The sequence below is a fragment of the Larimichthys crocea genome, chromosome VII, assembly GCF_000972845.2.
Source record: "Larimichthys crocea isolate SSNF chromosome VII, L_crocea_2.0, whole genome shotgun sequence".
NCBI lineage: Eukaryota > Metazoa > Chordata > Actinopteri > Sciaenidae > Larimichthys > Larimichthys crocea.
Genome location: NC_040017.1, coordinates 21,607,514 through 21,720,700, shown reverse-complemented (window position 1 = coordinate 21,720,700; position 113,187 = coordinate 21,607,514). Strand labels below are relative to the sequence as shown.

The following is a 113,187-nucleotide window of genomic DNA, read 5'->3' as shown; positions in this document are numbered from 1 at the left end:
TTTTTACTCCCACAAGACGTACAGGTTTTTGATAAGAAATACAGAAGGTTACCAGGTACAGACACAGGACCTCGAGAGCCAGGAGGATGATGATAATTCAGGTCAGGAATCAAACCACCATAAACCAGAGGTATCCAATGTGCAATGTGAAGATGCCCAGGGGCCAATGCTAACATTTTAAACATGAATTAACAATGGAAGTTACAGACAAATGCAAAAAAAAACCCCAACAATTCTGCCTTTCTTTCACATCTGGAGTCAGATAACGCAGAATAAATTGTACGTTATACGTTAAACTTGCATGAAGTTGATACAAATCTTAAGCTCATGTTCATGTGAAACATTTTTAAAAGTCTGTTTAACACATTTAAGCTGATAAACCATATCACTTGCTCTAGTGGCCAGACTTTGGTCTTTTCACTGTTCATGCCTGTAACACATCTTTTAGTTTAAGCACTTCACACAAAAACGACTTAAGAAACGTCCAAAATAGTTAAAAACAGTCTCCAGTTTTAGAGTTAGTCAACTTCACTTCCTTAATTAAGGCTTTAATCATTACATTTTTGTGCACATTGTTCGTTCCGCACCTGACGTTTCATTGCCGCTCTGACTGTAGACGTGCTGATTCAATTTTATAGTTATTTTGAAGGATGTAGTCGAGCTGTATTTAGTCTCCAAAATTATCATAAAGTTGAATCGACACCTCTCTAAAACAAAAACTGAACAATACAACAGTCGTGATGGCAGGATTCTTGAATTAGTTTTCACCCAGTGTACCAAATAACTTGGAAACTGAGTAAATAATAAACACTAAAATACTTTCAACATTGTAATCCTTATTTAAATTTACATTATACTATTAAATAAATATCATAAAATCAACACTAGCCCTATTTTCCCTGCCTTGTTACCCAGTAACTCTTTGAGTAAGTGCAGTTTCCTCTTAACACAAAGTTGTTATTCCCTACAGTCTTGTCTTCTTCCCTTGTACTTACATATCTGTCACAGTATCGGCATCCAGTAAGTGTTTTTATAAATAATTACTGTAATATGCAGGGTGTAATATAAAGCATTTGCCCCTACATATACATATATAGTGCACATTTCCAGAGCAGTGTAATTCATAAAATGTTTTATACTTATTAGACGTCACCTCTAGACGTCTATTTGAAGTAAAATCTTAAAATGTGACAATAAAAGACAAGGCTGGGTGAACAGCAGTTTCCACTATATGAGGGCTACGTGAATAAGTCAGGAGTGTATCTTCTTGTCGGACGGTAAATCTATTGAAGCAGATAAAAAAATAACAACAACACACGATCTTCGTCTATATCTTTTTGTGTCGGACTGACGCTCGGAGGCTTCAAGCGTGTTTAATTATAAACCACATGTGCAACGCTCTCAGACAACATGCGAAGCTTAATATCATGTAATAAATCCATTATATTCCATTAAAAATACAACACATCGACCCACCTACATTAATATTTCACCTGTCGACCCATTTATTGTGAGCCGAGCGGGGAATCTTAGACTTACATTACAATGTATAATCCCACAGCAGCTCCTGTTCTCTTGTATAAGTGGCTGCCCGCCGTGCTCCTGAGTGATTTTCCACCTGAGACACTTGATTCTGCTCTGAATTAGACTTTGTAATATTTCAGGAAATGCATGATAATTGAGATGACATTACATTTTTACAGAACTACATGTTTTTTCAGCAGTGCATTATAGAAAAAGCCTCTCTCTCTCTTTCAGCTCATTGTTTTTGTTTTTTGGCCCCAAACTTTACCTTTCTGGTTCACTCTCACCGCTCTCATCAGTAGCTTTGTTTCCGGTAGCAGCAAAAAGAAAAGCTGCACGCTATCTGCTCACCTTTAAACAGCAGACACAGTTAGCAGGTAACGAGTGGTTGGTGGCGACTAAACACAGAGGTAAAGAAGACTGCTTAACTGCCAGTGTTACACTGAACCATCTGTTAATCACAGAGTCTATTACAGGTGAACTTCAACTAATCAATCAACAATGTAACGTGGTCAGACTCCTCCTGAGGACACATGGGAGAAGATTGAAATCATCTTTTCTATCAAGAAAATGCTTCAGACATTCAATTCTCTTCTTTCAATGACAAAATAAATATATAAGTAGAACTGCTAGCTTTTAACTACAGAAGGTATTTATCAAAAACTAATAAATGACGTGACGTGACATTATAATTGATCGACAACTTCTACTTGAGTTTGCTCGAGTCACTGTTTTGATGATTTGCAACTTGACTCAATCAATGATTTCAGACGTGCTTTGGACCTGTGACCTGACTTGAGACGTGATGACTCAAGTGTGTTCATTTTTCATGTTTTCAGTTTAAATATAGATTAATATTAAATATTAAAAGAGCTGACATCACAGGTGTTTGTGTAATGTTACCATTAATGTGTATCTGAGCACACACAGGGATGACTGAATGACTAATCGGGGCTGCAGAGTGCAAAGCTATGCCCCGTTATGCGTAATCGTTATCCCCAGAGGCTAAATCTTTTTCAGATCTAAGATTGCTGATGTCTAATTCAATGAATCAACACAATCATCAGAATAAAACATGTAATGTTTGTATGTAACATTTTGGCAGTTGAATAATCACGTTCAATGCTGTGGGTATCTTTTTTATTGATTTAATTTAACTAAGTTTGATAAATTTTCTCTTTCTAAAGAGTCTGAAGTCTGAATTATCTTGGAGGGCATCCAGCCACCCTGTCAACTTATCCTTCATACAACATAGGGATAGCAGTCCCTATATCCTGTCATACTATAGCATGTACTGAGAGCTATATGTATGTGATATGGGTGGATAAATATGCTGTATTGAATATTTTTTTGTGGGTATCTATCTATCTAATGTATCTTATTTGGATCAAATATCCAGCAAAAGTCAAAGAAATAAAACATTTTTATAAACATAGACAGTGCTTATAAGCACCTGCATGCTCTCACTGTGGGAGGTCTGTCCATTAAAAGAGACAAAAGTCAACTGTCCACCAGTTTAACAAAGGATATTTGTTCATTGACAGAGGTGCAGTTGAGGTTTTGTTGCCAGGGGGCGTCACGGAGCAGCTCAGGCAGGTGAGTAAGCTCCTTCAGCGGGTTGAGCTGCACATGAAGGAGAGACACACACTCAACTACAGCCTGGCAGAAGAACAAGAAGAAGAAGTAGATTGAACAGAGAAAAACAAAAACCTGAATCCGTTTCCACCTTCCCCGTGGCTGTCCGTGCGCTCCGCGATGCCAGCCGCAGTTTGTAGCCGGGATGGGAAGAGGAGAGGAGGCTTCATTTGCAGACGGCGCCTCGCTGCTTTCTGTTAATTGCTACCTGAAGATAATTAAGACGCAGCCGAGGAGCGAGGAGAGTGTTTGGTGTCAACTTTAAAGAAAAGCTCCTGTCCTCCTCCTCCTGCTACTACTATTACTACTCCTGCCGGAGAAGCCGGTGGATGTTGCGCCATGAAGATAAAGACGAGACTTCGAGTCGTCCTGGTGTTAATGTGGATCCTTCAAGGTGAGCCAATTAATGCACGCGACGGGCTTTAATTAGCTGCTGTAAAAGTGTTTTGTTTGCATGTTGCAAAGTGAGAAATACCTATTTTAAACAACATTTTTAAGGGAAAATGTGTTTTTTTTTTCATCTAGGTCAACACAGTATCTTTCTCTTAAAAGATTTTCCTGTAATTAAAGTCCACTTTTAAGTCAGCCAAAGTCCAAAAAGCATCATAATTAATCCTTTTAACCAACTTAAATACAAGCTGATGGTGAGTTTTAAGGGTTAATTGTGATTAAAGTGCAATGCAATGAAGAAAGTGCTGCATGCAGACTTACACTATGCTTTAAACACTACATGCAAATGTATTCAAATTGCATTGCCTACACATTCCTATTCTTGTCAGTCAGGAGCAGCTATTAGCCTGCTCAGATGTCTTTAAGATATGTCAATCTTAAAGACCCCCTTTCTTTTCTTTTCTTTTCTTCCTCCAGTGAAATTTTCAGTTCAGATGTTGCAGGAAGAAGCACGCTGACAATTCATGAAATATGTAATTTTTGTTGCTGCGGCTTGTTGTTTTTTTTACCACAGGTTTCCCTTTTAAGCACACAGCACTCTTCATCTTAAGAGGGGATAATGTTGTTGCATGGTTGAATGCTCCGAGATTTGAAGGAACTCAAATGTTGTTGTTGCTTTCTTATTTATTTCTTTTGATGGTTATTGTCCCCTGTGTGGTTAAAAATAACATAAAAGCTCATGAGTTTACCTGGAAGAGCAGGAGAAACCCCAGCTGTCACTTGATGAACATGATGGACATACAGGGTCAAAGAGCTGCACCCTGTCTTGGCTTTTTACTCCTATACTTTGCCATGAAAGCAGTGATGAATTGATTTAAATTTATATTAATTTGGCAGAATAACGCATCAGTAAATGTTTGACATGAATTTTTTTGGAGCTTTTAGTGAAGGGTTTTTGTGATATTTGTCTGTTGGACTGTAAATATTTCCTTTGGAGCCAAAACTGAGAGGCATTTTCCAGCTGGATCACTTCCCACAATCACAACAATATTAACAGAATGTGTAAAATCAAATGAATGTTCCTGTTTCCTATTAACATATTCTGCATCATTCAGCCTCTATACTCAAAGAGAGGCTCCTTAAAGGCTCTTCTGACTTGGCCAATCTTGTTCCTGTCATCTGTGCTCGCTGCATCATTTCTTACCAGATGTTGGCTTTCCTCCAGTGTGGAAATCAGAAATTGTTACAGCTCGTGTCTTTTATGTCAACATTTGTTTGCTTCATGCAGCATTTGGGGGGAAAACCCCCCAAAAGTGGACGTTATGTTCATCTGCAACTCATCTCTGAGTGTGTACTGTGTGTTGTTGTTGAACACAGGACACCTTGGCTTCAAATCTGTTTTCTTGATGAGTTTCCGCGTGGAAACTGCCGCGGCGTGACATTATATCTGCTCTCCTTTTGATTTGGTGTAACTGTTAAATGGAGTGAAACACATGGATTCAGTGTGCGGCTCCCCGATGAGCAACTCCAGCCGCTTCCTGTTCTGATGATCAAATGGATTTCTTAATTTGCTCGATGGATTTCTCTTTACATTTCTGACAGCAGCTAAGCCGGTCAGGAAAAAAAAAAAAAACCCAGTCCTGCCTGTCAAACGTCATAATCAGTGAATCAAGACGCTGCAGCACAAAACTGCACTGCCCGTCTGTCTGACTTCACATGAGGAAAGTATAGCCAGCTGGTATTGATGAAACAGTGCAGCTCATTGGCTTTACATGAGAGGACCCGTAGCTAATTGGCTACTTAATGCTAAAATAAATCTGTTAATACTTGGCTGCCTGCAGGATTCTTTGATTTTTGATGATCTGGGACAGACGCTGAACATTTATTTATTTATTTTTTTAAGGTTTATAACCACTGACAGCAATAAATCACATCCTAGTCTTACCATGCGGTGAGTCCATGCTGTCACACATTACCGCTGCCCATCAAACAGCTCAGATTGGCCTGAGGACAGTGAAAAGGTGACTTTGCTCCCAGGAGTCTGGGTGTAGAGTTGGCTTAGCGCGCCAGCCTCACGCACCCTCTTGTAAAAATGCCTCTCTTCGGCCAGAGCTATTAAAATATCGTCATGTCCTCAGCTGATTGTGTTTGGTGATGGCTCGTTTATGAGGAGCCATTTTGGCTCTGATGTGAACCAGCTATAATCCTTTTCACAGAATAACTCACAGGGCTTAGGGTACTTCTGATTATGTATCGAATGATTAACTAAACAAGAAATTAGTCTGTCGGAGTCCAGTGTTGAAACAAACAGCGCTCCCAGCAGAGTGCTGCATGAGAATTAACTATCAGTGCAACGCTTCCCTGTGGCTGGCCTCAACAGTTACAGAGATCTGGAAGATGTGTGGACGAGCAAGTCAAAGTCAAACAAAAATCCAGCTGCTAATGAGTTTGTACTTCCAGATGCAAAAATCAGTGTGTAAGTGTGGTAAATACATGAGTTTTGGAAGAAATCTTGGTAAAGTAAGAAAGTAACAAACAATTTCTCGTCATAAAGTCAGTGGATTTTGGAGCTTTAGGCCACATTTGGTGACCTTCACCAGCAGACGAGGTTTCCTCAGTTGTCTTTGAAATGGTTTAATTGTTATCATGTGATTCATAATGTGAAAGTTTTATTGTTGCTGAACATTGATCTAACCCGCAAATTTCCGCAGTCGCCACAGCAATATGCAGGCGTTCTAGTCAATGTTTCAAACCCCACCGGCTCCACTGTGGTCGGTTTCAGAAGCGGGCCTCCACTCGGCTCTGTGGTTAATACATGGCTGTTCTAATGTTGATGGATGCCACGAAGCAGTCTGCATCAATTTACACAAAGCAACTCGAGCTGGCATGCAAACTGCCAGTTGTAGAAACAGACAAAAGCTAAACAAATTAACTACATGGCATGTTTACACACGTAGAAGCATATTTAGAAGCACATAAACCAGGAAAATAACCAAATATGAGCAAGTAAACAAAGTCTGGTGGGCTGCACGCTCTGCTCCTGAAACGCTCTCTGCGGGGTTTCAGGGTGAGAACTAAAAAGTATTTTACTTATATTATCACACATTTAAAACCTCAATTATCACGTTTTATATCTAGATTTTTTTTATTTATAGAGGATTTTATATAAAAAAAAGCTGTTTCTATGTTTCCTGTTAAATCAGGAGGTCAGAAAGTTTTCATTTGGGCGAGCATTTCTTATTCAAATAAACGTGTCCATGCAGCGCTTTCACATTTGTCACTGTAAGCCAGTGTTACTTTTAACTTTATCCATGTTTTTCCACCTGTGGTGTTGAATCTAAATTACCTTCTGACATTTTACTGAGGTGTCACCATTATCTCTTCTGCATGGCCTGCTAGTTTCCTGCATTTTGCCTCACGTTGGGCAGCCGCTGTACATTTCTTATTAATCCTGTATGTCATGGTGTCCGTTCTGCACAGCCAGAATGTATGACTTCTACGGTATACTCGCATTGTAAGGACCAGTGGACTGGAAACGGTGTGGGCGCTCACACTAGATGTAAACATGGGAAACCTTTGATTGTTTGTCCAACCAACAAAAAAGAAATTTACATTTCTACTTTGAATGGAAAACATGATGGGGGAAAAAAAAGGAAAGCATGGAGCCGCAGTTGGCTACGAGTCCAGACGTAACGGTCCATCTGTTCTGCGAAGTTCAGTTTTATTTTTCTTTCACAGCAAAGTCTGTCAAGACTACAAATATTTGTAAAATACTACTACAGTATTATTAAAAGAAACTCTCTACAGTTCAAAATAGATCTTTAGACAGCAGCTATTTTGAAATTGGAAAATTTCTGACATGGCAGAAATCGTCTGACAGATCATTCAGATTAATCGGGCTCTGTGACCTCTGTCAAACTCAACATCAGTCGGTTAGGCGACCGGTTCAAGATTAAAATAGACTTAATCTGTAAAGGGTCTCACCAGAATCAGTAAAAGAGCAGTAGTCTAGTTTCTAAAGCCTGGACTCACTGAGCATGGCTCTGTTACGTTACGGCTGTGATGCTGTTGCTGTCTGCTCTCCACGCGGCTTCATATCCCACCATGAGAACTTCAGAAACATAACTTTTGCCTGCCAGACTTTGTTAACTTGTTCAAATTAGGTCATTTCCCCTTGATTTATGTGCTTCACCATGTGTAAAAAGGCGACATAGTTAAATTGTTTCTGTGCCATGAACGGAAGTTTGAACATGATGTTTTATTTTGAAAATTGACCAGATTCTCTATGTTGATTGTGTGTCCGCCTTCTGGCCAGCTCGATGTGGTTGGTTGCAGCGTCTGGCAAAAATAGGAGCAGAGCCAAGAGCTTCTGAAATGCTCCGCAGTTCTTCTGGTGGCGTCACAGACATCGTCTAGAAAGACCACAGCTCTGGCAGCCGCGTCGGTGGAATCCATCAACGCGGCGATAAATCAGGGCGATAGTGACATTTATAAATGCCGCCAATGGAGTACGAGGAATGACCTGTTGGGTTTTTGATTGATTGACCTTTTCTTTTTTTTCCCCTTACAACGTTAGTTTACATTGTGAATTAAAAGCTACAGGCCAAGCACGTGTCTCTGTTTCGAGGCATTTATATCCAAAGATTGACAGTGAAGAGGTGACGCGATGGGCCGCAATGACGCCGGTGTTCATTTTGTTTTAGATCCTTTCATTTGAATATTTAGATTTTTTATTTTTTGTCATGCATTTTTAATTTTTATGTCTTCCGTGCATTTTCAAGCTACAGCTGTTCCCATCTTTGTTGTGCACAGTTACCATGGTTACGGGTGTTGATCCTGTCTATCGCACTGTTTTCTCGTACACACACACACACAGACACACACACACTGACACTCCATGTCACTCTGATTTGCAGTGACTTGCCTCAGTCAATCCAGTTGTCATTTCTCTGTCATTCCTGCTCTCCTAAGTGTTAGCATTGGCATCAGTTGAACAAACCGCTGTGTGTACTGCTCACCACACAGCCTGAGCGGCCTGTCACGTGACAAATGAACAAGAGACTCGAGGACGCATAGTTCAGTCGTGAACTAATCATTTCTGTTTCCAGCTGCCATGTGGCGAGGGAACGTACTGCATGAAAACGAACAAATCACTCACTGAGACTACTCGTTACTCCCGAGTCATAGTTCAATTTGAACGATATGTTCACGATCGACAAACCACTATGTTTAAGACTTTGCATTAACAGTAATAATTTGTCTATTTGTTGAGCGGTAATACATTCAGTCATTCTCATTTACAAAGGTTACTTTTTTATTTATTTCTATTTTGTTGAAGTCCGACGTAGGACAGAACGAATGTGTTCTGCTTTGCGGGTCAAGTTGTCCAAATCATCCGTTACAACCTGTTTTCAAAGAAAGTGTCAGTTTTCTGTCTTTCTGCAGTCTAATGAGCTAAAAAACACTAAACACATTAGCCATTATTCTTCCTGCAATCTGCCGCTGAGAAAACATCCTGATGTCGTGCATCCTCTGAGTCACTTTATCGAGCAATTATTCTTCTCTGACTCAAAACTGGTGAATCGCACACCAATTACGCCAAACGGTTACATTTGCCAGGCTGACTAATACCTTTTTAGCGTGGGTGTTCGACTTGGGAACCTAATTGACCGCAGTCCAGCCGGTGTGCCACGACCACACAGACCCCTGCGGACAACACACACACACACACACACACACACACGCTGATGAGAGGCATAAAGATTCTCTCATGTAAAATCTAGGTCAAAATAATTGACACTTGCCGCACAATAAAAAAGGACAGCGGCGTTCAGATTTCTTTGGCCCTACATGCTCCTCACAACAGCTGCTGCATGTTCAACTTCACACTACATCCGGTGACAGTTACAGTAGTGGAGGCTGACAGGTGACAGAGCTTTCCTTGACGGCACATTGAGATAATGTGACTTTAGGACAGGTGATCAAAACAACGCGAATGTGCGGAGTGAGCGCCAATGGATGCAGGACTATGTTAACACTGTACTGATTTTTACACTCCCATTATATAAACTTTCACAGCGACTGGCTTTCTCATCACCGCCACAGCAATAAACTATTCATGTTTATACTGTGCATGCTGTGATTGCACTCGCTTTCAAATGGCTTTGTTACAGTCGGCAGCTTGTTTGTTCTTTGCTGCTCTAAAGGTGATATAAGTATATTTTAGCTGATGCACGTTAAACGAAGGGTCTATTTCTTTCCCCCCCCAACATCAGACAGAAAAATACGCCACACATTGTTTCACAAAAACTAATCAGCATTTGTCTCGCTGAATGGCTCGCTTTGATGTCTGGTACTGTACCGCATTAGTGATTTGCTGTCCACAGCACACTTTAACAGTCCAACAGCACTTGTCGTCGTCTTGCTCATTCAGTGTGGAATAATTTAGAAGTGAGTCAAACTGACTGTAAGGAAAGATGCATCATGTGAACATCACCAGCTCACCTCACTGTAAAATCTCTCTGGTTTATTCATGTATTGAAAAGCAGTTGACCTAAAGTGATGCAGCAAAACCACTCGGTAATGTTGGTAAGGCTTGCATTGGAGTCTGGAAACCTCACATTTATGCGTCTTGTTTCAAAATACACTGTCTGCATAGTAAAGCTGACATTGCGGGGAGAGGCGGGACACACTCTGGACAGCTCGCCAGTCAATCAGGGCTCGCACAGCTCAGCTTCCTTCACGGCAGCCATTTGGCCGCGAAATAGTCGGGTCTACGCAGATGTTTCCAATGACACCCACTAAGGTTCAGTTCCATTTAGTGCAAAAGAGACTTTGCAGCAGCGGCCTGACTCTGACCTGACTGGAACGAAGCCTTAATTAGCATCACTGGAAATGCCCATGTTTACCTATTTCATGTCAAAAGGGCTGCTGTGGAAAAGCTCTATTAGTCCGTCTCCAGTGGTGTGTAGAGGAAGAGGAGACTCAAAACATGCCAAAACAACAAGCATACAAAGGTCCTAGTACTTCCCCTTCACTCAAGTTTGTAGTGGCTCGAGCGCTCATGGAGTGTTTACTCCATATTCACATCTACTGTACTGCTCCGCCGCCCGTACGGGGTACTTGAATTGACGAAATTACTCGCAGAAATGGATGCTCCTTGTCATTATGTTAACATGATTTCATTCAGCAGTATAGTGACCTTCAAACTTGACCTTTTTAAAACTGGCTCCACTGCTTAATAGAAAATCCATACCATCTAAAAGTATAATCTGTCCTTCCCCTCCAGCAGAAAAGTGGCTATAACCGGTACAAACCTTTTTACCAAAGACCGTGTCTGTAGTAAACCTGTAAATAGGACCAGGAATTCAAACAGTACAATATATAAACACTTAATGATGTCTTAACAATATGAACAGGATGAACTCTTTATGTGATGTTAATGCTTTTATGCAGCGCTAACAGGCAACAGATGCCAAATGAAAACAAGCATCTCTTGTTAATTACATTGAAAATAAGTAGATTAGACATACAGCACAGAGAGTATTGACTTATTTATACTGCACGTTATGTTACTGTTATGTACACCATCATAGAGTCTCTTATGGTTGGTTTCAGCTCATATTAACTCTGAGATCTTGTTTCAGAGGGAAATGGTTCTTGTTTTGCAAAAGAGTGATGCAGATGGTCAAGCGGTACATCCTCTCAGCGGGAATCATTAGTAAACCTAAAGTGAGGTTAACTTCAACTACAACTAGAATCAATGACAGTCAGGCTTTTCACCTCGTTAACACCCGCTGCTCACTAACACAGACTACCACAAAAGCTTTGCTAAGAAGCAGTCGCTGCATATTCTGTTGATTTTTAAAATCCTGTATCTTTACGGCTTGTGATTTATCCAAACACAGCTTGGAGCAGCATTGAGCTAAAACATGAGACACATAACGACACGCTGACAGGTGTGTTTCACCTGTCGTCACCTCTCCGTCCATGCTCCAGCTTCATGTGGCTAATGATGTTGCCCACTGGTGACCAGTCGGGTTTGTTCACCACGGAGACTAGACTATACAGACAGTTTTCAGTCTTCCCACTCTGCCAATTAAATAGTCATTTTTCTCTTTAGTCTTAACCTCCAGCTCGCAGTACCTCCAAAGCTTCTGAATCACAGAACAACTTCTTCTTCCGCAAGCTTCCAAATGAGGTGTGTTGCTTTGGTACTAAGCGCCGGTTTCCCTGCTGATCGCGGCCCATAAATGATGCATCTCGGAGGAGTGTGTCATTTACACCCCAGGCGTAGGCGAGGGTCGTGATGATTTAGACCAGGTGCACCCTGGGAAAATGGCACACACTAATGAGGTGCATTCGCTCTTTAAACGAGACCTTTGCTCTCGGGGAAGAAACCAGTGTACGAACTTCAGAGACCAGGCTTCCAAACACACAGATACATATATATATTATATATACATATATACCCACACAATGCAATGACTCCAGCAACATTTGATTTGCCAAGAGGGATTTATCTTGAGAAATCCTATTAATGGCGGTGCTCTTGGCTCAAGAAAGCAGTACTGAAATGAATCTGAAATTGCTCAAAGAATAGTCAAAGCGGTAATTGCAAGAGGTTGTTACAGTAAGAGAGGGGAAAAAAAGCTGTTCCAAAGGTTAAAACACAGCAAAATTGGTGGTTTGTGAAAAAGAAATATATCTTTTTTTCATTTTGACTTCTTAGTTCAGGTAGGAGCTGGGCTGTCTGGTGGCAGCAGATGAGTTTCGCACTAAGACGCTTGAAGATTATGGTCCTGTTTGGATGCCGTAGTAAAGCAATAGGAGATGGGATTTTTTTTTTCCTTAGGTGTCATAAGGTTGGATGGGTTTTCTGCCGTGCTGTACTGGTGATTGGTTAGTTTGAAAATGGTAGATGATAGCTCCGTGGACTGGCTTTTTCCACCCCCCACGTCTGTGTAAAAGGAAAGAATCTGTGTGTTTGGATGCAGGATGTTTTTGCCCGAGCCTAAGAGGAAGAGATTAGTATTCACTGAGGAGTGAGAGGCATCTCTGCTCCTTTCTCCTGTTGCTTGACCGTCTCGCCAGATGGAGGGGAGGGTTGTTATGTCCAGATTAATGCTGTCATCTGGTTTGAGGTGTAACCTGGCCTTACGGGCTTCAGGCGTAGTTATGTGAGGCTAAAGAAGCTCCCTCAGGTCAATCCTGTGGCGGTGAGGCAACTCGAGCGCACACAGGCTGCAGTTATTTACAGATTAGAGCTGCATTATGCTGTGCCTCGATAATGTTACTGCCTCTCATGTCGTGCACTCTTCAAAGAAAACTTTCCTTAATATTTCATGACCATGGCACTGTAAGGGTTCTCTCTGTGGGTGGTTTTCAGGTATAACACATCTTATATAGCAAAGCTGAGATACAGTATATTTCTCTTTTTATTGGTCACAATAACAGGCACCCTAAAGGTGCTCTAAATTTATAATATCAAAATCCTATAACATTTTTATCCATGCTAGCGGCATGGCTCTATGTCTGGCGGTGTCGGTCGGCCCTTCAGACTAAAATATCTCCACAACTGTTGGATGAGTGGCTATAAAGGTTTGTACAGATATTCATGGTGCAGGGGGATGAATCTTCATAACCTTGGTTATTCCCTGATTTTTTTTTTCCTCTACTGCCACCAACAGCAACCACAACCAGTAGGGATGTAACGATGCATCGTGACACGATTAAAAATCGGTACAAATGCGTGACGACTCGCATCGGTTGACAGAAAAAATTAATCGCGATTCTTGGCGAACCCACACAGCGCGTGCTCTCACTGGTCAAACAGGCTTCCCGGCACGTTGCGTGAGCGTGGCGTATTTGGTCCATCCTGCACATGACTTCAAACCCCACCGGGAGTATTTCAGGAGCGAGCGCTTAGCCCGCCAGACTTTGTTTACTTGCTCAGATTGGACATTTTTGGATGTTTCCCTTCTAAACATGTTTCTACATGTGTAAATATGTTACGTAGTTAGTTAGTTTCACTTTTGTCTGTTTTTACGACCGGCAGTTTGCATGGGGTATTTTATTTTGAAAATCCACCGGATTCTCTTTGCTTTTTCTGTGTCTGGCTTTCGCCCGCTCGAGGTGCTCTGTGGAAATTGACGCGTGCTGCTCGCAAGTTTTAATGTTTTTATTTTATTATTATGTACAAAACTTACCAGCCACATTGGCTGGTGATCAAAAAAGTTAATTTAGAGCCCTGGTTACGCCCCCTCGTAAGCGAAAACTGCACATCACAGCAGTTAACAGCAGTTTACTGTGAGATTGTTTCTAAAGAAAGGAGATATTTGTCATGTGTTTTTGTTGTTTAAGATGTAAGTTCCACTTTTTATAAGAGAACACAAACTGTTTGAGAGTTTCTGTAAAGAAAGATTTTTTTACTACAAATAAAAAGTATAAAAATATAATAAGTATAATAATTTTATTTGGTCATAATTTGTCTGTAGCTCATTTTGATCGTGAAAAAATCGTATCGTGAACAAAAAATCGTGACTCGAATCGTGAGTTGAGTGTATCGTTACATCCCTACTGGTCACTGGTTGCTATGGTTGCAAATGAATTAGCGACACGGAGTGGCAGTTAACGTAATTTCTAGGAGTATAACCTTTTATTTATTTATTTATTTATTTATTTATTTATTTATTTATTTATTTATTCTGCAGGTGGTCCGGTGGCGCACACAGAGGGATATTTCACATATCTATTTTTGTGGTTTTTTTTTTTTTTTTTTGCAGTGCTGACACGGGAATGCAACCTCTGATTGTCATTTCTCTTGACAAAAATATTTTTTCTGCTGACCCTGTCACAGCATTGCATAGCTCTACTTCTCTACTGCAGCTATAAGTACAGCTACAACCTCACTTTAAAAACACACACAACTATTCTGAGGCATTCTACATATTCATTCATGTTTTAACCAGTTTTATTGTTAATGGGTGAACTGGTTGTAGGTAGCTTAAAGAACAAACACATGAATCCATGAATTCTCAGTGTGCCATGATGTGAAGACAAAATGAATTTAGCATAAACAGTAATTGCAGAAAGAATAAATATTTGAATAAATATTATATTTTTAATTCAGTTAGGATATTATCAGCAAATTCAAACACTGAGATCTTTTATGTTTCTGTAATGTCATCTTAAATTAGAATGACACAGACAGAGGATGTTTTTGTAAAAAGGCCAAAGAACTTGCAACACAAAAACTATGAAATAACAATATCTGAACTTTGAACTTTTTTTTTTGTTTGTTTTAATTTTTTTTTTTTTTTTTTTGTGCATTTTTTTGCGTCCTTGGACGCAGGGGAAACCAGAGCACCTGGAGAAACCCGGAGAACGATGTTCTTTAGTTCTCCCTCCTCCTTCTTCCACCTCGCTGGTTTCCTCAACCCAGAAAGTGACGGGTCCTCTTCCAGACAGAAGGTGGTTTCGGTCCTGTCTGGAAGATTTCCTGAGCGCCTCTCTGGGATTCGAGGGCCAGTGCAGGACTGATGGTCGCCTGCTGCTCGCACTGCTTGTCCTCAGCCTGCTTCGGTGGTTCGAGGGCCAGAGACTGTGCTGCGCACTGCTGTCGCTCAGTGTCAGCCTGGTGTGTCCCTGCTGTCCACTGCTTGTCCAGGCTTCAGCCTTCTTTGGTGTGGTTGTCATTACTGTCTGTGATTTTTGGAGAGCCTCCTCTCAGCTGGAGCTCAGTGCATGCTTCAGGTTAAGTGAGATCTGAACATGAGCTGAGTTTTCAGGTTATCCACCGCTTCCAAAAATCTTTTGCTCTCACGGGCGTTTTGCTGCAGACAGTGATCTCTTCTGCCATCTTGTTGACGATGGCTTCCTGCTCAGCCCCACGTTTTGGATCATACGGAAGCCCCTGACACTGAGACTGCATGAGACTTGACTTCCGTTTCAAGCTCACGCTGCAGGGTCTGGCCTGCTCTCTGACCGTGGTGACTTCGGCCTCATACTTCTGGGTAGTCTCGTGCATCTTGTCCAGTCCTTCTTTAGAATCAGTGCTCTTTTCCTTTTCAGCTTCAATCTCGGCAGAGAACTTGTCCTGACGGAGCTGTGTGTCCTTGCAGCTCCTCATAACTGTCTGCAGGAGTTTCTTCTGCTCAAGCTCCTCTCAAGGTCAAACCTCAGGGTGTCAGCCTGCTGCTTGACCTCATGGAGTGAACACACTCGCCTTCTCCAGTTGTTCTTGGAGAGTCTGTGTTCCTCTCTCCTTCCGGGAGTGCCTTAAGGCTTCTTCGTAGTCAGACTGCACGAGATGCTTCGTGCAGGATCTCATTATCAGATCACACTGAAGGTAAAAGGCCTGCTTTTTCAGCTTGGGGACATCATTTTCATACCTGGCGTTAAGCACTTGGTACGAAATATTGAGGCGTTCCAGTTCCTCCTGGAGAAGCTTGTTTTTGTTCTGCTCTGCCTGGAACTTTTCCTCATTAATGATGTGAGCCACCTGCAGCTCCTAGTCACCTGCAAGAGTTTCTTTTTCTTCCCTTGGTGTTGTCGCTGACTGGGTTGCGATCTTTGCGTTGGAGAGTTTCTGGATTGGTGTACTTCTTGAGTCTCTCTAGCTCCTGCCTTGTCTCTTTTTCCTTGTTGATGACGCTTCCTTCAAGGATTTTTGTCTCTTCAGCTGTGCTTTTGTTTCCTCCAACTCTTGGTTGAGTTGGCAGCTGGTCTGACAAAAGCAGCCGCGTACGGTCTGCTCTTCATCGCTCTCTGGTTACCACTGGGGTTCCCCGGCGCTGCATTTTCTTTCTTTGGCTGGTAGTCAGTCACAAAGTAATGCTTGTATTTGCAGTTGTAGATCTCTGACGAACAGTTGTATCTGTATCAGTCGTTGCTCTTTGCAAATGTCTTTCTGGCTCTTTCCACTGTGGTATCACGATTTGAAGGTCTGAAAGATCTGACTGACTGAAGCGTCGTGGCCTTATATACAGTCCTGATGAGGTCACAATGCATGTGCCTTTAATGGTGTGGTTTTGCTTTGATCTGTACAGTTCCATTTGTCCCGCCTCCTTTTTCTCTGATTTGTTTACATTCTAAGTCACATGGTGTAATTCAAATGTAAACACATCCTCATCTCGACCCTAACAAGGAGTCCTGGACTAATTTATCTTGCTCCGGACTTTCAGTCAGTCAGTTTGATTGTGGTCATTTCATTAAAACAAAAACAATACAGGCCACAACATTAATGTCGGACCCACCAAGGTCGATGGTCCAAGCGCAGTTGTTGAGCCACCATTTCTCTACAGCAGCCCAGAGCAAACAACCCAAAGATGATCTAGAAATGGCCTTTTTATGTGAATTTCTGCTACTTCACTGCTGGGTGCCACTAAATCCTACACACTGGACTAGGGATGCAATGATGCATCGTGACATGATTAAAAATCGGTACAAATGCGTGACGACTCGCATCGGCAGTCAGAAAAAATGAATCGCGATTCTTGGTGAATGGGAACCAGCACAGCGTGTGCTCTCACTGGTCAAACAGCCTTCCCGGCGCGTTGCGTGAGCGTGGCGTATTTGGTCCGTCCTGCACGCGACTTCAAACCCCACCGGGAGTATTTCAGGAGCGAGCGCTTAGCCCGCCAGTTTACTTCGTTTACTTGCTCAGATTTGGAACACATGAAAAAATCGTATCGTGAACAAAAAATCGTGACTCGAGTCGTGAGTTGAGTGTATCGTTACATCCCTAACAACCAGTGCTGGTTTTAACATTATCTTAAAGCACCACTATGTCTGGACCTGATGATATGAAAATGCTACCATGGCTGTAGACTACAGCATTGTTATCGGGCAGAATTTAAAGAACAATGAGGGTTCATACCAGGAGGAAATCAATAATCTTGCAGGGTGGTGCACAGAGACCAACCTACAGCAAACATTGACAAAACCAATAAACGGATTGTTGGTTTTTAAGAAAAAGGAGTCAGACACACATCTTTGTCTACTCTCAGTGGAGCTGAACAGTTTTAGGTTCCTGGGGGTCAGTGCAACAGAGAACGTGTCATCTCCACCTTGGTAAAGAAAGCTGCTGTAGTTCATAAGGATGTTCTTGTTAAAGTTTTTTTTGTTTCATGTACACATCCTTGGTACCCATTTACTGAGCATCAGGTACCTGGACACAGTCCAAAGGATACTACTAGACAATCTCAGTAACAGCCTCTTTATCCTGCTGCTGACTGGCAGTAGCACAGGCTGCGTAATTAACCGGGTCCCCTGGTAGCTCAACTTGCTACCTCGTGTGCAAAGGCTAAGTCCTTGCTGTAATGACCCTGGGGTTCATGGCTGCATATCAACTGTCCTGTCTAAAGAAAGCCATACATGAAATGTAAAGAAATGAGTAAAAAGCTCCGTAATTAACTTTGAAAAGCTCTCTGGCTAATCGTTAAAACTTTGGACTTAGTTGGCATCTGTATCAGTGTTTTATGTTTTTGGATAAATACGTTTAAATATAAATGTTTCTACATCTTTAACCTCAGTCACTGAGCAGTGAGGTGACACGGTGACAAGTTGAAAGTTGATTTGATCGTTTAGATTGATAGTTTTTTAAAATTTTACCACCATTAATAAAGGTCAAAACAAACCGACGCCAAATGTTAATAACCTGTCATTTAAAAATAAAAGTCAGATTATAATTATAAGGTCACGTTTTTTTTTTTGCTGCTCATGTATGGTACATCAAATCCTCCAGCAATGGCCTTTGTCGTTTTCATAAATCCCCTCGTTTCATTTTCCAGCCCTCAAGTGTGTATTGCAGCTGTAACATCAATTTAGTCGGTGGATCACATTTTCACTCTGTTTGGTCCCTCTGGTGGTGAGGCAATTGCCATTAGAATTAATACCTCGGGGTGTTGACGCTGAAAATAGAAACAACCTACCAAGCAGAATACGAGGCCAAACACTATTTTATAATCTTAGTGATCTGTCAAACCCCGAAATAATTGGCTCTTTGGGATGACTGAGAATTGAAGCCAGGCAGAGTAATGACCTTACCATCACTTGAAGTGACGTTTCTGTCTGTAAGCCTCTCCAGATGTCATTAGTATGACCAGGGAGGGTGCGATAAGAGAAATTTCTCCTCTGCCTCATCACTACTGTTAGCCTTTCTGCACGGACTGTGGTCCTGCCCAGGTGAGATTCATATTACAGCATTTTTCTTTTTTTACTCAGGAGAGACTTACCAGGAGAAATCTATTGTCTCACACACACATGTTTGTGTGTCGCCAACATTTTCATACAGAAAGTTTAATCAAAGTGCACGAATAGAAGAGTTCAAACGAGAACGAGATTTATTCATCCTGCAGCTGTTCCTCATGATGTCACTGAGACTGAAATATTAATTTGCCTGGACTTCTTCTTCAGTTTACCCAGTGTAAATTATTTTTACCAGAATGCACAGGTTAAGATTCAAGCTGTTTTAACAGGATTAGTATTTACAGAGTTCAGACATATTGACCTGTTTTGTTTTCATTTCAGTCCAGTCCAGTTTGTGCCTCAATTATCAGCTGTCATCCTACCTAAAGCAGTTTTTTGTTTGAGGCCTGTGATTTTTGTTTTTTTTACCCATTTGATTACTCATATTTTATCAAGCACATTAAATGTACAGTCAACTAGAGTCGATTATCAATTATTTGAATAATCAGTGATTTAGTTTTCATTAATTAAAAAAAAAAGAAAAAACAGTCCGAATTTTCTGATTCAGCTTTACAAATGCGAATATTTTCTAGTTTCTTTAGTCCTCTGACAATAAACTGAATAACTTTCAGGCTGTGAACACAACCAGACATTTGAGGACAAAACTATTTTCTGACCTAAGAAATAATTGATCAAGAAAATAGTCGACAGATTAATATGTCGAAATAATTGCTAGTTGCAGCCCTACATCCAACATAAAGCTAGATTAATACTTTTTCTCCGTGCCTGTTTTTGAACCATTATACTCACACTTTACACATTGCGCACTATTACAGGCTTAGTGAGTGTTAGTGCAAGCAGACATGGATCTTACAGAACATAAACATGTCATGATGTTTTAACACACATCGCTCCATTTTGCCTCCACTCTACTTTCTCTGGCACCATTTATGCATCAAAGTGCAACTAAATCTGAGCGTTTGCTTACACGATAACTGGGTGGCGGAGCTGTTCAAATCGTTATTATACTCTCTGTCTGAAATAGTCATGCAAGTGCTGAAAAATAGCTTATTTTTTTAAATAATATTATTTAGTGACCCTGAAATTAAATTAGCCTTATGTGTATCCAAAAACATAAACTGCTTTTGTGAAGCACTCTCCTGTATCTCTGTCAGCAAAGTGGCAGCAGGCAGTCATGCATTAAGTTACATATATTAGGATCTATAGAGGGAGTCTTACCTTAGATGTTTTTTTTTTTTTTTCAGGAGGGGAGTTTGTCCATTTCTATTTCCAGCCCAGAGGTTGGTTGGTCCTCCTTTAAATTGATCTAGCGACACACAGCTGCCTCTAAGAAACCTGCTCACACCTGATAAGCCCAGTAACCATGGCACCTTTACCGCCAAAGCTCAGACATGAAATATGCTTCATTTCAGATTGGAAGGTGAAGTCATAAACTTTCTCATGGAATCAAATCTACTAGTAAAATATTGAGTTTATTCTGAGACATAGGAGAAAAGAAAGCCCTGAAACTGTACCTCGCTGTGAACAGTACCTACAGACTTCTCGTGTTTGTCCAAGATATTTGAAGACATTTCCTTGAGGATCAACAGTCTCCGTGACGTGTGTCTAATTTCAAAGGTGATCATTCCATTTCTGTCTAAATAAAACTTCTCCTACCAAAACAGGTTCCTCTAAAACTTCACACCAGCAGGCTATTTTCTTTCTAGTTTCCAGTTATCTGTAAAATGTGTGTTTGAGGGCAGTAACTGTAAGAATGTGCAACCTTTAAAACAACATTTTGTAAAAATTGAAATGCTGGCTTCTCTTAGTGGCAGAGCTACTGACCTTTTCAAACCAAACAGGATTCATTCCCAGTGAAACGGACCAGGAGGTGCAGTTAGTTACTCTGGATCTCTTTGCTGAGGGCCTTCAGCTGCCCCGCGATACAATCTTTAACGAATAAAAGTGAGATTCTGACTATGATTAAATGTAAATGAGATTCTAGTGCTGACCTAAATATAGGTACCTGCAAACATAACGTATCTGAAGCGTGTATGAGATCAAATTTTTTGCAAGATCTGTGAAGAAAACATCAAGTATTGAGTGTTGTCACACTGTTCTAGCTGACCGTACCTTATTAAGTTTGGGTGCGACGCGGCCACTGGAGCTGATCACAGCCGTTCTAGTCGATGCATGTGATTTTCACCTGGAGCTGGCAGGTCGTCAGACACAGAAACAGAGTAGAGAAGCTGGTCGATAAAACACCCCGTGCAGACTACAGACCGTAAAAACAGACAAAGGGAAACAATTGAACTATTTAGCCACGGTGCAAGCACATAAATCAAGACAAATGACCAAATCTGAGCAAGTTAACAAAATCGGACAGTGTGCCTGGTGTCAAGATGTTACATGGACCACACTTTGCTTCTACTTGAAAGATTATTTTGTGTTAAGCCAGAAAAAATAACCTCTTTGTGCTCCATTTTCATATTGTTGCATGTCCCTTGCAGTTTGAGTATTTAGGACAATATTTTATTATTCATCTTAGTGTAGAGACACTAAAACAGACTAATTATCCAAAAGAAGAACACAGTATGGACGGAGATCCTGCTAGAATTCTCACTAAAATCCTGGAGTGGAGAAGACCACCGTGCATTTCGATCTTCTCATCAGTGCCCTTGTATGTCGCCCCTGATTTGAAATGAGAAAATTAGTGGAACTGCAGCAGTCAAAGAAATTACAGAGCTGAAATATTAAAGGACTTACATAGCATGATGCAATACCAGAATGAGATTAGGGTTTTTATATTGAAACTCAGCTGACACGTCAAGTACAAAGACAAAAGAACATTTAAAGGTGAAACAAATGTTGCTGGAATCTTCTTTAAGTGCCACAATTGTTGTTCAGATATGACAAATATGAAGTATAATAAATGGATATCAGAAAGCTGTAACTCACTCAGTTTATTAATATCTGTGTAAGTGACTCTTTAAACTTTGTCAGACCACCAATTTCTGTCTCGTTTTCTTGCCGACGTCTTGGTTGGAAAGCGTTCTGTATAATTTTTCTACTCAGAGAGCGTCATACTACAGAGACGAGACGTCTCCTTCTGAAGTTATGGCCATTTGAAGTAACGCACATCTGATCCAGTTCAAGTTTCTCTATCCCGAAAGGAAATATATAGTATATATCATCTAACAGTAACAGTAAATATCACTTACAGGTGCATTCATACTTCTTCTAGATAGAGTTTGGTGTCGTGAGGGCGCAGCAAGTTTACCAACACTCAAAGACTTACCGGTAGATGTAATTGGTTTAAGTGAAGACGTGGACAACTGTTTGTGCCCTCGGGGACTCACTTCTCTTCCTAGAAGACTGTTTTCTTTGAAAAGGTTTTAACCCTGTAGAGCCTGCCTACTACTGTCTAATACAGGCTTTCAGACAGTATCTCATTTATGTCTGTAGACAATTAAACATTTTTTATGACTTTTCATTAATAATATATTTTTAGTGTTTTTCATAGCATGAGTTTCACTCTACATGTCAATAGGCTGACAACCTCAAAACATTTAGCATGGTGATCACTACATATCTGTAAATCTGTGTAGGTACCTTTTGGGTAACTTGTAGGTTTATACTTTATAGTTACTCATAGGTGAGTTTGTACTGAAAAAAGAGCCATATGGGGAAAAAGTTCAAGTTTGAAACAAAAATAAATGCATCAGCAGAAACAAACCAAAATGAACTCAGGAGGGTTAAAATAGTTTGACGACTCACTTCCACCACACGTCTTCTTTTTAATATTTTTTGATAAAGTATATATTCAGACAGTAAGTGAGGACAGAGATGTATCACTAGACCAACATGTGTTGGTTAAATATGTCCTTTCCTTGATCTGTTTCTGATTTAACTAAACTTTTTGCCAATTTTAGACTCCAGACTGCTTGTGTGCACCGTGGACAACATTCAACATTTAAGAAGTGTGTTTATTCCTCTGAGGAAAGTATTTATGTTTTTGTATTAGTGCTTACACTCAGGTATATTTCTTTGAATTAAAAATTCATACTTTGAGCTGTCACTCAAGTTTCAAAGATGGATGGAGGATGTGTTCACTTCAACTGTATCAAGACAGTCGGACGGATGGATAGATCGATCGATAGTCAGTCTCGTTATGGGGAAATGTGTTGCCAGATACGTTATACAGCACAGCATGATCACAAAAATAAACCAATACAGCACATTTATTCCCACCCTTATCATATACAGATAGCTGCTAAAACTCCTGACATAGGACCCTAACCAGATGGAAGCAGTGTGAAGGATGAGTTGTAGGCAATCATAAAGGAAACAAGACTTGCAGTTGCACCGACACAATAATCTTCCATTACCGATATGTTCTGTATGTTTGATCTACACACTTCACATGCAAACAAAACACCTGCACCGGACAAGCTTTTTAAATTCATAGTCTAAACCTCGACGCTGAATAATCTCAGTGTCTCTGTGCTGCAGTTTGTGTCTTCTCCTCCACAATGCGTATTAAAGTGCCTCCTCTAAATCTCTTGGTTCTGTGAAGATCTGTGTGGACAGTTGGCAGCAAAGGGGTTAAGCCTTTAATTCTGCCACAGTTCAACAGAACATTGATTAGTTTGGATGGATGAGGCCACTGATGGAGGCGAAAGTTGTTGTTTGTGGAGGAGGTGATTATGGATGGAGACGTTTGCATGCACATAAATTAAACATTTAATTTTTCTTACTTGTGTGTCTTTCTCAGGATAAATGTCAGCACTCGTGTGTGCATTTTCTGGCACTGGCAATTAAAGCCGGGCACACGGTGGTTTTATAGACACATTTGTGCAGTGACTGAATGGCATCTTTACCCTTTAACCTCAGCAGCCTCACGCCCACTCTCTGCTCGGAGACCCCGCTTTCCCCCTCAGTCACGTCGATCTGCAAGCAACCTTACGGATAAACGATCACGGTTTCTCAGGCCAGGCCAGCTAAGCCGCCTCTCTACGCTCTAATCTTATTATCAGCCCAAGCTGGCTTTAGCAGGGAGGGAGATGAGGGAGACAAGAGTCGTACCCAAGAAGACATCATAACATGTCTTTTGATTCAGAAGACAATCCCAATACACCAGAGCGAGAAACCAGTCTGTGTGTGTGGTTGTGATGGTAGATCAGACTATGCTGTAGATAATCTATAGTGTATAAAATCACAATATTTCTCTGTACAAAGTGTAGTCAGTTATGTTCCTTAACATGAAAATGGACAGGTTAACAGTGTCAGGAAGGTTTTCACTCACTTCCTAGATTCTTATGGGATTAGGATTGTTATTTAATCTCATCAACACTCAACAGTTGAGCCTAGATAGCCTAATGTTGCAGTTTTGCACGATTTCAGACAACACAGAATACATAAAAATAAAAAATGGAGGTCTGTCCTAAGACATTTTATTAGTTTCTGATTGGAAAAGTGGGATTAACAGTCAAACTACTACATCTCTGAACTCATCTTTAACCAAATCACATTTAAACTAAAGCTCTCCTTTAGTAGTAATGTAATAACTAGTGTAATATTTTGATTTACATTTTGAGTCTCCCACTTTTGAAAACATCTGCTGTACTCATAATCAGTAGTAGTTTTGGCTTTGTGTTCATTGAAATACTACCTATTTCTTACTTTTATTACCCCTTTGTATGTAATTTGTTTTTTATCGTTAAATGACAAAAATAGAATAAAACAAGTTGTCACTACAACATCAGAGTACTGAAAAATAATAAAAAATCTTAAAACTGGTTTACTATTTCATATTTTTTAGATTAAGTTTTTATGCATGAACATTAATAATACAAACATCACGATCATTCATGTTTTTTTATTTTTAAAAAACGTTAACATCAAAACTCCAATGACTCCTTAGTTCAGGAGTAAATAACTCATAACCTGCAAAAGTGCAGCCAACAACCTCCATTAATTCTGGACTTTAATGACTCTCTCCTGACCACAAACGCCGCGCCGTGTCCATTTGTGTCTTTTTTTAAGATGCCAGCTTCTTATCAATCAACATATTGTAGAGAAAAGTAAAGTAGCTCAAGAGGATTACGCAAAATAAATCCCTCTCATTTGTCTTTGACCATTACACGAAAGACACCACACGGTCAGTCTCAGGGGAGCAACTGTGCTCCATCTAATCCACAACACAGAAGGGAGCACTTTTCCAAAAGCACAATTTATAATGCATTCACAAGCAGACCCTCGAGAGGCCTTAAAAGCCTCTCACGCTTAATCTATCATGTCAGGGTGTGGGAGCCATCGAATCCTTTCTACACTTTGATAAAATCCATGTTGATCACAGTTCTCTCACCTCTCTCAAATTACTGCTGCTCTTAATCATGCAGAACTGTTGTGCACCATCCCTTTTCTTTCTTTCTTTCTTTTGTGTATATCGGGCACCGTTATATCGACTTTTCCTGGAAGTAAAAAGTGTGACAGATTTTTTCGGTTCGATAGCTAAATTATACGGTGCGTGTTGCTTGTTTGTGTGTTCATGAGTCCATTTATTGGAAATCTGTCAGTGGCTGTAAAAACAAAAAGCTCTTTTCCATTTTTTTTTCCTCCAGCTCTTTTAACTTAATCACTCAATCCGTCCATCGCTCACTCGCTGCTAATCATTCTGTGAGAGCAATCTGCTCTTCAATCTGCTGTCCGTTTACAGGAAATGTTCAATTTCTTTGTTACGTCTTTGGTCTTAACTTCTAGTTTTGGATATAATTCCTGTTTGTTGTGATAACAGGTTACCTGCACACCAGAGACCTTTTGGTGATATGGCTACGAATGAGTCCAGCAGCTCAGAGAATGAGCTGTGAGATGATCACACAGGCCGTAAGGAAGCTGTGTTATCAGTGTTTCCAACATTTGCCAGCAGTCAACCAGGGATTCATCTATGATTCATTTATCAATTATTCTGCTAATTAACTTTGTCAGAAAATATAAATTTGTATTCAAGATGTGTTTTGTACTGTCAAAACAAGCAAATACAGTCAGTTTAATATCACATAGCAGCAGATCAGCACAGTTTTAAAGGTGAACTCAGTAACGTTTGTTATTTTTGCTTGAAAAAACAACAAGTAATTGATTATCAGCTAATTGTTTCAGGTCTTGACGAAGAAAGAATGCTGGATTACTTGACTTTATTGGCTATTTTAGGTTGTTTGTGCAGTAATTGCCTCGAAACCTGGCGTAATTTGTCTGTGGTGCACGTTTCCGCGTCACTAAAGCAAAGAAGGTCATTAGTATGCGAGGTGAATTGTCACCCACTTGACTTCTTAATTGTTGTTTTCCTGTTACCCCTGTTAGATTTGACAGCGTGTAAGGCCGTATTCAAATCAGACGTTGTGGTGAATCGCCGCAGGGTTATGGGGTAATGTATTTATTTGTTCTGAAGGTAACCGCTCTGAAACAACCAGAAAATAACTTCATGTTGCTGATCAAACGGCTTTTCTCGATACTGGCGCTCCATCACTCTCACTCACTGTCTGTGTCACTCAGCCTTTCTCTCTAAAACAAACAAAATGAAACTACTTCATGTCACTATTTTGCAGCACGATCATGAACATGAAATAAACGAAGCCAGAACACAACAGGATGAGGATCACAGTTTAGTCAACGAACTCCACCTTGACAGCGCTTTGTTGTAGTGACATTTCAGGCTGACTGTGGAGAGATTTGTCTGCTCTGAATGTCTGATTGGCTGCTGCAGCGTGATGTCAAGTTGTGGTTTTCTCTAAAAGTTAAATCTGGCTCAGCTTCTCCATCACAAGTGGCTTTTTTTTCTGGCACCCCCTGCAGCCCACTTGAACCACCACCAGAATAGACTACTCAAATAAATGGAAAAACCTTTTTTCACCACAGCACCAGATTTGGTCTGAATATGGCCTGAGGTTTATGGAGATAAAAGGCCTGACTTGTGTGTAACAAACCCCTGAACCAAAGCACTGACATGAAAGTGTAGCCCAAGGTCAGCTTATGCCAGTCTTGCTACAATAACTAATTATTCTATGCACTTTAGCTTGCTCTATGGTAAGTATGGTAGATCAAAATTAAACTAGGAACCTGTACATGCAATCTAAAACATTTACTGTGGACTAATTTTGAAGTTATTTATACTCCAATATAGAAAAATGTTTTTATCGATTTGTCAGATTATTTGACAGCTTGTTGTCCTGGCCCTGTTGGACATTTCACTACTTTAACAACAATATTTAACTTTAACTTTTAATGATATTTTACTGATTCTGCTCTGTCCCATCCATTTTAAATACTGTAAATGTATGTTTACACATTCATAAATCCAGCAGTCAGATTGGCAGAGAGCTTTTACAGGAAATACACTGAAAGTGAAACATCATGCCGTTTTTTTTTTTTTCTGCATCATATTGAGTTTGGTGACCGTCCTTCAACCGCAGGCCGTGAATTTAAGCACCCGTGTCGCCAAACATCCTTCAACACGACACTGAATCTTTACCAGCTGCGGGGCAGCTCTCTCCTGTTACTGACCCTGCACTTAGACCTTGCTGTGAAAAGAGAATTTCCCTACAGGGATCAATAAAGTGTCACATTAGCACGATAATGCACAGCAGGGAAGTAAAGCAAGAGCGAAATTACCTGTACAAATCACTGCGCTACATTAATCATGCCTGTGATTTGCGAACGTGCCAAACACGACTACAACCCTCTTCACTCAGCGGTGAAATGTCACACGTGAACGTTGTGACGGAGGAAACTGCTCCACTGTACAGCAATAACTGCTGCTTGAATCGGCTGATGGAGACGTCACATATTCTGTTTGTAATTAAACAAAAGACACAGACTGACAGCAGGTTACTTTAACGGGAAAGCATTGGAAATATTCCTTTTAATATTCCTATTATTTTGATGTCAGGAGGAAAGATGACTGAGAGTATCGTAGTGCTAATGTTACTCTTCACAGCAAAAAACACAGCTTCAAATATCCTGAAACACCTACCACCATTACTACTACTACTACTACTACTAGCTAATATAAATACATCCCACCAAAGATAAGGCGGCTACGGCTGCAAAGCATGGCTGTAGCCGTACAATAGCTAACCAACCAAAACTAGATTTTATCCAAGAATAAGTCACCACTTTTCCAGACACATCCCTCAATAGTACTTTGTTGCTTGTATTCTGTTGTTTATGATTAAGTTCTGGTCACAGGCGAGAAAAGAAAATACAATTTGCAATGTGACGTCATCAGTTTGATCTGAGGTGTGCTTTTCATCTAGTTTGTAACTTTGGATGGATTCATAGGCTGCAGAAAAAAATCATATTGCAATAGAAATGAGTTGGAGTAACGAGCCCAACACTCCATAAATGGTTGCTCCTCGGCTCAGATGCTTCTGACACCTAAATGTTGAACAGATATCTGCAAAGATCTCACCTGGTTTAATAGCTTTTATCGTGTAATTATGCAGCTCCAACTTTAGCTACAGTTGTGTGTTCAAGTACTGTAGCTGTTAAAGGGTTAATTCACTGAAATAATGTCGCCATAAATTAAAAATAAATACTCCACACTATCAACAACTTTAGTTGGGAACTAAAGAGGGATAATGTGAAATCCCGTGTCATCACATAAAAAAACAGCTGTGCAGTGTTTTGTGGTCTAATCATTCCAACTGCACTTGTGATTTGAGCATACTGACTCTTTAATGTGTCCTCTCGCAGCAGCAGTAAGTAAACTGGGCTCAGGTGGAAGACATGCCAGGCTAACTTATTTCCTCTGGTCTCTATAGGCTCTAAGCTGCCACTCTCACCTTGTTCAGCTGCACTGTAGGTGGACATGTGGGTAGGTGAGAGGATCACTTGGGTTCGTGTTGAATGTAATGTACACTGGAGATGAATGTCAGCAGGGCTCTGCTGACCATCACTACTGACCACCTGCGCCCTGACTCTCTCGCATGTGAGGATTTCATCACAAATCATTTTTACTGAGTGATTATGAAGGTGGTGTGTTCCTAAAGACGTCCATATATGCAGTGAATTCTGTCCACAATGCCCTAAATACATGTTAAAACACTTGATTTAGGATTTAAAAAAGGACTCATAAATATTGATTCAGCCCAAGTAATGGCTTTTGCACCAGATAATCTTAATTATTAACCACCTCATTTCTGTGCTTAAGGTAAAGGTAGAGGTTGAGATGTAAGATGGGATGAACATGATCATCCCTGGTGTTTTAAATTTGACCAAGACCCGATGTGTTGATGTAAAACCTTTACAGTGCTGTGTGTTGTTGTAAAGTTTCAGGTACATGTTTTAAAAGCTGTAAAAATGGCACATAATGTTTGGTTTAATGTGTTTATTTTTGCACCAAACAAAAGGGTCGATCCTTGAAAAGAACACTGTTGAATCATATTGATTAGTGACCTCAAAGTCTGTTATATGGATTGGATTTCACTTTATAAAATCTATAGCTGGGCTTTGGGAGTAGCTCTGCCTGTGGGAACTGATGATACACTCAGTGCTTTGATTTCACATCGGGCCACATGGACAAAGACTTAACCTCTGAGTGTCTGGTTCTCCTTTCCCATTAATGGAGTGGCTTATTTGCTTTAAGCTTTATTTAACCAGGAAATGTCTTTTTTTTTAAAAAAACCCTGTTTTAATGGAGTTGTGGCCAAGAAGACACACCTAACATCCAAGAAAATAAAAGTGCAAACCATGCAACCGATGATATCCGTTTAAGCACGGATACCCCAACGTCATTTAAAGAAATCCTGTCATGAAGTTTTTTGGACTGTAAATATGAGGCTATGGCTAGCTTATCCAGGTGGTCATGTGCAATTTATTGGCTCTGAGCAGTTGCCAGGCAACCAGCAGAGACTCTGGACCAGGTATATAACCCACTGGCCAAATGGCGACTTGTCGATTTTACTCTTTGGTTTGGCCTTTTGGGCTAGAGCTAGGCTGATATATTGGTATTGATGTATATCTTAACTGATGCATATCAAAAAACTACAGTAGTACTACATTTATGAAGTAATTTAACATTTCCAGTTTGTGTCTTAGTCATAAAAATACTCTGTAGCAACCGTAATCTTTGGTAGTGTTAAATAATACTGCCTACTATATCATTATCAACCTTTTAAAACACCAAATACTGTCGTAACATCAGCCCCAAAAGTCCAGTATTCTTCGGGCTAGGATTTGGACAGAGCCAGGCTAGCTGTTTCCCCCTGTTCCCAGTCTTTATGCTAAGCTAAGCTTCATATTTTATTGATATGACAGTGGCATCGACCTTCTCTCATCTGCCTCTCGACAAGAAAAAGAATATGCATGTCGAACTATTTCTTTAAAAGCAGACACTTATATAGAGACGCATAAGAGAAGGAGGGACTGTCTCCAGATGTTGAAACGCTACACCTCTCCCACGATGAACTCGGGAGGTGTTTGAGGATTTGATGTTGCACACAGATTATACGCCTGTAATTCCTCTCCGATGAGAAGCTCAGTGGAAATCTGAAAATCAGATCACTCAACTTCTTAATTACAGTCTCGCTGCATTAAGCCCTCGCCGTGTCCCACAGGCAATGAAGTGGCAGTCAGGGGGGGCCTCGGCCCGCCGTGTTCCACCCTGGACTTGTGCAGCGGCGGCGGCCTTATCAGCCCTCACTCTGTCACTCTGTCAGCACAGCTCGCCTCGTGCATGGTAACACATGACAGATCTGGGAGATAAAACAGCCAACCCTCGCCCCGCTGCCACACTAATGGTTTATAAATATCTTCTTCAAAGACCCGAGACGGTGGCAGGGTGGTTATGGACTCTGTTGTGGTTGCAGACCCATATTAGCTCACAGTTTTCCTTTCATTCCCTGCCACTAGGACCCAAGAGTTGGCTGGAAGGGCACTCTGGGACTTGTGATGGACAGCTGGGATGAAAAGGCCACTAGTCCGAGTCAGTCAGATCAGCACAACACAACCACAAGAAGCCATCAGCTACTTGTTATTCAAACGCTTTGCTGTCAGACGGCACCTGTTTTTCCGTAGCGTTAAATTAATACCCTCATACACAGAGGTAAACCCAAGTTACATAATGCACAAAGTTCTACAATGAGAGCCTTTGTTTTCCCACATAAACACCTATATCCCCTGTGTATGTGGTATTTGCATGTGATCAAAGCCTCAGCCTGCTTCCCCCTCCTTTTCCTCGCCGACTATAGAAACTTGTTTCCCGTTCGTCAGCTCAGAGGGCATCGTGGTTAAACGTGTTAGATGTCAGAGCAGTAAGACGACATGTAAGGCATGCAGCATAAACACAAGCATGCATGCCTCCGTCGCTGTAATCATGCATGTCAGTAAACATTGGAAGGAGAGTGGGAGGACAAACGGCAAGCGTGTGAAAAAGGTTGTTGAACTGTAGCGGACTCGTGCAAGACACACACACAGAGCTGTGGTTGTGATGGTAGTAATTGTAATTCTGGTGATTTAATGTTCAGGAAATTAGGATTATAATTAGGTTCAGCACGGAGAAATTACAGTGATTGAGTGTCAACATTATCCATCCTTCCAGAAACAATGGCGTGGTTAACAATGTGGCTGCAGCAGTGAGGAAATTAATATTCAGTGAATTTTTTTCACTTGTTATTGCTTCCTTGCTTTGTGTTTTTAAGGTAGATTTTTTTTTATCTAACATATTTGCTCTTATGCAGGACAAATGCCACAAGCTCCTTAAATATATTAAGAATGGATCACATGACCACTTGTATATGATATGTATATGACTCTGCAGCTCCTCTCTGCTTTACAGACATCATTGTTCCATTTTGCTTCACTCTCACTGCAGAAGCCAGCTGTTTTTCATCTGTATCATCTCTATGATACCAGCTGGTAAAAGCCATATATTTCTCTCAGGAGCTGAAAAGACAGCTAAAAAAGTAAATACTGGAATTTCCACTCATCAGGTTGCCAGAAACACGACTTCAAAATTAACGATAATGTTTCTTTGTGGCTGCTAGATGTCCAACTGTTTGCCCTATCAATTTGCAATTGTCAGTTTTATGTCTGGTCAAGACGGCACACAAGTTATACGAGTATAAATAGAATTAAACACAACGTGACAGGGAATCCAAACATCAGACACACAAGCAACAGACTAAATCCAGTTTAAATAAAAAAAACATGTTGTATTGCTTGTTAATCGGAGTTTTAACTTGACTAAATTATTAAAGTAATATTGGTATATTTTTGTGATTTAAGTGTATAGTTCACAAACAAAGATACAAGATAAAGAAGGTCAGCTCTGCGTTTATCTTTTACTTCATGAAGCTCTCACCAACGACTAAAAACCTGTCTAAGCTTTGCTTCTCTGGTGGTCTCTTGCTTGGTTACTCTCTTATTACCGTCCTCTGTCAAACGTCCTCTAGGGCCTCTTAACCTCTGGCTGCTGAGCCCGGTTACATTGCTTGTCAGTATTCCCCCGCTGCCTTCCCTTTGCCTCAGGCCTGAAACCCTCCTGCTCCTGGCGGTAAATGCCAACAGTCCCCCGGTGTTCTGAGCACAACTAGCACAGTGGTTAACTTACTTCAGCGACAAATAAAGCTTTCTGTTTATCAGGAAACTCAGTGAATCACCAAAAGTTCAGAGAGAGCAGATAGAAGTCGGGAAAGTAGAACACATTTTCTGGTGTACCAGGTTTGGCGTGTGACTTGGTGCCGCAAAGCGTTACATACTTCTCGTGGCTGATGGCACCCGGAGCACAAAGTTACATAGTGCAAGAACAGATGTACGAGGTGCAGGGTGGAAATGATGGACCTGATCACAAGTTATTGTGAACCTGCTATTCTCAGGCAGTAAACATCTTACTGATTTAAGACGTAGTACGTCTGCAAATAATTCCAAGTCCAGGGAGCAAAGTAGGACGAGGAGGACGCAGAGGCTACCTGGTGGTCGAAGCTGAAGGTCTCTGTCAGGAGTATTAAATATTAGAGTTTACCCAGCATGGCCTTGTACACACAAATACACAAATAAAGTTGCCTGCATAAACTTAGTGAGTCTACCGATTTCTAAAATGACGAGTACAGGAACCAAAGATAGATAGAGCTGCTCCCAAGTGGCCAAAAATGAATAAATGCAGCTTTAAGGGTACCTGATGTACATACTGATTATACTGACCATGAAGAGATCTGTTGTGCTAAAACACTTTGGACATTACTCAGTTGAAGCCTGATATTAACCTCACATAAATGTTGGAATATATCTGCATTAAATGGGGAATGTATGTAGGATTTTGTCCCCCAGTCACTGACACTGGAAGCCCACCTGGAAAAGATCTGCTGAGGAATGAATACAACAAGACAAACTGTTTATTTTGTGAATTTTTTGTTTAGTCATGGAGCACAGAAATCCTCCCACCAAGTTTTTACAGTAAATTAGTCCCAGGCACTTCTTATTTAAGCTGCCATTTTCCTGTCACGAGTGGGCTGCTACATCTGCTTTTACCACAAGGTGATACAGTAAAAAAATATAAAAGAAAAAAGATGTTTATGTGCCCGACTTGTGCATGTGAGTTTGCAGTGAGGGAGGTTGTGGGAGGTTGGAAGCATGTGCGCGAGGAGAATCAATTTAAACACAATCAAAAGTTAAGAGGGATTAAAGCCACTGCGATGAGATAGCACACTCAAAATGGTTTAAAATAGCTGCAGAGATTACACTAATGTAATCCAATTTAAAGGAGCCTTCCCCAAAATATTTATTATTCAAACACCATCTGTTTGAAGCCCGTGGGGTCAGTCCAATATGCAGTCTTACATCAACAAGGCTATTCTGTTGTCCTACATTCCTTCCCTGTCCTGTCTGTCAAAAAGTCAGGGAATAACCCAATTTTCCTTTTTTTGGCTCGGTCGGATGCTTTGTTCGTGTTCGTCCTCGTTTGACATCAGTGAATCTGGAACATCAGTTCTTCACTTGTTAAATCCCCAACTAACAACTAAAGGTCATGAACGCTCCTCAACCAGCGAGACTAATGAACGACTGTAATGAGGAAAAGAAATCAGATGCTTCAATAATTTATCGTTGTGTTGTCTGCTCCTTCTAAGACTTTATCGTCGCTCCGACACAGATCTCAGCTCAGCACAGACAAAACATGTTTCATGCACATCAGCTGTTACAGAGCAGAAAACTCCTTTTTATAATTAATGATGTTGTGTAGCAATGGTAGACATTATTCCATATCTCGATATGATATGTAGCTATTCTTTAAATATCTCTGCTTGAAACAGGATATTGGAGGAAGTGTTTCAAGGTCAGAGAGCAGCGCTGCTCGATGCCGATACTGGATGCACAGAATTGTTGCTGATCTTAGCTTTTATACTTCTATATGTTACTGTGTTGATCTGTCAGGTTTTAAATCGATTAACCAAATTGTTTTGCTCTGGTCATGTGGAAAATGTTTGAGAACCACTGGTTTAAGCCGTCCTCTAGTGGCTGTGTATGGTTTGTCCATACGCATCATCCAATCCACCAAACAAGCAAAGAAAAGCCGTTTGGCAATTTTCTTTCCTCACACAGATGCCTGTTCCTTACAAATGTGGCACCATCTAAAGGGGAAATAATCAGGCTTTTCCAATGGTGAAAGATTTATTGCCATGAAGCATCGTTACAGCGAAGAAATAATCTACCAAACACACATGTCCTTACTCTTTGTGTGTAGTTTACATTAATAATAAGATAAGATGCGTCAAGATTTATCTGATTCGACTGTGAAGTGAAAACAAACCCTGCACTTCTGCGAGCGGCCAGTGGAGACTGGCTACCGCGGGTCAATCTCCATAAGCCCCCATGGTAAAATGTCTAGTTTCACAGGAGAAATAAACATGTGGGTTCTGTTACAGTTGGTTTGTTCGAGCAGCCAGGCATCATTCAGCTCGCCTCGGCTCCACCCGTGATCTACATCTTTGCTCTTCACGGATGCGACGTCCATATTTATACTCTCCATGGATTCAGCTCAACAAGCGGTTGATTTTGAAAACGGGGACAAAGCCCTGTGTTGTATATTACCGTCGCAGTACAATGTGAAAGGAGATTTGTAGCACCATGCGTTTTCTCTTTGCAGCTGCTTCAGTGATTATAACTCTAGTTATACATTAAACTTACAACAAAAGCAGCTGTCGGGTTGTAAAAATGAAGCAAAGCCTTTGGGAACGTTCATACAGTCAAAGTCTGCTGCTGCTACACCTGCATGGCATCCTCCTCTGAGGCCAACATGTATGCAACACACCCTATTAATCACTCCAGCAGAACCACCTGCAGACTCCGAGTCTACGCCCACATCGATGTTCTCCGCTCCCTGCTGTGCCGAGCTTGATGCTTCCTTGTGAGAAGTGACAAGGTCAGACAGCAAAAATATACAGCAGCTGTATGTTTACTACATTCACTTAATAATGTGTTCATAAGTGACTGAACTGAAGGCGTTAACGAAATGTTGAAGACTTTAAAATGTGGCACAGTTTGGTCGTCAGTGCCGATTACACCAGGAACAGATGATTAATTGAAAGCCAGAAATTCAAACCAAACATTCGCTGGATCCGGTTTATTGGCGTAAATTTCTTTCCACAAAAGTTTGTGAAAACACAGTTTGATGAAGTGATCTTCAGCTGATGTTGAAATGGGATTTGGCAGTCAAAGTGTCGCCCACATCTGAGAATTACTGAGAAATTGCTGGTTTAATGTATCTTTATATGATCTCCAATTCAGTGTTTTATGGGTGACTTGTCCGTGGATGGATAGATAAATAATACTGTTAAATATATAGAATAAAAATGTTCTTAAAAGTCTCATTTTAAACTCCTTAACTCTGATTTATTTGATGCAGAATGAAAAAGTGTATCCTCCATCAGGGCCCTGTCGCTGCTGCTCTGACTTGCTTCAGATTAACAGCGCATTTTAAGGCAGCATCCTGTTGTATCGATGGGGAACGGGGAGGGAGGGGGCGGAGGTGTAAAAGGGAGAGTAAATCTGAGCCTCAGCTAAAGCTTTAGCCCCAGAGAGGGACTCACATGAGAGAAAGACATGGGTGGAAGCAGCGATTACTCCGGGAGATAGAGTGGGGCTGGTTAAAGAGGATCAGTTTATCTTCACACAGGGATACACGGCTCCCTGTGGGCTTTGAGAGTGGGACTGCCTTTTTATCCTTCATTTGATCATGAAGATGCACAGCAGAATTAGGTTGGGATGCCTTGTTAGACATGCAAATTACATGTATTTCAGTAATAAATTAGACACCTGTTTGTTTATTTTTAGATACACCCGCTCTGCCGGGGTTTCACGCTGCAGTTTCCTCGCGTTGCTTCAGTTTAACGTTTAGATCGCTCGACTCTAATATTCAGAGATTTTGGTGATAAAATGTGCTTTTATCTTTAATCAGATGAATTCTTGTATCATATGAATGTGCTGCCCCCTGTGGATGTTTCACAGGACTGCAACAAACTCACATTTGATCTCTTAATTGTGCCCCGGATCAGACAGGGTTGACTTTTTTTTTCTTTGATTGTTCTGTGCAGGTTTGCGAGTCCGGCAGTATTCCCACAGTTTTCCCACAGTGTTCCCACAGTCCTAATTGCTGTTGCACTGATATCTCATAGCCAGGACGCCCTGCAGGAAAACAGAAACATTGTTTATTCTAAAGAGAAGAATCCAATTAGCTGATATAAAGCATGGCCAGGCTGAATTATAGCCTTTGGGGAAACTTAATTAGGACAGTTTACTGAAGCTGCATAGTATCATATCTGCATCCCCTTTATTGGCAGCTTTTCCTCTTTTTTTTTTTTCCTCCCCTGTTGTGAAGGATTTAAATTGACTTCATACATCAGCACACATCTTGAACTGTCTTTATCCGTCTGTGTCTGCACGCGCAGAAATCCCAGACGGAGACAGCCACGGATTAGTGAAGATTTTCTTTCATTTAATAAACAATTGAATGACACAGTTCTGAGGATAAACGAAGCAACAAGAATGGTCTAGAGTGAGGAGACTACAGGGAATTATCCTACCTCACTGAATATCTGCGTTATCATTCAGAATTACTGTCCGCATCCACCGCGCCGCGTTCACATGAAGAAGCAGCAGCGTGCTCTCATCAACCTATGGAAAACCTGATCCTTTCTGATTACGTCTCTGCTCCACAATGTGTATTAATCGACATGTAACGCCTGCACAGCACAGCATTATCCAGGAAGAGAGATTTCCAGCGTGCTCCATGTAGACACAATCGAAACAAGACCTTTTTCTCAGAGTTGTTATGTAATTCTTACAACATACCCGTCAAAGACAATAGCTGCTGGGGATGAAGTCAGAGCGCTAACAGGACTTGTGAGAGACATTTCTTCTGTACTCTGGGCTGCTTTATGAATTTCAAACAAGCTGGTGTGTTGGTGATTGGTGATAGATATTAATCTCATGCATGCATGTTCAATAGATAGCTTTACTACAAAGGCTGCATATGACAACATGCTTTATGATTGAAGATGAAACACGCAGGTTTGACATCTTTTCATGTGTTGATGATGAAAGCACTGCCGTGGACTCGGCTATGCATCGATGTACCACCTGTAGTCGGCCGCACTGCTGTGGAGTTCTGTACAGACTTTTATGGTCTCCAGAGGAAGAACTACAAATGTAAATCTCATGGTGGTGCAAAAAGGGGAAAAAGTCAGGGAATTACTAAAATCCTCAGGCTGCCATCAAGGAGAGGAACGTGTCGACAGCTGTTGAATGATGAACTGTCATGAACTGTTGACACATTTCATTTAGTGCCTTCAAGTCAGAATTTTAATTTGTCCAAAACTTCAGTTTGTGACAAAAAACCTGCGAAACTAATGACAGCCTCATTGGCCTGAGACCTAATTTGTGTTCAGTGATAATTAAGCAATGTAAGAATACAACTTGGACTAAGATTGCTAAAAATCAGGGGGGAAGTTATAACTTATACCACTATACTTATACTATATAATTATAATTAATTACGTTGGTGTATTTTAAGTCATTTTTGGGATGGGGATGGGCTATTTGTGCTTTTTAAGTGAGCAATTTTACTAAATGACAGCAATTTAAAGATGCATTACTCTATGTTATCTACTTCGCTACTTTTAAAATCATGATTCACTTCTAAGTAGGCCTACAATATGAATTATATCCAAACCTTTCATCTACGTTCAAAGATAGAGTGCATGCAGCACACTGACTCGCATTTGGGCCAATAAAAACCCTGCAGCAAGGACAAGTGTGGAGTGGTGACCAGAACAGCGCATAAGTTGGAAGTAATTCATAATAATTATTAATAAATACAACTAAAAAAGCAGCATCTCTCTCTCATACACTCGGCAGAGCTCGCATGACACAAGTGATTAAATGTAAAGCAAAGCAATCTGCTAATTGTAATTTGGAGAATGTGTATGCTGCTGTGATGATGATGATGATGAATGCAGTGATGGCAGCATTGCTGGGTGAAGTGACCATGTGTCGTGTCATATCCATGTCCAGCTGAGCTCTCACGTGAGGTGAAAGGATTGAGCCCGGGACCGTTTAGGGATTAGTCAGCAGGACTTACCAGATTCAGAAATTAAGTAACAGGAGCACCACGGCACACATTGTACCGAGAGGAATAAGAAAGCACTGAGTCACTGCAGCAAAACTATACATCAAAAGCGAGTTCTGTCCCTCTTTTTGTTGTGTTTACTGCCTTTTCACACTCACACACACTTTCCTCATCTTCCTCTGTGCACACCCCTCTCAGCCCACCACCACCAGCAGTCGCCTAATTCTCCTGCCTCTATGTGCGTTCAGTCTGGAAGAGAAGGAAGGCGTGTCTGACTGAACAGATGTGGAGATTTCAGCAGCCTGCCTATGGATCATAACACTCTCATCTACCCCGTCTATTCATTTCAGTATAGGAAAGACACGTTTCAGTGTCAGTGAGAGGATTTAGTGGATTTTTCTTTGCGCAAGTGTTTTTTTTTTAAATCAATCTTCAAGCTGGAGACACAGGTTGACACAGACTGCTGGGATCGGTTGATCCAGATTCAGCTGTCTGGTTCAGGTGACTGGGCACCCTGTGAGTTGGATCTTTTTGTTTTCTTTAATATCTTCTTTTCCATTTAAGCTTAAGCTTTTTACTTCTCTCTCTTTTGCCTTGTACTTTCTTTATTTGTGAGCATGACTCTTTAACTACTTTAACAGCCTTTTTATTTTTGTGTCTTTTAGTTGCCCTTAAAAAATTAAATATGCTTAGTTTTGTCTGAATTTTACGTCGTACTATATTTAGTTCTGGTAATACTGTAAAACCCATGTTTACATGGCTTCTCGGCACTAATGCGCATACAAAATATGAGAAAAGACCGTCCTCTTTCTTTATTTTTTGGCTCCATCTATCACAAAATGTGTAAAGGCATTTGAAAAATGATCCAGTACTACAACTTATTTCTCTGTTTCATTTTTCAGAAACAATTCCTGTATGGTTTAAGAAAATGCTCTTACTTCTGCAGCATTTCAAACCTCTTTATCTATAAAATATATAGACACGAAGCTGGAAACAGAGCTGAGTGTCAGAAATGTACTTGAATTATGAACATTTATTTAAATTTATGGAACTTTGCTGGGTAATTGTTTTTTTTTTTGTTGTTTTTCAGCATTTAATTTTTTTGTTGTTTGTTTGTTTTACCGAGTTCAAAATTCTCAGCATTTTCATTTTTGGTTGTTTTCTTTATATTGTACATCAGCAAAGCCTCTGTGTGATTCATTTTCATCAGAGTTAGCATTGTTTCATTTGATTTTACCCTAACACACAAGAAAAGAAGAACAATACACTAGAGCTTGAGCGATTGGTCGATTAATTGATTAGTCGATTGAGAGAATTGGCAACTATTTTGATGATCAAATAATTGTTTTTAATTAACCTGCCAAGCAAAACGACCAAACATTCCCTCGATTTAGCTCCTCAAACATGAAGAACATGAATATTTACTGTTTTTATTCTGTTTTATACCTTTTTGAATATCTGCGTTTCGGACTTCTGTTTGGACAAAACATGTCTGAAAATGTCACAATTTTCACTTTCTTCTGACATTTTATAGACCAATCAATAAAATGAACAAATGAATTAACTGTTAAAATAATCATTAGTTGCAGCCCTGCAAGAACGCATTCAATCCAATAATTGGGAGTTGTGCGTGCAAAGACGGTACACCTGTGCCTCTGCTACACCACGGTTGTGATTAACCATTACTATACCTGTCTGTGTTTCAGGTGACACCCAGAAGGTGGAGATCCCCAGAGGAGAGATGGAGGTGGTGAAGGGTCAAGTGGTGGTGTTACACGCCTGGTACAGTCCCAACTCAGACATTTCCAAAAACTCTGTCATTTGGAACTTTGTGGGAAACGAGTCGAAGCAGGTGAGAGGGTTCAAAACATAACGCGATGATCTGCTGTACAGTTGACACTGCCGGTGACCTCGAGTGGAAACGAGAGCCTCTTTAAGGGGATTAAAAAGAAGTACAGTGTGATGAACTGTGATGAAAGTGTTAAATCTACAATCCAAAATATTAAAGATGAAACAATGAATGGACAAATATCACTACTACTATAATATATGACACAATCTATTGATAGAGTTGTTATTTGTTTTTCTGGTTCCAGCTTCCTAATCTGTGGATTTCCTGTTTTTCTCTGTTTAAAATCATTTTATTTTGATATATCTTTGAATTTGAAGCGTTGGTCAAACAATACAAAACATTTAAAAGGCATCACTTTGGGCTTCAGGAAACCGCATTTTTTTGTAATTTTCCTGCCGTTAATTGAGAAAATAAAGCCATACAAAACATAGAGAACCTGTTGCCGTTACCTTTTTACGTACAATATCAATTAAAAAATGGCATTTTTACATGCACCTCTAATCTGTGCAAGAAAAAGTGAGTATGTTTAAATATTGCATCACTCTGTAATATTCTGAGAAACACATCCAGCGACATGTAAGGTGAAAAAGATGATCTGTAGAGATTAGGATTATTCCCAACACCACTGCTGATGTCTGACTCGTAGCGGAAGGAACGGACGGACGTTATTAACGAAAAGGATGCCGCTAATGACATTTCATCTCCACTTTTAACTGCGCCTCCTGTATGTGGCACGAACCGCCGCTAAAACTGAACATATCTGCAACATAGTGTGTGTGTAGGGTGTTTGCATGATTAATATAATCTAAACAGTGTCAGTGTCCGATGGCTGCGAGCTTATCTCGAACAGAAAATCAGCCTAAAATTCAACATCCACCATCTGTACATGCCGGGATTATCTTTATGAAGGACGCTGATTTGTGTTATATGGTTAATCTGTACATCTTAACATCTTAATATGGCTGCAGCAAATTAAATCTGAAATATTTCACTGAAATGACCAAACAGAAACATGTCTGCAGCACAAAATGTGTTGTAATTCATTAGAAGGACTCAGAAATATTGATGCAGTTACATGTATTAGCAACCATGAATGCATGCTCCTCTGTTCAGGTGATAACCTTCAGCTCAGGTGAGGTCGGGCACGGCCAGAATGACTTCACCAAAAGAGTGGGCTTCAGTGCGACCATGCCCTCCGCCAACCTCTCCATCTACATCAACAACACCCATGAGTCTGACTCCGGACGCTACATCTGCACTGTCATCATCCGCGGAAGTGCTGGAATTACCGGAGACGTTCGCCTTAATGTCAAAGGTAATGGACCGCAACACCAGAGTCACTTCAAAAGGTTAGATCTAATCTCTCAGCACGCACGTTCGCTCGGAGCCGAACGTGTGTTCAGATCGGACCAGTTTGTTAAAAATCATATGTGTGCAAGCTGCAAGCATAAATAAACCTCATCTGGTGTTCAGAGTTTCACTGGGCTCTGAGGTCATAATGTCATCCGTCAGCAGCAGATGGAAACAGAGAGGTCAAAACATTTTCTTGTTTATATGCGGTATGCCGAGAAAGCTCCACTTTGTCCGCAGTGGATTAAAGCCTGAAGTACAAGTTCACAACAAGGTCACTGCATTCTTATCGTACATGACTGTCTCTGCAGTCCCTCCTTCTCCGCCAGTGTGCTCCATGACTGGGAACCCGATGGTGAAGGGCAACGTGACCCTGAGCTGCAAATCAAGCCATGGAAAACCAGTCCCTCAGTACAAATGGACCAAGGCTGCACCCGTATCCGAGGTCTTCTTCTCCCCGATGCAGAGTGAGTGTTTGTAACTCTTGGTCCGGTCATCCAAAATACAAAAATATGTTCCTTGAGTACTGGTTTTGACATTTCTAGGGTTGTCCAAATATAACGGAGGTTTGTGATACTTACCAGTGGTACTAATTAAGGCTCAGTTCCAGAGTCAGGGTGCTGCCGTGGTGCAAGTAAATGGAGCAGAGCCTTAAATAGTATCATTGGAAACACCTGTGTTAACTCGACTATTTCATGTCAAAATGTCTGCTGTGAAAAGGGTCGATTAAGCTTAACGAGCAGCAAGCAGTGTAGGGAGTCCAGATTTTCTACCCTGGGTTTCACAAAACATTTTGAGAAGACCACAGGAACTGCTCAACTAAAATGTGTTCATAAATGATCAGGTATCAATGGATAAAATCTTTTTTTTATTAGAGATTTTAGAGAACATTTCTGTTATTTGTTGTGGTACTACCATTACTATTGGAAGCACTGTAACCAGTTTATTTTCTGGATTCATATATATACAAATATATATTTATTTAGAGCTTGCACACAACTGATCTAAATTTTACTCTGGCTCATCATATCACATTTAGGCACCCTGTTTTCATCCTGTCATATGAGAGAAACATTGATCTTTAGGTTGTTGTCAGCCAGCCTCGTTTCATCTTGTCAACAAAGATGTATCGAACAGAAGCAAACATGCTCGATATAAGCTCGATGTCTAGTCCATGCAGTCAGGTCACAGACATGATGATCGTAAGTCCCACATATGGGCTTTACTTTACTGATAGATTCATCCCATTGTGTATGCTTCTTTTGTTGCATTATGTGTAGATGTTTGTTTCCCATTGAGGCTGCAGAGAAAATACCATCTGTTAGGCTGACTGACTGACCTAACTGCCTTGATCTTTAGCTCTTTATAGCAGAAAAGTCCTCAGACTCCTAAAATGAAAAGTACTCCCCCTGATTGAGCGCCTGCATCACATGCCTATCTGCATCCACTTAATTGCCACATACACTTGAGTTCAAACCCATCTTTTGATCTGCCTTGATGTATGCTAGCTCTTTTATGACACTTGAACTTTACTCTGCCATCACTGCTTATCGCTTTCAGCAATCTCTCTGTCTGATTCCTCTCTCTGCTGATCCTCTCTCGCCACTCCTCATTTCCTGTTGACCTTGGTGCCTAATCTAACAAACCCCATGTCATTACGTGATCAACCCCTCTAAGAGGCATAAGTTGGATTTGGGATTGAAAGTAGAGCGCATCTCACTCTTCCATGTCTCCCCTCATTCACGCTCACTCTCTTTCCTCTCTGCCATCTTCCCATCCCAGAATGGAGATCTTGCCCCCAGCCCATGCTTGTCCTTGGGTTCATGGGTAAGGGTGTTCACTCATACATTTTCCATTTATTTCCCGTCATCCCATCCTCACCTACAAACCATGACATCCCGAGAAATCCCACACGTCACTCCTCGAGTCACAGCCTTAAGCTGTGGAAAAGCTTTAAAGGAAAAAATAAATAAATCAGGCCAATTTGTAAGAATGCATACAGGATTATGTTTTAGCATCATAAAAGAGCTTAACCTAAGTGTCACGCCAGGTGATAATCCCACTTAACCTTAACAATTCACATTTTTCCTTGCACATTTATTGATTAAATCATTTGAAATTATGGATGTTAAACTCTTGAGGAATAGCAGGTCATAGTGTATCTGTACTGTAATCATTTTTATATAATGAACAGCTGTTTTACACTGAATCCTGAATATGTCCATAGTGAGGATTGTGCATATATTTCCATTTTCTTAAAAGAAGGGTTGGATTTCTTTGTAGTATGTGTTGTGTTAGATTTAGCTGTCGTTCATTCATCTTTTCATTGTGTGCCATGTTTAGACACAGTAAGCTTTTAGCTACTTAAAGTCTTTTAAAGCTGAAATGTTTTGACCGTTTGTTTTAAGCCAAATAGATTTTTTAATTGAGTCCTTGGTGGGGCTGAATGTCAGTTGACTGAAAATAATAATTCAAAGGAAAATATGGCTAATTTCTCATAGTAAATCTATAGTGAGGGACGAAACGCGGCTAGCCAGCTCTGTCCAAACTCCAAAGATCTTTAAATTTCACCTTGTTTGTCAAATTCATACAGAAGGCAAGGAATTAGCAACCTTTTATTACCGAACCTACCAAGTTTTACAGGTCACGCTAGACAAATATTGTATAAGTTAATGTTTCAGTCTCTAATTAAAACCTGTAAAACCACAAAAATGTTGTTTTTTTTTGTACAGCTCAAACTAACGAAACGTAACACAATGTTAATTAGTAAGCGTTAGAGGTTTTTATTGTGGATTATATACTGTTTTGCCTGATACGGCCCTATTTCTCCAACAATATTAAACAGTGGCATTTAAATGGAGGCATTGAATGAATAGATACATAACTAGATGTGTCCTGTCCTTTTTGTTGTGTTAAAGTCCACATTGTGTTGACTAGACTGTAGATTTTAGTAGAAATTTTGTTCAGTAAATGGAGTTTAATTAATTACAGTAATTGTCATTGCATTAGTTCCTGATTCATCCCTATTTTATGTCTTCTTGACGTGTGATGCATTTTTCATTTTTACATTAATTATGAAAGCTAATCCACTGTAGTTTGAATGGTGTCATGTGAGGAGACGAACTATACCATGAGCATCATTTACATTAATCATCATGTGTCAAGGCTTTGACAAATGCTAGCCGTTGACCTTGGAGGTGATGACAGCGTAATATGAGTAATGCTCCTGTCTCGATCTGAGGCAGCGCCTGTACTGCAATGTCAGATCCTCTCCAGCTCTGCCGCCGCTGGGATCTGATCGCTGCACGGGCTTTGAACTCGCTCTGAGCTCAGAGTCAGCTGATGTTCTGCTAATCTGACACAATTGGGTTTGGTTCTTCGCAGCTGGTTTTCAAGCCCGGGGATTAAATAATCAGAGAGGGACAGGTGGAGATATCACACTCATCTGCTACTGTTTTTTTTGGCAGCTATTTTCTGTTTTGATTTTTGGAGCATCATTTTAATTCACGGGTTAAAAGGTTAAAGTGTTGAAACAGCTGTTAATGAATACCAGCTTTCCATGAATTGGTCAACAGGAGACGATTTTTTACAACTTGTTTTAGTTAACTAAAACTGACTCTAGTGCTTTATCTACATTAACCTCGCTCTTGGTGGTGCAGCAGCAGATGGTGCACACATAACACAAAGCTCAGTGTACGCTACACTCATCCAAACTTTGGGATGAACTGTTTGGACACAATGATTGTTGAGGATTTTCTGATCTCTCTTGCATTAATGTGTCGATCTCTGGCATAATGTAAACTTTGACTTTTCATCTTGGATGATTTTGATGGCAACACGTGTGCGTGAAGGCTTACGAGATGCCCACCAAACCGAAACAACACTTCAGCGTGCGGATTCCACAAAAACAGACACACATACTCATTTCCTTACGATCCCATCAAAAGCAAAAACACATCAGATGAAGACCTACTGGGACGTGACGTCTAAGATTGGATTTCAGAGGATTTGTTGTGTTAAGTCCCTCATAAAGCTTGTTTATTTTTCTACAGCCTGTTTGCAACAACACAGCATTTTAAAGCCAGATGTGCCAAGAAGAGCAGATTGTGTTGAATGCTGAATATCCAGAATGCACACACACACACATACACACACTTATTGCTGTGTCATGACCTTGGTGTGAGAAAATATTAAAACAAAACTTGCTGACAGACATCACTATGTAGCAGAATGATCTGCTGAGCTGGCCGCTGTGGGATCGCACCAATGCCAAATTAGATATGGGCCTATAGTGGATTAAATTATGGATCAAGGGTGGGAATCAGTAACTAATGATCAAACACTATCATGATACGTTGCACACCGTAATGGTATTATGGTACAGATGAGTCTGTGATACACGAGACATAGTTATATCTGTAAATAAAGAACAGAAGTCAGGAATTGGTATTTCTGTGATTTAGCCCCCCAAGTTTCAGAGTGCAGTAACACTGTGGTAAATAGGAACAGCTGTACTTGTGTATTTGTTATGATTGTATGACTTGTGGTCAAAAACTAGTGAGTCAACAACTTTGCTAACAAGTCAAACATCAACCAAGTGCAACAACACAAGACATGGCAGCCAGCTAATGTTATTTACTAGTCCAACAAGAATCCCAGCTCGGCATCTGTCTTTCAGCCTTTTATTTAACAAAGCTCTCACCAACGACTTAAAGTCAGTCTCAGATTTACTCTACTTTTTTCTTCTTAGCTTCTTCTGTCAATGCCCCCTTCAGTCTTTTTGCCTCTGACATTATGTCCACAGAGGCTGCAGAGCCTGGTTACACTGCCCGCTTGCACAGCTCCTGTTCTAGCACAACACTGGCTCTGTTGCACCCCAAGCCTGAAAACCCCCTCTTCTTCCCGCTTTTCACAGTCTGGGCAACCTGGCTAACAAACTGAGCTGACATTAGCTAAGAGCAACAGTTTACTTTACTGTCAATCGGGAAACAGATCTCTATAAAATATGATCCAGTTTCACCATAATCAGTGAAATATTTGGTTTTGGGAGACTTAAAACGTTACATACCTCCAGCAGGTGATTGTACCCAGAGCACAAAGTTACATAGCACAGAGACAGGTGTACAGGGCGCAGAGAGACAGCACTCATGAGATTAAAAAAGGATTTAATATCTCTTATTTAATGGTATCAAAGTTATACAAGCTTTTTTATCAAACACACTGACATGCAGAAATATGCAAAGTGTAAAACTGACTGCACTCTCAGGAGGAAACAATCTCTGAATCCATGAGAGATTATGACAAGGAAATTTCCAAACACTTCAGTCTTGCATCACATTGTTTTATGGCAGTGAAGTTGTGTTTGACCATATAGTCCCCCTGATGTGGTGTACATAGTAGTATAATAATTTACTGTAGTCCCGTATAGTTTTTCCTGGCTAGTTGTACTCTTCCCTCCTGCCTGGATCACATAAATATATGATTGTGACGTGTGTGTAACTGTGTGGTTGTTCTGCAGATGAAAGACACGGTACCCTCAGGCTCAGCAACCTCACTAAAAGCATGTCAGGGAAGTACATCTGCCGAGCCAGCAACACCGCTGGCTCCGACAGCTGCTCCATTAACCTGGAGGTTATCACCTGTACGTGCACAGTAAAAATTCACACCACACCACTACTGTATTCAACATGCATCAGGTGTACAAACACTGATGTGTGATCTGTTTCTCAGCTTCTAACGCAGGCATGGTCGCAGCAGCTACACTGGGGTCGATCGTGGGCCTGGTGGCCATGGTGCTGTTCCTCATATTCATACTGAGAAGGAGGCAGGACACCGAGGAGGAGATCGCCAACGAGATCAAGTGAGTTTCACTGTACACTCAGTGTAATTACTCAAGTACTGTACTTAAGTTTGAAGGTACTATAAGGTGTATTTCTTCATACTTGTAAGAAATAAGAAAGGAAGGCAGTGGCTCCACTCATTACAATCATACTGAGTCTCATACTTTATTTATGGCACCACCAGCCAGAAGCATAGATCCATTAAATTTACAAATAGGTAAGGTGACACGCATGTTTTCCTCTTGTATTGTATTAAGTCAAAAGTAACAGTCTATGCATGTACATTTAGTACTTTTATTGATTTGATAAAAATAATACATTATTTCTGAATTGATGGTGCTATCCCACTGCATTTTTAAAAGGAAATATTGTAATTCATACATATTTATCTGACATGTGTTCATCTAATACAATTTAATATTTTGTATTAGATTAAATGAATCAACAATCTATGAAGCTTGTTAAAGCAGCTCTACTTTAACAAACTGAAACATTAAAATGTGTCAATATTTCAACAAAATACCGTATGTTGTTATACTCTGAAAAGAGCCATTATCTCTAATAAATACTTTAATATTACATTTTTCTGCTCACACATTTTTATTTTTGTATAATTATATATAATTGTATAAGTATTTTTACATGTTCTACTTATATAAGTATCTAAATATTTTAGCTATAAAACAAAACTATAAAGATGGTATGGGTCATTTACAAATCTGTACACATACTTACACACACATCGATGTGAATGTAAAACACTGAAGTTTGTTATCAAGTCTGAGCTATCACTTTATTTTCTTAGATTTTATTTTGTTCATTGTACCCAATTTAAAAAAAAAAAAGCAGTGTTAACAGCACAAACACCAAAAACTCCTCATATTGAGAGTAACATAAAAGTTTGTTTCTATATTTAAAGACCGAACAAAACATACAAGAATAATTATTTCTTAAACAATATCCACAAGCAAAAAATAAATAAAATTCTAATAAAACCAGCAACAATAATATAATAAATATGTAATATAAGGTTAGCACTTAAACTTATTTTCCAGCATCTTGATTGCTGTTATCATTCATAACTAATAAAGTGAAATTAGATGAGTGAATCAGTTTGTCAAGCTGAAGACACGTCATGATCCATTGTTTCAAAGAAGGAAGGCTTGACTGCCTTCCACCTAAAGAGGATGTTTTATCACTTTGTGATTTCTGTTTCCTTTTTGTAATCATTTTCATTAATTATGAATTATTCATAAAATCTTTGCTTCCCTCTCAACCTCCTTTCTCTCTGTCTGCCACAGGGAGGATGCTCAGGCACCAAAGCGAGTGTCCTGGGCAAAGAGTAACACCGGTTCAGACGTTGGATCCAAGAACGGCACGTTGTCCTCCATAGCCACCAGTCCCCGACCACAAGACCCCCACCAGCTGAAATTCCACTACCCATACTCCCCTACATCTGCCTCAGACAGCTCAGTCATCAACGCCTACCAGCTGCGACCCGGAGAAGCCAACACGCTACAGGGACTTCCTGGTTACAACATCGGCGGTACCCCGTCACGTAAACACAAGCGACCTCCCAATGCAAACGGGGGCCCTCCGCAGGTGCTAAGGAGCCCTGTGGTGGCCATCCCCAACAGGACTGTGGTGGCTCAGCCTCAGGTGCCACCTCCACTCACTGTGTCGCCGCAAATGAGCGCCTCTACTCTGACACGCATGGGAGCTGTCGCAGTCATGGTGCCTGCTCAAAGCCAAGCCGGCTCACTGGTGTAGCCGGCAGAAGCGTCTCTGGTGGGGAGTAAAAGGACAGTGGTTATGGATGGAGAGAAAGTTTGCCTTGAAATGGAAAAGCACTTTCTCCTGAGAGATAATGAGAGGTGGTTTGTGCTTCATTTGCACAAATGTGTTTTCTTTTTGTATGCTGCGTTCTGGCTCGCTAAAAAGAAATATATATTTTTATTTACAGGCTTCTAAGGAGATCTTAATGAAATCCAGAAGTGTAAAGATTTATAGGCGGCATGCATACACCACCAGATATTTCAAGAGAGTTAAAGCAGTTCGAACAACTCAGAGTTTTGCAAAAATGCAACATGTTGGCTACATTTGTATAATAGACGAAGCTAATATAAAACAAATTTTTTATAATTTCATTTCTATTTCACAGTATCCGCCTGTGCAAGGATCACTTTTCAGTCACTTGTCTCAGGCTAACTGCACTAGTTTGGAGCAAAAAAACCCAGCAAAGTCACAATTCAGGTATTATCTTGCAAACGTCTCGCTTTGTTGAACCCACATTTACCTGTGTTCACGTAAAGGGTTGTTTATTTAACATACTGGAACAATGTCAGTATGGTTTAATGACACTGAGAGAACATACTTATAATATGAGTATATTGCCTGTTATGGTAGTTGGAATGTAACCAATAGTGAGTACAAGATTGTTGAAGTTGGTGATTTCTAACTATTTTGTTCAAAGGTGCTTTGTATAACTTGTTATAATTACTGTGAACATACAAGGCGTGTTAGTCGGGAAGAGTGGCGGCTGATGGTCTCGTTTGTTTTCTTGTAAGCATACTAAACTCTGCTGATGATGTAGCAGTGACGTGTTGACGCTGAAAGGCTACGTGTAGCACTTTTAATGCAGTTTTGATTGTTTTCAATAAAGTGTTCTGGAGTGTTTGATTTAAGCATGATATCAGCACATTATTACTCGTGCAAATAGTTCTTATAAAACCACAGGAAATGTAAATAATAGTTCTGCGATGCGGTGCCAATAAAAAAGGCTGATTCCTTTTATGAAAGTTGAGATTATTTTATTTGGAGTGTGATAGTTTTAGAAAGTAACATTTCAACCCACATAAGCCATATATTTGTGTCACCATTTTACACACTACAGAACACACAAGGGTAGAAATACAGTAACAACACCGTAACCATGCAGATGAATAAGATCTGAAAGGCCACATCAGGGACAGAGATGTGATGTAGATATGTGATATACGGTAGAACAACCACAGCCTTTTATTAACACTGAAGTTAGCGTTAATAATATTCACTCAGTTCATAAATTGAGTGAATTTGTTGTAACGAGCAGCTTTTTGGTGGAAGACAACGTATATTCACATTAGCAGCTTCACAGGAAACAAAACTCTTGGCTGAAAAATCAAAAAGGAGACTCTGTGCTATGTAGTTACCAAAATAAAACTTTTTTTTTATTAGCTCTGCTAGCAGCGTGGCTCTAGGGAAGGCAATGTCTGAAACATCTCACCAACTATTTACTTTACCTACTGGTTAGGATGACTCGTGGCTACCATGAGGCTCAGATGAACATTGTCAGACTTTCATCAGCCACACTCTGTACTTAAATGTGCTTTATCTACTTCAATTATACTTGAGCTGGATGCTAATATTAAGCATTTTAAGATGCTATATTAGCATTTATTCAAAGGTGTAGCATGAAATTCGGTCAATACTTTAAAAGGAAATGTTGCACATGTGGACATTTTGAACAGGATTGCCCTTTTCAACCCTTTTCACAACATTTTCTTGGGAATCTGCATTATTTACTCAAGTATATCACTCTGGATTATAATTAATTAAGAATCAATGTTGCCCTCCCTCAAGCCTCGCCACAAGAGTAGCAAAAGTCTACATTTTACTGGCTGGTTTACACCAGATCTTCCAATAACCTTTGTCACCTTTAGAAAACCTACGACGCAGAGGGCAACCAGTTATTTCAGGGAACCAGTCACACAGTAACAAAGATGAAGACCATAACAACATGGTCACTAGTGAAGATCCAGGGAAAAGGTGAATCACGACTCTGTCAGCAGATTTCGGGAGACGATCATCCTCATCACCTCGTTTGTGCCTTCAGGGGAAACCAAAGAATAAAAGTCAAACTGTAACCGTTACAAAACCGTAACATGACAGCCCTCTTAACCCTAAAGGAGAATAATCGTGTCCAAATCTGATACACAACACAAACGGAGTAAAGTCGCTGTTGTAAAAGCTCACCCTCGAGGATTTGGTGTACTCGGATGTCCCGGACAAACTGCTGCACTGCGTAGTCTTTGAGGTAACCGTACCCACCGTGCATCTGAAGAGCCTGGTTACAGATCTGTTGGGTAAGAACAGGTGTGTAGGATTTAGTGGCACCCAGCAGTGAAGTAGCAGAAATTCACATAAAAAGGCCATTTCTAGATCATCTTTGGGTTGTTTGCTCTGGGCTGCTGTAGAAAAATGGTGGCTCAACAACTGCGCTTGGATAATCAACCTTGGTGGGTCTGACATTAATGTTGTGGCCTGTATTGTTTTTGTTTTAATGAAATGACCACAATCAAACTGACTGACTGAAAGTCTGAAACCAGATAAATTAGTCCAGGACTCCTAGTTAGGGTCGAGATGAGGGTAAATAATGAAGCAGTGCAGTCACGGATTTCAACACAATCTACTCACCCTCCCGTTCAAAACGTGAAGGAGAAACTAAATAGTAAATATTTCTTATGACATTTTTTTATTTGCCTATTCATGTGTCTTTGATTTACAGAGTGTATGTAAATAACTGAATGATCTTGCACCATGGTGCAGACCAGCATCGTACTCTGAGGCAGACCATAGACAGTATACAATGAATGTAGTATCTGCGACGTCATCTACAGGTTTCTGAAGAGTGTGGTGGCTCTGGCTGCCGCCATATTGGCAGTGCAACCATGTGTTTACATTTGAATTACACCATGTGACTTAGAATGTAAACAAATCAGAGAAAAAGGAGGCGGGACAAATGGAACTGTACAGATCAGAGCAAAACCACACATTAAAGGCACATGCATTGTGACATCATCAGGACTGTATATAAGGCCACGACGCTTCAGTCAGTCAGATCATTTCAGACCTTTCAAATCGTGATACCACAGTGAGAAAGAGCCAGAAAAGACAATTTGCAAAGAGACAACGACTGATACAGAATACAACTGTTCGTCAGAGATCTACAACTGCAACCTACAAGCATTACTTTGTGACTGACTACCAGCCAAAGAAAGAAAATGCAGCGCCCGGGGAACCCCAGTGGTAACCAGAAGAGCGATGAAGAGCAGACCGTACGCGGCTGCTTTTGTGAGACCAGCTGCCAACTCAACCAAGAGTTGGAGGAAACAAAAGCACAGCTGAAGAGACAAAAATCCTTGAAGGAGAAAATCATCAACAAGGAAAAAGAGACAAGGCAGGAGCTAGAGAGACTTAAGAAGTACACCAATCCGAAAACTCTCAGCACCGCAAAGATCGCCAACCAAATCAGCGACAACACCAAGAGGAAGAAAAAGAAACTCTGCGGTGGACTACGAGAGCTTCAGGTGGCCCACATCATTAATGAGGAAAAGTTCCAGGCAGAGCAGAACAAAAACAAGCTTCTCCAGGAGGAAATGGAACGCCTCAATATTTCTACCAATGCTTAACGCCAGGTATGAAAATGATGTCCCCAAGCTCAAAAAGCAAGCCTTTTACCTTCAGTGTGATCTTGATAATGAGATCCTGCAGAAGCATCTCGTGCAGTCTGACTACGAAGAAGCCTTCAAGGCACTCCAGGAAGAGAGAGAGAAGAACAAGACTCTCCAAGAACAACTGGAGAAGGCGAGTGTGTCACTCCACGAGGTCAAGCAGCAGGCTGACACCTGAGGTTGACCTTGAGAGAGCTTAGCAGAAGAAACTCCTGCAGACAAGTTACGAGGGCTGCAAGAGACACACAAGCTCATCAGGACAGTTCTCTGCAGAGATTGAAGGTGAAAAGGAAAAGAACATGACTCTAAGAAGGAACTGGACAAGATGCACGAGACTACCCAGAAGTATGAGGCCGAAGTCACCACGGTCAGAGAGCAGGCCAGACCTGCAGGTGAGCTTGAACGGAAGTCAAGTCTCATGCAGTCTCAGTGTCAGAGGGCTTCCGTATGATCCAAAACGTGAGGGCTGAGCAGGAAGCCATCCGTCAACAGATGGCAGAAGAGATCACTGTCCTGCAGCAAAAGCCCGTGAGAGCGAAAGATTTTTGGAGCGAGCTGGACAACCTGAAAACTGAGCTCATGTTCAGATCTCACTCAACCTGAAGCTACCACTGAGCTCCAGGCTGAGAGAGAGGCTCTCCAAAAATCACAGACAGTAATGACAACCAACCACCAAAGAAGGCTGAAGCCGCTGAGGACAAGCAGTGAAGCAGGAGACCATCGTCTGCACTGGCACTCGACCACCAAGCGAGGCTGAAGCGCTGAGGACAGCAGTGTGAGCAGAGAGACCATCAGTCCTGCACTGGCCCTCGAACCACCGAAGCAGGCTGAGGACAAGCAGTGCGAGCAGCAGGCGACCATCAGTCCTGCACTGGCCCTCGATCCACGAGAGCGCTCAGGGAAATCTTCCAGACAGGACGAAACCACCTTCTGTCTGGAAGAGGACCCGTCACTTTCTGGGGTTGGGAAACCAGCGAGGTGGAAGAGGAGGGGGAGAAAAAGAACATGAGTTCTCCGGGTTTTCTCCAGGTGCTCTGGTTTCCCTCTGCGTCCAAGGAGCAAAAAAATGCACAAAAAAAAAAAAAAAAAAAATTAACAAACAAACAAAAAAAAAAGTTCAAGTTCAGATATTGTTTATTTCATAGTTTTTGTAGTTGCACAGTTCTTGGGCCTTTTTACAGAAACATCCTTTGTCTGTGTCATTCTAATTAAGATGACATTACAGAAACATAAATGATCTCAGTGTTTGAATTTAGCTGTAATATCCTAACTGAATATAAATTAATATTTATTCAAATATTTAATTCTTTCTGCAATTAACTGTTTATGCTAAATTCTTTTTTGTCCTTCACAGTCATTGGCAACTGAGAATTAATGCGTTTGTTCTTTAAAGCTACATTACAACCAGTTCACCCATTAACAATAAAAACTGGTTAAAACATGAAATGAATATGTAGAATGCCTCAGAATAGTTGTGGTGTTTTTAAAGTGAGGTTGTAGCTGTACTTTAGTGCAGAGAGAAGTAGAGCTATGCCTGCTGTGGACAGGGTCAGCAGAAAAATATATTTTGTCAGAGAAATGACAATCAGAAGTTGCATTCCAGTGTCAGCACTTGCATAAAAAAAAAAAAAAAAAAAACCCAACAAAATAGAATACGTGAAATATCCCTACCGTGTATGCCACCTGGACCACATGCAGAATAAATAAATAAATAAATAAATAAATGGTCCTAGAAATTACGTTAACTGCTCAGTTTCAGCCGCTCCGCGTCGCCAGTTCATTTGCAACCATAGCAACCAGTGACCAGTAGGGATGTAACGATACACTCAACTCACGACTCGATTGGAGTCACGAGTTTTTGTTCACGATACGATTTTTTTAGGATTTTTTAAAATCAAAATGAGCTACAGACAAATTATGACCAAATAAAATTATTATATTTTTTATACTTTTTATTTGTAGGAAAAAAATCTTTCTTTACTGAAACTCTCAAACAGTTTGTGTTCTCTTATAAAAGTGCAACTTACATCTTAAACAACAAAACACATGACAAATATCTCCTTTCTTTAGAAACAATCTCACAGTAAACTGCTGTTAACTGCTGTGATGTGCAGTTTTCGCTCACGAGGGGGCGTAACCAGGGCTCTAAATTAACTTTTTTGTACCGATTTTTAAATCGTGTCACGATGCATCGTTACATCCCTAGTAATGATGCAGAAACTGTGAAACAAGTGCAAAAATCTGACAGTATTAATGGAAAACAAATTACTCACATTAAAGCACTCATCTGTGGCAAAGAGCTTGGCCATGGCGCAGAGAGAAGATGCATCGGACCGGTTCTCCTGCAGGGCCGTCGCAGCTTCGCGCACTATAAGGCGAGACGCAACTAACTTGGTGGCCATTTCTGCCAATTTGAACTGAAGAAACTGCACAAATAAAACAGAAAGAGAGAGAGAAGGGGAAGGATGAATTCAAGATTGGCAGAACTAGAAGATACTTCCGGGTCTGGGTTCACTTAAAAATGTGAGCTTCTTTACCTGGTTGTTGGAGAGCGTCTCTCCAAACTGCTTGCGTACCAATAGATGATCCCTCGCTAGCTGCACGCAGGCATGTGCTGCCCCAAGAGAACAGGACGCTGTTGGCAGAACAACTGTCAATGTCAAATGGTAGGTCAGTAGTAGCACAAATGGAGAAGAGTTACAGTTAACAGACTCTAATATCAGTTAATTCTGCATGTTCAGCCTCATCAAGACTTCATTTTTTAACAATATGCACATAAATCATGCAAATCTGTTGCTTAAGAGACGTTGCATTTAAAGTAATTTATGTTTTGATTGAATAATTTCCATTTAAGTGTTGTACAGTGGAGGAGTCACTGCTTGGATGGTGTTTCCCTCCTCACCAATGTTAATCCTGCCTCCATTCAGGCCTTTCATGGCGATATTGAATCCTTGTCCCTCCTCACCGAGCCGGTTGGTCACTGGAACGGCACAATCCTCAAGTATGACCGCTCTGGTCGGCTGCGAGTTCCAGCCCACCTGGAGAACAAATTGAGAAACAACCAAGTGACTCTGACTTTATTCTGCCATCTAGTGGTTACCTCCAAACACTACATACAAACACTAATGAACTCTACCTTCTTTTCTTTTTTGCCAAAGCTGAGGCCCGGGGTTCCCTTCTCTACCACCAAACAAGAGATGCCTTTCGGTCCTTTACCGCCTGTTCTGCACATCACTACATAGACGTCTGTGTCTCCTCCTCCACTGATGAAGGCCTGAAACATGAAGAGATGAGACAGTGTCACTGCTGTGTTTATTAAAGAAACTATTAACAGTTATATAATGAGCGTGAACAGGTTTACCTTTGAACCATTCAGGATGTAATGGTCACCTTTCAGCTGTGCAGTGGTCAGAAGTGAAGCAGCGTCACTGCCACTGCCTGAAATCAAACATCACAGCTTCATTGTGTTGTTGATCTTTCACCTAAGTGCACACATACTGTATATAGAGCAGTATGGATGTAAAATGAATTACTTAAGGATCAAATTATGTCAAATCTGCATATAAAAGACTGACCTGGTTCAGTGAGACAATAGGAGGCAAACTTTTCCATGGAGCAGAGATCAGGACAGAACCTCTCCCTCTGCTCAGTATTCCCAAAGGTGTCGATCATCCACGCACACATGCTGCAAACAGTGTAATAAATTTACAGATTTTTCAATTCATCTCACAAAGTCGGAAGGGAAAAGTCTTGATTTAAGAAATTACTAAGATGAAAAACACATATGAGGGGTTCGTACTTGTGGATACTGATGTACGCTGTGGTGCTGACACATCCTGTGGACAAGGCCTCGAAGATGACCGACGTGTCGAGCCGAGAAAGACCCGACCCTCCAACATCCGGCTGAACGTAGATCCCTCCAAACCCCAACTGTGCTGCCTTTCGCATCGTCTCTACTGGAAACATTTCCTGGAAAATAAAGAACATGAAAAGTTTATGATCACCTGCCACAGAAGCTTGATTCAGTACAGTCAGTTATAGGACTACTCTATGCTTTTCGATAGTCTTTCATGCTTTTAGGTTGTAGAAAGTTCTCTTATTTGTATGAACAGTTTGCAAATTAAATAATTTTTTATAGATGGAGAACAAAACACAGAACAATGGTTCAACCAGAATGAGTGGAAGGGCAGAAAAAGACCTCCGAGTAGCAGTTGATTAAGAATACAAGGAGTCACCAGTCACTGGAAAAAGAAAGTTGAAGATTAGTATCAAAATCTTAAAAAAAGGCATTTGGTGTGGAATATTATACATTTTAAATGTAAATAACACATTTAGTATCTGAATTGTACTGTTTTATCTGTGTTAAAGTAGCCTTTAATGGAGGAAAGAAGAAAAACATTAATACAACAGGTGAAAAAAACAATGATGATGTTAAACGGTCAGTACATTAGAGGATAAACTAATGTGGAGAGTGGAAAGTATATCTCAGCATCAGACCCAACAGTATCTATGACCGTAAGACAAACAGGTACTGGTGATGTGGTTGCAGAAGTGCGTCCGACCAAGCCAAAACTTTCAAAATGACAGTTCGTTTAGGATGTATGATTTATTCCTGATCCTCGTGGATCCGTAGCCTGCCGTGACATGATCTTAATAACATTATGCGTTGCTCCAACATACCTTCTCGTCCCACTCGGCCATGTGTGGAGCCATTTCATTGGCTGCAAAGTCAAAAGCCACTTTTTGAAACTCCTTTTGTTCGTCTGTGAGTCCATGAGCGGCTGTCAACACAAAGAACAGAGGACACACAGTACATTACAGATGGTAGTATATGAATAAATGCCTTGCTTTCACATGTTGTTACCTGGCAGTGAATCATGCTGAAGGTTACAGACATGTTGGACATATGAAAACATAAAAAAATATACTGTCTTTTGCATATCTTGCCCACTTCCCTAATCTGGCATGTGTTTACTGAGGCTGGTAGGGAGAGATCATTTAAAAAAATAGTTCAAAGACAAGAGACAGGTTAGGGGAAGTGTCCTTTTGGACAAGAAACACAATGTTCATTACTAAGCGGAAAACCAAAAAAGCAAATTGTCAGTGGGGAGATGTCCGAGACAGCCCATTTTAAGAAAATTGTATAATTGTTAGAGCTCCTCAGGGAGCCTTTTCTCTGTGTTGCACTGTTGTTAAAGGCTCCTTCTCGTACAAGAATAATAAAATAAACTTAAACTCTGATACTTTGAATCCAGTCTTCCTTATTCAAGAGTTTTTCTTTAAAAATTCTCATAGCAAAACATAAAAAAATTAAATATAAATCATTAAATGATCTAAGTCACATTAAATGAACAGCCTGATAAGAGGGGCGGTGTTAAGGAGGGGTGTGTAGCTCCCTCTGCCTCATGACTGGACAAAACTAACCAATGACAGCCAGCTTACCTAACTTAAAACACTAACGCACTGACTGCACTTTGTGTGTTTACTTTATATTCATTTAATAAGACTGTTGTAGAGATATAAAAAGTAAACACCGACACTGGCTGTCCAGCTATCAAAGTCACGTTGCCATGGTCACTAACACACCGTTGTCATGAAGACAAGCCGTCTCCGTTTCTATGACAACTTACGGTCGACGCATGAAGCTACGCCTCGTCTCCGTGTGTCACAAATCAAACGATGGTTCCTGCAGATGCCGGAGGCCAGTCTGCCGATCCTGGATAGAGGTCTGAGAGCCGCCATGTCTACCTCCACTGTGAGTGTCACACTGCCGCTGTGTCTGCTGGGAAATGTAGTCAACGTGAGTGCCGCTTTAGTATGGCCCCCTTATGGCCACCGGGGGAACTACAACTGCAGTTGTCGTTAACCGTCAAGTACCAAGCGGGTGTTATCTACCCGTTAGCCTCAGGGGGGCGGTAACATTGAGCTCACTTCGGTTTGGAGCACCAAAATGAGATGAAGAAGCATCCCACCTGACTTATGTTTACATAAACAAACGGAAGAAGCATCCCACCTGACTTATGTTTACATAAACAAACGACTCAAAAGGTGAGTTTTATGATTTATCAGTGTTTTTTTCCCAAAACAAAAAAACACTTAAAAAGACTTAACAAGCTTGTTGTTTGAGGAAATGTGTCTCTCTATGCTTTTATACGGCACCTTACGGGACTGTCACCCACACATTGGACGACACAGTGCAAGAAGACAGTCCTTAAACCAGGCTGCTGTTCACTTATTGTATCATCGCCCTTTAAAAACAAAGACGTGACTGTTAGGACGCAAACGGAAGTAGCTGGTATGTAAATCAAGTGCACCGCCACCTATATGTATGCTGACGTCACGTGTTGTTGGTTATTCCGCGGGCTTTTTTTGAAGGCTGAAGTCTGAGCAGCTACCTGAAGCTCTGCCTGGTTAAAGGTATGATGATGATGATGATGATGATGATGATGATGATGATGATGACCTGTGAGTGTCTATAGGAGCTGTCTGTCTGTCTGCTGAGCAGAGCTGCATTAATAACCTGTGTTATTGTATTTTAAATATGTTTGGCTCACATGTGTTACACTGATGTGTGCAGCCGTCAAAGCTTTAAACTCTGTCATGCATGTCTGATGATAAAGAAGAGGAAGTGCTCATTTCTGAGAGATGCTGTACAAACTATTAATATATAGATTAAGATTACTCTTAATAATTGTATTATCTAATCACCATCCATCCACCTATATCTGAATCTAATGCAACAAATCCTCCCTTCATGGAGATTTAATGCAATCAAATTAACTGCACTCTATAAAATAACCATAAGGTTAAATGAACAACTCATAACGTAAAAATAAAAGTAGGATTTATTTGTTTTATTTCAATCTGACAACTGAGTCGGTTCCCAGGAAAATATTCAGTGCTTACACACTAATAGTTTGTCAAGTAGAGCTTCAATAATAAGTTGATCACTATAAAATTAATGAGCAACCATATATATATAATTTGCTACAATGTAAAATGAATATTTGCTGGTTTACTTTGTCTTCTATGTATCTGAGTATCTTTGGATTTTGAAAAAATACATTTGAATACTTGACCTTAGACATTTTTCACTTTTTTCCCCTGAAATTCTAAAGATAAAACAATCAAATGAAGAAACAATCAGCAGATTATAAGTAAAAATTACTTCTAGTTGCAGCCCAATAGTGATTTTTTGGGGGATAATTGAGAAATTCTTGGTGGAATATCATTTGAATATATAATAATGTCATAAAGAGGACTTGTTGATTGATTTGCAACATTGCTTAGAATAGTTTAGAGTTTGATATCATATATGTTTTAAACATGTCTCTTTATAGACTGTGCGTGATGCCACCAAAGAAAAGGGCCAGAGTGACTAAAGCAGGTAAACAAATGAAATCACAGAGTACAACTTTTCTTGTCTGATGTGTAATTTCACAATGAGTGACGATCATTACCTCATGTACACAGGCAAAGATGATGACGGTGAAACAGCTGGAGCTAAAAGGAAGGCGACTGAAAAAACTACGGAGAGCTCAGAGTCAGTGGCTCCTCCGCAGTACTGTCACTGGCTGATGAAGTCTGAGCCCGAGAGCCGCTTCGAGAACGGGGTCGACATGAAGGTACGGAGCACGGTCTGTTGTTAAACTGGAAACTGTGAGTCGCCTGCACTTGTCTTGATGTGTCTGGTTTTCGTTCTGCAGTTTGGGATCAAGGATCTGAAGGCGATGCCTAATCAGACCAGCTGCTGGGACGGCGTCCGCAATTATCAGGTAGAGCCACGTGGAAAAAAAATGAGGCACCAGCACAACATCGCTCTATTTTTTTCCTCTCTGTGGGAACGTTCCTCTAAAAAGTTATCTACCATCTGCAGGCACGCAATTTTATGAGGCAGATGAAAGATGGGCAGTTGGCTTTCTTTTACCACAGCAACTGCAAGGAGCCGGGGATAGCAGGAGTGATAAAAGTAAGTCACTCTCTCTTCCTGCTGATAATGGTTTCAACAAAGGCTGCAGACAGGCCTGATATTTAACTGGATTTCCTTTCTCTAGATTGTGAAGGAAGCGTACGTGGACCACACTCAGTTCGATAAGAAAGATGCCCATTTTGATGCAAGCAGTAAACCAGACAATCCCAAGTGGAGCATGGTAAGTCATTCAGGAATTCAAAGTATGATTACTGATGATGATAAAGCCACGAAGGTTGACTTTGTGTTCTTCTCTCTCAGGTCGACGTTCAATATCAAAGAATGATGAAGCGTTACATTCCCCTGTCCGAGCTGAAAAAGTACCACCTGCAGCATCGTGCCGATGGAGGGCCTCTGAAGGACATGGCGCTTTTTACGAGGGCCAGACTCTCGGTGCAACCTCTGACCACGGGTAAGTCTGAAGTGTTGTTCAGCCTGGAGAAGCGTATTACTAATCTCTTCTTTCAGCTCATTGTTCAGCTCATTGTTCTGCTCTTTCTCTGCAGAGGAGTTTGATTTCATCCTGAGTTTGGAGGAGGAGAAGCCTTTTCGTTGGACCAAATGACGCCTTTTGACGACGTGAAATCATGAAGAAACAACTTGTTTTTTTACAGCACTGTAATGTTCTTTCTTTTTTCAGAAATATTAAATGTGTTTTTGTAAAATTATGCCTCTCATCCAATTTTTAACCTTTAACTCTGAAGGATTCAGAGCGACCCACTGATATTTGCACTCCATAAATTTCCATGAAGTGCAGAAAGATAAAAGGTGTTTAACATCACACAGGACTCTTAATGTTGTTCAGCACTGTGTGTGTGGCCTCATATTCTTTTTTTATACGATTAATGTATAGCAATGATCTGAATTAACGTTTCACGTTTAACTGTTAAAAAAAAGCTTTCATTCTTTACTGGCCAACCAACCACATTTACTTTGTATTCACTGTGGTTAATCAATAAATTAAATGCAGACTGACCTCTCAGTAACACTCGAGTAGTCGCTCAGATCGGTTACATCGCTCAGATCGGTTACATCGCACACTGGTGATCGAAATTTAATTAAAGTTCAGGATGCTGTTGGTTAGGAAGAAGAGTGCAATACAGACTGCAACTATCAGCCCATAGCACACGGATCAAACTGTTGATTCAAACCTGACCTCAAATAGAAATGAAGAGGACCACCACTGTAGGGTACAGTCTTGTATGACAGATCTTTTTCACCGCAGCCACCTGGACATGAAATATTCGGGTCAACACAAGTGTTACCAATGATACTAATTACGGTTCAGTTCCATTTATCGCAGCAGAAACTTGCACCACAGCAGCAGCCTGACTGTATCATTGGTAACACCTGTGTTTACCCGAATTTAAGAAGTCAACACGAGGGAGCTTTTCATGTCCGTCAGATCTGGTTTTGCGAGTCACACCAGAGCAGGACTACAGAGCTCCTACAGGCTGTTTGAAAAGGTTAGGCAACTTAAAACAACATCTAATTACTAATTAAAAGGGACTGCACCTCTTCTGACTGATGATCGCTTTGAGGTTTTTGGCAATAGGTGAAGTACCAATGAGGCTAGTTTAATCAGCTCACAGTTAACACAACACACGGGCATGTGGGCAACATGACAACAAGACACAGCTGGTTGAGGAAGTTATACCGGACATGCAGAAGCTGTGTTGCTATGGATACCGTAGGGGTAACTGTTCATTTGAAAAGGATGGCAAGCTGGCCAAACTTCAAACACGGGCTTGAACACGTCGAATCTGATCAAACATCTTCCAAGCTGGTCATCGCACAGCAAACAAACGTCTGTGTCTGCTGGGGAATGTTTAATTGCTGTGCCATGGGCTCTAAAAAAAAACATTTGAGATGTGAGAATCTCTGAATTTTGGCACTTTTGCTTAAGATAACATACCTAATGTTGTGTTTTCATTATTTCGTCCACCCCCGTCTGTTCAAATTCATCTCATCTGACACAAACACTCACGCATCTCCACAATACAACCAAAGTCGGAGATTTATTTATTTTTTATTTTTTCATTTGGCATCAATTTATTTGACTTTTGGGAACAAGGAAGAATTGATTAGCATTTTGCAAAAGATAGATAGTTGTAATGTAACATTTCTCTAGTTTAAAAGACTAAAATTATGTTAGAGGCAGGAGGATTTCATTTGCTTGACACACTTAGGCACAACCTTCAAGTCTCTAATAAAGAAGATACAGAGGACTTCATACTATCAGACCTTAATACGACACCCTTTCCTAACAATACTGGAATGCTGAGGTAAAGCACATGAACATGAAAGGTCATTTTGTGGCACCGTGTACTGTATAATCAATGTACACATTGATGGACCAGAGAACAGGATTAAAGGTTTTAGCTGGTCTTATTTACAGATAAAAAAAAACAAACAAAGATGTGGGATAATACTTCTCTCGCTCAAAAAAAAAAGGAATTAGGATTCCAGTTTCCACTATTTCTTTCTTTCTTTTTTTTTGTGCAAACAGAAACACAAAGAGAAAAATGTGTTCAGCAAGATATAGCAGTGCAAAGTTATCTCAGATGACCTTATAACAGTGTTAGGAATGCATTCGTTTAAGGTGGAATGTTGGAGATGCATTTTGTTGGGACACTTCATGACATTTCAGTTAATTAAAAGAGATTAGAAATTAATTTATCCGGAAAAAAGCGTTAGCGTGTAACCAAAAGAAGGCTTCAAAATTCAAAGAGTTTCACATGATAGATTTTACACAGTGGACATCGCGACAGGTGATTAGTTTGATTCCCAGAAAGAAAACAACAACGCATTAATGAGGAAGGACAAGACCAGCAGCCTGAAGCCACTCTGAATGCCTCATGCAAACTGTTTCATTGTTCACATACTATATAACTGTATGTCGATCTCCCTTCTTCCTCCCAGCAGCGGCTACAAATAACAGCTGCTTCACCAGATGTTGTACAGTTGACGGGTACCTCCGACACTCCCTGACACAGACGCTGACGAGTCTTGAAAGAGGAGAGGCTGGAGGAGAGCCGCGGCTCTAACCGCTCTCCTCCCTCGCGGCCTGCTCCAGCGCGCTCTCCGAGGCGGCCGAGCCCTCGAACCGCTGAGAGGCAATGGCGGCCTGATGAGACATGCTCTTCCGCACCACGTCGCCTTTCCTCCACAGTGTGATTTCCTGCATAGGGGAGAAGAAGAAGGGGGTTAACGTTAACTGTATACTGACTCTGGGGGCTGTGGCTCAGGAGGAATGGCGGGTCGTCCACTAATCTGAAGGTGGTTCGATCCCTGGCTCCTTCAGTGTGTGTTGAAGTGTCCTTGGAGAAGATACTGAACCCTAAATTTCTCCATCTGTGTGTGAATGTAACTCATGAGCAGTTGGCACCTTGCATGGCAGCAGATGTCTATGAATGGGTGAATGAATATTATATATGGAGTGTAAAAGCACCTTGAGTGTTCAAAAGACTACAAAGGCGCTACATAAGTACAGTCCATTTACCATCTTTGTCCATGAAAGCTAAAGACCAGGTTGCTCTTGTCAGTGATGTGATATTCACATCAACACCTTCAAAACATCTTCAAGGTTTAAGTCATTAGCTAGAGTGGATTGGAGTGTGATTTTCTGTACAAACAAAGAAGCTTTTATTTATAGGAAATGTACTTCTACCGTACGGCTATGATGAAAATCAGGTCCACATTAAGACGCCTCTCTGCTAGTGTCTTTGTTGGATCTCAGCAGAGCTGATAGTGGGAAAAGCGCAGCTGTTACTGTTATGACATTACATATGGCTCAGTTCCATCACGTAATACGCTGACTAACGCACTGTATTGTCAATCCCACCTGTGCTTTCCCAGCAGTGCCGTGCCAAAACCTGCGCTGCTAAAAAAAACGTCAATAGGAAATAATTGTTGTTGTCACGGTTTCATTGTGCGCTGTTTAGTGCTGGAACCAGCAATTATTTACATCCTTTAATTACTATTTATTTTGTTTAGTCTAGAAAATGTTAGAGGACAGCAAAACAAGTTGTTCCTAGAGATGAAATGACATCTTCCAATAGCTTGTTGAACAAAACAGCCGTTTGGAAAAAGACATTGTCAAAAAATACAGGCCAGTGTGTGTACATGAAGAGCGAAAACCTTTTTAAAAATCTGTTCTTTGCTCTTCTTTCAATGAAGAAATACTCTCCAGTTCTGAAATAACTAAGGCTAGCAGCATTTATGCATCTTCACACACATCTAGCCACAACTGATTAGTCTGAACCGCTGTGGTTTCAGACACAAGCGCATCGACTGAAGATAAGAGTCTCACGTGCTCTCACAAGGTAATTGCTTTCGTAGTTTGAATACAAAGGAAAGAAATAACTCAGTATAAAGTGATAAAATATGTACGCTGACAGCTGACATGAGTTAAACTCCACTGCCAATCAAACTTCACTAAGACAAATCTACACGACGGTCTGTAGCTTTGATCCCACCTTGGCTTTCCAACCAAATACTCAAACCTGCTTACAATTAGTATGTAACTATAATTATAGTATGTAACTATAATCATAGTACAGAATCAGTACTTTGCCATTGAGTGTATCTTTTCCTCTTTCGGCTCTATTTCATGTAAACACTCAGCCAGGCATTACACATGGCTATGTGTCAGGTTTCCGCAGCAGAAATGTATCTTTATTTACAGTGTTAGGACGGAAGTATTACATTTACACTGATGTTTCTAGACTCACTGCTAAATGTGTGGAGTACTCAGATTATTGTGATATGTGGGAAGCCAGATATCGGTAGATTTTTACCTGTTGTTTGAAGTAGCGTCTCTCCTCTTCATCGATCAGCACCAGATTCAGGTAGTAACGCACAGAGAACTTCTTGTTGATGTCTCTCATGGTGGGAGTCAGATCATAACCAGCCAGAAATAACCGGATGGGAATAGACTCTCCTGAAATAAGACACAGATTGTGTATTACACTGGTCCTGTCTGAATGAGGAGATGATTCATGATTAAAAACTGCTGCTCACCTCTGACTGGAGCTCCGTCCATGATCTCATACTTGGCAATAGTGTCATTTTCATGGTACACACTTGGCCCGGTGCCCGTCGTCTCGCGTTTGATGATGTCAATCTCCATGTGCTTAATCTTAATCCTCACCAACAGGAAATAGATTTTCCCCACAATTACATCTTTCAGATGGTACCTGTCAGAGGATGAAACAAACTGAGCATCAGAACAGTATTTCACTGCACCTGGACAGCCCGAATTACATCACGACAGCTGAAATGATCGGTCAATTAATCAGTAAGTCAGGAGAAAATGAATCAGCAACTATTTGAATAAGTGATGGATTGTTATTTAGGTAGAAAATGGTGCAGAAATCACCTGTCTCAGCTTCTTAAATGTGAAGATTTGTTGGTTTTCTATTACAGTAAACTGAACATCTTTGTATTTTGGACTGCTGGTCAGACAAATCAATACACTTTAAGACAACCTGAGGTCTGAGAATTCGCAATTTGCTGACATTTTATAGACTAAACAATTAGTCCAGTCAAACTGGACATTTTCCTGACGTACATGAATAAATCAGTCATGAAAGATAATGTTTCTCTGCAGCCCTACAAGTCTTACTTGGATTTGTTGTACTCAAACTCAATGTGGAGACAGTCCTCAATCCCAACTTCCATTTTAATGGAGGAGTTGAGTTCGGGGTAAGTGCTCAACGTGTGGACAACAATGTCCATCTCTTTACTGATGTCATTTAGTCTTCTGATCACCGTGGCACGAAGGAAATATCTGCAAATGAAACAAACAGAGAATGAACACGCTACTGTATATCTCATTATAAAACCATATACTGCAACTGTAACCACATGACCAGCAGGTTAATGGGTGACACTTCCTGTCACTCATTTCATTGCCTGTAAAAGTCGAGTGAATGATCAAACTTACCTTAGCTTCACATTCTGGCCTGTGTAAGACTCGTAGGGTTTTTCAACATGAGTGAATTCGAAGTCGAAGGTCTGCGACTGAGTTATTTCACCCGGTCTTGCAAGATCTTTCACCAAAGAAACAAACTCATGGTGGTTTCCTCTGTCATAATACAGCTCTAGAAAAGAAAGGAGAGCAAACTAAGAGACGTCCAGTTTAAGATTCTGAGTCATATTTATACTTTTTATTAAGACAATGCAGGTTTTTAGTAGTTTCTCTCTGAAAGCAGTACAAACAATGAGCTCAAACTGATGAAGATGAAGCTCTGTAAAGCCGAGTGGAGCTGCAGATTCAGCTCCCACCTTCACTTTACTGTGCAACAGAAAGCAGAACTATAGTAAAGTAAAACATGTTTGCCATATTTTCGCTGCTAATTCCACTTCTGTTTCCACAGTTGGTGCAAATGCGAAAATGATCCGATTAACTTCAACTGCAGTGCCACCTTACATTTTTGGTGTAGTTATTAATAGAAAAAAAGTTTCTGAGCAAACAAATATAAATATAACCTGTGTGAATATTTGTAAAACCCAAAGATAAAACTCTATCTAACTATCTGTATGGAAACATATTGCTTGCAACTTGCTGCAACGTTGGACCAAAATTACAATATGTATCATCATTTATTATTGTTATATGGAGGTTTCCCCCTATACATTACATCATCATATAACATAACATGTTAATATCATGCTCGTGTTTTACAGAAAGAAGAAGATGTGTCATTTATATCACCATAATTTAGCAAATATGTTTTTTTTTTAAATCATGTTGCACATCAAATATTTAATATCTGCAATATTATTATTAGTCTTTAAGGATACAGGAAACACTATTAGAGATTTATTTTGAGAAAACCGAATGCCAATAAAGTGTTGATCATCTCCTACACAAAGACATTATCTAAAATTAATTTCATTAGGCCAGCACACATATAATTTATACTCACCTGTCTCAGCTTTTTAAATGTAAAGATTTGTTGGTTTTCTATCACAGTAAAGTGAACATCTTTGTATTTTTGGACTGCTGGTCAGACAAATTAATACACTTTTTAGTAGTAATTCGTGCACATTCCCTATTTGTAAGTTGCTTTTTGCAGCTCTAGATTAGATTAGATTATACTTTATACATCCCACCACAGGGAAATGTTACAGTGGCAGAGGAAAGTGTAGCATACACTACAGAATTAAAAAAATAAATAAAAACACACAATAAACAGACAGAAATATCTATAACCTACACAATTAACACGAAAAACAATCAACAAAACAGACAAGTACTGAGGATAAAAGTGGCATGATAAATAAAAAGAGTATTGACCATGTGTACAAATAATAATATTACTGCAAGTGTAGTGACCCTAATATAAATAATATTACAAAAGTAAGTGAGCATGATATAAATAATAACTGAGGAGGAGACAGCACCATGATCTCGATAATAAAGAGTTAATATCATTAATAAGCATGTTTATTTTTTTCACCCACCTATCTGGCCGACAAACTCGATTTTGATGCCCTGGTGCTCGAGCCTCTTCCCGGGGTTCTTGAGCGTGACATTCACCTTCCCACTGACAGTCTCTCCATCATAGAAGAGAAAGTATTTGTCTTTCTTTCCATCCTCAGTCTTGTGTTCAGCCTTCTTCCTCGTCTCGGCGTCATTCAACACCACGTCGATCTCTGCACTTTGTCCAAAACTGAAGAAACTCATCGTAACGTCACTGTGTGTTTTCAGTTAAATTACCGTAATGTTAAATAAACGCGACTTGGTTTTTTTTTGGAGAGTAGAAAAACAAACACACAGAGTGTAAAGGCCTGCGGGGTTGTCTGACCTCGGCTTTAAAACACAAAACACAGACTCAAACAGGAGAAAGTCGACGGTATTTCACAGAAGAGCTCCACATTAGCTACATACTCATCTCCGACCACGAAGCGAAATAACGAAACGACGACACGATCCAGCAGAAACTAGCCGTTTGTTTTCTTCTTCCTCTTCCCCTCCTGTCGGCCTCAAATGTCCGCCGAGAAACGCGTCCACACCTGGCCACGAACTAGTCTGCGTCGTCACGGACACACTCGCTCACTGGCGTGGATTTATATATTTTATTTTTTACATGTTTGTTTTTTTCTCTGTCTTAAGAAAAAAGACGGCGAGTGTTGTCAAACCGTCAGGATGTACGCCATCTGCGTTAGGGGAACTACGTCCGGGTGGAGATTTTCAAAGTAAAACAAAGAGAGAGAAAAAAAAGAAAGAAAAGGAAACCGGAAATTATTTTTTTTATGTTTTTATGTTTTAAAAAATACCCCACGTTTCAACATTTTTTTTTAAAAAAGAACAGCAACTTTACTTTGATTCTTTAAAACTTATGAAATCAAAGAAAGCCCTTTTGCTGTATGACAGTTTATCAACTTTTACTTTTGATTAGATAGTAGTAGATAGATAGATAGATAGATAGATAGATAGATAGATAGTGATAGATAGTAGATAGATAGATAGATAGATAGATAAGCTATACTTTATTATTCCCAAGCTGGGAAATTATAGTGCAGCAGCAGCATTACACAAAGTGACAAGTGACAACAAAAAATAAAAATATACTATAAAGCAAACTATACTAATAAAATATCAAAAAAGCAATGATAGAATACGATAAAATAAAATATATTGTACAGAGGTATAATTGATCCCCTATAAGACAACAATATTTTACTTTATGCTGTTGTTCTGTTTATACCCTATGTTCTTCTTGAATGTAAGAAAGGCTACGCTCAGTTCTGAAAGCAACAACTTTTGTAACTGTATTTGAATATGCTTATTTGTATTGCATTTTGCAATAAAGTGAAAAAAAATAGTTATTTTCTATTTAAATTAACGTTATATATTATTTTACTCAGTTTGTAAGCAAGAAGGAACAGTAGATAAAACTAACGTGCATTTACAAATAGGTTACTGTACTGTAGTATAAGTTTTTGGAAAGCAGGTAGCAGAGTTTAAACTCTAAAAGTTAAAGGTAAAAAAAGGTGCAGAGGAATTAAACATTTGCATGGAAAATAAATATATAACTGTGTTAAGAAGTTAACCTGTGCTAAACATCTATACAAAACATATATAAAAAATAGGAAGGAATTCATCAGCCTCCCTTATATTTACAGATGATAACAAGTATGTACGAGTAACCCGTGAATTTGAATACCATATATCCCACTATGCTGCAAAGTCAAAATATACTATAAAGGTGGTGAAGTTGGATTTTTAGAGTGCTGTTTCTGTGTATAAGTAACCTTCTGTAGCAGAGTCTAAACTCTAAAAGTAAAAAAATGTGCAGAGGAATTAAACATTTGCATAGAAAATAAATATATAACTGTGTTAAGAAGTGAATCCGTGCTAAACATCTATACAAAAAAGTATGGAATGTAAAAAATAAAAAATAGAAATATAAAGTGACCGTAGAAATAAAAATGTTTTATAAAAATATGAGAAAGACAAAGGACTGTGTACAATTAAATTAGGCTGTAAAAATATGAATGAAAGTCACAGTCACAGCATGTAGCAGGTAGTAAAAGTGGCTGTACCACAATGTAAAAATACTATTAGAAGTAAAATAAATAATAAAATCACAAGCCAAAGCTCTGCATTCAATTGTTTAACCAAGTTTTTAAAACTGATATTTTATTGAATGACAAAAATACATATAACATTTACAATAATAACACACATGAGGAGATGTTTATGTGCTTTAACTTTTTCTAGCATTCTCCTGCTGTCTCCTCCTGAGACAGCAGAGCAGATTTCAGTCAGAGACTCCTGCAGCTCCTCTGTCAAAAGGAAGTCATTCTATCTGATCTATCTAATATAGGTCATAAGTATTTAAAGTATACAATTTTTCACCATAAACCTTCAGTTTCTCATTATTAAAGGACATCTCCATCTTGTTTTTAAGATATTAAATATTTTTCTTGCTGCTTTATAAAACAAAATACAATAAAAAATATTTTTCTTGCTGCTTTATAAAACAAAATACAATAAATAAATCCCCATCCACCATTGACTGTTCTGTTGTCAGACCTATCAAACTCATACGTATATTGGCACCAAATGTATGCTGTTAAAGGTGCCTGATGCTGGGGTGAAAAGGAACAAAATTATGCAGGTGGGGTGCATTTCATGGCAGGTCTTGTTTTCTGCATAACTCTGACTGTGAAGCTGTCAAGTACACTAAACTGACTCTGCTTACACATACTAGTCCCATCTGTAGCGATGCTCGCTCCACAGTGCTTCTGTGGTACGAGCGCAACATCTCGGGGGCGAGCTTTTTGTGACGCGCGCTCCCGTCGCCCTTCGGGCCATTTCGGACGGGGGCGGGACCAAAGGAAACCGAGCCCGAAACAACAACTGCACAACACCGGAAGCGGACAGGTAACTGTGTGGCGGCAAACTTCCAAACACACCAGGTGAGTTATAATAATCTGTGTGGGTGTATGCATGCGTAAAAACAGAGCTGCCAAGTGCGCACCCTAGGTCGCGCTGCTGGACAGTGAGTAGCAGTGGCTGACTGAAGTGGATATGATATTTTATGAGCTTACCACCTATTTTGTATATGAGATAATATGTAAAGCTACTAGTTTCAAAAGCTGTCAAATAATGTACAACTAAGGTATAAAAGTATAAAATGTCAAACATGTTACTTTAAAAAAAAAGAGAGATTAAACTACCCAACAATATATAGTTGTTCAAATTAATCTCTTTATTGTACCCAACAATATATAGTTGTTCAAATTAATCTCTTTATTGTACTGTGCTATCTTTAAATTAACAGTTCCAAAAAAACAAACATTTCTTGTCACAGCCACTTGCAGCTGTTTGATTTTCACGGGTGAAATCTGACATGACCCTCCCATAATAAAACACATGAAACATTTGAGTCTCCACAACGTCAACAGTCCAAATGTATTTAATAGTAACAAAATAACATGAGTATTAATAACAAATGAACAGTGGACATTTTACAACAGTTCCTGAGTTGTTACACAAATCATTGACACCAATGTTTGAAATGACGGGCTCAACACTGCAGAAACACACTGAACAGTTTATACTGTAAATTTATTTCCAACAAACAGTTTTATTGCATATTTACAATAAAGTATGGAGTGCAATGTATGAAAACTCAAAGATAAAAAAAGTATGTATTTATGTACATTAAATACTGAGTCAAAACTGGACAATATGTCCAATACTCACAAAATAATTAGTAAAGCACAGAAGGTCACTTATACACAGAAACAGCACTCTAAAAATCAAACTTCACCACCTTTATAGTACATATTGACTTTGCAGCATAGTGGGATATATGGTATTCAAATTCACGGGTTACTCGTACATACTTGTTATCATCTGTAAATATAAGGGAGGCTGATAAATTGTGCCTTATGAATCAGAGCTCATCAGCCATCTACAGTCTGCTGCTTATTGCCTCTGTAACTACAGTATATACAAAAACAGGTTTTCAGCTCTTCCCCACGTGGAACAAAATAACAACATGTTTATCTTATGAACAAAGATAATGTAAAGTAGTTTTGTAAAACAATTTCAGTGTACTCTGTAAAAAGTTCAAGAGTTATAAAAGTCCAAAAAACCATGAAGGAATGTAGCTTCCAGCATCTTTTGCAATGAAACCATGGACTGGATATTAAATTCCACAGCTTTGAAATACTCTTGTTGTCTAATAAAAATGTGATTAAAAAACAAGTCGAATAAGGTTTAAAAAAAAATAATGTTTTAATTGGAAATGAACACTAACCGAGAAAAGATGCTATAATGTTATAAAAAACATGAAACTGTGCCACAAAATGATATTAAAATTACTTTGGCAAGTTGGTTGATTTGATTTTTTTATGTGCATCAGAGAATAATGTGCCATGTCACGCCTCAAACTTCACCATCTGGATCATTGTTGTAGCAAGTCAACCTCGACGGTTTTTGTTTTTGCCTTGGCTCCGTCTTATCGCCCCGCTCAGCTGTCAAATGATGAATGAAGACTTGTGGCGAAAATGGCCCTGTGAAAAACACCAATCGCAAAATTAGTATGCAGAGCTCCTCCTTTAATAGCTTTCTTTACTCACAGTAAGACAGATTGTTTACCTCATCTGCATCGCCATACTCAACACCATCAGTCTGTGCTGGCCAATTGTAGCTGAAACAAAGAAAATAAACAATAAAAAAAAATTATCCTGGATGTGGTCTAGAATTAAAGACAAACCAACATTCCTTCTTTCCTTCGCCAGAGTCGTTTCTACTCACTTATTTTCATTGTGACCTTTTTTGTGGAAGCATCCACGTCTAAAGGAATGACAAATGGAAGCAGCCAGACAGAAGAATACAATCACTGCACCAAACGACTTGAGGAAAATCCCGAGGATGTCAACGTCATCTGCACCAGGACACAGAGATGACATTAATGTAATACTAATAATGTAATAAGAGAGAGAAACCAATTAAGACTTTGTCTTTATCTGCTCTAATGTAATCTGCAAATCTCAGCAGACCTGACTAACTAGTTTACTGTGTACAGTAGAAAACAAGTGTCACGTCTAAAGGCAGTGGGCATGTTTGTGTGGACAAACCTTCTCCATGACAGATCAGAGAAATAAGTAGCATTAGTAAAATACCTTCTTAGAACTAACACATGCACTATTTGTGGATATATCATGTACGCAGCCATTAGGTGAGCACCTGATCATCTAGCATTTCAACAATCACTGTGAATTTTAATGTTAAATCTGCGAACGGTTAATTTGATAACCGATTAGATGAGCCATGAACATCATCATTCATCATTAGTGGAAAAAAATGTTTATCAGCAGCTCTAGTTTTATAAAATGGCATGTAAAATAAATAAATAACACAATATATAGAGGAATTTCTGATTATAAAAGTCTTCCTGCATTAATTCAGTATTATGTTGGCAGTAGAAAACAACACATTTCAAATATAGTGCAACAGATAACTTAACAAGTGCTCCATTCTTCTCTTCCTCCTCTCCTGTCCTCATTACCTCTTTCTAGTTGCTGTCAGCTGCATATGAGGATATCAGGGTTCATGAATTCTTCTCATGAACATGTTGAACACAACAAAGAATCTGTTCATGGCTCATATGTCCACCTGTGCTGTCAGATTTCATACTTGTAGCAGACAAGACTGCCTAAACTCATTACCCATCTGCCCAGCTGTTTTCCATTAATTGCTGTCGTCATTAATTGCTTTAGTACACTGATTACCTGCCCTTCCCGTCCAGACTTGTTAGCCAGATGTACCTGCCAGACTTTAAAGTACGGTAATCTGTTTTTTTGAAGCTGTCTCCACACCCAACAGAAAACACCGCACATAATAAAACAAGTTTTTTTTTCGTCTTAGAAAGCCTCAGAAACGACCTCTGAAAACTCTGACTCAGACTTTTAGACACTCACAGACTTCCATCATTTGTGAGGGACACTGCGCGTGACCCGCATCGTTCTTTGCTTGACAGTAGTATTCCCCTGCGTCCTCCTTCCTCACTCTTCGAAATTTCTGAGGAGACATTTTTAGAAACGTTTCAGAGCAATGACACGTTGCGTTGTCAACAAAATGCTAAAGAGACGTCTGAGTTCTTACATTTTATGATCTGGGGATTGAAATGTGCTTAGTGATAGAATATCTGCCACAACTTTTACCCAGCTTTATATCTTTGCAGTACACCACACACATCACATTGGCTTTGAATGCAACATTATCCTCCTTTCATATGCCAGTTTTAGGTCGGGTTTCCTCACTGGCTATCTTTCCACACACGCATTAATCCTGCTATTAGTCATACGGTGGTTATGGTTTCATTCAGATTACGCTGTTCACATTTACATTACATAAGCTGTAATTGAGTATCCTTGATGCTAAAGAGCCCTGTCTATAAACAGTCAGCCAACCACTTCCTGCACGTCTGTCTGGGGCAGAAGTTCACTTCTAATAATATAGTTTGCTTTTCGGGAGTTTGCACAGATGAAAAGTATTTGATGTAGCAATAGCTGCCCCTCTTTTTTACCAGGCTTCCAGTGTCTGGGTTGATGCTGTAGGAAGAGTTGACCAACTTGGGGCTGGTTTTTGAGTCCTGAGGAAGCTCCTCGTTGTTGTGGAACCAGCGGTACTGAGAGGCAGGGAAGCCCTCGTTCTCCAGACATCGCAGCTCGGTCGATGTTCCGACTGTGACCGCCTCCGGCACGCTGCACCGCGGTACCACGGGTTTCACTGCATGAGACATGAACGCATCAGTCTTTGGTTATTGATCCTTCTATTGATTATTTTTTTCAATTTATTTGATTAATCACAACATGAGAAATGATCATTACAAGTTAGCAGAACATGAAGGAACAGTCCGACATTTTAGAGAACACACTAAAAAGCTTTTTCACAGCAGCCATTTTGACGTGAAATAGTAAACACAGGTGTTGGAACGAGACCTTAATTAGTATCCTTGGTAACACCTGTGTTTACCTACTATGTCATGTCAAAATGGCAGCTGTGGAAGAAGGTCCATTTGTGTTTTCGCCAGGAATCAGATGAGCAGATTAATCATATCTGTCCGTTATGAAGCTGCAGCCTGAAGATGGTCAGCTTAGCTTAGCATAAAGTCTGAAAACACTGGACATAGCACTTTACGATAAACAAGCAGGATACCGACAAATTATTATTTACATCAGAAATAACATCAACAAAAAAGCGAGGTTATATGAGTTTCACTTAAATTAGATAATCTGATATTATCTCATTTGAAATTTTAGGGACAGAGATCAAATCCTCTGTCTCGCTTCTCCGGGAACATCCAGAAGAGCGTGGTTAGCCGACCACAGCTTCATTATGCAGCACCTCACAAGTATTAACTAAGAGTTTGTACCGAATATTAAACTCTAGTGGAAACTGGAGGGACTTCTAGTGTTGCTGAGGTCGCCGACCTCACTGTAACAACAGTCTGACACATAACTCTGTAACGCAGCACGTCTCTGTTTTCAAACAGCGTTTGCAGATTAAACAAACAACATTATTTTCGATGTGCTGGTCGACAGATTTTGTTACCTTTGGAAAAAGCCGGGCTAGCTGTTTCTCCTGCTTCCAGTCTCTGTGATAAACGAAGCTAATCGGCTACTGGGCTGTAGTTTCATATTTAAAGGAGAAGAAAAAGATTCTTATTGATTTTTCTCGTCTAAGTCTTGGCGACAACTAAGCACATTTCCCCAAAAACTATTCCTTTAAGATTTATTACATTAATGTAATATTTCTTCTAAAAGAAAAAATATGAAAAGAAAAGGACCTGAAATTTATCTTTCTGAAGTGCATCGTTTTTTGTTTAACCCAGATGAAGTCTCAACCAATCACGGACCAGTCAGTGATGTAGTATCTCAGAAAAGTACCCCCTAACCGTACCTCTCACTGCAAGACTAATAAGGATCTCATCAAAGTCCCTTTGATCATCGATGGCAGCCACCTCGCAGCGGTACTCTGCAGTGTCTGACCGAGTGGCGTTGAAGATCAGGATGTTGGCAGGCTCTCTGAGCTGAGCTCTGTGCTCCAGGTCCCCTTTTTCAGAGAGAAAAACACATTACAATTGCTCATTCACATACGCAGTGTGAAAAACAGACCTCAGTGCCAAGTTCTTTTAAGGTACCATTCATTCAGCAAAGCCTCCAAGTCCCGAGACATGCCTTTGAAATAGTGTGCTCTAACTGGTTGATGGAGTTTTCAAAAAAGAGAGTTTCCGAGCGGTTTACCTGCTATCTTGTTCTGAAAGTACACATAACTGGGGATGCCGTTCTTAATCTTTTTCCATTCAATCCTCGGGTTGTTTGTGGAGATGGACTCTATTAAACAGGTCAGTTCGATGGCTGTGAAAGAAAACACACTGCGTGAGAGCCGGAGGAAGAAGAAGAAAAAAACAAAACATACTTTGATTAAATAATAAGCTGGAGTGATTTTCCAACAACTTACACTCAAACTCGTTTGCCCACACAGTCTTGTCCGTGGTTCGGAGGATTACCCCGAGTGATGATGGCACGTGACCTGCAGGGGGGGGAGAGAAAAAGGGAGACACTTAGACGCTGAGTAACCCTGATGGTACACACAAACGTTTTCATTAGCAGACACTATCGACTGGGCATGTTGCCTGATAAACGGTGGATTAGGGTGATAAAAATAGAACCTCTCAGAGAGTGTGAGAGCCTTTGGGAGCTGATTTAGGGTCATACTTATCTCATTAATTACTTCACATTTCTCTCTAAGAGGATTAACACCTGAGGGCCACAATGTGCACGATTTGAAATGCATTTTTAATGAACACGTATTCCTTTTGGCGTAAACTGAAACATTCTGACTTCAGTGTTTGATATGGCTCCTTTATGGTGGTTAATTGGATGATAATTTGGCTGGTGATGGTGGCACGTCGTTCTAAATGTTAGACTGCTGCAATAAAAATATTAATACAGAGGCGTGCGTTTGTAAATATCTGGAGAGTAGGACACTTTTATTGTTTTGGCTTTATTCCACTGCGCTGCATTTCAAGTGAAACCCTCGCTGAGGTTAAAGTGCTGACTTTCAGCTTTTCAGCTTTTTGTGTGAGAGTGTTTCTACACCCTGGAGAGCTGCTGTGGAAAGACTCTTATACAGAGTCCCTCCAGTTTTAGGACAATGCAGCAGGACCGTGAGCACCATAAGCATACAGACGAGGAAACTGAGGAGTTTTTTAGGGATTAAGTCAATCACCTGACCCACCGACTGAATGCATGTGTACAAAGTGCCTGGAACAAGTAAAATCTCAAGATGGGACTTCAGTACAGTCACTTTATTTGAGTTTATGTTATTTTACACAAGCTGCATGTATACGAGGGTATCAGCGTCAATACTGCTGATGCAGAGAAGTTGAAATCATCTGGTAGTGGAAGGAAAACTGAGACACAAAGTGGATGGGGTTGTCTGATTTCTGTCAAAAAACAAATCTGAAGTCAGAAAAGAGCATCTGCACTTAATCTCCCGAGTGTTTGGGTGACAGCGTGCCTCAGGAATAAAAAAGCCCCTTTGAAGCCCCCTAAAATATCAGTTTTTATTAATTTTTCCAGTTTGTTGGGTTTTTGAGCACCCTTAGCTAATTTGTGACACTAATCTGCGCTGAGGTTTGCAGAATAAATAATTTATCAAGATCCCTGAACAAAAACAAATCATAAGAAATAAAAAATAATACCTCAACAGTGGGAATGTGCTTAAATTCAAAGCCCATTTATTCAGCCGTCTTGGTTTCCCTCCTGGCACAAACAACACATAAGATGCACTTATTTTAAGTTCCCTGCTTGAGTGCACTCCTTAAAGCAAGCACCGCTGTTTTGTAAATGTCATTTTAATGGCAAGAAGCATAATTCACAGGTTTTGTCAAATTTGGGCCAGCGGAAAGCGGAAAATAAGCGAGAGTGCGGCGAGGGGTGTGCAACAACAAATTAGGAAAATGTGAAAATTACAATTTCAAATGTGCACATTATTCAACAGTGTGTCTAATTTCAAATACGGAGGATAAATACGAATGTTTCCACCTTCCTCTGGTACCCTGCACTCAACCTATTGTGTCTGTGTCACTTCCAAATGCAATAATTGCTGGGTACACAGCACCCATGCTGAGTAATGAAGGCATTCCTGCTCCCAGTGGAGGTTTTCAAACGAAGGCTGAAATGAGATAATAACAATTATCCGAGTGGGCCTTGAACACCGCAAAGACGTCTCCTCCTAACTCTGTGGTATTTATTCAAAGCTGCCTCGTTACCGCAAGAGTGACCCTGAGATGTACAGTAAGGTAAGCGCACAGCTGACGCTCAGCCTCAAAGCCTGACACAGGTCCCGCCGAAGCATCCGGTCATACAAGCACAGCTGCGGACGCTGATGAGATCTGACTCTCAGGTCTCAGCTTCCGTCTCTGTTGCTGACTTTCCCACCCTGTACATCAAGAGCTATTTTTAGCCCGGGCTCTGACTGGACATCCTGAGAGACGCAAGCTCGACCAACAAACACTCCCTTGGCATATGAGTGTGTACCGGGTGTACCGAGGCTTAAAAACTACTCTGTGAACTGCTGCACGCACGCTGGAGTGTAGAGGTGTGGGCTCAGTCTGTAATAGAAGCTTGCAAGAAAAACATTAGAGAGCATTAAAAAACATGATTCAGCGATTACAGCATGATGGTGTGTAATGTGTTAGTCAAAGTTTACAGGATTAATTCATTAAGTTCTGCTGAAATGTGTTTGTCTTTGTAAAGCCATCTGATAAAAAGTCCTTGTGGGCGACCTTTGTTGCATGTCACCCTCCCCCCTCTCCTCTCTTTGGACAAACATTTAGCTTGACTAAAAAAAGGCTCCACATATGAAGATTTCTGTCGTTTTTTTTTTGTGATAAATTACAACAACACCGTGGTTACAAGTGTGAGTATGGTACAACCTAAATAAAGACTACACAACGAGGCGCAGTGTTTTTTAAGAAAACAGAGAAGTAGGTCGTGGGAACGAATAACCACAGTCAATTAACAAGACAATGTGTGCCTAATTACTAATACAGCCTCAGAATAAAAGCATTGGGCAACAACAGTCAGTCCCCCCGGTGACACAATGGGTGAAGAGAAAAACAATATTTTTGAATTATGAAAATAATCTCAGAGCTTTGCTGGAAAGCAATCACAGGCTCGTTTTAATCCCGGTGTGACTGTAATGCATAGACAAAGTAGGTCTATAGTCAGCTCTGAGAGAGATGTGCTTTCTTTAATAGCCGCTTTCTGCAATCCTCCTCTGCGCTACATATGAAAACAACTACCCATCCCCATCTCTGCAACAAACAAAACCGTCGAACCAGTGCGTCTATAAAAAGCTTTTTTCCCAGACATTCCAGCGCAGTCGCTTGCAAATATGCTGAAGGCAGGTTTGGCTGCCACACGGAAAGACTGAGGACCGCCGGGATTCACTGCATACTACAGTGACTGTGTAATAATAATTAATCACACAGTTAGATTAGTATGAGAGCGTCGTGTTGACATAAGCACATGAGGGGGGACATGTAAGAAAGGGGACACGTGAACTGTGTTTTCCCTCACACAAATGAAAAGTCCCTAAACCGCTCCAGAAGGTTCACTGTGGAGGTCACACATTTTCCAGGATACCAAATATGACGGGCTGAATTTTGGGAAACAACCACAGTATTTTTCATGCGAAGAAACGGTGGGAGTTATCAGGAACATTAAGTGTGAGCTCGAGTTGTAAATTAGTCATCTCAGCAGGTATTTTAATCAGCAATTTCTCTCATTTTTACAAGAATAATATCCATGATTATCTGATTCCAGCTCCTCAGATGTGACTTTTTGCTGCTTTTCTCTGTCGCACATGACTGTAAAACAAATATCTTTGAGTTTTTATAGACAAAAGGATTAATATGTGATACTGCCAGTGTGGGATGGTGTGATTTCTCAGCCTTAAAAGCTACTAAAAATTCAATGTTACGGTTCAAGGTTTCTTCTTTTTAGCACCCGAGGGTAAATCTATTGTGCAGATGGGAGGTTCGGTTAAAAATAAGACATCACAGCGAGGGGTGTAACATTATCTGAGAGGAGAGGATGCTCCTAATTTAAAACAAAGTCGTTTAAACGCGTGCACTGATGTGTCCCGAGTTATACGAAGCCTGGATCGCACACACAGTCTAACATTAGTCTTAAAGAAAATGTAATCTCGCCGCAACCCCTCCGCATCCAAACACGTCAGAGCCAAAACACTCTGAAGACAGTAAACGAAGCTCAGCTCTTGGTAATTTGATTCACACTTGCAGAAACTTCAACACCTTCCTGATGCAATCTGCCCCAACTCCACTGCCATTTTCACCCAGCAGGAGCAGGGTGACCTCGCGCTAAGTGCACGCACACACCGGGGTGAATGCAACATATCACCCAGCACCCATTGATCCGCTCCAAATGCTCCTGCAGCTGTTGTTGGACCGGGGGGATGATGATGATGAGGCATGTCATTTTCACCATCCATCACTAAAGGTCAATACACACACACACACACACACACACACACTCCTGAACTTTGCATAACCAACATGCATTTTTAAAGGTATGGTGGTCATGTCTGCATGCATAATCCAGTACATGCATGTCATATGAGATTTGTGATTTCACTATTATCACCACAGGTCTCTTTCTTTTTTTACCATGTGGACTGTTTTTATTTTTGTTTTAATGCTGCACATGTCACCTCATTATTAATCAATGCTGACACAAACAGATGAGCTTATGTCGACATTTGATTAATTAAATGTGTATTATATTTAACCCTTAAATCCTGTTAAAGGCTGTAGCGTCAATTCAAAAAGCATATGCTTTTTAACCGTGCGTCATTTTTAAAAAAATGTTTTATTCGCGCAGCTGCGACGTAACGTTACAGTTAACGTAAAAAATACCTCCGTGACAACAAAACCAGCACGATAAAAACACACAAAAAAAACAAGGACAGCGTTTTTCTTGCTCTTAATGTTTAGCTCTGACAGCTCCGTTACAGCTAATGGTTAAGTGCAAACACCCCAAAAACGCTGTCATGATAGTTGAGTGTGGAAAAAAAAGGAGGAGGAAATAAGTACTTACCGAGGCTGGTGTAAAGAAGGACACAAGCCATGAGTCGTCTCACAATCGCCATCTTGCAGCGTCTAATTTATCGGTACAGTAGCACACACTCAGCACCTCTGAGGTCTGAGGATGGGCCGGAGCAGACTGCTGGATGTTGCCATCGACGAGTTTCCATAGCTACAAGGCAAGAGGAAGGTGTTCAGCCCTCAGCCTTGTCTGACAGGCGAGAGGCGGGGCTAAATTAATAGTACTCCTCCTCCTCCTCCTCCTACAAAATCAGTGCTGGAGAATGAACCTGTTATCGGAATTATTTTTTTTTAATTACATTTTTTAAAAACACAACAAACTGCTCGGACAAGGCAGAAAAGGAAAAGACAACATGAAGTGGGCATGAAGTACGGGAGCCCTAAAGGGTCATACATACATAAAATAATGAACTTTGAGGCTGAATTGCTCAGAATTGATACAGTAAATATGCTTTATACTGAGTGAGTGAACAGTCAGGATGATCCTGAGATCAAGTGTATCAACCTTTGTCAGAAACTATGAAATAAAATGTATGTATGTATGACCCTTTAGGGCTTCGATAGATGGAGAATGAACCTGTTATGGGAATTTTAATTACATTTTTTAAAAACATAACACAAAACACAACAAACTGCTCGGACAAGGCAGAAAAGGAAAAGGCAACAGAATGTGGGCATGTGTACGGAAGCCCTAAAGGGTCATACATACATACATTTTATTCCACCTGTTTTCCCGTGATAACGAGATAATTAATTCGAGATCTCCAGAAAACAAAACGATACTCTAGTGTATTAAATCATTGCAGGAAACATCATTTAGTGTAGCAATGTCAGAGGAGCAGGAGACACCTTTACTGTATTTGTTCTTGTTTTTACGGAAGTCCTAAAGGGTCATATACATACATACATTTTATTCCACCCGTTTTCTCGCGATAACAAGATAATTTCCTCAATTTTCCAGTGATAACGAGATAATTTTCCTCTGTTTTCCCGTGATAACGAGATAATTAATTCGAGATCTCGAGAAAAAAAAACGATAGTCTAGTGTATTAAATCATTGCAGGAAACAACATTTAGTGTAGCAATGTCAACTGGATCAAAGAGATTTTACAGTAGAGTAAATATTGTACATAATGCCCTTTTCAATTCAAAATAATGAACTTTGAGGATGAATTGCTCAAAATTGATACAGTAAATATGCTTTATACTGAGTGAGTCAACAGTCAGGATGGTCCTGAGATCAAGTGTATCAACCTTTGTCAGAAACTATGGATCAAAGAGATTTTACAGTGGTGTAATAGGTTTTCTCGCTCCGTATCATGGACTACATGCATTTGCCATACATTCTGTAATACGGGCGCATTTGATTTAATACACTAGACTATCGTTTTGTTTTCTCGAGATCTCGAAATAATTATCTCGTTATCACGGGAAAACGGAGAAAAATTATCTTGTTATCACGGTAAAATGGGTGGAATAAAATGGATGTATGTATGACCCTTTAGGGCTTCCGTAGCTGGAGAATGAACCTGTTATGTATGACCCTTTAGGGCTTCCGTAGCTGGAGAATGAACCTGTTATGGAATTTTTTTTTTAATTACATTTTTTAAAAACACAACACAAAACACAACGAACTGCTCGGACAAGGCAGAAAAGGAAAAGACACCAGAATATGGCCATATGGGCACAGTAAATAGAAAATAATTATGAAAATAAAAATAAAAATGGACAGTGGGCACATTTTTATCCAGCTTCCTCCCTTTCAACCTCCTGCCGCAAGACAAGGCAATATCCAGAAGAGAATAAATACAGAGCATACCAACATAGCGAGGCTACAAGGTGCCTGTTAGATAGTGAGCACTATCAAAGTCACAAAGACAGGCTAGGCTGATATGGGAAATCCACAAAGCAAGGAGGATGACAGGGTGGGCCCAATATGCTGCAAGTAAGGGTCCCAGACCTTATAGAAAGCATCCATTTTGGAGTGAAGCATGCACGTGATGTATTCACTAGGAATGCAGTCCATAACAATGTTGTGACATGATTTTTTTATTGGAGCAACATTCTTGGACCAGGAAAGTAGAATGTTCTTTCTAGCAGCAAAAGTCAGTATATTCAAAAGTCTCCTGTGTTTACTGTCAGTGATCCGACCATCTGGGAGACCAAGTATCAGGCACACAGGGTCCATCCGTATTGGAACACAGAAGATAGCAGTCAGTTCATTCACAATACTGGACCAATGTGTTATGGGACTTTTTAAATTCAAAGTATCAAAGTTTAAGTTGGGTTTATTATTCTTGTACAAGAAGGAGTGTTTAACAGTGCAACACACAAAAGGGGTTACAGAGAAAAGGCTCCCTGAGGAGCTCTAACAGTTGGTTCTTATACATTTTTTAAAAATGGGCTGTCTCTGACACCTCCCCACTGATACAGATAGCCTGTCTCTCCTAACCTTGTACTGTTGATTTATAATTATCTCTCCCTGCCAGCCTCAGTAAATCACATGCCAAATAAGGGAAGTGCACGAGACATGCAAAAGACAGATTACACACACACTATATGAATTAAAACCCCAGTAAAATCCTAATTTTTATAACAGAACCACACTGCAAATATACTCTGTTACAAGTAAAGTGTGAAGCTTGGAAGTATTAGTGATGAGAAGTTCGATATTTTAGGAGTCAGATCGTTTGACTGGTTTGCTCTTTCGGTTTCCAAACGGCTCTTCTTTTTTACCACTTATACCTTTCATAATTTAGCCAAATTTGGCACTTTTTTGACTTATGATTTGTATGTTGTGATGCCCTATGTGGCATCCTGAGTGTGTCCCTTCCTCCTCCTCTCCTGGGTGTGATCTATTTCTTCCTCCTCCTCTTCTCTGGGTGTGGTTTCTCTGTTTGCAGGTGCTTTCTGTTATGTTACTTTGGATTAGAGTATTTATGCCACTGCAGCCAGTTGCTCACTCTCTTCTCTGATCTCTCTCCGGCTCTGCCCCGTTCTGGGCTCCTCTGTCCCCAGTCAGGTTTGGTTTGGTTTGATACTTTGTCCTTTGCTTTTGTTTCACACTATCAACACTTACACACTCATGCACACACTACACCACTGATACCACTGCTTTTACACACTCCATAACTTTAAATCCTTTTGATTGATTAATTTGGTCTAATTTGGTTTAATTTGATTTAATAAAGAATTGTTTGGACAAATGTACATGGTGTGGACTCCCTTTTTGCCATGACTCTCAGAGCAAGGTCATGACATATATGTACACATCATATCATGTATATTCAATACATTCTTTGTACTGAAGCATTCAAAAGTAAAAATTACATTTTCTAATATCAATAAATTGCTGTAGCCAATTGTTTTCATTGTGTTTACAGACCCTTGTAACTGCCCAATTACTGCACTAGCTTGCTTGTAGAACCACTCTGCTACACAAAGCATATAGAAACACCTATAAAAACTTAAAAAGGACAGCTATTGACTGTTGGATGCACAGATCTCATGTGTCTGTGAAGGTTGTTTTGTGGCGACAGCTTGGCAAAATTCTGCATGCAGCCATTGTGTTTTCAATTTTTTTAAAATGCGTCCAAATGCTGCTTCTTATTCTACTATCACTCAGCTCTTTGAACCAGGTCATTCACATCACTAGGAAGTATAATCAGGCAAACGTAAGGAAGCCCTAAGCAGTCATGCATTCATACATTGTAGTGGCAATCAAGTTCAAGGCCACTTGAGAGAACTTGAAGTCCTTGTCAATGCAGTAAAAGTATGCATTTAATGTTTTATTTATGCAGATAAAAAACAAACTACAAAGTCCAGCTGTACTAAATGAATGAATGATTAAATGAATGGATGGATGGATGGATGGATGGATGACCTAAAAGGGAGCTCAAAGACCTCATAAAACATAAACTATCTATCTATCTATCTATCTATCTATCTATCTATCTATCTATCTATCTATCTATCTATCTATCTATCTATCTATCTATCTATCTATGGTTGTTGTTGCCTGTAAGACAGCACTGAGGGCTAAGTAATCTTCCCATATGATTACTACAAGGGCATCAGGGCGGAAGATGAACCGTGCTCAGACAGGAAATGCCTGTGCATCACAGTGTCAGGCATTGATCCTTACGGTCAACGTACGTTTCTTCTCCAGTTTGCACCGATCCTCATTCCTAATCCTCCACCAAAACAAACCTCACCGAGTCATCAGGATATCACTGACTGTGCAAAACGAAAAAAAATAATGAAAGGATAAGCAGATTACTGTGCAATGAATTTTGCACAGAAATAGCTACATCCTCTATAAGTAGGTCTGTGCTGCAGACATCAAAGGGGCCGTTCTTGTATTTAATTAATGTAATTTATTTTGGGTTTTTTTGCCACGCTCACACGCAGACAGCAGCAGATGCTCGGATTCCTGCAAATGAACCAGCAGGTGGCAGTGTAAAACCAGACATGGCTGGAGCTGTCAGCACACCAGACACATCAAAATAACAGCACCACCTTATGTAAACACATGGACAATAAGGATATTCTTATAATATGTCATTGATTCCATGATTCTTCAGAAAACCTGTATTATTACTGCATTATTAGTCTACATATAATACATAATCTTCCATACCTAGTTGCAGAAAACTCATTGAATACAGTGCACACCCTCTGAATATAATCTCTGATCAAAACACTAAAATATAAAAAGGGTTAAAATAAAACAACTTGTGGTCCTCTCTGAATCCTCCTGCACCATTAGACCGTACTGCTGGTCTTCCACTGTTGGTACTATATGTTGCTAGGCAATCATTCCTCTGTTGCAAGGCCTCTTCTGGCTGCCCTTTGTTGCATCCCATAGAAAACAGCAGATTTCCATTGTTTCACACATGCAGTGATACACACAAGAAATATTGTTTCTCTGAGAACAGACCCAAGAGCCTGTTTTGCAACTGAATGTGATCATGATGAAAGAAACAGAAGTGATTATTAACACCATCGCTGTAACGCAGTAAGTCATATTACAGATGACACCTTCATGTCCTCTTGTATGCCGTCGTGGAACGAGCCGGTGGCTGTTTTGTTTGCATCATTTGCGTTGTGAATCTAAATCTTTCACAATATGAAGCACGCATGCAGGCTGTTTGTTTTCAGATTTAATATCCATTCGTCTATCCGGCCTCATGAGGCCTGTTCCTGTGAGCTTGACAGACAAGTCTAACACCAACCGAGCTATTTAAGGTGTGCACCGTGTTGAAATAAGCATAGGATATGAAACAGTATCAGCCTGCAGCCTTATTATGCAAAGTCTACAGTGAAATGAAACAGCAAATTTCCTTTACATAGAAGAAGATTATGACACTCAGGCGCTGCATGTTGAATAAATGAAAGATCTTTATATTCTTTCCAATAAGCACTGATATCTACAGTATATAAAGAAACAGAGATATCCTGTATTACAGTATCAATAAAGCAAGTGTGTTTGGGCTTTATTTGTGCAAAATGTGGACAAAAGCCTCATAAATGAGTAGGAATCTTCAAAAAAAGATGATTATTTTTCTATACAATTTGTACATGAAGTATCTTCATACTGTATTTGACATACTTACGATTTGTGCTAGTTAAATAAAAGCCACGATTCCCCCAAATGTAAATGCTCTAATGCACAAATGTAGTTTCTCCTCTTAGCCCACACTTCATATTTCTTATTTCCACCTGCAGTCTTTCATCTTTTAACTGCTTATAGCAGAATACAGAGCAAACAGTCCACAGTGGATAACTTGGTAAATTTGTTTTTTTTATTAATGCAGAGAGTTCTGCGATACACCCACAATAACTATATCTTGTTTATAAAGTATGGACCGAGGAGAGGCAACACACATTCTAAAAATACAGCAAAATGTTAACTCTTATCAACATTTTCTTTTAAATTATATTAATTATCCAAGATCCAGGGGGAAGTATTATACAGAACAACACATTTTTACATCATATTAGTGCATGCTGATGCTGAGCTATTGTAATGCACAAAAATGATACATGGGAGGGATTGATAATGGCACTCCAAGTCTTAAGTGGTTCAAAGAAATGCTAATGTGTACTATGTATGGCTGTAAATTGGGCATAACTGTCACAGTTTCTTTGATGGATAGTCTTATCTCTAAGTAACCATCTGTGAGTGTCAAAAACCTGCTCTTTGAAGAATCCCATCGAGCTCCCAGCCCCCGTTTCTTGCAGCTATTATTAGTGTGCATGTAAAGACGTTTCCCTTCCTGCTAATATTCCTGCTACTTATTGTTCTGTCCCCACTAACTCTGTAATCTAATTCAGTTTTTAAAAAAAAGATGCAGCCTGCCACATCCCGACTTAAAACTGTAGAGATTCTTCAGGATGTGTGTGTGTGTGTGTGTGTGTGTGTGTGTGTGTGCTATTTTTGGTCTCTGCTCTTTAGTTTTATACTTTACATGCTGAAGATTGCAGCTGACACACATTCTGCTATAGCTTTCATTAAAAAAAAAGAAAAAAAAAAGCTGCAGCCAGAAAGTGTCAGCTGGGCTCCTCAGAGCTGGAGTGGGACTTTTAAGAAGCAGCTTGAGGTTCAGATAGGGAGGCGGCTCTAAACTTTCCCAGACGTGATGATCAGATGAAAAAAGTCTGAGGAACAAAGCAGGAGAGGAGAAAGTTTCACATCATGGTGGCTTAGTGAGGGAGGCAGGAGTGATTTATAAATGTGCCCATGAAGGTGCAACCCACGAATCACCTTTTCACTTTAACTTAAATGTTTCATCTGGCTTTGACCTGCATCACACAGCTGTTATTTTAATCATTGTATGTGTGTCCATTTCTATACCTTTGTTTAAAGCAAATAGACATTTCAGAATCAGAATCTGAATCAGAAATACTTTAATAATCCCAGGGGGGAATTATTTAGTGTGTTTATCATCTTATTAGATCAATAGGGGTTACTCTGCTCTTCCACTACTACTAAAAATTAATTATTAATCATTTATAAATGATGTATTCTACATAGATTATTACCTTTTTGATTGGCTCATCCAATGCAAAGCTTTCAAATGAAAATCTATCTGCCTTTAAATAAATAAAACAATCTTCAGCAAGAACCAAACTGACACTTAAACCGCAGAAAGTGTCTCTTTCACACTTTATCTGTTTCTAATTTGCTCTCAGTGTTCAACTTAACTCTGTGTTGCTTGATGCTCAGCATGAGGCAGTGTAGGTATCAGTAGGTAAGTATCAGTAACTCAGAGAACATGAGAGTTGTTTTTTTGCAACACGTCATACAGACCCTTTAGCAATACCACCCTATACAATACTCCAGCATTCAAACTAAAAGTACAGAATATTTTCAAGTATCAAACTAATCATAATGCAGACTGGAGCCTGTGAGGGAATCTATATTACTGGCTTATTATTGAATATTTAAGCTGTAATTTAATGTTGCAATCTGGCTGATGTGGAGCTAATACCAGTAGTTTGAATAAAGTGGAGAGTTGAAGAATAAACTCGCACAAAATGGCTGCAGTGCTCGTTTTAGTTCATGCTGACGCTAACCTCTTGTGTACCATTAGGTGATTCATCCATGTGATGCAGACTAAGAAGCTCGGTGCAATGATCAAACAGAGGAGTCAAACAGGACCACCATCAATCATCTCCTCATCTCTCCAACCGATCCATCCATCAGATGAGGTTAGATAAACTTAACAGACTCACCCTAGAAGACAAACAAAAGCGACCAAATCACGAGTGGTGGAACAAGTATTCGGATACTTTAGTAAAGTACCACACTGTGATATTTAAGTATTATTAGCAAGAGGTGCCAAAAGGAAAAGTACTCATTATGCAAAATAATGGTCCCTAAGTCAGTATTTTACAATTATATGTGAATTTCTTGGACAAATATGTTGTATTTTACTTTGGAATTGAGCTCATTTGAATATTTTATATGCTGTTGGGTAGTTTAATCTACAACAATGCATCATGTCCTCTAAAAAGTTAAGAAGTCTTTTCATGAGCTCAGAAAAACATCTTTGTTTCAGCTTTGTGTATTTTCCAGCTAATTCATTCTCAAACCATAAAGGAACATTTAATCCTTCGGTTTATCATAAATCATATTGTCAAGTCTTCTTTTATCATGTTTTTTTATCCTTTCACCCTTAACACCACACCAGCCTTTTTAATGTCTGTTTTTCCCTGTTCATTCCTCCATCTTTTATATATTTATACCGCCTATTACTCTTCTGCTGTTTCTTCTATTTCAAAGCTTTTAGAAGTTTGAATTTTTTATCGCTCTGTCTGTTTTCTGTGAATTTGCCTTTGTTGCGTTTGACTTATTCTCGATTTTAACTTGTTTGGCCTTCAGTTGGGGTCCTCTGCTCTGTAAAGCACTCTGTAACATAAATAATAATCAAAAACATTATTATTATTCTATTGAAATGAACGGGTGTGACAAAAAAAAACAACAACTATATTTTCCTCTGAGATGTATAATGTCGCATAAAAGTACCTCAAATTTGTACTTAAGCGCAGTACTTGAGTAATCACATGTAGTACGTCAACTGCCACGTTCTCCATGTGAGCTGCATTGTGCTGCCGTCATCGCAACACCACCAGCGCGTGATTTGACAGCAGGCTGGTGAGCTGTTACCTTTCCCCACGTCAACCCTACACACGCGGTGATGATGATGTATCCTATATAATTTCCATTAGTCATATTTTTATGAATACTAATATACCTCGTCACCTTTTCTCTTCACACATTTTATATGATCGGAATTGAAAAGACATTTAAATGTGATTACAGCAGCTAAATCTGACTTTGAGTGAGTCTGTGAATGTAATCACTGAGTACAACTGTTAGCGCATAATTAGTGACAGTTTTAATTCTGCTGTAATAATAACTCTCTCCAAGAAACTAACCTCAATAGCTACAGTAGTATTAATCACTCGGGAATAGACTGTACTGATCAGCTGGCTGGCAGGCGTTGCCAAGTACTGCAGGAAGTTTCTATATTGGTCGCAATGGGATTAACTCTCTGAAAGTTATCACAAGTCGGAAAACAATAAACTAAATATGTCCTCTCTGACAAAAAAAAGAAAAGAAAAGAAATGGAACTTCTTGTTCTTTCTCGCTAAAAAGCTGCTGTCAACTTTCCGAGGAGCCTAAATGGCACTATGATGCAATACAGAACATATCATAAGAGTCAGAAATTAGCAGGCACTGCATCTACAGCTCAATTAGCACCGCGCGTATAAATAGATTTCACAAGTGAGCTGTAAGACGGCATGATGCACAGGAGAAACTTGATGATTTCAGTGTGATCAAAGGGGCGGCTTTATATTAAGATTTTTTTGTTTGCTTAATTTTCACATTCGTTAACTGTGCTGTTGCTTGGTACATTAATAAGTAGGTGTATTCGACCAATAAGAAGTGCTATTTCTGGTAGTAATGTGCACCTGTAGAGACATGTGTGAAACCATGGCAACCATACATGTTACTGACTAGCTGAACTGGGTTCAACATCATGAAAGCAGTGCATGCAATGGGAGTGCAGATATTGTGAAACAAAGCAAACCTCTTAACTTCTGAATCGGTGTGCATACACTGTTGTTGTTCAGTGTGTTAAAAAAGACAGAGTGGTGCTCCACTGCTCCCTTATATTTCCCCTCCACTCATCCACCCTTCAGGTGGGTTGTTCGCAGACTCTACTGATGACCACCGAACATGACAAGTGATTCTCATCTGAGGGGAAGTGCGGAGAATGAAAGGCCCAAAGCCTTCCTGCCAACGTAACGCGTGTGTCATTCAAATCTGCTGCTTCATAGATGAAGAGCGAAAAAATACGCAGTGAACCTGACCCCTTTCAGTCCTGGTATTCACATTTTTATTCTAACATGACACCGCAGCACTCCATCGACACTTTATGTGTAAATTCAGACATCACATCCAGCTAAAACAAAGTGTCTACTTAACTTTTCAGCTTTTTACTGTAATTCCAATGGCACTTTAATTAAAAGACATTTGGTTGTGCATTAAGTTTCACATACTCAGCTTGTGAAAGCTTACAGCATCTGCTCCGACACAGTCAGGCTGTTGATTGCTTTATAAAGGTGAAATGTGTCAGTGGTGACTGTTAACGTCAGCGCTAACAAGAGAAAGAAACCTGCTTTTCTTATCAGGGGCACGTGTATACGCTACAAGGACTGCAGTCCGAGGAGATAATATATCTGGCGGCTATCATCTCCAAACATTCATTTCATGTCATCACAATTACAAACGAATATAAGCACAGAGCTATTTGTTAGTTTGGCACCAGATTTCACCAGGACACCGGGGAAATCTCTCCTGAATCCCTGCAGCTCACTTCAGAAGCATGTGATGTATGTTGAGGCTGTGATTAAATTATTGTGAAACGCTACAAGAGATGCTGTCTTTTCATAAGAGCTGTTCATATTCTTTATTGCACAGACTACATGAGGCTACTTCTTTTATATTTGGGTTGATTGAAATCAGCCAAATTACTCTCATATACAATTTATCAATTTCTGCCGACAGTCCAGCCTCACGTCTTACTACAACTGTTCATCCTGTCCATTCTTATATCTTAGCATATTCATATATATACAGTTACTGTTTATTCTATACATATCACCATACATATAGACATTACTTTGCTCTTTATTAGTTCTGCTAAGCTGGTTAATACTAAACTACATTTTGTTGTCTTGACAATCAAATCAAATCAAATCGGATTCATGTATTTACTATCAAATTGTGATCTGTGTTTTGTAATTAGGCTTTTCTCATGTAATATTTTTGACTATAAAACATCATCAAATAATTAAAAGATCTCTTAGAATTCCTTGTTTGACTTGCCCAACACTCCAAAACCTAAATATATTTAGTTTAATAAAAACAAATGGCAAAAAAAAAAAAATCCTCACATTTGGAACCAGGGAATGTTGAAATTTTGCTTGAAAATTAACCAAAATAGTTAATTAATTATAAAAAATAATTGCCAATTAATTTCATGTGGATCTGCAACAATTAAATAACACATCATTTCAGCTTAATCAAAAACCTGAATACCCTGAGCTACAGGCGCTAATCTAATGATTGATACAAAAGCATGTTATAGTACATTATAATTTTTATGTACATAAAGGTAGTACATTTGTAAAAAAGATTGTCTGGGGTTAAAGATTACAGATAAACTAATCCTCCTACATCTCATTCCTCACTCCAAATCAATGCTAAATATTTCTCTGTTGTCCTGAATGACATATATAAATAAACATAATAATAAACATATAAATCCATAAATAAAAATCAAGGGTTTGGTCTGTAAAACACTGCTGACCACTACTGGTCAAAAGCATGAATTATACTCAGAAGCATGTGAGTCTGTAAGGACATACATAGCTTGTAAAACACCATAAACAGACATGCAACAGAACATCTGTTCGGCAGCTGGCGTGCATGACATCTTGTTTGGTGCAGGCAGGTTAGTCCAGCTGCAGGCTAACTGACTGATGCTGAATGGGGCCCTCAGTGTACACATCCATATGTCTCTGTCGCTAAAGCATCTGAGTCTGTGGAAGCGTTTTGGATCTATGCGCAAGTCACACGGACGTATGGATTCACACGACACGGGAGTGAAGGAACAGTGCAAGAATTCATATTAATTTGACATTAAATAAAGGTAGACATCACAAGGTTGCCTGCTCACAGTAGTGGCAGACTGAAAAGATCCCACTGGACAATGACCCTAAAAATAAACGAATGTGCTACACTGGAGGACAAATATCTATAAATTTTTCATTCCATTATTTTGGTGGTACACCTGAAAAACAGCAGAGAGTCTCATCTGTAAAATACTGCATTGTTTGCTGCTTAAAAACAGTAACTTATAGCTATAATGGGATAATGGATGTTTTTTTTCCGATCACTTAGAGGCTTAAACATGCACCAGAACCTAAATAAAGGGAAAATCTGATGAACCATGCATGTCACAATGAGATATGAGCATTTTCTGCAGAATATAATCCCAAAGTTGTTTTTCTGGGCAGAGCGACTGGTCCCCACTGTGTTTAAAATGTGCCCTTTGGGTAACACTGCCATCCCCAGTCTCCACAAACAGAGCTGCAAAACTAATAGTCTGGTTTTAGATTATCTTTAACTGTTTTTTATCTTTTCTCTGCTCTGGCTCATTGAAAATCAAATTGTACCATGGACTAAAAGAAAAAGAAATCTCTCCTGTGTTTTATGAGGCAAATGTCATTATGTCGTGGGTATGTGTGGAAACAGTCTTTATCAGGGCTCCTATAGGCCTACAGTATGTTCTGGTGTTGTGTCAGCACTTCTATAACTTTAGGTGAGGGTTGAAGGGGGGTTGTGTAGGTAATGTGACCTTGTTTTGCCATGCAGCAGTCACAAGCAGACTATTGCACACCTTCCCTGACAGTAATTGTGAGGATCTGATGGATGCTCCACCTTTAAAAATGGCTTGGTCACTGACAGTAACAATTCCTCCACAGCCCTCTCTGTGGAGTTTAAAACGTCCTGTTTAGTCAGGACTCGGTTGATAATTAAGACCCACAAAGTATGACTCATCACTTTAGTTGTAGATACTACTAAGTCTTCTGCAGAGTAAAGCTCCAGCAATACTCTTGCTGCTCTCTTACAGGCACAACAGTCGTTAGAGGAGGTTTTTCACACCCACATTCTCTTCAGCTTCCAACCCTCGATCTCCCATCTGTACTTGCTTACACTGAAACATGTACTGTACTGTAGTGTATGTATGCGGTCCAGCTGGGAGGGAGGAGCTCACAGAGCTGAGCAGCATCGCTCGGATGTTAACTCCTAATCTGATCATTATTCTATCGTGTATAAAGATGGTTTTTGTTTTAGAGTTGTCGTTCACAACCTTTTTGGCTTGACACTAAGAAAGAGTAGCAGTGTTTACTTGTGCGCCGATATGTTGATGAGCTGCGAGAAGTTCAACCAGAGTCAAATTTATTCATTTGAGCATTTTTTTTTTAGAGGTCTAAAGATGCAGAACTATCCAGAATTTCACAAAGTAAGAGAAGAAATGTCAGAAAAATCTGATCTTACCAACCCCATGTATTGATCCGGCATCCCATTGGGGACTCAGACCAAGCTGAAAACCACTGTTTTAGAGTTATATTGACATACATAGCTGACAAATTAAAGAGAAAACCTGAATAAATCCGTGAACAAATCACATGTTAGAGCTTAAGAGGGATCTGAAATCATCGAAACCAGTGAGGGACTATCTTTCGAAGAACGGTCTTCAACTCTCCAATAGAGCTCATGTCAAGGAGTATTGACGCTCATCTGGGAGCTTGTGGTTGCCCAACACCATATCAACTCAATATGTCACCACGTCTGTACATGCACAGGACTGAGGCAAGCAAAGTTTTATAAGTTCTGGAGCAAAGACCACACCTTGAACACCCCATCTCAAAGCTCGCCATCTCCTTTGCCTGAATACAGCAGCCATCGTGGGCTCAATCCAATCAGAGTACATGAAAGGTCTCAGACCAGCTGACACCGGACCATCAATGTACTCATCCATCCATCCACAATCCTGATTTCTTCCCTAATCCCTTCATCTATCCCCACATCATCTTTGCTCTCCTCCATCCATATTATGCAATAAACTCGTATCTCTTTATCTGCGTGGTCTTTGTTAGCGAAGGTTAAAGAACAGTGATTCTAGTCCTCTCTCAGAGGAAAGGACTTCCCATTGAATCCCAGTCAGATCTGAGTCCGAGCTGGTTGCAAACAAAACAGTGAAAATAAATATTCAAATGAAAGTATTACTCAGCAGGATTTTACCGCAGGCCTAAAAAAGGTCTGCAGGAAAATAAAAAAGGAGAATATCTTTGATTCTTAGTCACCTTTTTAGATCTTTTAGGTTTCAGACAGGAATATGACAGTTTCCAAAAAAAAAAAAAAAAAAAAAAGAAAGGGAGAGAAGGGAGGGGAGGGGGGAGACAGACAGACAGACAGACAGACACAAATGCCGAGACAAAATGTAACAAACTCTGCTGGAGATTTGCAAAATATGGTCCTGAGACATAGTCATCCTCTCTCATATGATGGATCACCTTATACATTTATCTCCGGCTAACACACAAGCAGCCGGTGTGAGCGGAGATCTGAGGCTGATGTCGAGCAGCCAGAGGCGCACAGGCGTTATGACTCCTCTGTGGTCATGCATGTAGAAAACAGAGGGAGTGGATCTGAGGCTGCCTTATCAGTGGTAACCATGTGTGCGCAGTGGGCAGCGTGATGGAGCTGCATCCTTGCGCTTGCGGCCGTCGAGGAAAAGGCGAAAAAACACACACACACACACACAGAGGCGAAGTGTATTGTATCTGTCGCCACACCCATCACATAAAGCCAGACACGGCTCCGTAGCACATAAAAAAGGAGCATTTTTATGTCGGTGACAGCGACATGACAACAGCCGAGGGCTATGGGTGAGCGACAGACGAGACGCACACATCCACCAAGCGTCCCCTTCTTCTTTCTCATCGCTGATACAGTAAACCTGCACAAATAGCTGGATGGTGCCAATATTGATAAGTGCAACAATAATAATGATTTTTAAAAAATGGATGAATGGATGATGGGCGGTGATGGTGCACGTGGGGCCGGTTTAGGAGAGGTATTTAAAGCTGTGGACACGTCTCTCTGTCAATGCGCATGATACTGCGGTTCCACTACTATGGCACGCTCCAACTCACCTTGAATCGGCGCACGGCCGCTCTCCTGTCATTCGGGGTGCGGGGCTGTACGGAGAACCAATACACGCCCCAAAGCCTCAATCAGCAGCCAATCCAATGACAGAAGAGGCGGACCTGTGGCTGCATTCTCACACTTGGTTTCACTATGCGCTCGTAAAAACGGCTCCGTCTACTACAAACGCGGCGGTGCAGGTGCTCTGTCTCTTCGGGAGAGGATGCGGATGGAAGGACGGGGGAGGGAAGGGATGAAGGGAAAAGCCACGAGGAAAGAAAATAGGATATGAAAAAGGGGCTTTTGCTAATGAGACCGTGAGGTGCAAGGTCGAATATGAGAGATTGGTTGAACGGGGCACTTTGCGTGGTAATAGCTGGTCGGCAATAGTACTATGATTTGGTATGTGGCCACTCTGATAGCAAGTGTATTCAGCACCAGAGGAACGGCCGCTCAAGGTGAGTTGAAGTGCAATATATCTCGTGCCGCACATAGCAAATGATTTCTGCTGTCTCCATGTGCGCTTGGTGCTGCTTTTTTTTTTTTTTTTTTTTTTTTTTGGCAATCGCATGATTATTTATTTATTTATTTATTTATTTATTTGCTATGTTAGGTCATATGAACTGTGGGGCTATTTCATCCTAACAAATGGCTGCATATCTCATATGTCACGTGAAAGTTCAGCCCCGGTTGAATCGTATCAGGTCTTGGGTGTAAAAAAAAAAGAAAGAAAAAAAAAAAGAAGAAGAAGAAGGTCTGGCTCACATGCATGATGTGTGAGACAGGACCATTCACATGTCTGTCTGTCCACAGTGATTGAATATGACAAAGATAGAGCGTGTGTGTATGTGTGTGTGTGTGTGTGTGTGTTAGGCCTGTATTGTGATATCCATGAGGCTCATTATGTGATAAAACACACGAGCAAATTGGAAATAACGTCCTCCTCTCCACCTCCATTCCACTCCACCATCATCATCACCACCACCACCCCTGCTGCTGAGGGGGGGGATAAATGTGTGCATTGTATCATAGCAAGCAGTCCCATTTGAGTTCTCCAGAGAGGGGTGTGACCGTCTCAGCCCTCAAGATGGAAAAGTAACTAAATAATGCATTGCGTGTCAGATAAAATGCAGTCTTGGATTGATAGAGCCCATTGCTGCATGCATGGGATTCACGTGCTGGATTTCATATTGCACATGGATACGGTCACAGTGCTGTGTGTGAGGCACTGAGCACACACAGGCTGCAGGGCTCGCCTAGTGCTGATCTAAGTGCATCATAAACTAGTCATTCCAGGAGCAACAAACTGCACAATATCCCTTTTGTTCTTATTTTCCTCAGCACTCTGTATTGACCCATGTACTTACTTAACCTTGCTTTTCCACTCGTGTCCAGATGAGGGAGACATGTGCCAAGCTGTCGCCTGGTAACTGATCCCAATGACCCCCACATACCCAGTCAAAACTGGTCTGCTCACAGGTCTGGCTCGTCTTGGCATGACAGCCAGGTCCGAGACAAGCAAAATACGAGAGCTTCTTCAAATCGTGCGGTGAAACATGTTTGATTTAGGAACAAGGAACCTCTCATGGGTGTGATTGTTTAAAGAAATTCTCCGTTTTATGAAGGCTTTAGATGTGGCTTAATAATATCGACTGAAAGGTGTTGTCTGGTATCGACATTGCACTGAAGGTGATTTACTTTTGACTAGGTTAAAAGGCTGCACCAGAGAGCCACAAATCACAACATAGCCTGCTTGTAATTACAAATGAGAGATAGTCTACTTGCTCGGTTGCAGTGTCCCATGATATAGTGTCTGAACCCAGTCTGGTGCTACACAGAATCTCTGAAATGCACGTTAACACCAACTGGGACTCATTTTGCTAATGGTTAAGACAGCACACTAACCAGAGTTCAATAATTATGAAGATCCCTAATTGCAGCATAATCCATTGACAGGCTGTTGTTTGAGGACAGATGTGTAAAGTGCGCTAGAAAATAAGTGGCAGTGTATTAGGTTAAAACATTGATTGAGTAGTTTGATATTTTGGGAAATAAGCTTATTCGGTTTCTTTCTGAAAGTTAGATGAGAGGATCGATACCACTCTCATATCTGTCTGTTCAATAAAAAGCTACAACAAGCAGAGTCTGTTAGTTTAGCTTAGCATCAAGACTACAAACAGGGGGGAAACATCCAGCCTGGCTTTGTCCGTATGTAGACAAATCCACCCAAGATCACTCATTTATATATTTGTTCAATCTATAGAAAAACAGAAGTGTAAAAACTGGTTTTACAGGGTGTTATGTGCTGGACTATTTCTTGGCCGGGAGTAGTGACTTCCTTGGAGTGTTGTTATTGCCAGGCACCCAGCAGAGACTACAGGAAGTCACTCTTCCCAACCAATCAATTGTAGTTTTTACACTCACACAAGAAAGGTATAACGTGCTGTTACCCCCTATTCCAAATGTTCATCCTAAGCTAACCAGCTGTCGACCCCACCTTCGAAAGTTACTGTAGAAACATGAGTGGTATCGATCTTCTCCCCTAACTCTCAGCAAGAAAGTGAATAAGCATACTGTATATCAAATGGTAAACTATTCCTTTCAGTAATGGTAATTAAATAAGCTGAAATCTTTATACACCTGCTCTGTGATAGTAAGCTGCAAACCACATGCTTTCCTGTTAAAAGCCAAAGGCTTAGATGATTTAGCACTTGGCCTGTCCATTGAGAGCCAGTGTGATCCGATCATACTAACAAAATGGTGGGCCACACCTGACCTGACCCTAATCTGCCACTTTCAAAATACTATGTTAAAGAAAGTTTGATGTGGTTTTCCATTGTCAGACACTGATAAAATATTTAAATGAATTTATTTACCATAACCATAAATGAAAACAATATAAGGTAAATCGTTCCAAAGCAAACTAGAGCTCCAATACACATGTGAAATTAATCAGCAACTTTTTTGATAATTAATAATTTTTAATAAAGAAAAAAATATAGAATAGAATAAAATAGATCTGGTTTCTATAGTTCAGTAAACTGAATATTTTTGGGTTGTGGACAAAAAAATACATTTGAGGATGTTACTTTGGAATTAACATCTTATTAAACAAATTGATTCTTTGAAAATAATCATTGACAGAATAATCAATAATGAAAATAATCGTTAATAATACCATAACTACATTTGGGTAAAAGCTGCACAATAACCATTTTACTGCACAGAAAGTCTTGTATAAGATGTCATATTAATGTAAACACCATCAGGTAATACTATATCTTCGATGTTAGTTATTAGGATGTGTTTAATTGGAATGAAACTGACACTGATCTGCAGCTTGTATGTACTTAAAGTTAGAAGCATCTTAAAAATTAAGAACATTATGATATCATATTTCTTTTATATGACACAGCCCTGCTTAAACAGTAAAACTATATACTGACACACAGGATACAAGATGAGCGGGACGTTGTTAGACTGAAAGACATGGCGTGACAGGTCACAATCTTTTCATACAAACACATGGTGTCGTCTGCAAACAGAGGTAGTTTGTAGGCACATTTTTAATTGGAGTAATGTAAAATTAATTTAGCAAATGAATGTCAAACATTTGTTGGTAACAACCTGTGAAATGTGGAGATTAGCTTCCCTTTTCTCTGTTTCATGTCATTTGTAACTTTGTGCATGTTGGAACGGCAAAAAAGCAAACAAGAGTTTATTATTGTAAACTGATTTTTATTGAAAGCATGTATATAGACATTCAGTTATTAAAAGAAAATAATTACTAGTGAATATCACCATATTCTGAGCTGTCTACATAGAGAGGCTGCCTGACAAGTCCCAGATGCATGAAGTGTCTTCATCTTTAAGGGGAATTGAGAGCATAAATAGGTCAAGTTTAGCTGGGATTATTTGTGGCTGGCAGGATGGTGTTGACAATGGAAGGTGAAGTCATCTGAGGATTTTTCAAACCAGACTGTCATCTTTGTTGACTGTATCCTCCCCTCAAGTGACAGATTTGCCTGATAAAGGCAACTGAAACAGAGATCGACCAGTGGATCATAACAAAAGTGATGATGATTGGCCAGATGATGCTCAGATAACCTTGTCTATCTATGATGCATGAATGGCTAAAGAATTTGTGTTACTCCGTGTCTGCACAGGAGGCGTAGCATAAGCAGCTTGTTAGCAGCAGCTTCTGGGTTGTCAGGCCATGGTTATACAGACAGCAGCACCGTGTAATAAAAAGCAGCCTCCTAATCCATTTAATGAATCCACTGCTTTGGCACAGTTGGGACAAAGAGTTTGAAGCTACTTTTGCGATAAAGCAATACAATGTCATGCCAAGGTGCTGCATTGGAACCGTGAAAGTGCAGTTTCTTGGCACATCCTCAAGTGATGTTTCAAGCGAATGCAATGCTCATCTTCAGACTTTACATAGAGAGACGACATCTTTCAATGCACACAACATGAAGATGCTGCATTGTCTACATTCATGGAGGTTTGCTTAGTCAGTCAGAAAAGCTTGCAAAGGTTTGTTAGACCTTTCTTCATGGGATCAGGAAAACAGGCTTGGATCTTGAAAAAATACGCCCCCACAAATGCAACTCCTTGCAAAAAACTTGCAAAACCCTGGACTTGATAAGTTGGCCTGCACTTTGTCAACAATCTTGCGAATCTGGCAGTCTTCTTCTTACTCTTGGCGATTGCTGGAAGTGTCGAGTTTCACAGTGACATGTTGTATTAACCTGTGAATTAGCTGTTTAATTAAATAATGAATTTAATTTAAAATAATGGAAAATAAGTTACAACTTTCTAAAGTAAATATTAATAAATCCAGTTAATCAAAAACTGCAGTGCAGTCTACAACAAAAATTTTGTTGTACGTAGAAGAAAAACGTACAAAAAAATGTAGTTATATAAGGATCAAATGTTTACCTCTTACTGTAGGACTATTTTAACCACATCAGTCAGTGATTTGCACAGAATAGCTCAGGTAGGAGCAATCAGTCACATTAAATGGACGGTCAAAGAAGTTTTCTTGTGCCAAGTGCCCATTGGGGAGGCAACATATGGTCGGAGAGACTCGAGGTTAGTTCAACAAAGTCAACGGTGACTTGGCAACCAATCAAGGTGATGCAAGAGGGACGCTGATGGCAATGCAGAAGTAATTAAATGCCATTGGCAAGTGTCGGGGAGTGGTATATTTGAAGGACTATTTTCAGCCTGAGTCACTGATGGCAGACTGACTCTCCTCTCAGGTCCTATGCTGGGACATGGGGTTTTTAAGCATTTGTTCAAGTGGCTTTTGGCCAAATGGTATTCATCTGTAATTCCCTTCTTTTGTGAGCCTCCTCCTTGATGTTTCACGGTTTCACGTGGATCTCGATCTCCCTCGTGAACTGTGGCTCGGCACACTTGTTCTTGTCGCTGGGTTTCTTCTGAAGGCGAGCTTCTTCAAAGACGAGAGATATATAGAAGCAGACAGTATTTTTGTGAAGGTGTCAAAACTGCCACTCGCATATCTGAAGCCTCCCAGTACTGCTGAGGCAGTGTCTGAAAGCCCTCCTACTGTGTCTGGAGTCCAGCTTCAGATTGTGGTTCAGAGAGACTGGGCTGTCTTCAGTTTTTGTCTGGATGTTGGAGGCTGTCTGAGACTTTGTGCGAGGCTGATTTTCATGAGATGGTTGAGAAAATGTTTTGACAGCAGTGTTTTAATTTGTATAACATCTGCTGCGTTTCAAAAGATTTATTTATATGGGTAAAGGGACGTGTTTGTCTTTGTTCATCCACCACAGTCATGTTTCATGCTATTGCTACTTTGCTGTATTTGTTATAAATCTGTCAGATTTGGTGGAATTTCTTTTAAAATATGATTTATGTCAATGTTTGTCACTTCACATCTGTTTGGCTCTGAATGTTTCAATGAGCTCCTGCAGCCCCTGGCAGTAATTTAATGTTTCTAGTCTTGCAATAGGCACTAAATGATACAGTGCCACGGGATTGTAGGTTGGGTCACTTCACTACAGTGAAAAAATAACAAAAGAATACTTGAAAAATGAGGTTGTTTTAATATAATTTCTGGCCCATGGTGGTTAAATGCTTAAGAACACACAATGCTGACTCTTGTGAATATTTTTCTGTGCCATCCCAATTAAAACATGCCACACAACTCTACTCTGGTACAACGTGCTTGAAGGGACGCTTGATGAAGGCACAACAGCCGAAAGATGTTACATCAAAAGTTGTTTTAACGTTGATGGCTCGCGCTGGTCTGTACACCGCTGTGAGAGCATCTTCAAATTAAGATATTTTCATATGCAAAACATAAAGGAGGGGAGACTAGATGCCACATTTAGAAACAGCAACAAAGAGATCAGTCACACATATGCAGCAAAAGTCAGTCAGTAAACTACCACTGAAGTTGCAATGCTGAGTACGTTGTGCTGACATTACTGTATGCGTTGCTATAGTGATAAGGCCAGTAGTACCCATTGCCAGTAGTGAAGAGGTATTCAGATGTGTAACTTAAATAAAAATAGAAATAACACAATATCTGAATCTGAATCTAGGGCAAGTGTTTAGTTTGTCCGGTGTGTCCAAATCTCACACACTGGACCTTTTAAAAATACACAGAGAAAATGTACCTGAAATAAGGTTACTGTGAAATGATGTGTATTTTACACATTAATTAATTTATTATTGATACACTGACATGTGAGTACCAATTTTGCTGTTGTAATTGGTCGAGGTGGAGCTAATTTAAACTAATTCATCTATTGTTTTGTAATTTCATGCATAGAAATTGTCAAAACTGATGTATCGTAGAATAAATGATTCATCTGAAACGTACCAGAAAACACACCTGTCACATACTGCAAGTGCAGACTAAAAAGTACAATCAAGTAAAGTAAAAGTAGTCAGCAGTGCAAAGCCTTCGCGCAAACATCACAAACTGCATTCACTGAAACCCCAATTTAACCTCAGAGCATCCTCACTCCGCTGTTTTCGTTATTATTCTTCATTTCGTGGCAGCATTGTGTCGTTTCTCTTCTCACCTATCAATTTCTTTAACTATAAGTATGTGTGTTTAACATATTTGCTTGACTGGTGCTTTAACTTGCCTGCCAAGCTTTTCTGAAATGATTCGGTCGGACCAGTTTATCATTTTTTCCAGCAGAGCCTCGTCTCTCTTATTCATATTTTTCACTGCCGTACTTTCTCGCTCACAATCATAAAGAGTAGAGCTTAGTAATGAGCTTAGGAAAGGGCCTGTGCTCAAGCCGTGGATGGCAGACTCTCAGCACTGGGCATGTGCCAACTCTTTCTGGTGATGCCCCCTCCCTCTATCGCTCGCACTCATTCCTCCCGCCCTCAGCTAGTCCAGTCCCAGCGGAGTCTCCTTGCAAACAAAGCCTGCAGCATTCTGGGAAAGCCAGTTTTTCAGATCATGTGGTTCTGGTTGGATGGGCAGCTCCCCCAGCCACTAGATCATCACCGCTCTGAAAGCATGCAGCTTGTAATAATAGAAGTGAAATATGATATTGTGTTGATGTTACACTTACCGCAGGTCCAGTTATGTGATCTGTACAGTAAAGTCTATCTGTCTTATCATGCAGCTGAGAGAATAAATATGTGTAGACCTGCGATTAATCAGGCAGTCAGCCGATAAATGAGCTTAATGATTAAATAGAAAATGACGGAGAGAAAAAACAATCGTCAGTGCATCACTGGAATCATTCAGGTTGTATCGTGTAATTTACAGAGCTTGTGATTCAGCTTTTTTTTTTTTAAATTGTACAGTTGCAGTATCGAGGACTCAAACTGAGAATTTAACATGGAATGAATGTGTGAAATTTAGCTTTTTAAATTAAATTTATGTCATTAAACTTTTATCCTTTCACCAATCTGGCATATATAGGGTGAAATACTTGTACAAAAAAGACATCATACACATACAGTGTATACCTCCTCCAAGAAAGGGAACTTTGATTTCTCTTGAACCTCCAGAAGATTGTGTTGCAACTTATCGTGGGACCTCTCTGTTGTCCCTCAGCAGCGAAGGTGGAAGTAGTGTAACGTTGTTATACGGACATAAAAAGTGCGAGCGAGGAGGTTGGATGGATGGTTTGTTCGTACAAACCGTGTGACCTCCACACTGGAGACTGCAGCTCATATACTGTCTCCTCCTCAACATCACATGCAAACATAAACGTGATCTTTTTCTAAACCTTAACTACGTGCTTACACTTAAACATCACTTAAACTCAGGGGGCGGCTTATAAGATCATGGCTGTGATTATTTTGTCATTTAGTTAATGAAGCCTTTATTGATTTCTAGAGGAGAAATGCAGCTGTTGCAGCTGCACAAGGGCAGAAATAAGTACGGATAATCAAAGAAAGTGGGGAAAAAAATCAATAAATAGAAGTATATAAAATAAAACATAATAAATAAATGATAGTAGAAATGATACAAGTGCTGTGATTAGTAGCAGCAAAGTCAACAAGGTATAATAATGTAACACCAGAATAATCTATAATATGATACTTAATATTTGCCTGTATTAATATAAAAATATAACATAATATAATATGGGATATAAAGTAATATGAATATAGAAATAAAAACATAATATATAATACAGCAATATTGAATATAAAATATATACTATAGTGTGTGTATAGTATGGTATATTTAACGCTCAGTGTGGTTGGATGTTGTCTGGGGAGCTGAGTCGATGATAGATAACCATCCTCAATCCATCTTGGTCAATGAAACAAGATCCAGTGTGGTGGATTTTGATCAGAAAGAGACGTGAGCGACTCCTTGTGATTACCCAGAGTTGGGAGTTGGCGATAAAGATCTCACATGAGTTCGACCGGCCTGGACTGAGCAGATAATATCGAGGGACTTCATTAAAGAAAGCAGAGTGGACTCTTCTTCATGACGATGTCTTTGAATCTGCACAGTGGACCGCACGTTCCTGGATAACGGCCTACAGGTTGATGGAGGTTTTTTTTTTTTTAAAGATGCTGACTGGAAATTCTGATGGAGGACTGGACTCTGTCCCAGAAAAACACCTCTCATCCTGCCAGTGGCAGCTCTTTGTATCAACAGCCATCAGACCTCCTACAGTCAATCTGCCTTTTCAGATGATCTCAGACAACTTTCAGTCATATCTCAGACTAATTGCTACCCTTTACATCCAACAACCCAATAGTGATTAACGTTTTTCACAGTTTTATAGACAAAGTCATTCATTGAGCAGATGAATTGATGATAAAAAAAAATAATAATTGCGAGCTGCTTTGCTTCTTCAAGTCTTTTTCGAAAAAATCCTGAAGGAACACGAGAGACGTGTTCACATCACAAATCACTGCTTGTAGTTTGTAGGGCGTTCTTCAGTACATTCAGTATTTATATACGTTAAAAGATCGTCAGACACTTGACTCACGTTTCAGTGTCGCGCATGGAGGAACTGTAAAAGCGACATTTACATGGTAATGAAATAATGACTGGCCCATTTAGCAGCGTCTGATTCTAATTTTATTGATTAACAAATGGGAAATACCATTTGATGGAGTCTTTATACCATTAGGTACAATATATTTTTTAATCAAATTCAATCAAAAGTGTTGAAAAAGTAACAAAAACAGCTTGAGAAACACAAATGATGCTTTAATGTAGCTACCATGAAGGTGTTAACCTGGTTTAAGTGACACTTATAATAACCTATGAATATACACAGAACTGTAAATCTTAACATTTAACACTATTCATACTTATTAGGCTATTAAAATGAATAAAACACACACATAACACATTATATTGCTGTAAAATAAAACAGGTTAGCTTTGGAAATAATTTAACATTTTCAAAAATTAGCAATTTACTGAATTTCTCAGAAAATTTGCTAAACTGAATATCAAAATATGACACCTAAATATATTTTCAGTAAAATTATTATTATCATTTTTACCACTTGTACATCAGTCAAACACGTTAAACGCTGCAAATGATCCTGATGATTCATTTACACGCACTCAAAAACAAACCCACATAACAATACACTATTCATATAAATTTAAATAAACATAACAAGTAGTGACATACAGAAATGGAGTAATTAAAGAGTGTTGAATCCACACAGAGCTCACTCATGTCGCTCTGATCTGCAGCTCAAGTGTTTCGGTAGAAAACGGGAAGGTGAGCGAATGGGAATTATATGGAAGCGGATACGTTGATTGGAAGTTATGTGGAGCCTCTGAGCAGCTCGCGTACGATGCAGGAGCTCTGCGTTGTTTCATATTTTTTCTCTCAACACTGTCGCCTATGATTTATTGATGCTGGATAAACACAGTCAGTAAGCAGCTGTAATTAGACAAGCCACAAAAAAGAAATCACTAATAAGAGCTGTTAGCAGCAACGTGCCTCTTTGTGTAATTAATTTAAAACACCTCAGCTAAAGCATTTATAACCCGTCTTTAAAAAATTACTGAATCATGGCTGGACTGACAAATTTCTGTGACTTACAACTCCTGCCAAAGATGCCCCGTAATGTGCACCTCTGGCAGTGCAGTGCCCAGCAATGTTGGTTCGCCCTTTTTGCCTTTGGCAAGCCAAGCCCATTTCACACACACCTCTCTCTCTCTCTCTCTCTCCCCTTACTGTGTGTTCGAGCAGGTGTCAGCACATCCATTGCATCCCTGACTGAGCATTGGTTGTCTGAGGAGGGAACTTTGCCATTAAAGAGGGCTAAATAATGAAGAGACCAAATGTATCTTTGATTGTCCTCGTACAAAAGTCTTTGTCCTCTCTGCTGAATACAACCTTGTGTGAGACAGCATTGTACGTGCTGTGCTGGCAAAGTACCATTTAGTTTATAGAATAAAATGTAAGTTAGTTAGAGATAGCGGACAGGAAGCCTCAGAGGTCTGGTGGAGAAAAGCCAGCAGGTGGTTGATGGAAACTTTCAGGCAGAAAAATCGTTAATCAGAATCATGAATGTTTGGACTTTGACAGAGATTAAAAGTGACGGAGAGGAAGAAGAAGAGCAAGAGAAATTCACCCGTAACAGACTGAAATATGAGTAAACCTGCAGAGCTATGTGTGTTTTAGGATTGTGGGCTTTCCCAGAGGTCTGGGTGCAGCCTTGAGCAGATCACTGGGTGACTTGCAGGTCAAACCCAGCTGACCTCCGCCTGAGCTTTAGTACCCCCACAGTAGCATGGATGAAGCCCAGAGGTGCCAATTTCAGTGTGCTATAACACTTCCGTGTTCTATTTTTAGTTTATTTGCTCAGTCTCGCTTCTCTCGTCTGTTTTTATGTAGTCTTTGTCTAGTTTTTGTCTTCTGTTTGTTGCTTGTAAACCTTTTCCCTCCGTCTATGTCTCAGTATTTTATGTCTCTACCTCCCGTCTGTGTTTATGAACCCTCCCTTTGCACCAATAATAATATCGCTCAGGCCTCAAATTTCTGTCTGCGTCATACACAGATGCATCTTTAACTCATGTCAGTCAGCAAAACAGAAAAGTGTAATGTGTAAGATAACTGTGTTAAACTGTGGTATGACAATGTGATTTATTATTGAGAGATGTGTACCTTGTGTACCTTCTCAAAACTTTACTGATCAATCTCTTCCAAACAAATCACAGTGAAAATTAAAACCACAGTTAACCTGATGTGTATAAATAGGATTAAAAAGAGGAATGTGCGTGAAAATAAATGTTTTCAACTTTATGGGCACCTGCTGAGGTATTAAACAACAAAACCACAACACTACTGTGCATGTACTCTACATCTAAAATGTATTTTATGTTTAAACTGTACACACACAGACATGTACAGGTACACACAGGCATATCCCCACCACACTCACAAACACCCACACTCACTCTCAGGCCAGTCTCTGATGTGACCTTCAGCACATGCAGGCTGGCATTCAATTACCGCCCTGTCAGTGGCCCATCCAGCCCAGTGGCTGCACGTCCTTGAGCTTCTCTCTCCAGCCTCTGTCCAGTCTATATTCCATTACATCCTCCACACCGAGAGCGCTGTCCAGCATACAGCAGCGCTCACGTCCTCGTCACTGCGAGGCACACGTTTGATATATCCTCAACAAAATCTGTAACTGCAGTGAGCAACGGTTATCCCCGCTCATACGCTGAATCATATCCGAGCACGGGGTAAATACTAGATTTTAGTTTTACTGGGTGAAATATTGTGCCGGTGTCGCCCTACGCCAGAAAAATCCAAACAAGTGCTCATCTAAAATTGTCTTTCATTGAACCCCCGCCAGTTTTCATATTTTTCCACAATATTGTTCAGCGTGTTATCGTACGTCATTACTGTCAAAAAACATTCGCTGGCTCAGCTCTGCTTGATTATTGCCCTAAAATTGCCTTGAAAGTCTATTTACTGTACAAATCTGTGATCATCACTGAAAGTACAGTGTGGTGTGCTTTTTTGTACGAGAGCCATTTTCAGCCGCTGCCACTTGAAAAAACGCTCCGGGTTGAAATCTCCTGCGGATTTAACCCCACGTACCCCCCGCTGTTGTGCTGCGATGATTCATGCGCTGATCTGCACAGCTGTTTATTGACCTCCAACAGATGTCTATTATTGGTTTATGGTTTTGTTACATTGCATGGTGTGTGTTTGTGCTTTGCTGATATATTTTTTAATGTATTTCATAAATCACTGTAAAACACCTCTTGGAAAAGTATTCTATAAATATTACTATTAACTAAGTGAGACGTTACAATGTTGCCAACTATGCTGATAAGTAATATTTTCAAAAACAGCAAATATTCAACGTAGTTCCAGCCTCTTATGTGTGGATTTACTGTTTTCTGTTCTTACCTCAGCACGTCACAAGTTAAATCGAACTAATAAACTAAAAAACAGACTGCTTTTGGTCCAGTGTCTTGTTGACGAGCAGAATGGATTTAGAAAGAAATGAGCCTGTATCGATCTTATGCATTAAATATCAACTAAATATCAACTATTATTAGAAGCAGAAGAAGAAATCCACGTTTTTATGTTGTTTGGCTTTTGACTGGATTAGAGGAGCTTATCTTTAAACTTGTGAAAGCTGAAGTTGGAGTTTTAGATTTTATTAAGTTTGGTTTATGGTTCAATATTTCTGAGGAAGCTAATTTCATCTAATGAAATTGAATGATATTAAACCGAATGTGTTATGTGTATTATACGCAGATGATGTACTAATGTTTATCGTGGTTGGTTTGTGGTATAAGTGGAGAATTAGGAATCACAATATACAATATGTACATTACAATATACAATACAATCAAAATATAAATATTTCAATGTGTTTCAGAAAGAACAAATGGTAAGAAGTACACAAAGAATGAGCTTTAGAACATTAAGCTGAATATAAATCATTTTTCGCTTGATTAATTTCTGACAAGTAAGGTTGTAACTGAGTCTCTAGGATCAAACTGAAATGATGTAATGATGTTAAAGAGCGAACTGTCTCACCAGACTTAACCTGACCCAGTGTCAGAGTGAAGAAAGCTGGTTAAAAATACGCCTGCTATTAAGTATTCAGGATTGTTAGAAATGATAAAAAAATACATAATACAGATTCAAATTTGTATAAATAGTTCCTAAAAATATCAGGAAAACTCACCTCTGATGCAAAATTCACAGAAGATCAAACATCCTACGTTCACTTTGTTCTGTTATTGCTATGCATTGAACATAACCTGATGTAGAAAATATCTCACTTATTCAGGGGTCATTAGTTTACTCAATGTAGGAAAAGCTGTCTCTCTCAGAAATAAGACATTCGGTATTCTACCTCTGTCCACTGACAGTCAACTGAAAAATATTTAGGAGGAAAATGGACTGTGTGAGCTGTGTGATTTGGGTGGAAAGTGAGGCCCCATTTTCTTTTGTACTGTACAAATTAGTAAATTTCCCATGAAATGGCTCGAAAAAACACTGAGACATTCTGGTGTACAGACGATTAAAAAATGGAATGGCTGTTTAATTTTGAATTAGTTTGCTAACTTTGAAGGCAAGATGGATTATTGTGAAAGATGCTTGAGTTGCTTCTCTATTTTTGGACTTTGTTGTTTGGAAATGTAAACGCAGCACTCTGGTCCTGGCTTATATGAATTTATGGTCCCATGCGGGCTGTGAATAGTTATATGCATGGTATAATAATAATAATAAAAATCATTCATTTAGGGTTCACAGGGCGTTTAATGAAACAGATATAAAGAAAGAAAAGTTCTGCTACACTATTCTGATTTCCCCAATGTGATTTTTTTTTTGACACAATATAATAGTTTCACCTCTTGTATTCAAATGAGACATTTTGAGGTCAGAACTTGTAACTTTTAGACTTCTGACACCACAGAAATAGACACTGCTTCGTTTTATGGGGTCACAAGCCAAAAAGATGGGAAAAACATGAGATGGTAAATCAATTATTTAGAGATTTGGGGCTCTTGATTTTTTGAATATCACTATTTTCTGCCCCAAACAATAAGTCAAGACAATGATCATCAGATTAATCAATAATGAAAACAATCGCTCCGTGGCACTGCCTGTTTAACCTTTGCCAAACAATGAGGAATTATTCCTGTATTTTGCTTTTGTACATGAACTTCCTGTCGTATAGGTGATTTATCTGACAGGTGACTGAAATGTTGCCCTTCAGGAATTCATGATCATAGCAGTAAGTCCACTATACGCCCAGGATAGATGCATCAAACATATTGGTCTCCCGGATTTATTAGCTGTTTGATTTATGCCGATCTTACTCAACAGATTTTTACCTCTGTGTATTTGGCAGGTTTCAGCCTTCACTCTGCAACTTCACTTGAGTTGGGTTGATGTTTATAGCACCAAAGCAATCATGAATTACCATTGTCTCTTAACTGTATCCATCCTTTATATCTACTGTATTGTTTATTTGGAAGATCTTAAGCATGGACTCTTGTATAACATTTATGTCCTGTTGAGAGCATAAATATTTTCCCCTGAATAAGCCCCCATAAACGCTGCTGGGTCACTGTGTCTCCATTAAGGAAATGAAAAAGGCAAAAGTGGTGACCAAGCCTGTGCTGATTGTCCCCTCATGAGGATCCCATAAAGGAATTGGAGAATTATTAGCCCTCCAATATATTATCTCAAGTCTTTAAAGTCTGTTCTCGGTCCAAGACGTGCTCCCAACACCACCAGGATCCAAAAATAATGCCAGCCAGAAACCCGAGCCTCTAAATCTTCTGCAACCTGAACTGTCTGCAGAGAAAACAATGGATTTCAGCAGCATGCACAGTCATGCCACAGCAGGTTTTGAGCCTTTGCTTCATGTCAAGTGACTCTACTTACGCAAACCAAACAATGTATTCAGTGTGTTTCATTATGGATGTGAGCCGGCTCTCTGTTTTCTTCTGAAAGCCAAAGAGCTCAACTGCCCGACCCATAAGTAAAGACAAAAGACACTCTTTACCATAATTTGTAATGCAACACCAATGGTTAATGTGTGTGTGTGTGTGTGTGTGTGTGTGTTTCCTGAAAATCTACAGCCTGGACTCTGAATGTGTTGACGACTGTTTTATATCGGAATATATTCAATCCAATCCACTTTATTTATATAGCACGATTTTAGTAAACACAAGGTTTTCAAAGTGCTGTACAACAAGATAGAGCACAATAAATAACACAATAGAAACACAACAAAACATGAGGTAAAATAAGTAAATAAAAATATGCATGTATACACATAAAATCAACCCTCTACATGGTGTTAAAAGCCAAAGAGAAGAGGCGGGTTTTAAGAAGGGTTTTAAGATGAGACATTTGAGCTCTGTATACTGTAACAAACCTCATCGTCTGACTGTGCACCTGAAAAACTGATGCTGGGAAGCCTGTGAGATGATAAGCTGTGTTATTAAAGGGATTTTAGTTTGGCTATTTCTTATGTTTTGATGAATTGTAATATAATAATTTAAATGAAAGCTTTTTGAGGAAGATACTTGAGATTTAAAATATAACAACAGACCGGTTCATCACGTACTTACAAATTCAAATAAATCTGCAATAAGCTATGTTTGGCTGACTTGGGAGATTTATGGATCTAGTTCTAATGAAAATGTAATATATGTAAATGTTTCTGTGGAGGATTGTTATTGAAAATATACAGTGATTAAAACGGGGAAATAAATCTCACAGCACATGGCCTTTGATGAGAAGATTAACACCATTTAACTTAGCATACAGACCAGAAAGTGATAGCCTAGCTCTATCCAAAGGTAACAAAATCTGCCCACCAGCACCGACAAAGTTCTAAATTAACTAACTAATTAAGACAACATTTAAATTATTTGTTTAACTTGTAAAAAAAGAAAGAAAGAAACCAGGAAGTCACTGCTCCAGGCCACGAAAAAGTCAGTCACGAAACAGCCTGTAAAAGTGCGTCTTGTTGTTAACACTTGATTCGTTGTACAGACTGAACATTTGTTAATGTTAATCTGTGAATTTTAGAACCATGCTAGCTTTTCCCACTTGCTTTCAGTCGTTATGCTAAGCTAAGCTAACTGGCTGTTGTACCCTTAGATAACCTTCAGCAAGAAAAAGCACATCTCCCAAAATGTTGAAACATTTCTTAAAGGCACCCGTGTTGGGATTCACTTATGCATAATTCAAATTGATTGGACTTTTGAGCATATGCCTCAGCCCAAGCCCTGCATGGGGTGTTGAAAGGGGTTATTATAATCTTTTTTTAAAGGTGTTATAAATGAGGCTGCAATGGAGCGTGCTCAGGTGTGAATTTCAGGCTTTTTGCAAGCCTGAAAGGATTAGTTTAGTTTAGTTTGGATGGGACAGGTTTCCC

At 39.9% G+C, this 113,187-nt stretch overlaps 6 protein-coding genes across 8 annotated transcripts in view; 3 read left to right on the top strand and 3 right to left on the bottom strand.

Annotated features, from left to right (window-relative positions):
* The first annotated feature begins 3,177 nt into the window (after nucleotides 1-3,177).
* On the top strand, nucleotides 3,178-50,144 carry esamb (endothelial cell adhesion molecule b). The gene is made up of 7 exons (XM_019266334.2): nucleotides 3,178-3,553; nucleotides 40,060-40,205; nucleotides 41,319-41,520; nucleotides 41,867-42,022; nucleotides 47,074-47,196; nucleotides 47,286-47,415; nucleotides 48,697-50,144. Exons 1-7 carry the CDS (start codon nucleotides 3,499-3,501, stop codon nucleotides 49,163-49,165), a joined length of 1,281 nt encoding a protein of 426 aa, XP_019121879.2. The 5' UTR covers nucleotides 3,178-3,498; the 3' UTR covers nucleotides 49,166-50,144.
* Nucleotides 50,145-50,597: 453 nt separating this feature from the next.
* acad8 (acyl-CoA dehydrogenase family, member 8) lies at nucleotides 50,598-58,745 on the bottom strand. Its single transcript, XM_019266333.2, has 11 exons — nucleotides 58,518-58,745; nucleotides 57,568-57,668; nucleotides 56,687-56,856; nucleotides 56,463-56,572; nucleotides 56,249-56,325; nucleotides 56,024-56,161; nucleotides 55,790-55,925; nucleotides 55,425-55,522; nucleotides 55,161-55,313; nucleotides 51,410-51,512; nucleotides 50,598-51,263 (listed from the first exon to the last, which is right to left on the bottom strand). The coding sequence occupies exons 1-11, from the start codon at nucleotides 58,627-58,629 to the stop codon at nucleotides 51,208-51,210; spliced, it is 1,254 nt and encodes a 417-aa protein (XP_019121878.1). The 5' UTR covers nucleotides 58,630-58,745; the 3' UTR covers nucleotides 50,598-51,207.
* Nucleotides 58,746-58,891: 146 nt separating this feature from the next.
* thyn1 (thymocyte nuclear protein 1) lies at nucleotides 58,892-61,500 on the top strand. The gene is made up of 8 exons (XM_019266359.2): nucleotides 58,892-58,935; nucleotides 60,228-60,274; nucleotides 60,361-60,512; nucleotides 60,594-60,662; nucleotides 60,764-60,856; nucleotides 60,942-61,037; nucleotides 61,118-61,268; nucleotides 61,363-61,500. Exons 2-8 carry the CDS (start codon nucleotides 60,238-60,240, stop codon nucleotides 61,419-61,421), a joined length of 657 nt encoding a protein of 218 aa, XP_019121904.2. The 5' UTR covers nucleotides 58,892-58,935; nucleotides 60,228-60,237; the 3' UTR covers nucleotides 61,422-61,500.
* A 1,350-nt stretch (nucleotides 61,501-62,850) lies between these two features.
* On the bottom strand, nucleotides 62,851-69,064 carry LOC104927741 (vacuolar protein sorting-associated protein 26B-like). Its single transcript, XM_010741888.3, has 6 exons — nucleotides 68,327-69,064; nucleotides 66,804-66,960; nucleotides 66,483-66,647; nucleotides 65,879-66,054; nucleotides 65,656-65,798; nucleotides 62,851-64,037 (listed from the first exon to the last, which is right to left on the bottom strand). The coding sequence occupies exons 1-6, from the start codon at nucleotides 68,547-68,549 to the stop codon at nucleotides 63,900-63,902; spliced, it is 1,002 nt and encodes a 333-aa protein (XP_010740190.1). The 5' UTR covers nucleotides 68,550-69,064; the 3' UTR covers nucleotides 62,851-63,899.
* A 2,710-nt stretch (nucleotides 69,065-71,774) lies between these two features.
* On the bottom strand, nucleotides 71,775-81,718 carry jam3a (junctional adhesion molecule 3a). Its single transcript, XM_010741889.3, has 9 exons — nucleotides 81,518-81,718; nucleotides 76,851-76,922; nucleotides 76,634-76,747; nucleotides 76,290-76,442; nucleotides 74,914-75,116; nucleotides 74,306-74,405; nucleotides 73,140-73,269; nucleotides 72,981-73,032; nucleotides 71,775-72,895 (listed from the first exon to the last, which is right to left on the bottom strand). Exons 1-9 carry the CDS (start codon nucleotides 81,567-81,569, stop codon nucleotides 72,860-72,862), a joined length of 912 nt encoding a protein of 303 aa, XP_010740191.2. The 5' UTR covers nucleotides 81,570-81,718; the 3' UTR covers nucleotides 71,775-72,859.
* A 14,727-nt stretch (nucleotides 81,719-96,445) lies between these two features.
* The window catches only part of igsf9ba (immunoglobulin superfamily, member 9Ba), a 74,088-nt gene continuing 57,346 nt past the window's right edge, over nucleotides 96,446-113,187 (top strand). For 2 of the 3 annotated variants that reach the window (XM_019266345.2, XM_019266344.2), the window contains exon 1: nucleotides 96,448-96,774. In XM_019266345.2, the coding sequence (XP_019121890.1) occupies nucleotides 96,711-96,774 (64 nt within the window). In that variant the 5' untranslated portion in view covers nucleotides 96,448-96,710. Of the gene's footprint in view, nucleotides 96,775-113,187 lie in introns of all 3 variants that reach the window. The other variant, XM_019266346.2, reaches the window with a different exon arrangement.

What these genes read in the sequence shown, in the direction of transcription:
- esamb (XM_019266334.2), top strand. Translation starts at nt 3,499, where the DNA reads ATGAAGATAAAGACGAGACTTCGAGTCGTCCTGGTGTTAATGTGGATC. An exon ending in GTTAATGTGGATCCTTCAAG is followed by an intron (nt 3,554 to 40,059) that starts GTGAGCCAATTA and finishes TCTGTGTTTCAG; the next exon opens with GTGACACCCAGAAGGTGGAG. An exon ending in TAACCTGGAGGTTATCACCT is followed by an intron (nt 47,197 to 47,285) that starts GTACGTGCACAG and finishes TCTGTTTCTCAG; the next exon opens with CTTCTAACGCAGGCATGGTC.
- acad8 (XM_019266333.2), bottom strand. Translation starts at nt 58,629, where the DNA reads ATGGCGGCTCTCAGACCTCTATCCAGGATCGGCAGACTGGCCTCCGGC. An exon ending in CTATTGTCTCACTGAACCAG is followed by an intron (nt 56,326 to 56,462) that starts GTCAGTCTTTTA and finishes GTTTGATTTCAG; the next exon opens with GCAGTGGCAGTGACGCTGCT. An exon ending in TGGAGGCAGGATTAACATTG is followed by an intron (nt 55,523 to 55,789) that starts GTGAGGAGGGAA and finishes TTCTGCCAACAG; the next exon opens with CGTCCTGTTCTCTTGGGGCA.
- thyn1 (XM_019266359.2), top strand. Translation starts at nt 60,238, where the DNA reads ATGCCACCAAAGAAAAGGGCCAGAGTGACTAAAGCAG. An exon ending in GGCCAGAGTGACTAAAGCAG is followed by an intron (nt 60,275 to 60,360) that starts GTAAACAAATGA and finishes TCATGTACACAG; the next exon opens with GCAAAGATGATGACGGTGAA. An exon ending in GGATAGCAGGAGTGATAAAA is followed by an intron (nt 60,857 to 60,941) that starts GTAAGTCACTCT and finishes TCCTTTCTCTAG; the next exon opens with ATTGTGAAGGAAGCGTACGT.
- LOC104927741 (XM_010741888.3), bottom strand. Translation starts at nt 68,549, where the DNA reads ATGAGTTTCTTCAGTTTTGGACAAAGTGCAGAGATCGACGTGGTGTTG. An exon ending in GGCCAGAATGTGAAGCTAAG is followed by an intron (nt 66,648 to 66,803) that starts GTAAGTTTGATC and finishes TTTCATTTGCAG; the next exon opens with ATATTTCCTTCGTGCCACGG. An exon ending in TTTGAGTACAACAAATCCAA is followed by an intron (nt 66,055 to 66,482) that starts GTAAGACTTGTA and finishes ATCCTCTGACAG; the next exon opens with GTACCATCTGAAAGATGTAA.
- jam3a (XM_010741889.3), bottom strand. Translation starts at nt 81,569, where the DNA reads ATGGCGATTGTGAGACGACTCATGGCTTGTGTCCTTCTTTACACCAGC. An exon ending in CCTTCTTTACACCAGCCTCG is followed by an intron (nt 76,923 to 81,517) that starts GTAAGTACTTAT and finishes CCCCCCCTGCAG; the next exon opens with GTCACGTGCCATCATCACTC. An exon ending in TATTAGTCTTGCAGTGAGAG is followed by an intron (nt 75,117 to 76,289) that starts GTACGGTTAGGG and finishes TGTCTCATGCAG; the next exon opens with TGAAACCCGTGGTACCGCGG.